Source organism: Xiphophorus maculatus, chromosome 9 (genome assembly GCF_002775205.1).
Source record: "Xiphophorus maculatus strain JP 163 A chromosome 9, X_maculatus-5.0-male, whole genome shotgun sequence".
NCBI classification, from domain to species: domain Eukaryota; kingdom Metazoa; phylum Chordata; class Actinopteri; order Cyprinodontiformes; family Poeciliidae; genus Xiphophorus; species Xiphophorus maculatus.
Genome location: NC_036451.1, coordinates 24776677 through 24913156, shown reverse-complemented (window position 1 = coordinate 24913156; position 136480 = coordinate 24776677). Strand labels below are relative to the sequence as shown.

Genomic DNA, 136480 nt, shown 5'->3' with positions numbered 1-136480 from the left:
GTGAACCTGACAAATACATCCATATTGCAAACATTGCATGGTTAAACAAAAAAGAGAAACAGAAGACGGTGACCACCAGGAAGGTATAAAACCAGTCAAACCGTTTTATTTTAAAGGATATTGAAACTAAATACTGAATATAAAATTCAGTGCATGAACACACATTTATATTTTATCGAACTTTTTACAAAATAATTTTTCCCAAGACTTATTATGAGGAGCCTACTGATTTTTTAAAGATAGTTTGAAAAGCTTCACGTACCCCCTGCAGTACCTCCACGTACCCCCAGGGGTACACGTACCCCCATTTGAGAACCACTGGTCTAATGCAAGAAATGAAGAGCAGATGAGTAGAAAGGTTGAGACGTAGAAATGGAGAGTAAGGACGGCACTAAGCCGCTGCATCCACACAGTGCTGAGAGAAAGTAGTTCCCTGTTATTGATTTCTTCTGCTTTTGCTTTTTTTTGGTCACATTTAAATGTCTTAGATTACATTTTCCCAAACTTTTCCTTGCCGAACAGCTTTAACCTCTGACTAGGAACCCCCTTTGCCAGCCCACATACAAAGCTACAAAATATGTAAACAACTTTAAGAATGCTCTTTTTAATTCACTATTCAATAACTAATACATTCATTTAGCATAAATGCTACCTTATACCTTGTGATTTTAGATTGCCATGAACTTTTTTTTATTATCAGATAATGTGATATGACTTGTACCACATAATGCAATTTTTTTTTATTACGATCCCCTCTTCTTACTATAAGAAAATATGTAATATTGTATACATCTACATCAAATTTAATTTAATTTGCACAGTTCTTAGTGCCATTTTTCTCCAGAGCAGAGCTGCTGGATGGTTCCTTTGGTATTTTTCTTGTCAGAAACTTTTCTATTGCTTGAGGAACAAAGAAGTTTTTTATGAATTTAACTGGCAGACAATCAGAAAATAAAAATCAGATAGAACATTTGAATAAATTATTTTAACTTCTATTTTTGTGAACGTGATTGAAAAACAACAACAAAATTGAGATGAAAATTTTAAGATAAAAAAAATTATAGATGAAATTTATTTTATTTTTGCATATTTCTTTTTCTGATATTTACCTCCAACATTCTGAGGTCAACACAGCGCCCCCTGGCGGCCCACACTTTGAAAAACACTGTTTTAGATCATCAACCAAAGTTTCTTATCAGACAAGTCATGACAAGGCTAAAGGGGAACTTTAGCAAACTTAAGAAAAAGATGCCAGTCCGTTTGTATTCGTCTTTAAACAAACACAGAACTTACTTATTGTGAAACACAATGGTGGTTGTTTGATGGCTTGAGGACATTTCAGCTTCAGGTCAAAGGTCATTTGCAGTACTTGAAAGAACTGTGAATTCTGTTCTGTACCAAAAAATCCTGAAGTCCATTGTCCAGCCATAGGTTTGTGGCATTAAACTCAAACACACTTATATGACGGAGGAGAATGAGCTGAAGAAAACCAAAAAGTTCATCTTTGAATAGCTAAAAACAAAGAAAGTGAAGGTTCTGGAGTGGGTTAGTTAAAGTCTGGGCTTAACTCAGATTGACATACTGTGACATGACCGAAGACATGCAATTCATGCTAAAAAAAACTTTAAAAAATGGGCCAACATTCCTCCACGGAGATGTAAAAAAACTCACCAGTAATCACAACCAGTCGTTAGAATTGGAGGCCAATTAGATTTTCACATTAGGCCAAAATATTTGGAACAGCCTTTTTACCCGACACCATTGGAAAACTGGATTATTTTTTTTTTTTTTCAAATGTATGACTTCAGGTTGCTTTTGTCAGACGTAAAAACTTGTTTAATGGTTTGAAAACCCAAATACAGAAAGACCACATCACGTAATTTGTTTCCTGCCAGGTGTTAAAAACCTCTTTGACTGATACCATGAACTACTATGTTATGGGAAAACACCCCAAAAGGAACCAGTCACCCGTCTCCCCCTCTATAAACCCAAAGGACGGGCCTCTAAAAGTGCTGAAATATTAGCGCCTCCTGAGGCTGACTGGCCTCTCAGCCAGCAGGTTCACTGGAGGTGATAAATCAAAGGCCTATTGCAGGGCGGTCTCCAGCAATTTGCTACCGCATCGTCCAGCTGTTGGGCCAAAAAATAATGGCTGATTGTACACTGCGGCGTCTTGGCGTTGAGAACAATTCAATTTCCACATGATGAATGAGCAGAGAGAGATTGGTGCTAAGAGAACAGGCTGAGTATGGCCTCCAAACGCCCAGCTGCCGCATTGGAAAAGACAGCAGAAAAAAAACCCAAACCTAAAGGGTTATGATTTTTTTGTTTTTCCCCCCCAAAGGAAAATAAAAAAATTCTAAGGTGAGACAGATTTTGTACACTTTGTCTGCTTCAGCTTAAACAGGACAGAAACAATTTTATCTGGGCATTGCAGTGGTATTAAATATGTATTTGTGCTGTGAGTCATTGCAGAACCACTGGAGTTATAGGTGCAAGTCTTTTGCGGTATCTCTCTCTTTTTACCCCTTTTTCTTAAACTTTCAGTATTATTTATTTTCCAGGCATATAGTGCAATTTCCTAGCACAACGAATTATTATCTTCAGTTGCTATAAAAATTATGTATCTTCAAATAAATGTAAGCTTGTAATTTTGAAACCTTAAATTTGGGCCTCTGTACCTTTAAGAAGCTCCCACTTTTTCTGAAACTTTGCCTTCAGGAAGTCATCACAACATGGCCACTCTACACCCTTTAGAAACAATTTTACCGGCATTGCACTGAGCTCGAACAATGAGTTCCGCAGATGCTCAGTTCCACCAGGTTTTTGCTAATTGCTGCTGGCTAGTCTGAAGGAGCGGAGTGGGGGACTGGTGGAGGATGGCTGCTCTGTGAGTCAGAAGTTCGGAAGCTTGGCAATTAAACGTTCATATGCAGAAACATTTTATGTACGACCCTGTGTTAATTAGTACCGTGTGCTTCTCAGTGTGGTTTCATGGTTCTCTCTCTCTCTCTCATTCTGCAGCTATAGAGGCAGACGTCCAGGGTGTTTTCTCCAGTCCTCTTTATCCTTCTTTCTCTCCTCTATTCTTCTAGCCCTCTTTTGCTTTTAACTTTTTCGCGGCATTTGAAATCCCAAAGCAAAACTCAAAGCAATTTCTAGTAGTGCTAAAGCCGTGATGCTCCACTTGTGAAAGTGAATCTTTGAGGCTTCAGTTTTCTCACTCAGAAAACAATTCTGATTGCTGCACTGCCATACAGGACAGAGACTGAAGCTGTGGCAAATTATTATTTCCAAAGTAGCTTAAGCTCTTTCAGACAGCCCCAAATGTACTTACCAAATTAACATTTTTCTTGCTCCAGATTATCATTTGGATTTAATTCTGGACTTTGACAGGACCATTCAGATCCAAGAATGTAGTTTATGACAGATAACATAAAATATACTGTCTGCATGATAAAACAGCATTATATAAATAATTTGTCTTCTTGATGTTCATAAAAAACATTTTCCTACTCAATTGAACATCCTTTGTATCGGCATACACTATTCTCCTTTCTGATAACTGCACAGTATTTGACAATCTTGTGCCACATATCATTCTTCATCTTGTTATTGATATATTTTGAACACTTTTTTGCTCTTTTGTGTGAACCTACACACATTGTGAACTAAATTATATTTCTATTCTATACCATTGCTCTATTCTATTGAGAAATACTCTCAATTTTCTGAGACGTTCAAAGCTTGGGATGCTGTTTTGAAACCAGCACAGAATTGTAAAAAAAAATAAAAAAAATCCAATACTGTCTTCTGGACCCTGCTTGGACACAACACAGTCTCAAACATGTTTAACGAAGTTGTTTTTGTGAAAAGTTGATAACATTACTTAGAAGGCAGCTGACTTAATGCCTTGGAGAAGAAAAGAGGTCAACAGATGCGGATGATATGCATCCTGCCAGAAGAGGGCATGATACTCCAATGAGGCACCCTACCACATGTGTAATCTTTAAACTATTGCAAGAATGGGTAACTTTGTAAGAGAAAAAAAACTTTTTTCTTCTCTCTAACTACAGATTTTCATTATATAGCCGTTTGATAAACATGTCTGGACTGGGATGTCTAGGAAACTGGAAGTTTATACCATGTCCATGACAGGAAGGTCAAGCAAACAAAATGTTTTATTTGCTGCATTTGCACAATAGCTCTTTCTGAGAGACCTAAAGGCTTTCCATTCTGTGAGTTTTACCCTGTAATGACATGATGAAATGCAGCCAAACTGAAACCATTACACGTTCTCACAGCTATAGCAGCTGAGAAAAGGGAAAAAAATTTTTTATGAAATGTCTGTCATTCTCTATGACTACTTGGCTTAGAGTAACACTGAGACAAACAAAGTGGGACTCCACCGTGGTGGGGAGGTTCACCCACAGCTTCGTTAGAAACCTTGCTGCCCCTTTGCAGTTCATACCTGCTAAGCAGTTTGCGCAAGCTAGTGCCAGATAAGTTCAACATTCATGGTAATCAACCAAAAATCCATTCCTACTCCGACCCATTCCTGTGCCAAAATGAGGGTCAAAGTAACACATAGAGATTTCCAAGCAGAACATTGTGATATTCTTTGACTATCCACATGGTCCAACAGAGTAGGCTGCCTTCTTCCATTGTTCCGAGGTTTAGTTCTGCTGTTCAACAACATTGCCAACTTTGTGGCGGTGGACGGTAAAAAAATGATATGTCTGTTCTGATCTCTTTCTATCAGAACCAGCATTCTTTTTGAGCTAGAGTAATTTGCCTGTTTGACTGGACCACACAAGTTACACATCACTCCCCACATGCATCAGTGACTCATGGTCAACAGCTTTGGTAGATAGATAAAAAAAATACCATAATTTAATTAAACCCATTTTTTTTTTGTTTTATTTATTCATCCAGCTTACAGGTTACTCTTGTCAGCCCAATGCTTCCTGGATGATGAAAACACTTTTTTCAGTTCTGAGTTTTGCCAGAAAGTCAACCTATAAGCTGCTGATATGCTAATATGTGTTCACCTTTACACTCTTCAAGCTTTTTTTTTTTCTGCAGTCTCCATGCAACACATTTAAGGACATACACACCAGGATGGATCGCATAGCCCTCGTTTTCATAAATCAAAGCAAATGTGCCACCGTGACTCAACAAAGGTCCTTCATTTTGACTGGTTGCGTGTCAGTAACATGTCAGCATCTGAATTGCTGTGTTCTGATTAAGTAGGTCGACTCTGACGGATAGACAATGTGAAAAAGCATCTGTCTGACCGACTGAAAAACACCGTCCTCCACCCTTCTTACAAAGAATACACAAGATGGATGCTTTTCGTGGTCTATTTTTACATAGATAAGCAACAGTAAAGTGTGTTCCTGTCTAGGTGAGTCACCAATGAAGCTGGCGACTTTGTTGAAGCTGCAGATAACTCTGTAAGGTTTGATGAACAGTTCCTCGGGGCCTTTGTGACAAAAGTTATCAGTTTGCATATGGTATGGCTCAGGAAATAATTCATTTAGACCCTTCTCGTGTTCTCATAGAGTGCTTCGATTTCAGGTTTGTTTTCCATTTACACTAAAAAACAAAACCAAAGATTTGTTTTAGATTCGGTGCAACACCAGAGCGGCGAGTTTGATCTGTTGCAATTATGCTCTCAAAACCGCTATTTTTCCCTTTTCGCCATGCTTTCAGTTCTGCGGGACGTGTTATTAGTCCCAACCAGCTTGTTTCGTTTCGATGTGCTTTCTTGCACTTCCCCACCCGTTTCTAAAAGGACTGTGACTCTGCTCATGCAGCACATTTCAGCGGCTGATTGTTGCCTTTTTTTTCGCTGCTTGAGCTATTCCGTATTCAGGTTTTCTGCATTTGCATTTCAGCAACGTTGTGGCACACATTGCATTGGATCTGCACTCATTCATCTAAAAGTGTACAATAATCCACGGTTAACTATGGTCTGCTCCTTAGTGCGAGTTTAATCAACAGTAATCGACAGACATTTCAGATTTTTGTACGTTGTACTGATCCACACGCACACATGTATGTATATATTTATCTATGCATATTTTAGTGATTTATTAAACCTTTTTCAGGGTGGAATAGTAATCTTCAGTTACTGCTAAAACCTAGAAGATTTTCTCCCATCCATGTAGGGTCAATATTTTGTACGGAACTCCTTACAACTTTTTTCTTTTGCGTTCTCTCGTAATAATGCACCAGTTGGCTGAAAGTCTTTCTGCTGTGATACGGGGATTTTGTAAGGCTTTTCCATGTATGTTAATGTCCTTAGTGAGATATCTGAATGTTTATCGTTAGGATACAAATGCGTGACAAACTTATGTGCAAATTGCAAAAGCAAAGCAGGTCAAACATGGGCTTCCCAACCCATGGAACGTCGTCGTTTGGGTCACACCGGCCAGCGTTCTGCGAGGAGCAGAATCTTATAATTCCTTGCAAGACATAAACAGAAACGTTCTGTAAAAAGGAAACATGAACTTCCTTTTGAACGATAGTTGAACTAGTTCAAACTATTTGGACTACTTTTAACTTATTTTCGTGGGGTAATAAAATCATCTGACAATGTTGACTGTGTGTTTTAGTGTTGGCAGTCCCATCTCAGCCTCACACGAACAAACATGAACACGCAGTAACAGATCGATTTTCAAACTGCTTTTTTTGCACCAAAGTGATAAGAATGTATTTACACATTTTCACTGAGGATCTTTCAAGGCATTTGCAAGTTTGTAATGACGTTTGATATCACCATGACCATATACAAAATACACATTAGTGTATTTGCTCATTTACTGCAAGGAAACCCAAAAAGAAAAAACTCTCCATGTCCCCTAGGGGGCTCTGTATCTTCTTAACGCGATGTAACACGGGACTCTGCAAAGGAACAGATTGGGTTGTTGAATTCACTCAGCCATGTTACGTTGCATCAAAAGAAAAGGGGGATTTTTGTGACTTTAACAAGTCAAAATTTTTAAGTTAAACTTACTAAAATGTGCCAGGTTTGAAATTACCAACTTATATATTAATTAATTTGGACAGAGCTCAATCCGTTTAGTTCAACAATTGACTGAGTTCATTTTTTTTTTTTTTTGTTGGAGTGTAGTTTATTGCTGGTGGCAATGAGACCGGATTGTTAAATGTTTGGGATTTGCCACAAACAGCCTTTAAAGCAAAGAGAATCAAGTGGATGTCACAACATCGACCCGTTGTGCTAGAATAACTAGGTTAGTTATTCTCCAAGCTAAGCTAGAATTAAACTACAGCCGAACATTCAGGACGCAAGTATTCGCTCATTAACCCCAATGAGCCTTTGGATACGTCGTCTCTGTAGCAAATTAGAGCCAATTTAAATCGGGCCAATTTTTTTCTCCCGTGCAACAAAACCTGAGCGCTACTCCCGCCTAAACGTCGTCGTTTGGGTCACACCGGCCCCCGTCCTGCGAGGAGCAGAATCTTACAATTAGGAAGCTCAGGGAGACAATCATTTTAAACTCATCTCCATCGGAATGGCAACATGCTTTCCTTTAATTAACCAGACCGGTGTGCACTTCATGAACTCACGGGAGAAACCTCCATTCAATTAGTTTTCTCATTAAACGCCAGTCAGACTCTGCGTGCTTTGCACTCACTGCTGTTGCTCCTCACCTCCGCTAATAAAAAAAAAAGCACACAAACACACACCGTAAACACGTCTGTGAGTTTGTTTTAAGTAGGTGTTATTTAAGTTAACACCAGACTCTTTCGGCGGATCTGGAGGGAAGGACCGTAACGTCCCCTGGAACGCTCCAACTCTGACTAATTCAGCTCCAAGCAAGTTTCAAGATGTTTCTATGGATATCTATGAGATCCACTGTGTTGTGACGGAATCTACAAATGTAAACAGATAGCAAAAGACTTGGGCATTTCATAGAGAAGAGTTTTCCATTATCGTGGTGGTTACATTTTCAGTGAAGGCAAAAGAAAATACACTAAATATGCTTCAGGATTTGGAAAGGTTCTTCTGGAAATGCACAGAGAACTGTTCCCTTGCTGTTCTGAACGTGTACAAAACTTTGTCCTATAAGAATTGAGCTCCTCCACCTCCTCCTGCGCTAACTGCAGAAACACACCGCTCGGTCATGAACAACCAATCAGAGCCAGGAGGAGGGGCTTAACGCCGTTAATCACCCTTGTGTACACACTGTTCACACACTCCCCCTTGCTCTCTGCTACCCCACAGCTTCTTCCAGATAGCAGTGCCCGTCATGAATGCTAAGGCTAGCTAGCATGGCCACCGATGATGGCGGATAAACGGTTTTCCTGGTCCTGGTAGTACCAACAACCTTTTCAGCAGGTCAACGTTCTTCTTAGGCCTTCTAACGAGCCATCATTTGATCCAGGTGCGTTAAACCAGGGAGAGAACTAAAACATGCAGGATGCCGGCCCTCCAGGACCCACGTTGGGCTCCCCTGCTGTAGTGCTTTCAGTTATGCAGCACAGTAAAACAACCCCAGTTTTTCAGAGTTTGATAACCCTTCACACATTTCGCTTTTAAAATCGTCAGACGATCTTTAAGATCCACAGACGAATCTTTAAAAGGGTCTCGTGTATTAACAGTAATTTTCTTATCTTTTAATGGTTTTTTTTAACTAGCGCTCCTCTGAATCACCCTGGTTTTGTGGACCCGCCGCGTAATCACTCCACAGAGCGTCTGCTGTGCCCTCTCAGATGATGGCCGCTCCGTGTTCGTCATCCATTCACGGAAAGATTTAGCCGACTACTCCTTGAATGCATAATGCGCTCGGTTGCTAACCGTGCAGAGGGGCCCCCGACAAATCAAAGTAATTAAGTCAATAATTGATTTGATGAATCTCCCTACACAATGGAGACCGTTTTGCAGAGTGTGCAGAAACGTGCAGCCTGGCGGGGGCTCGGGGGAAATTCGCCCTGAGAAGTCTGGCATGAACTATTTGCACATTCGGCCGAAAGGTGAAGCCCCTTTAATTACTAAACGCCAAGATGAGTTTGCAAGATGAGTTTTTTTTTTTTTAAATAACCTTTCTAACCGAGCCGATTATCATGTGCTTAACCTGAAGCACATGTGATGTTTACCATTTAAACCAGGCGTGTCAAACTCGCTTTCATTTTGGCCCATATCAAAAGTCTGAATGCTCTGGTTGTGCCAGAATGTGTTGATGAAACCATTAAACTGGAACACATCAATAACTAGCATTCAATAAGTGTTTCTTAAAATGAAATAATATTAATCACACTGATTAGTCCATCCAGGATTTTATGATTGTTTTTGTGTATTTTTGCAACCAAAATCACAGACTTTGTTGCGCTAATTTAGAAATATTTGTAAGGAATTTTTACAGTGTTTGCGCTAATGTGACTTTTGTATTAATCGGCGTATCAAACACGGACTAGAACTTCAAGTAAGGTTGAGACAGCAGTCACTTAGGCCCAAGGTTTTTGGCCAGTTTTGTGAAAAATTTGCAGTAAAATTAGGAGAAAAAAACAAAACTGTGGGGATCTGCTGATTTTGTATGAACTTTGCAGATTTGTGAAAAACTGGAGGGACTTATTGATTGTAATTTGGAGTCTGGAGGGCCACATGAACAGCTACGGCGGGCCAGATTTGGCGCCCCGGGCCTCGAGTTTGACGCACGTGATTTAAACGGATCATTTTGGACTGCTCACATCGCTAAGCATCCCGTCTGATTTCCTCCTAAAAGCTCAAGAGACTTTCAGAGCCAGTAGACACGAACACGAGGGTAGGCTCGCTCTGGAGTCTCCAAAGTGTGTAGAAATTCAAGTAGTTCATGTTGAGGCAGAGAGAGGGATGACAGAAGGTTAAGAAGAAGAAGATCGACAACCTGAAGGGAGCAGCTGTGATCACAGTCTAATTATGGGACAGTAGTAGTAAAAAACACACAGACGCGTTTTAATGCCCTTTAGTTTGACCTTTGCTGCCCAAAAATAATTAATGACCTGCTGCTCTAAATAAAAGCACTTGCAAATGTTTGTGTGTAAAATGTATGGACTTGATGACGAAGATAAATGTGGAACATGATGCGAGGCGTCGAATTAACGCCACAGTGTGCCGTGAACACGCGTCTCGCACATCAGTCACACGTTTACACGTTACATGTGGGAGGATGGAGGCGCCACTTTGGAAAGGAGTTGGTAGTTATTCTGATGCCGTTTGTCCGGTTGTTATTTACAATTTTCATTATTGCCATTATTATTACTATTATGGGCTTGTAGATTTTCTTGTCGCGTTATGAGTCAGTTTGTAATCATTTGGTTTATGCAGTGGTTTCTGTCTTGGTTCTGTAGCCTTTTGAAGACCATAACATGGTTTTAATAACAAATTTCTGATAATTGTTGAGTCTGTAAGTGATATATTTCATTAAACTGAGATAAGGCGTCGGATTAAATAAGCGTTCACTTTTTCCTGCTCCTTTTCAAACAGAAAGGAAGCGGTAAGCTGATTATTTTGTTCTTGGTTCTGTGTGCACATGTTTTCTCTTGTCCTACTGATGACATGTTTTCTCTTTTTTTTTCAAAAAACAGTTTGAAATAAATGAAATAGCTTGTTTCACTGCACTGTGTTTTTATGACGTAAAGCACTTTGAGCTGCCTCGTCGCTGAATAAACTCGACTTGAACGTTTTCCTGCTTTCTGTTCGCTCTTCGCCTCATTTCCCTTCATTTGATGTGAAGGAGCGCTTAAAAAGAAAAAAAAAAAGCCAGACTCCAGTTCAGTTTTTGATTCATATAGAAAAATAGTAAGTACGTTATTGAATGTAGGATACGTTTCCACTGCTGTGTTGCACGTTTCTCCTTCGTGTGAACGTTGGGACCGATGGTGCGGAGCAAAAGGAGAGACGTGGCCGTCGCGCGGGTTCTGCTTCCTCGCGGCAGAGTGCAGCTCCTTCACACCTCTCAGAGTAAGAAGAAGAAAAAAAAAAGAAGTCTGGCGCTGCGTCAAAGTGAGCGCAGAGTGTCTGATGCAGTAGCCTCTGTACGAGACGAGCTCCGACTCACACACACACTCTCACCGGAGGGATTTTCTGGACGTCTTGTACTTTTAACAATAAAAATAGCATTTTTTTTTTTCTTAAAAAAAAAAACAACAAAGAAAGACGGAGTAACCCTGGCATACCTGTTATGATTTAACAGTGTGATTACATTCGAATCGTGTGTGTTGGTGTGTTACAGTTCCTACATTTTAAATGTACAGTAGCAGTGATGTGCTCTTGTGGAGATGCAGCAGCGTATTGATGTTGCTGCTGAAGCTGGCAGCCTCTCCTCCTCTCTCTCTTTTTTTTTTTTTTTTTTTCGGCCCATCAGCTCTGTGTTTTCAAAGCTGCCCCTTCAGCTGCTTCTTGCACACAAGATCTGTTCTCTACCACGGATCGGCCTGCTCTGGTTATAAAAAAAACAAAAAAAACAATAATAATTAAAAAAAAGATACTGATAAAAATAGAGATTGGGTGAAAGTTTCTATCTAGATATGAAGATCTAAAAGACTATTGAGGGCACTGGGTTAGGAGGACTTTGATTGTGCTGCTTTAAAACAAATTGGGCTTCTTTGTAGTCACATTTCAACTTGAGAGACTTTCTGAACCCTTGAGCTCTTTAGAATGCGAGTCTGGAAAAGGACAATTATTCTATAGTATATACTAGAACTAACTAGACCTCAAAAATGAAGGGCAACTTTAATAAATCTGTGTACGAACTCTTGCAGACGGGTAATGTCAAGTTTATTCATGAAGCACATTTCAGCAAATGTGCTGTGCAAAACCGTTATAATTATAAAACGGCAATAAACATTGCATTTTGTCTAATATACTGTATATTGATCAACTGCGACAGACTGGCGACCTGTCCAGGGTGAACTCCGCCTCTCGCTTGGAACGAGAGGCGGAGTTCACCCTGGACCCTGGACGCCGTTACACGCAGGGTCAGCGCCCACAATCACTTTGCTCGGCTGACTGACTCCTGCGGCGCCGGCAGCCCACCGGGCGCGTAAAGGTCAGGGCGCCACGACGCAGACTGCTGAATAAACCGCGGAAGTGACACCGTGACGTAAGGGACGCAGCTCTGATCAGAGCGCGCAGAAAGGACGGAGATTAAAACTGAATTTTGCACTTTGTGCAAAAGGTTTTAAGCTGCAGCACAAAAAGACAATGACCTCAACGTTGTGGTCAGACTGGCTGAAAATTCAAAAAAAAAAAAAAAAAAAAAGCTCAAGTACACAGAGTTCAACCATGCAGACATTGGTGCCAGAGATGGCTAGTAACTAGTTACATTTACTTTAGGGTTAATTTTATTTTATTTTTTTACTATTCTATACTTTTTATTTTTACGTGAGTAATTTTATTAAGTATTGCTACCGTCACTTGAGTAACATTTCTGAATCCTCTACCCGCCGAACACTGAGTGAAAATCCAGCTTGTTTCAGCCAAACATTCACCAAACACAGACACTAACGTTTTGTGTTGGTTAAAGTCTTAGACGTTTAATTTGAAAGAAACCAATTTGTAAAAAAAAACGTTTCTTTAGCATGATTTTTCTTTTTTCTTTAAATTCTGTTATTATTCTACTTACATTAATTATTTTTCATTTTGGTCCTTATACCAACATTGTCATGTCATTTTACCGTCTCATGATGGAATTTTTAATCTCTAAACAACATTCTGATGTTATTTGGTTGCAATAGATTTCCATCAGATTATAGTTAGATATGCTCTAATTTGTGTTGACCACAGAAAAAAATAACAATAAAAAAATATTAGTTGAGTTTGTGCTTTCAAGGCAAAAAAAAAAAAAAAAAATGTGAAAAAGGTTTAATGAATAAGAAACATCTTCTGTGCTTTCTGTCCCCTGCACACATGAAAACATTTAACAGGACAAAACGTGCGGGGGGGGGGGGGGGGGGGGGGGGGGGGGGGGGGGGGGGGGGGGGGGCCAGAAAAACAAAAACAAAAATCTTTAACTATAAATAAAGATGTACACTTAAAGGCCACTTTAATCTCCATTACCTTGAGCTGCAGCGGCTCCCACTGCACACAAAGCAGAAGATAATTGAACTCGGTGAGCTATGTGGGTGAGATCCCTGGCTGCCCAATTTGCTTCATTTCACACACTTGACTAATCACACCCATTTCATCCGCCTACCAGCGAACACGACATAAACACAGAGGGAAAACACACTTGGTCACAAGATGAGGAGCGGTGAGGAGGCGGGGGGGAGGAGGAAGGGGGAGTTACTGAGAAGAACTGATAGGTGCGTTTGGAGCGCCGCTGCACAAACACTCAGACCGACCAGAAAGGAGAGGAATCAGTTGTTCTTTTTTCTGATGTAGCTTTACTTTATCTATAAGAAATGCGAATAGAATTATAAAAAAGAACAAAAAGAAACATTTTTGTCCACTGTCTGTGACGGTTGCTGACCTTGCGCTAATCATGGCGCGTTTTTGGAACAGCGACTGCGTCTGTCTGTCCAGCTGAACGCGCGCTCAACGAAATCCGCCTGAAAACCAGTGATATTTTAGCTCGACGATCCAAAATGCCCGCAGAAATGAGCCCTGCGAAGCAGCTGAAGTGCAACGCACGCACTCTTTACAATTCCACAACATTTTACTTCCATTTTTCAGACGACGAGAGGATAAAAGAAAGCCGATGCTGCAAGCTACAGGCTTGGCTCCATCAGCTTGTACATCTGAAAGGCAAGAAAGGGTTTAATGGCAAGTTTAGTTTGGAGTTTCTGGTTATGGTTTAGTTTTATTTTGTTGCGACTTTTTGCTAGTCTAGATCAATTCGTTTTTAGAGTGCGTTTGCTAGTTTCTATTTAGCAACAAATAAAATACAAAAATATATATATAGTCAATTATTGTTGCGCCGTCAGAAGGAGTCTGGAGCGCCGTAACTTGCCAACAGCTGACGTAAATTGCTCGCGTCGTGGAATGTGCGGATTTTTAAGCCTTGATGTTTTTTTTGCTGTGCCAACCTGAAAACTCAAAGAGTTCAGTGGTTAAAACGGGCCTGAGTGACAGACCGTCAACCAAAGGTCAGCTGCTCTGAGCTACTGAAGTGTTGGGAGTCCGGGTTTCAAAGCTGGTGCTCCTCTCCGCTGCAAGGAAAAGCATGAAACGACATGAAAATGGCATGAAAAAAAAAAAAGTAACCATTACAAACTGCCATCTTGGATCGGGCCAATGACTTGACATGTCATTTGAAAACTTAGGGAGCGCAAGAGCAGTGGGGCACTGGTTGTCCTGGAACTGAATGAAAATAAATCGACAACGCTTTAAAGTTTTGTTTTCACCGTTTTCAACCTGGTCTCTTATGCTTTCAGAACTGTTTCGCCAACTTCTGCTGCTAAAATCGAAACGCTGCTGCTTGGTGGTGAAGCATTTTTACTTTTTAAAAGATGCTGCAATACAAAAAGCATTAAACGCCATGATTAAACTTTCTTTCTGCACTCAACACAGGCTTCGGTGCAAAGTTCTGAGACAAATGAAAAAAATGGACGACTGTTTAAAGAGACAGCAGAGGATCTCTGAAATGTGACCTTCGCAGTGACAGTAAGTAAAAAAAAAAGAAAAGCAATCATTTTAAGTGCTTTAGTGGAGCCAGCTGGACTTCCCTTGTTTCTTGAAGACCACCTCTGGTCCAAAAGGTTCTGAACATGGTTGGAAGCAGCATGCTTTCACTCTGTAGGCAGAACAATCCCACTAATTGGGCCATTAAGGTCATTAATGGGGGCAGTTGGGTCAAAAAAGGTTTTCAGCGCCACGCTGAGCGCAATAAGTCATCCTGAAAGGACGTTCGGAAGGAAGGACACATGCTTCAGTCAATGTTCTCTGCATAAACTCTTAGGAAACACTAAAGTGAGCGAGATAAAGGAAGCAGAATCATTCAGTCCCTTTGCCTGTTACTTATTTAAAAAAATAAAAAATAAAATTCTGCAATTACTTCTATCTACCTATTTAAAATGCATTTATTGAATGATACTTCACATTTTCTTAGATGGAGACACATTTAGGTTTTATGTGCAGCTTTTTTTACCTTGTATATGAACACAAGTGACTTTAGTTTTCCTTTCCTGCTTGGTTCCGGGTTTCCGGGTTGGCGCGGCAGAGCCATCTGGACAAACAGCAGCTCAGAAGCAATACTCCAGCAGCCTGCTGAGGTCAGCTGCTAACTCGGGACTCTTCTACTGAATAAAAAAATGCGTAAACATGGAGTTTTATCTGCCAGGGTTATGTTTTTTTTTTTTGCTTTGATTATAATGTCATTCCCTCATCAAAAACAGTGTTGCTTTCTTTCATTCTTGTTCTTTTAATCTCCCATGGCAACCATCCAGCTGTGCAAAACGCCTGGGTGGACCTAGCCCCGCCTTCGTGGGCCAGGTTCCCCCTGACTCGGTCAGTTGCGGTTTCCGAGCCCTCCGCCCACTCAGCCCCCTCAGACTGGCCAGCAGCAACTAGCAAACGTTTGTTGGAAGCGCCCGCCTGCGTCGCTCAGGAGCTACTTCCCAATGAAACGCTGGTGAAAACGTCGTTAAAGGGGGAACAGAGGAGACATGTCGTGATGACTTCCTGAAGGCGGAGTTTCAAAAAGAGAAAGAGCTTCTTAAAGAGACAGAGATCCCATTTCAAGGTGTTCAATTATAGATTACCCCTAAGTCATATTTGAAATGTACAGCATTTTTATAACAATTGAATGTAGCACGGCTGATTGTGCTATGAAATGAAAAATACATAGAACTGTGGTTTTATAATTGTGTTTTTGACTTTTGTCACCTTTTGACTGATCTCAGCGCAACTTTATCTGCTGAACCTGGACTATGCTCCACCTGAAAGTCAAAGAATGCCAGAAAAGATGAGGAAGTTATAACGAGCGAGAGGATTTTTCATGTGATTTGAAAAGATTTTCTGGAAGGACCGGAAAAACATCAGACTCAGCGACCCTGCTCTCTAAGCTAATAGTTACCGACATAATTTGAAGAGACATCTGTGTAAAAAAAAAAAAATTAAATACATTTTTTTTTGCCTAAACAAAAACAGAACATAATAAAACTAAAAGTGGCGTTTTCAGGTAGCTGGAAAAGCTCTTTTTGTTTGTTGAATCGGTGTGGAGACCGACGGTAACTCGATCCTACTCGGGAGCGTTTCCGCCTCGGTGTTCTGAGCAGCTGCCTTTGTTCCTCTCAAGCATTATTGCCAAAAGGCTCCAATAAACAAGCAAAAGGAGGCTGCTGGTAATATCACTGTTTGCATTATTGGTCCAAGTCGCTGCGGGGGGTTCACTCTTGCTTAGCTCGTGTTGTTGCATCCGCCTCCAGGTTTAATATCGCTCATTTCGATTCATTATTGTGGGCGAGCGTGCAGATATTCCAGCTCTGTCTCATTACACCAAGAAATGTATTATTGCCACGGCCTAATTATCTTCTTCTCAGCTTTCCGAAGAAACTCAATCAAATCTCCCATTTGGTGTTTTTTATTTTTTTTTATTGCACACACACACACACACACACACACACACACACACACACACACACACACACACACACACACACACACACACACACACACACACACACACACACACACACACACACACATGTCCTGGGCACCATTATCAGAAGATATGAAGACACGGAGTTAAGGTTCTGTTTTGGTTCTCGTTGTTGTCTGACCCCAGTGGTTAAATGTACCTCCATATATATTTTCGTTTCATTCATTGCAGTCCAACGTTGTCTTTCTAACACTTCTGGACGCCCGTTTTGAATGAGCACTGGTTTGAATGCTAATTATCAAGCTATTTATTTTTGTCTTTTTGTGTGCCTGACATTTTCTCGCCCACCCAACTGACAGCTTCCCCTAAAAACGCTAATTATACAGTCAAATACTAAAAGCAGGGTTGTTGGGTGTTTTATTTATTTATTTTATTTTTTATTTTTGGCAGAGTTTATTGCAGTCCCAGCTTATTTTATTTCCCAGGGAAGTTGTCTCTTCTGAACATGCTGCACGCCTACGTTTACGCGGCAGCCTGTGTTCTTCCGCCGTCACAGAACTGGTTGCCGGTCCACGCGGTTTATGTTAAAACTCTGAACCCAGAACGTTAGGGTTAGACACTTTTTTTTTTTGTGCTACTACCACTTTGGTGCAAGGAGAACCTGGTGAAACGTACGAAAATTGCAACTTTTTCGAACACCTTGCGTTCACTTCGGCCGAGTACACGCTTTGCAGAGTGTACGTAAAACGTAGCGCGGGTGTTGGGACCGGGCCTACATTTGGAAAACGGCGAAGAAAATCTGCGTCATTGTTCACAGCTTGTCCTTCTGTTCGCTGATTGGCCCGATTGAAAGTCTACTGGGTTTGAGAACTCAAGACAAGATTAAAATCTAGTGGAATTACATAGGACAATGACCAGGCTAACGCTATCCTACTTGTCATAGAAGAATGAAAAAAGTAAACTTCACAAATAGTTCACTGTACTTTTTCCTGGGACGTGAGAGTCTTACACGAATGTGCATATAGTCATTAACAAAAAAAAAAAGGTGAGTTGAGCTCCTGCTAGTGGATCCCATGTACAGCTCAACTGATGACTGATTTTCATTCGTAGAGGCAGGTGATAAACAAGTTTTCAAAAGGAGTCGTTTATTAAATAATTAGAAACCTTTCCAAAGTCACAGGAGTGTTTTCTTCTTCTGTCTTTGTTTGATTTCTTATAGAGGCAGGGGTGTCCAAACTTGGTCCTCGAGGGCCGGCACCCATCGTGTTTTAGTTCTCTCCCTGGTGGTAGTAACAACCGTTTCAGCAGGTCAACGTTCTTCTTAGGCCTTCTAACGAGCCATCATTTGATCCAGGTGCGTTAAACCAGGGAGAGAACTAAAACATGCAGGATGCCGGCCCTCGAGGACCCACTTTGGTCACCCCTGTAATAGAGGCTAGTGTTCCATAAGGCAGGAGCTCCCGCGTGTCGCAGAGCTCGGCGGACTTCTGACAGGTGGTGTCACTCCTACGCGCTGCAGGCCTCTCAGGCAAGCAGTGCAGATGGTGCGTCGCAAGCCGTGTCTGCCAGCAGCTTTTCTTTTCTTTTTTATCCCCCTTTTTTCAGTTACTGTGCAAACTTTGTAGGCCCTTCCTTACTTTGCAGGGAAAGGAGTCGGGGGGGTAGAGGGAGTCCACTTCCTGGCTGGGCCTTCAGGAAAAGAATGAGAATCATCTCAGACTGTTTGCTCGATTTTTGTATTTTTCAATCACAAACAGGAAATTGTAATATTTCGCGAGGACTAACAAAAACGAAACAAGGCAAGGCTGGAAATCACTGAGCAAAAACAATGATGACAAGATAGCCAATGTGAGTTAAGTGGAGCTGAGAGAAAATGTTCTGTCACAGTATGTACATCCAGGCTTCGAGGAAAACGGCTTGAAGGCAAGTTTTCAAACGGCAGCCCCGGTCACTGCTCTAACACCATGTAATGAGACTAAAAGAAAGAAAAGTGTGAAGTTCGCCGTAAATAATAGTTTCACCAGAAATATCAAGAATAGATTGGTACAGAAAGCATGATGACAAAATTGGGAAATAATTAAAAGTTGTTTTTTTTTCCATATGAACCCAACATCTGGTGAAAAAAAAAAAAAAAGGAAGAAAGAAAATTTTAATTTTTTTTTTTTTCCAGCCAGACGTCTGTTTATGTAGCTTCATATTAAAACAGGAAGCTCAGCCTAGATATCAGAAGACAGACCAGTCAGAGCTTAGAGCTTAATCAAAACTTTTTTATGGTCTAATCAAAGCCTGATGTGTTGCCAGCTGTTTGCCCAGAGTTGTTAACAGTACAAAAGATAATAAAGGTTTTATTGAAAGGATTTTTCTGTTTGACTTGGGAAAGGAGTAAATTCGTTTTTATTTACTCCCATTATTAGTTGAGATTTGAACGATACATCGGCATCAGCTGGTATTAGTCATTATGTAACGTATCAGCACCGCCAGATTAATACCACTGAGCCAATATTAACAACCAATATAAAAAAACCCTACATTTTTCAAAATAAACTGAAGCAGAGAAGGTGAAGTCAGCAGTGAGGGGTTTTTTTTTAAGGTGTCGGAAAGGATGTAAAATATATGTTCTAAAATAATATTGAATATTCAAGAAATGATATCGAATATTGATGCCGGCCCAAATTTCCATATCGGTGCCTAAGCACTCGAAGGGACCTGGTGTCTTTGTTTTCTGCTTTCCTGCCTAATTCTTTTTGGAAGTGTGACAAATTGTGCATTGCATTTTGCTTACAGGTTCCTTTTTTCAATACTGTGATTGTTTACCTATTTTCTCATTTGTTTAAACTTTGATAAGAGCTTATTTGAGTTAGAGCTAATTGTTTTGTTTTAGTTTGTACTCTTGTGGGCGGAGCCTGTGGCTATGAAACAGGGCACTTCACCGCAGGGAGTCAGTCAGTTTCGAGTTCGTTGACAGGTCACACTGAAGTTGATGGACCTTTAAGGTGTTATGAAGATAATGCTCATTTTATTTATTATCCATCTAAAGTGAATTATGGCCTATCCTTTTTGCCCAAGTCATAAGAGCCCTGTTTACTTAACTGGATTGTTAGCCAAAGATATTGGTGAAAAAATATATATTTATATTCTAATGATGGAAATGATAGTTGCATTTAGCCAAACATTTAGGTTGTTGTTGGCTTGGCATTCTTTTGATAATGAATACCGTACCTTTCCAGCTGTATGTTGTATGTTACACAAAGCAAAAACATAGGCTATACTTTGCCAGGTGTTGAACAGACATGTTATATAGTGTAAGTTAGCATCAAATACATAATGACATCAATTGTTTCAGGTAAGACAGACCAAATTAAACCTAAGGGTTTTTTTTGTTTTGTTTTTTACAAACACACAGATAATCCATCATCAGTAATTTTTTTATGTAAACATATTTCCTAGCTTTCTTTGTCTGATGGGCTGAGAGTAAGAAAAGCAGGAGTCAGTAATGTGCTGGCTGTGATCGCCCTTTCTCGCAGTAACAACAGTAGGAATTTTAAGGTGAAGTAACATGTAACAATGAATATGCTTTTACCCTGGTACATTGCATTTCAGAAAGTTTGCAGAGGTCCAAGCGAGCTAAAGAGCAAGAGAACCGCTTAGTGATATAAACTCCAAAGCAACGCCAGACGTTTGGATCTTTGGCAACGTTGTCGCCGACTCTCACCCGATTCCAGTTTTTACGTAACAAGCTGCTGGCTCTCCTTTCCTTGCAGAAGCGTTCAAACTTCCCTGAACTTCTCACCTTTTATCACATGCCAAACTCAAACTTTATTTGATTTTATTGGGACTTTATGTGATAGATCGACACACTAATGCCCCAAACGAAATTGGAGTACAGTCTAACCAGGAGTCTTGGTTAGTAAACAGAAACCATGTGTGTGTAATTTAATTTCAGTATGAATCCAGCTGTTCCGTGAAGAAGTTTGTTAGAGAGCGAACAGCGTCATGAACACCAAGGAACTGCATACGAGATTGTCTGGATGCCAATCCTGAAAAAAAAAAAGAAAATCTGTTTAAAGCTACAGAAAATTTGAAATTGGAAAAGCGGTTCACCCTCCAGTAGGACTTTGACCTAAAACATTCAGCCAGAGCAACAATGGAATCATGTAGATTTTCAAAATTGTTTATCTCACCCCTAAAATGTTACAATTTTGTGCATGTTGGTCTATCACATAAAATAAATATCGACACATTCGAATCTGTGGTTAAAATGTGATAAAATGTGGAAACATTCGAGGGGTTTAAATCCTTTTGCAAGGCACTGTAAGATTCATCAGTGATTTCACTAGACGGGATTTCACTTGTACTGAGCTAAAAACCACAATATTTCTCCAAAACATCCAAAGATTAAGACAGATTTTAGTCTGCAGGTAGAAATCCGAGTGTCCACATTAGCCAAAGTGAAGACTTGTAGACAAACAAAGCCGCATCATTGTTATAAAGAGACCTGCGATAATGCGATCACGTTAAAAACACCGGTGTCCTAGCAACAGCATCTCCAGCGGTGCAAAGATGTTTTGTCTCCAAGCTGTTCACAGAGGTCGCAGCAGAAGGTGGCGGTCTGTACACGCAAGTCTTTTTTTTCCCCCCCCCGGTAAAAACCCACGTGACGTCGCGCAGTCTGAGTGACGGCTCTCTCGGCCAAAGTCTGCACTCGCTACGCCCAGAAATGTTTGGGATTTTTACCACGTTAGGGGAGTTGCATCGAAACGTTCCCTCCGATTCCAGAAGCGGACCGAGACAAAGATGGGTTCAAAAAAAAACAAACAAGAAAAACAAAACAAAACCACAGTGTGTTAATGGGCGTAATAAAGCCAATAGATGATGTTGAAAAGGGAGAAGGCGGAGGGGAATATAATCCGCGACCACCTGTCGATGGCGTTCACGTCGGTGAGGTCGGGGATTTTGATTTTGAGCTGCGACGATCGTCTCCGCAGGCGGGTTTTTTTGAACTGCGCGTTCCTGTCCAGGCTGTGGCGGCCCGCTTCGTTGGGCGCGCTGGGCTTCCTGTACTGGACCCCCGAGTTGTCGAACGTCATGGAGGTGGAGTTGTGCGTCTCGCTCAGGGTGGTGGTGACCTCGTTCCTCCCCACCTCGTTGTGGATCTCCAAGGACGTCAGCAGAATGTTCCCGTGGGAGTCGACCTGGGAGAAAACGCAGACGGCAGCCGGGTTTAAAAAAAAAAACGAAACAAAAAAAAAACCCCTGGCCTCGATGACATCACAGACGGGATAAAACGCAGAGCGGCCTTCGGAGAGAAGGGTTCCTCTGTCCCAAAGTTAAATCACTTCACACAAATCAGATCAAGGTTGCACTGGGTGACCCTGTTACTACTGTCATGGCGAGTGCAGCTTTCCACACAGGAAGAGATAAATCACAGGAAGCCAAGATAAATACAAAGGGCACAACGTTGTAACGTAACAAATTCTACACTGTCACCTTCCTCAAATAATGGCCAAAAGTGTTGTTTTTGTTTTGTCTAAAACATCTTTTGGAAAGAAAGAGATGGTGATTTATTTTTTAGTTGTTGACGAAAAAGAACTTTTGGCAAAAAATGACTTGGGTCATTATTTGAATAAGGTGATGATATATAAGACAAGGTAAACTGACACTCTTTCCAGTCCAATCTGGTATGACTCAGGTTTATGATACAAATGTATTTAGCAATGTGTAATAACTGACTCACTTTAGCAACATGGGCCAATTTGGTTAGTAAAAAGCTGTACAAGTACCGTACATAAATGTATTCAATTCAATGAAGAAAAATCACAAACAAAAAATAGCTTTAAACAAAATACATACTTAGTGATTGACAACACGCAAAAAAAAAATCAGCTTAAAGCAGAATTTTTTTTAGTGTTTTAAGAATATGTTTTTTACACATTTGTTAAAATATGACAGTGACAGTGTAAGATGAGACAGATCGATTGCCCTGGTGGAGGAAATCTGAAGAAACGCCTCCCAACCAAACAGAAGAGCCAGGAGGAGGATCTTAGCGCTGTCAATCAACTCAGGTACACGGTGCTAACTGAGCTAATGGCAGAGAAACAACTTGCTGTTACAGAAAAAAAACATTCATCTGTCATCATTGGTGGCTATGCTAACTAGCCTTAGCATTCACAACAGGCTCTGCTGACAGGGAGAAGCGGTAGCGTAGCAGAAAGCAAGATTGTGATCGACAGCGCTAAGACTCGCCCCCTGGCTCCGATTGGCTGTTTCTAGCTTGCACTGAGAGAAGGCAGATGAAAGTGACATAATGCAGCTTTAAATTGGAACTGAAACATGTTTTTAAATGACGGTTTTTAAAACCCAGCTGGCTGGGGCAGATGCTCACCTGACGCGAGTGACGGCGGCTCTGAACCTGATTGGACTGTTTAAGAGACGACGAGGTCTTCCAGTTGACTCCCTCCGGAATGGACTAGCCAGACAAAAGAAACAGAAATAATGTCCTTTGAGTTTTGATCAGGTAGGCGCTGAAGGTTCTTATGGCATTTCAGCTTTAAAGGAGTCAGGAAGGCCACCCAATAGAAGATTCACACTGGGATGATTGAACTAGAGTCACTGTTACTCTTATGTTTAAAATCTCATTCCTTAAAATTCTTCTTTTTGGATATTTTCATGAATAATGTACTTACAGACGGAAATGTACATAGATTCATCACAGACATGAATCCCATTCAATCTGGTGGATTCATTTTAACAAACTACTTTCATAAAACAAGAACTGGATTCAAAAGTTGTGAATTTTCCCTAAATTATACGTACAGGATTAAATATATGCAAAGGCATCATAATATTTGTTTGAACGCGTTTTCAAAACCACACACACACACACAAAACCTCATCGATGCTCACTCGGGGTCAGTGCGACCCCCACCAGAACGAGGAACGGGTGAAAAGCTTGCAACATTCAATTAAGCAAATAATAGTGAAGGTGTATGTAGATATTAAGCATGAAAGCATAATTCTGACCCTGAGGATATGAGACAAAATTCAATCAATAAAACAGTTTTTAAAATGTATAGAAGTTTGGTGTTTCACACTGGAGGTAGAAAGAAAGGCACAAATGCATAATTAATAGCCTGAAATGAATTCATGGCCATACCCACGATTTGTTGTCAATGGATATAAACCTCTGACCTCTGACCAGAACCTTATGATAGTCCATCCTTCTGTTACAACTAAGTGTGTGCAGTCTCCATTGTCACTTTGGCTCTTAACCTACAGATAAGATTATTGCTTCCATGCTGACTTGTAAAGATGGAGGCTATATGCCTGCAGCAGTAAATACAAATTAACGGTGATGACAAAGCTTGAATCAGCAGCTTAAATAATTTGCTGCACAAACTCTGCCACCATAAAAAATAAAAAAAACAACCAACGCAGTCAGGAGTCTCCCACAGCAGAGACTGCAGTAAGTTAAAATTGTAAATGAAGCAAATCATTACCATTTAATTTTTTTCCGTCCATTTGTTTTTTGGAAAAAAGACATCTACTCTAACCGCAAGTTGCTGTAACTTTATTAACGTTAATGACTCCAGGCTGAAGCAGAACAAAGTACATTCAAATGCATTTTCACTTTTGCTATTGCTGCCAACATTGGATTCCACGCAAAGTAAAACAACAACAACACAAGTAGCACGATGTTGGCAATTTCCACTTTGTCATCAGTTTGCTAATTCTCACCTTGGGTTGGTCAAACCTGCCGCGCTCATTATTTGCCTTCAGCGCCTTCAGAGCCAGTTTCTTCTGCATCTGCGGACCGCGTCCGAAGAAGATGTAGTTGACGAAGGCGTACTCCAGCAACGCCAGGAAAACAAACACGAAGCAGCCCATCAGGTACATGTCGATGGCTTTCACGTAGGGGATCTTGGGGAGGGTTTCTCTCAGGTGGGTGTTGATGGTCGTCATGGTCAGCACGGTGGTGATCCCTGGAGGGAATCGCAGTCCGGTTAGCAGGGGAATCCCAAAGCAACGAAAAATGTCAGCCTGGAGGCTATTGCCACTGGTCACTGCGCCTCCCGCTCCGTCAAATGTTTTCTGAAAACCTTTTCACAGCGCCTCACTTTTTAAGCATCCAACTTGATACAAAAAGTCAATTCCTTAAAAAAGAAAAAAAAGAAATATATATATATATATATATATATATATATATATATATTTCCCCCCTCCAGGGAGTCTTTTGTGGGCTCTAGTGTTCCTTATATGAAAGTAGGCTGACAGGAAAGGGGGAAGTGCTAGCAAGATGTTTACATATAGTCATCAATGTCATGAATATCATATTCATCTAGAGCTATGAATGATTTACTTAAGCTATTCTTTTTTGTGGTGAAATGATTATAAAACAACTGTAATTATGTTATTATTATTTTAAGAATAACAACTGGTCTAAATTTAATCTAGCTGTATTGGATGTAAATGTGCTTAATCTAATCCACGCATATTCAAAATTATACATACAGGCTCAAAAGTACATATAAATCAATCCCTCTAATATTTCTCTGGAACATTTAGAAGGACATTTTTCCAAATGCTGCTGGTGTTGCAGAGCAATAAATCCACTTTATTGATTTATTCATCAATTTTTTTTTGCTTTTGAAGACTTAATTTCTGGAAAATCTGGATTATTTTTTTTCCACCACCAATGCCCTCCGTGGGTTTCCAAGGTCCACCATCTTGTTTGACAAGCGTGTTGAACAGTTTGCATTTATTTGGACTTTGAATTTGGTCAACTCGCAGAGGGGATGATTGAAATAGGAGCCAGTTTTTGAAAATATGTTTTGTCAGTTGTAATTTATGTCAAAGCTGCAGTATGTAATTATATATATATATATATATATATATATATATATATATATATATATTTTTTTTTTTTTTTTTTTTTTACCTCCCCGTTTGCTTTCTGTTACCCTACAGTTAGCATAGCCTGTCATAAATGATCAGTATTGTCACCGATGACGGTGGACAAACGGTTTTCCTGTAACCTCTGCTATTAGAAAATTTAGCAGCGAGTACATAAGAGTGATTGACAGCGCTAAGACCCTCCTCTTGGCTCTGACTGGTTGTTTTTGACTGGAAGGGGTGCAGTTCTTCAGCAATAATAGCACAAAGAAGAGTTGGAGGAGATCGATGTTTTCACAGACTACCTGTCTCATAACATACTGTCGACATGGTGACAGTTTTAACAAATATGTCAAAAACAATTTTTAATATAAGTTTTATACTATGAAAGTGTAGAAATCAGGAAAAAGATTTAATAAAATCGGAAATCAAATTTGGTATAAAAAAAGTCTTACATTTTATATTTAAGTCATATCATAGAGCCCTAGTTATTGGGGGTGTGTATTGTATATAGCTGAATATATATATAAAATGTGTAAAATATGCATAATATATTCATATTATATGTACAAATCTGAATGCATAGGAAGCAGAGAAAAAAATTCAAGCTTGTACGACCGATTCAGTTCAAGTAGCTCTTATATCATCATTATTCCAACATGGGGAAAACGCTATTTTGAAATACATCATTAAAAGCCCACACCTAATATGATAATGATCCTGATGATGAGAGGATGCAATGTACTGTATATGACGCCAGAGAACTACAGGTTCCCACCAGCAGTAGAAAAGAAGAAATTTGTGAATCATCACCCACACTGTGACTGAACTGAGACGGCTCAGCGACTAACTTTCACTGATCCTGCGCCGCCTCAGACCGCGGCCTTCTCCAGGAGATGGCACTGAAGGAGACGAACGGCAGGAGTCTGCTTTCCTACAGAGCTACGAGTCTGGGGAGGAGCTTCCAAACCCGGCTGTCCACAGAAGCTCCTGAAATACTCCACATCGTCTCATCACTTTGTACGCATAGCTGAGATTTAATAATCGCTTGCCATAATGTGCTCTTCCTAACGTGGGGAGCACTTAGAGCGCAGCAAAGCTGAATGAGGGTTTCCATTAAGGCTATCGAGTTAGGAGGAGTATTGTGTTTTCAGAAAGCACAGCTGACACCGATTCTGGAACTTTGCTTCGAATGGAAACAGCCAAGTTTGAATTTTCACTCTGTAAGTGGAGGACTTTGAGCTTTCGGTAAATTTATAACTTTCTAACTGTTATAAAGACTCTTCCTGTAAGGCTGTTCCAATCTGAAAGCACAATTACTCCCAGTGCCAGTAGATCAGTAGATCTACATGAGTATCTTATTACACAACAAGGCTGCAGCCTCAGACAGGCTGATGGGAACGAACAACTGAATAAAAAAAAAAAATTTTGACTTTTTGTTTCAGGATTCTGATTTTAATTTCAGAACTGTAAGTTTTTTTACTCTAAATTCTGACTTTGATCTTCTGAATTCTGACTTTGATTTTCTGAATTCTGACTTTGATCTTCTGAATTCTGACTTTGATCTCTCAATTCTGACTTTGATCTTCTGAATTCTGACTTTGATCTCTGAATTCTGACTTTGATCTCTGAATTCTGACTTTGATCTCTGAATTCTGATTTTGATCTTCTGAGAAAAAAGTCAGAATTTGGAGAGAAAAATTTCTTTTTTGCTTATTAGTGACCCTAATCCTCCTCGGAACAAATGCAAATGAACGATGAATGTATTATGACATGGGTTTCACATATAATATGTGAAACCATTGAATATTCTCTGTATGTTTTTCAATTTTACAGTGCTGATCTATATTGTGTTGGGCTAGCAATAAAATTCTAATAAAATACAGCTTGCGTTCACAACATGACAGAACGTGCAAAAACGTCAACGGATGTGAGTGCCTGGCATTCCTTTCTCTACTTACTGTACATTTTAATCTGCCTATTTTCTTCTCCAACAAACACCAGTATGTTAACATTTCCTGCTCGGGTCACATCATACCTAAAGCCACTCTGGCAGCTGAGGCGTCATAATTGATCCAGAAGGACACCCAGGACAGGATGGTGATGAGGATGGAGGGCATGTACGTCTGCAGGATGAAGTATCCGATGTTTCGCTTTAGCTTGAAGCTCAGTGACAAGCGAGGGTAGGCACCTGCAAGACAAGAGGAAGAGGAAGCAGCTGACTTTGATTCGCCAGTCACTTTGGTTTGATTTGAGGACTGGTGTCAAAGTTCTGAATACCCTGATTTAAAAAAAAAAAAAAGGAGATTTGACCAAATAAGGAGCATTTAAAAGCTGGGTGGTGTTTTACATGGGTATGAACATCATTAAAAAAAGTTTATTCATATGAGTAAATCAGCTCAAACAGGAAAACATATACAATATGGATTTATTAAACACAGATTTTGGATTAAAACCTAATGTTCTGTAAGCCATAACCATCAAAATGAACAGAAATAAACACTTAAAATAAATCGCTCTGTGTGTAATGAATCTATATAGCACAATAAAGTTTCCCTGTGTTACTAAATAAACTCTTTGATGATATTTTAATTTATTGAGATGCATCTGTAAACATAACAGAGCTAGCAAGATTTTGTAGCCCTCTGTACATAATACATTCTAATTAACTGTGCAGAACAAGCTCTCCTTTCCTTCTAATAACAGAAAGAGACAATAATTTATTGCTTAAGGTAAAAGCAGTGTGATTATATTATACTATATTATTCATCAAGACAAACAGGGACACACACAGCCTCTGTATGCCGTCTCTAATCCTTCAAGCTACAAGCAAATGCCAGAGTTGGGTACTAACTAGTTACATTTAGCTTTAGGGGTATTACTAAGCTGTACTTTTTACTTTTACTTCAGCAACTTTATTATGAGGCAGTGCTACTCTTACTTGAGTAAAATTTCCTCTTTTTGCCTTTACTTGAGTAGAAATTTGTTGAAGTAGTGCTACTCTTACTCAAGGACAATTTTGGGTTCTCTACCCGCCTCTGGCAGAGACGCAATGTAAGATCTGATCTGCAACCTTTGACCACCATTGTCCCGACTCCCTTCCACCTACCAGTGGAGAAGACCACGTTCCTGGAGACGAGCTTGTAGTCGACTATAGAGAACTGTGGAAGCTCGATCCGGGTCACCCCGGTAACGGCCGTGTCTCCCCCTTTCCAGTAGAACTCTATGTCGTCTGTGGTGTACCCGTCTGTGAGGAAAAACCAGGAACAAGGTGTGATTCTCATGAGGTGGACGGACAAAATGAATCTGTTTCTTGATTGACTGAGATGAAAATGGCTGCATGTGATCTATAGCTGTCAATACTTTAATGGCCGCTCAGATGGCAGCCTCACATAGCAGAGCTTGCTAATGCTAAAACCAGTCTGCATGGACAAAGTTTAGCTAGAGAGGCAGCAGCCAGTAATATTGCCCAGATATGACAGGTACATAAATCCAGAGCAATTCTGCTGCCTGTGCAGTTTCCGTCTCCCCCACGATGAGTGTAAGAGTCTTCTTTATGAGGCTCCCTGCACTCTTCATAATTTTAAGTGATGGGAAAGTGAGGCCATCTGCCCCTGTTTCTTCTACTAAGCAAAAGAGGCTCGAGACGTACAACTTTCAATCTCCAGAGTGCAGTTCTGTTCATCCAGCGGGTAGCGCCTCAGGTCCATCATGCAGGCCGCCGTCGTCGTGATTCTGACGCAAAAACAGAAAAGTGGGGAAGTGATTACGAAAATCCGACCTTGAGCCACAGCTTAAGCAAAAGTAGAAGGGAGTGGGGCACGACCTGACATGTTCTGGGTTTGCACCAAAATAAGTCGGAAAAGTAGGGCTGGAACATATGGCTTAAAAATAAAATTCTTTCATTCCAGATCCAAATTACGATTTTAATAGAGTTTTTTCAAGAAAATACAAATTATGGAATATAATTTCAAAAGTGGCTTTTAATTCAGTCATTCCTTCTGTGAGTTGAACAATGGAGTAGAAGGGCTGGGCTATAGTGAATATAGTCATAATATTGGAAGAATAAAGACACAATTTTACTAGAATGTCTTAAAATTAAGAGACAAAAAGTTGCTTTTAATGACAAACATGCTTCCACAGAGTTAAGTATTTACTTATCTGTAAAACTCATACCAAAGTTTAATTTCTATAACTCAATTTGTGTTGGAGTTGTCATATATTTACAACTTTATTCTACTAATATTATGACTTTATTCTCATACTTGAAAAAAATTACAGCCTAAATTAGGAAAACATGGTCGTCAAACAAAATGACAGGCCTTATATGTGCTGACATTACTCAGAACTATGGAAACAAAAAAAGCACATTGGTGAAAAAAATCCTGATTTTCCAAAAATTAAACGTTCAAAGAACCAAAAATTCAGCTTTTTAATTATATCAATTTATTGCCCAGACCTAGAGAAAAATATGTAGCAATGGAAATATTTCTTAATTGATATCGTTTTAAAAGGAAAGTGTTATGTATTTTCAAGGCACATAGTGCCATTTTATAGTGCAATCAAGAAACTATGTTACCTTAAGCTATTATAAAAGTACAATGTCAAACATGACTTAAAAGAAACTTGACTTAGAAAATGAATGCCTTAAAATTAGGCCTCTGTCTCTTTAAGAAGCTCTCGCTCTTTCCAAAACTCCGCCTTCAGCACATTATCAAAACAGCGTTTCTTCATTAAACCTTTAACAACATACTTAGGAGTAGTGGACTGAGGAACAGTCGCTAGTCCTATCCTGAATAAACATGTTAAAACTGCTAACTTTAAACAATATTAGATGTGTGTTCTCACAGAAAGACCTAAAGGCTCTCACCTGAGTCCGTAGAGGACGGTTCCATCTGGGTGGAGCCGAATCATTCGGTTCTTAACCGTAACCCCGTGCACAAAGGATTTCTTATCGTTGAGGAAGTATGTGTCTGGGACCCAGAGCTGGTCGGCTACTCTGTTGTCCAGTGTCAGGTTGAGGGGAATCCCCACATAGGCCAGCCTCTTATCCCTCCAGTACTGCTGGAAGTACATGGTCAGTGTGTAGTCCTGTGGTAAATAACGGAATGCAGTCATGTACCTTAAGACAGCACGATGGCGTATTAGTGCCACTGTAGACAGAAATAAAAGAGGAGTAAATTTGCTACAAAAAAACTCAGAAATGTTTAGATGAATCGCAGAAATTCAGCATATCATGATTGCAGCTTGGTGCCATTTCTTTTTTATTTTTTACAGGAAAGAAAAGTGATATTTATGGGAATAAATCTGCCAGGAGCAATCATATTTTCAGAACCAACACAATAAGAAATCAGAGTTCCCCCCAGTGGATTATAAGCCTGGCGGGCCACCAGGCTTTAATTGCGCCTCCACCAGTCTAAGGATCATTTATTTATTACAACTTTTTTATCACTAACTCCATAACCACTGCCTGTTTTTTTTTGTCTACATGCCAACAGCTTCAGCACATAAACTGACAAATCACAGCTAAAGGATCAAAACATTTTGGACACTGTAATTAGGATGAAACAACTGAAGTGCAAAAAATCGATATTTATTTTAATTGTATTGTTTTATGTTTGCGTGTTTTTTAAGCCTTTACAGTTGGGGTTAAGGTATTGCTAAAAATGTCTTCCAATAACACATAATTACCTGGCCATATTTCCAAATTTTCAGTCAACTTTAAACATTTTTAACTCAAAAACAGACATTTCTCTATTGAGAGTGGATGACCGCCCCACCAGGCTTAACAAGTTTTCTGGGGGAAACTCTACAGCAATCGTTCACAAGCTTTGAAGACAAACTCTGAAACAACACAATCAATTCAGTTTGAAGCTGATCAATAATGGGTTTTTTTTATATCGATAGATATTATTAATTACTACCAGCCATACCTGCAGAGGCATGAATCATTCACTCAACTTTCGTTTGCAGAAACCTACCATAAGTTCATCCATCAAACACAATAGCTTCTCCTGGCTCTTAATGGAGCTCTTTACAAACTCTCTTGGTTTTGTTCTGCTGACTAATGCTCTCTTAAATAAATAAGCAGGTCTCGGGGAAATAAATAAAAACACAAAAATGCTCGCTGAAGTGGCACATTTACAGGATGAAGCGTTGCAAAAAACGGGCAAAAATCTCACACCGAAGCAGCATGTCGGGACGAAACGACCCGGGCGTAAAAAACGCGTTCTCTCCAGGGAGGACTGACGAACTTCCAGCTCGTTTTGAGCTGAATGAATCACACTCTGCGATCTGAGAATGTAATATGATCCAGATATAGTCCTATAAATAATTCAGCCTGTGTACAATAAGTGTCTCTTCCAGTGTGTTGAAAGCTTGTCCCTGTTTACTGTGCGGGATTCATTTGTTTTATTAAACCACACAGCGGGCGTTTTCATCTGTCAGACTAGATGATGGCTGTGCAGTGAATCCACCGTATTTTCTCGAAACCCGTTTCGTGCTGATGGGGTTATTCAGTTGTTTTTCCTCCTTGTTTAGAGATACTCTCCCCCCCCCCATCCGGACTCCCTCATGGCTTCTGTAAAGGCAGGACGCCGTTCTGCATATGTGGGTTGATGAATCAGCGTTGCACAACAGCTCTTGCGCTTCGGCAAAGACGTTCTACCAACACACTCCTTCCACGTCTGGGTTGTGGCTATTTTAAACAGCTTAAGATCTTCAGATCCCACTTCAGCAGCTCCCCTAAAACGATACCTCAGCTTCTCCGAAGCAGGAGCTCCAACATATCTCTTCACTGATCTGGTCCGAGTGGGATACAGTCCAGGCCTCGGTTAGTCACCACCGAAAATCACTTTTTTCTCTCACAGGGATCCATGAAGGGTTGCAATTTTTTTTTCCTCCCTTGATACCGAACAGTTTCATTTACAAAATGCATTCTTAGTTGTTTAAAAAAAAAAGAAAATCAGGAGATTTTTTTACACCCCTGATACACAAAGTACAAAATTTGGAATTTTCTAATTTCATTAACTTGGGTGTGGTTTGTAATTATTCTCCACACAACTCCCTTCAGAAAAGTGTTTTCTCATCTCTATCCAGTCTTGTTTATTTTGAAATCCCTACATACATTTTAGGGTAAGCCCTAAAATGTCGTATGCAGAAGCTACAAGGTACACTGGTCAGATCAGACGAGACACCCTGAAGACACTCTGCAGCCTGACAAATGCTGCATGGGAGTGGCAGCATTTGTCAGGCTTTATGATGCTTTTCATCAGTTGAAAGGAAAGTGGATGGTGTGAAACAGGGAAATAATGGAAGAAAATATGTAAGTCAGTTATTGGTTAAACACACCAATGGAATGGTTTAGATTAAAATATAGAATATCACAATCCTGGGAAAACTTAGAAAAACATTTGATAATCTATTTTCACAGGTATTTTGTGGGGTGAACAATTCAGTCTCTAGATTAGTCAAGTTTATTTTATTTTAGAGCAGTTGTTCTGGGGTTTTGGTTATGTCATTATTATTCCTTGTTCCTTAGTTTCTTCCTTTGATTAAAACAGCCTTGTTTCTGTTTTAGTTCATTTCTATTTAGTGAACGGTTTATCGTGTTTATTTTCTCCTTGTGTCTCCTAGACTTTCTTAGTTTCCTCATTATCTCGCCCTCGCCCCGTGCTGCCTCTCTCTCGCAGTCTGATTTCTGCTGGCTCCCCTCACACCTGCAACCCGTTAGCTCATCAGCCCCTGTCTGTTGTTCCGGCATTCAGCCTCACAGTACAACAGGGAGGAGTGACAGCGGGGTTAGTTCCCCGTTGTTCCTATGTTTTTGTTCTGCTCTGGCAGAACAAAATCAACCGATTTTATTATAAAATGCTGTAAAAAGAAGAAACTTCAGACAGCGTCTACTTGCATGTGGTTACTTGCATGTGGGTTAGTTATGGGGAACACTCCCCTGAAATGCATCAATGGCATTCTTTTATAGCAAGTTCGGCTTTTATTTTAGAGGAAAACATGGAGCGAGAACCTGAGACGGAGATCCGCAGTGTGGAGTCCAACAATGCACTTCTTAGTGCACACAAGTAGGACAGTTAAACACTAAAATTAGGCCTTTTAGCTGGGTCAAAAGAGGCAACGGCCCCACTGTTAAAAACGGCGTATTCCCAGTCGCTGCAGGGACGAACATCAATGTTCCCTCATTTTATAATATCCTTATTAGCTTATTCTGTATTATTATTATTCTTAGTAAAAGAAACAATAGCGCCCATTTAAGTGCTAAACCCCTATAATGGAAACGTCTTAGTGTGTGGGAAATTAGATTTGACTCTGTCATAATTTCATCTCCTAACTCAAGCAACATTTGAGAATGATGACTATAAATGGATTTCATTAAATGAAACAGGAAATTGACAAACTAATAACCGTGAAAGACAACATCTGTATTAAAACTGATGTGTAACCAGATTTCAAGAGTCCAAACAGCAACAAACCCTCTGAGGAGGGAGAGAGAGGCGGCCCTTGTTAACACGGTGCAATGAAAACAGACTTACACCCAGCAGATGTCTGCTGCTTTTGCTTTTTAGTTCAAATTTACTGCTTCTGATTAACAAACGTTTTTTTTTATTTTTTTTATTACCATTAAACATAGTTTGAGTAAATACAAAATGCAGTTTACAAATTAGACTTTCATCTATTCACTGGAATTAGCTCCATGAACCACATTATTTTGAGTTTAATTTTACAAGCTACCTGTTTACCTCTGGAATGAAGAAACTTGAACAGAACTTGTCTGATAACAGGAAGTCTGCAAAAACATGCCAAAAAGAAAACAACGCGTCCAGAACTCAAGAAAAGATAAGAAACATAAACATTGACATCGGGGAAGAGTTACAAAGTGATTTCTAAGGCTTTGGGACTTCTGGGAACCACAGTGAGAGCCTTTACTCACAAATGGAGAGAACAGGGAACCGTGGTGAACACTACCAGGACTTTCTGACTGTGGATTGGAGTCGTTGATATCCAAGGTTCTTAGAGGTAGGGGGGCTGTTACATTTTCACATACGGTAGGAACAGGTTAGTTTAGAAATGTTTTTCTAAAAAAAAAAAAATCAGCATTTTAAAAACAATATTTTGTATTTACTCATATTATCTTTGTCTGATATTAATGTTTGTTTGATAATCTGTAACATTCAAATGTGACAAAAAACAACAGAGAAGTCCATATGAGGGTCAAGCCTTAACATGAACATGGCCAAACCATAAAGGAGATTAAAGGTGTTTCCACACCTGATAGTCTGACGGACTCGGTTCAATTCAGGAACAAAACTGCAATATTTGCTACATTCTCAGTTGGTGTCGTTTGCTTTCAAATGGTAAAGCCTTCGAAAAAAACTGTTCCCCTCCTCACCTGTGGTGGCGCTGCAACAAGAACCACTGAAGGAAACGACACAAAAACCTCTGAAGACGACATGAGCGCAACTTCATTCTTCATGCAATGTAATCAAAAACGGAGTAGCGTCAGATTTTAGCAGTTGTAGGATTTCTCTTCTCTTTGGCGAAAGATCACAAGCCATTTCTCGAGCTAGCACTAGACCCACACGTTTCTGTTGGTTGTATTTACCCAGAATGCCCTCTGCTGTAGTCCACTTCCTGCTGTTGGAGCGGTCTCTGATCCACTTGATGTTCACATATACATTCGAACTGCACTAGAATTCACCTCAACCAAAGACAGACTTAGGCTTTTAGGTAGACTAGAGTTAGCTTTTTTGGTTTGATTGTGCGTTCGCATTTCCCCAAACAAATCAGACTTTCTAGACAAATGACCCAGAGTTTGATTAAAGCAGACTAAACAAGACTAGTGTGAATGTGTCCTAAAGAATAATGGACGAACATAAAACCTAAACTAATGCAAGTGCACTTTCTGTAAAATATGCATTCCTTTGCATTACGTGATAAGTGTTCAACAAATAAAGCACCAGTGATGACAACAAAACTCCTAAGACTTGCCACATACTTCAGCATCACCTTCACTTTGCAAATCAACATTAACACAAACCTTCATGCAATCTAAAAATTGCTTACAAACACAGATATTCTAAGAGCTGAACGTAAAAATGCCTGCAGACGGACTTTGGTTTAGGCTGCTGTTTGTTATGCAGGCCACAGGGGACACTGAAAAACATTTGCTTTCAGCAACAGAGACTAAATGAGACCCGGTGGGAGGGTGAGCCCGTCATCTTCAGTTTGGAGAGTTCACTATCTCATACTCAGACATGGTTCCTGCGTGCCAGTCAAACACTGTTTATGTCGACTTAACACCGCCGTATCTGCTGGGAGTACAAGAATAGCACTCAGTGTTCCTGCCCTGTGTAAGGAGTGTCTATCATCGCTTCACGAGACAGTCACATCTTCTCTGTAGGATTCAAGTGCAAGCCAATGGCTTTTTGTGCATTTGATGATTTCTACCTCTGCATCCATTAAATTTCTTTCTGTTACATGAAGTGGACACATGAGGTCCAAGTTTTAACTATTTATAGTGAATCTAGCTTTTTCGGCCTGATGTAAAGCTGGATAATTTTATTCAGCCTCATTACGCTGACTAAAAACAGAAGTTAAACATCTGATAGAACTGGGTCTTTAGAGGGTCTCGTGGAGCAGATCAAGGTCAGCAGCATGCTGCCTCTTTCTTTATTTGGAGCAGGCCATACAATAAACAAAGCTACTAAGTAGAAATTGTTAAGTTTTTTTATAGTACAAGCACATTTTCCCATTTATATTAGAAGAAAGGGTTGGAAAAAGTTGACAAGTTATGGTTAAATATAGAGCAACGGCTGATTTGTCTCAAATGGCTTTCATATTTGGTGCAGGCTGTACAAATAAAAGAAGCTACTGAGTGGAAAATAATGGCAAAATGTCTGCTTTGATGGTTAAAAGCTGAGGTTCTGTTTCTTTCAATGATGAGTAACCAGACTGAGTTATTCTCTCTGTGGCATTTTAACAATGTCATGCGTTCTGTGGTTGATGGACAATTAGTTTTTAACTGTGTGTTTATGTGAATGTTTCTTGGGTGTAAAATTTAATGTCATAATGAATATTCATTGAAAAATAAATGTTAAAATCTAAATTCTTTCATTCCTAGTAGCTTTGATTTTTTCCTTCCTTCTTCCCTCCCTTTATTTTTTCCTTTCTTTCTATCTTCCTTCTTTTCTTCATGTGTAGCAACCACTATAAATGCTAAGGCTAACTAAGGCTAGTTAGCATTTATGGCTACGCAGCCATAAGTGCTCATGTGTGGCTAGTTATCTGTGGTAAATATGGCCACAGATGAAGGCGTAAAAACTGTTTTCCTTGAACACTAAGTAGTTTTTTCATCATTAGCGTTGATTGACAGCGCTAAGACCCTCCTCCTGGCTCTGATTGGTTGATTTTGACTGAGAGCGGTGCGTTTAATCAGATGGTAATAGCACAGCTCGGGGAGGAGTTTGATCTTTTCACAGATTATCTGTCTCATATTACACCGTCACGACATGGTGACAGTTTGAACAAATATGGAAAACAGATATTTTTGCAAAAGTTACATCCTGCAGCGTTAAGCACCCTGACAGAGTGGAGTTAAGGGGGTTTCTGTTCCTACTGGCTCACATCTTAGCATTGTGTAACAGAGTGTGAAACTCTGCATGTTGCTACACCAGGGTTTCTAGCTGAGTTCTTCTTACTTTATGAGTAGTTGGAGCCTGCAGCTTTTTACCGCTTTGTGTGTCTGACTTATTAACTGAACCCCCTCCATTAAAATCCTGGAGAACATCTGTGGTTTTTAAGGGTAACGCTTCCTTCAGGCAGAAAGTTGCTTTGTGTTAAAGTGTCAAAATGGATGAGGACGTTTTAGCACATGATGGATTTGTCTTTCAGCTGACTCATACTGAGGCGGTGTGTAAAAAACACCTCTGGGAGCTTTACTGGTTTAGGAGCTTCATGGACAGGGGGGCATTTCTGCACTGTGGGTAAGATCTAAAATAGTTGTATATGTCCCATTTCTTTTGTCTTTTATTTGCCAATTATGTAAAGTAAATATGAAGTAGGAATAGATATAAGTAGCAAATATTGCAGATTGGAAGTGTTCTTTTTTTTTGGTACCTTAATAGAAAACAGGTCAATTGCTATACATGGTATAGAAACATGCAACTACTTGCTTGTTTCTTGCCAATTACTTATCATGTTATGTCTTGTATAGGCGACTTCATTTTTTGTCCGTCTTGAATCTGCTGTTGTTCTAACTCTGCAGCATAATCTATATTTAAATTGGACTACGGCTTTTCTGCGTTTGGTCAGGATACGGTGAAGTTCACTCTTCTGCAGAGAGGCTGCATCAGACAGCAAGGGACATAATCAAAAGTCAGATGTCTTGAAGCAGTAGTCGTGTTTCTGGCTAATCACAATCCTTAAGGGAGCAGTATTATGTGTCTTCCAGGCATATAGTGCCTTTTTATAGCACAATAAAGTGTTACCATGTTATTCAGAGTTGTTATAAAAGTCCTGTACGTGTATATTATATTACTTTAAAGAAATTTGAGTTTTTAATTCAACAACTTGAAATTGGGCGTGTGTCTCTTAAAGAAGCTCCTGCTCGTTCCGAAACTTCACCTTCAGGAGTTCATCACATCAACTAATTAATTGATTAATTAACATGTTTTAAAATGTCCTCCAGTTCCAGTGTTAAATGTTCATTAGAATCTAAGGTTTACTCATCTGTGAGAACGTGTTCTTGCATTATTTTGCCATTGACATTATATCACTTGAACATGGTCTCAAAATAACAATATTATCGTTTATCGCAATAACTACTGGGACAATTTATCGTCAGGCAAACTTTGTTACTGTGACAGGCTTGCTGATCTACCGATTCCGATTTTGGCCGATTCTTTTGTCTGAAAAGTTTCTCGACAAAGTAACTAAGTTGGCAACACGGGAGTGATCACTGCTAACTGCACACGTGCAGATGGGTGGATCTGTCAGTCAGTCCTCTCTGACTGACAGACTTTATAAACAAACTAATGGTAAAATCATACATATAGTAGCTGCAGGCATTAAAAATAAAAGCCTATGTTTTGAGGTGGAGTTAAAGCAGCGCTGTCAGTGATCCTGTGTGTTTGATAATGTATAGCCCATCAAGATGCTGAGGCTATTTTTAGCTGCCTCACGAGTCAGAAGACGCAACTCCATTATCGCTAACAGGGCCGGATCGTTTTTAACACATGCTCAAGGGCCATTTGAGGGGATGTAGGGGGATGGTGGGAGGGGGGGGGGGGGGGGGGGGGGGGTATCTTCTAGATGAGACCATTCCTCAGGCTGGAGGGGTAGATGCACTTCCTGGGTCCCCATCTGCATGCCCGGAGCCATTAGCACAGACAGTCTGATCCGATCACCACAGACGAGACGGCATCCTTTCACATGGCCCAGCGGACAGCGAGAGCCAAGTTAAAAGTGGGGGTGGCCTTTGCTTTTATCCAGTTAAGCGCTCATTTTTTTTTGATACATGATGAAAAATGTTCAGAATAAACCAGTCGACGATTGATATGAATGCAAATCTGCGTATCATTTTCAACATATGCCCACGATGAATCAGGAATACATAACTTTGCCAGAGTGTTAAGTCATTTCCTGTCTGAATTACATTTGGTCTCGTGCAGGGTATTCACAAAATTATAAATCATCTGCGAAGAGTCAATTCTATTACAGTTTCTATTGCAAGTTAGCACTGTAACGTTTGCCTGTTCTTTTCATTAAGAAACAAACTTTTTGCACTTTAATTACTGTTAAAACTAATTTGTTGGTAGAAGTCAACAATTTCTCCTAATCAAATCAAATGTAAAGTATATAATTAATAATTATTGAATTTTTCTTTGGGATCAATGAAGTATTTTTGATTGCCACATTGACTATATGCCAATAGTCAATACCGCTCACATCCAATAAGTTTCCTATCCCACACAAGTCATCATGCACTGTCTACTAACAAACAATGCACCAATATAATAATTGTGTATGAATAATTCCAGTAAACTCTAATTAAACACTTAAATAAATAATTAAAAATAAAAGTTAAAACAAACTCTATCAGATCAACCAGCCGCACCAAATTGAACTTGTCATAAAATTCCTCTGATGTTCTGACTTGCTCAACTCAGGTGTGATGTCATTCCATTCCCAGATTGGGTTATGAGGCACTTTGACTGCAACATGACCTAATCTCAACCCGGAACAACTTCAACTACTAATGTCAGACATTATGCCTACGGCATTATGTACCCTTTAATCAAAAAAAGGCTCAAATCTTAAACTTGATCTTGATTTGCAATCCATCTAAAGCATTGACCAGCCAAGAAAAAAAAAGTCATTATTGTTCAATTTCCACAGTGTTTTGTGGAAACTTGAAAAAAAATGAAGTCTGATAAGGATTTACAAAAGAACAAAAAGCTTAAATTAAATGACTTTCATGTATGAAAGACTAAATTATTCTTTGAGGTTGAATTGAATAGATATAATTAGTTTTTTTTAAACTGCAAAAATGTACTTTTTCTCATACGTCTCATATGTCGGTCCAGAAACGTTGACGGATGCTAATGTGAAGCAAATGGCAACCAGGATAATGACGGGTTTCAGGACATAAACTATGAATTATCTACATTCCTCTTTGAGGTTTGTCATTGGTTTTCCTTTAATGCGTGTTTTCCGTTTGTGATGTTTGCTGATTCCACGTCAACTGGTTATGTGACATATCAGAACAATAGTCAATTGAATGACATGCAAATCCAATGTAATGCACATTTACAGTGAATAAACAGACCAGAGGGTCATATAGTGGAGGTGGAGGAGGTTTGGCGGTGCTAGCTACTTTGACTTGGTGATTTTCTTGGCACTTACAGTGGGGTGGTGCATGAGTTCTGCCAGGGCATGCAGTTGGTGCTTGTAAATTGTTGCTAAATTATTCATAAACCTTTGTAGTGCTCTGGCTACAAACGGCTCAGGGGCTAGGATTGCAGCAGGACAGAATTCGATTAAACACGGCTGACGATTAAATGTGGCTCAAACTTGGAGGAAAACAGGAGGTTCGAGTCGTTTCGCATGCGACGTGTTATAATCAGCCTCAAAAACTGCTGATCTACAGGGTTTTTCCCGTCTCTCACGTTTACAGAAAATGCTCTGAAAAAGAGAAATGATCCAGCAGCAGCTACGTGAATGAGAATGCCTTATTGGAGTCAAAGGTCAGAGGACAATGGCTGACTGGTTTGAGATGGCAGAAAGTCAACAGCAGCTCAAGAAAAATGAAAAGAAAAAAGAAATCCTTGTTACGATAAAGGTGTGCAGAAATCTCATCTCTGAACACACAACACTGTGACCCTGAAGCAGATGGGCCACAGCAGCATCTACTGCTACCAGCAATCATCTGTTCTACTGATTACCAACATAACATTTCTACTGTTGAAATTTACAATTTTAAAAGAAAATTTCCATTAAAGTCATACCGTTTAATCGTAATAATAACAATAAATAGGAATGCAGATTCTCTAATGTTCATTAAAACTGGGATATTTCAGCTATTAAATTGCACCAAGTGTTAAATGCACCTGGTTTATTGTCCGTCTGACAAATCATGAGAAGTTTCTTAAAGATTTCTTTTTGTCTCACCGCATTCAACAGCACAATTCAAATCTTCTGCCTCAAAATCACCCTGACAGCTAATTCTAAGTAACTTTAATTACCTAGTTTGCTTATTTAAGTTGTTTCTAACTTTTCTTGGACTGTCAGCATCGTAGCAGAGGCTCTGCTTTTAAACTCGGCCGGACAAAACAACGTACTTTTTGTAGTCTGTCAAACGACCACTATGTGAAAACAGGAGGCAGCAGATAAACAAAGAATGAACTTCCTGAAAACCTTCACAATAAGAGCCTCAAGAACATATGAAAATACCAGTCATTTTGTGCTCTCTTGGTTCTTTTAACAAAAACATAATATTTATACGACGATGGATTTAGCTACAATAATCATAATTCTAGATGTTCACATTGTTACGCTCCAAATAAGAACAGACCACAGAATCAACAAATCACACAGCCTGACCGAAACTGGACGATGACAAATTGTTCAACATTGCCTGCTTTAATGAGTCAAAACTTCAGTGATATTTAAATGGTAGGCTCAGATTTTGGCATAAACAACAGGAAGAAATGGACTCCCTTAGGCTTACATCAATGGTGGCGGTGTAATGATATGGGGGATAATTTGCTTGTTTACTTTAGACTTTGAAAACCAGAGCCTACATGGGACTTTTCACTGACCATCTTCAAAGCAGATACACAGTTTCTCCAGGCATTTGCTAATTGCTGCTGGCTAGTCTGAAGGAGCTGAGCCAGGGATCTGAGGCAGAGGGCTGCTCTGCGAGGCAGAAGCTTGTAAACCTCAGAGGAGGAGCTTCATCCTCGCAGGTGGCACTCAGTATTTCCCAAGCAATTTGCAAAGCTAAATGGTTGCCATGGGAAGATGAAAGGATTTCTCAAACACGCATGAAAGAATCAAGGCAACATTCTAGGTATGTTTTTGATGAGGGAATAATATGATAACATGATGCAAAGCTCAAAAAAAAAAAGTCGATTTTACATGATACTGCCCATTTAAAACTCAGTTCCAGCACCTCGACCCATCTCGCAGAATGTGGACAAAGTTTAGCTCAAACAGTTTAGGTATAAACTTACCATATTAACTTCTGATACCATGTCTATGCTGGCCACATCAATACTCATGCCAACAGCAACCGGTGGACCTAAAATGAAAACAAACAAAATACAATAAAATAATGGGAAAAATGTTAACAGGGTGGCTTATCAGTCCTAAAATTAAAAGAACAGTTGGAGAAAACATTGACATGAAATATAACAATAGCAATAAATAGCCTGAGTCATACCTCCAAAGTCTGGCCGGAGACGAATATCATATCCTTTCAACAGTTTGTCCACAGTTTCTTTGACAAACGACATGTTTCCCGGCTCGTTGACGCTGAAAAACAACACACAAAGGCGGTCAGTCCTGGTGGAGAACACTTTGGTGTCCGGCTGGACCCCCCACAGAGACTCTCACCTCTGGGCGCAGCACACCACAGCCACAACCAGCGGCAGTGAAAAGGCGTCCAGCAGCCCCCTGCCCTGGCTCCCCCACATCCCTTATGGACTCTCTCAGTGACTTTTGCTATTTTTAATGACCAAATGAAGGTGCGAGTGAAGCTCCTAGCTAAGGTGGGAGTTGTTCCACATCACTCCTGCCTCTGTGTCAGTCTGTGTTGCCAGCCTCCAGCAGACACAGGCGCGGTAACCTGGACGGTCCGTCCCTGTGTGAGACGACGGCGGAGCCGCGCACAGCCGCCCCGCGGTGGCCGCTCCGCACTCCCAGCAACATCCTGGGTGGAGGCTGCTTCCGAGCACTTTTAGCGCGAACTACACGGGGAGTTTTGTCTGGTGTTCACTGTTGGCGCTAAAAGTGCTCTAATTACAAGTCGTTCTCGGTAAAAAAAAAAAAAAAAAAAAAGCCACGGGAAAGGGAAAAAGAAAGGCGGCTGAAAGGAGTTTTCCAGAGTTGAGAAAATGATGTAAGCGCCATATCTAATTATTAGAGCACGTGACTCCAGAAATCTACAGCCGCAGTTTCTTCGGACCAGAGCTGCAGATGCTACGGGACAAATTCTCATGACATAGTGAAATCATTGTTAATGTACAGGCTCAGAACAACAGTCGGTAAAAGCTGCAGTGCTGCTTTTAAGTCGACGCCTCCATGTGTATCTACTTCTGTTTATTTGCAAAAGTTATTCGCACCTTGCAATATTTTGTCCCATTACAGCCACACACTGCGGTGTATTCCATTGGGACTGTGAGTGACGATGAAAGGAAAATGATGCACATTCAAAAATGTTCCACAAATGAAATCTTGTGCTGTGCATTTGAATATTGCCTTTCTGAGTTCAAACTTTCTAGAACCACACTTTGCTTCAACTGTATCCGCATTTTTTCTTCTTTTTTTTATGCATATGTCTACCACCTTTACACGGGATAACTATGAGTTATGCACTCCACAAATCTGCCTATATGGAAGAACAGAAAGAAGAGAGCTGGCTGTTGAAAGCCAGTAGAAGTTCTTGTGCACTTTGGACAAACCATAGGGACACAGCGGAGAAGTGAAAGTACACCAACTCTTTCAGAACTTATGCAAAGTTCAATGTGTGGGTGGGGGGGAAAAGTACACTTGAAAATTATCCTAAACATTTCAACCCCACAGAGAGCTGGAGTCGGAGAGGAATTTTGGCCGGGCACCAAGGGCCAGATTTACAAAGATGTTGGCCCCTGGGCTGGAGCCAAATTTGATGCGCTACCAAATTTGGCTCCAGATTTCTACAAATTTGCATTAGCAGAAATTTACTAATGCAAATTTCTACTAATTTGCATTGGTAGAAACAAGTTCTACTAATGCAACTATTTTTTGAAACAGTCACTATGTATTGACAGTGTAGTATGAGACAAATAATCTGAAAAAAAGAAAAAATATCATGCTTTTCTGCCTTCTCCCATTGCTCCCAGTGCTAACTAGGAACAACCAATCAGAGACAGGAGGCAGGTCTTAGAGCTGTCAATCACCCTCTTGTGGTTGCTCACCCCCCCATTTCCTCTAGGCTATGCTGCAGATAGCAGAGCATATTGTGAATGCTAAGGCTAGCAAGCACAGCTGTCGATAAACGGTTTTCGTGTAACAATAAGTCGTTTCCCCAGTGAGTACATGAGGTTGATTGACAGCAGTAAGACCCTCCTCCTGGCTCTGATTGGTTGTTTTTGGTCGGGAGCAGTGCATTTCTACCTGCATTAATTTGTAGTGGAGCGAAATTCTTCTAGAGCTAGTGGAACACGACCAAAACAAAATGAACAGCCTAGTGGTTACAGTTACTTGCAAGGATTTCCTGAGAATGTTTTTAAGCTTTTTTTTTTTTTTTTGTCAGCTTGCTAATGCGTTTGTGGTTGAGAGAGAAAGAGAGAGAGAAGGAGGTTCAATAATGCAGCAGGGAACTGGAATGTACTGGACCCTCGGAAACTATTTCTCTCGATTCGTGCGAGAGATCAGCACAGGTTTTCGTCAGCAATTTCAGTAAACATTTGCAAAAAAAAAAAAAAGAAAAGAAAAAGCATCCAATTGTGGCTTCCCTTCAGGGAGCGAGGAGTTCCCTTACCTCGTATCGTAAATGGCGTACAGCTTTTTATTCCCATCCACGGCGTTCCTGTGAAAACAGAAGAGCAAGCGTTATTTTTTTTTTTCAAATTTATTTATTGCTGTTGTTGTTGTTGCAGTGCTGACTTTCAGACTGTCTCGGACTTGCTTCAGAGCGCTTTGTTTCAAGATTTGTCCACTCTTAGCGCACGCCATCAAAGATCGGCGCAACTTTCCCGTCTCCCCGTGGCACTCTGACGTCTTGTTGCCCGACCCGCAAGGAGGGGATTCGATCCACATTTTTTGGGAGAAAAGCAGAGAGTGCTGAAATAGATGTGCAGAGGTTCTGCGTGACATATTTTCGACTCCTGCAATCTGGACCACCGACAACAAAAGCAGCAGCGTTCGGCAGCGTGTCCTACTTGGGCCACGAGGAAACAGACAGTAGCCTTTTAGAAGTCAGGGCCGACATTGTTTGAGTTTATTTCGCCAGCTTGTTTTTAGTGGAGCTTAATAAACTACTTTACAGCAAGAGTTTTGTTTAATTGCTATGGAAATGTCCACAATATTTATCTTATTTTTTAAGAACGAGAAAGAAACCCCCGCCCATACAAGGAATAGTTTTGCTTAGCTAGATGCTACAGGACAAATTCCCATGACATTTGCACCAACACTAGATACATCAGAACCAATCAACTACAGAATGAAACATGTGCTTCAGAATAAAGAGTGCATTGGTATCACATCCAGTTGATTTGGTTTGACAAAGGCCGGCCCTCACACTCACTGCAGACTCATTGGACCCTTGATCGTTAATTAGCATGATGGTAGCATAAATGACACTGGGCCAGTTCCCAATATCAAGTCACTAAATTTGGTCACACAATTTATACATACACCTACAAAGCTGTTAAATACAGAAAATGCTGACTAGAAATAATCCCCACCAACCCCATATCTGGCGCCACATTGCATTACATACAGTGCACACCCATTTTTTAGGCCCCTGGCTACTGAAGTTCAAGGCTATGAATGCTACCATGGGGCACTAGGGCCTTTATACATTAGGGGGGGAAAAAAGGAGTAAATGAAAGTTGAAAAATATTACAATTTTTTGGAAATTTTCTGAGCTTCAAAATTCGGAAATTTTCGAATTTCGAGGATTTTTTTGTTGAAAATTTCTGATTTTTTTTTTTTTCCTAACAAATTTGTGACCTTTCCTGTCCAGAAATTTACGAGTTCTTTTTTTTTTGTTGTTGTTGTTTTTTTTACTACGTAGAAAATTTCGGAAATGCCCCTAATGCGCCGTCGACGGTACGTTTGTAAAACTAATAGAGAACACCGCGGTAATAAAAGTGCGTAATAAAGTCAAAGAACAAGAAGGTGAGTCAGATGAGCGCGTTCATTTCCAGCAGCTGGATTGTAGAAAGATGGTTTGAATCTTTTCTTCATGTCTCTCTTGACTCCTCTCTCTTCCTCTCACCCTCTCTCCATCCCTCCCTCCTCCTCCTCCTCCTCTCTCTCTCCTCACACATCCTCCTGCTGTTCCTGCTCTCTCGCCCAGTTCTGCTCAGTGCGCAGTGGATTCCGGATCTTACTACGTCCTCTCCCGCTGTTGGATTTAATGCAAAGCTCGCCGTGCGGCACCTCGGAGACCAACTAAAGGATGGTCAGTCCGCACAGCTGTAGAGGAGGAGGAGGATGAAGAGGGGGAGGATGAAGGGGGGGCGGAGGGGACCCTTATTCGTTTCTGTCGCCTACTTTCTTTGTCGTCTATTTTTTATTTTTTATTTTTTTAAATAATCGTTCCGGAGAGAGCTGTAGCTGACACTGAAAGCAGCAGTCTTTGTTGTACAGGAGGGGCTGAGGGTGGAGATGAGCCAATGAGTTTGCGTCTGAGAGAGCAGCACAAGTTTCTTCCTCTGCCGTGGTGAGATTCGGCGAACTGCGGCACATGCGGCGGGAGCGGCGCGGCGTCGTCCTCCAGCAGAGAGAGAGATGTAGCGGGAAGCGTGTGTGTGTGTGTGTGTGTGTGTGTGTGTGTGTGCGTGCGTGCGTGTGTGTGTGTGTGTGTGTGTGGGTGTGTGTGGGCATCGGAGGAGGAGACGCTGCTGCGACGGTTAGACTTTCAGGTGAGAGGGGAGCTTTCTGCCGAGATCGTGACGGATTTTCGTCGTCGGTTAGTTGGGATGTGTCGTGGATGTACGTGGGGGAGGAGGAGGGGGGGGGGCGGATGATGATGATGATGATGATGATGATGATGATGATGATGATGATTCGGGGTTCACCGAGCTCCAGCTGTGGTGCAGGACGTGTAGACAGTCAGGGGTTGAGGGTATTTTCCTGCGTGGAAGCCTCAGTAGAGAGGAACTTAATGAGCGCGTGGAAGACAAGAAGCGGGTGGGCTGCGTGAGGCGGCGGGGGGTTGAGGGGGATGTCCGAAACAGAAGGGGTGCTCTGATGTAAGGAGGAATTTAGCATTTTTGATTGTGTGCTTTAATTTTCTTTCTTTCTTTTTTTTTTTTCCTTTTTTTGCGCAGAGAGGAGGGCGACTGTGCTTGGCTACCTGATCTGGAGAGTTCAGTGCATGCTGGCTTTTTTCATGCCTTGGACGATTATATATATATATATATATATATATATTAACAAACAAACACAAAAAATTAAATCAGCATAACCCTATGTGTGAATCAATTTACCTTACTGAAATTGGGAATAACAAAAACAGGATTTTTTATTTATTTTTTGCAAAGACATCACATCTAATCTAACTCATTTAGAGATGAAGCACTTACTGAACTGTGCTGCTGGTGAAATTCCCAGTTACTGTAGCTCAAAGCATGTTGGGGCAATGTCGGTAAGGCTCTCTGCCCAGAGTGGCAGGGACTGCGGGGCGGCCACGGTGTACAACAACCATAATCTGTCAATCTGTCAACTATGACATCCTAAAATAATGGCCTAAATCTGTTTTTTTAATCTAAATCACATTGTCTCAAAAAGAAAGTGTCAATTAAAAAAGAATTATTAATTGAAAATGATTTTTTTTAGATCAAAAGCATTTTTGAAAAAAAAAATACTTGGGTCATTATTTTAGGAAGATGAACGTTGGCACTGACGATCCTTTTGCAGTGTGTTCATTGTGAACACTGCTGCTGCTGAAGTTGGCGTCTGATTTTGTAAATCGGTGCCAAATTAAAGGGTTAGTTTTGTGTGGTTTTTTTTTAGAAAATCTAAACTTCATCTACATGTTTCTTCTTCAAAAATTTCTATATACATGGGGAGCTCTGATTTCACCTAAATTATTCTCCCCCGAATTCTGAATTATGAGTTTGATGTTTTACTTCATTTTGGGAATCCTTAATGTTGCACCAGGGCTGCACAGTGGCGCAGTTGGTAGCACTGTTGCAAGAAGGTCCTGGGTTCGATTCCCGGCCGGGGTCTTTCTGCATGGTGTTTGCATGTTCTCCCTGTGCATGCGTGGGTTCTCTCCGGGTACTCCGGCTTCCAAAAACTGTCCAAAAACATGACTGTCATGTTAATTGGTCTCTCTCTCTAAATTCTCCCTAGGTGTGAGTGTGTGTGTGTGAATGGTGTCCTGTCTGTCTCTGTGTTGCCCTGCGACAGACTGGCGACCTGTCCAGGGTGACCCCGCCTCTCGCCCGGAACTGGCTGGAGATCGGCAGCAGCAACCCTCCCGACCCCATTAGGGACAAACTGTGAACAGAAAGTGGATGGAAGGATAATGTTGCACCATTCATGCTGGAGCCGCCACTATGTGTGTGTGTGTGTTTTCAGGAATGGCCGATGGGATGTGCTCCAGCGTTGCAATGAGACGTCTATGCTTCTGTGTCTTGCTTGTGAGCATCACCTGCCGTCTGAGGTGAGGAAATGAGTTCTGGCGTCTTTGGGTATCCATAAAAAATAAATAAATAAAAGAACAAAAAGTTAAAAAGTTGTCTTTCCTCCAGCCTCTCCCAGGATTTAGCCGGAACCCCCAAACAGGCGGAGATAAATGACAACATCACCATCTTCACCCGCATCCTGGACGGACTGCTGGACGGTTACGACAACAGACTCCGGCCCGGTCTGGGAGGTGAGTCCGCTGGATCAATGAACCATTACAACTCTTTGTGCGCGACTGTTATAGGAGAGCTTGAATATCACTGCAAGGGAGAGGAGGTGTTTATGAAACCACAGCTTGATCTCTACAGAAGAAGAAATGTGATATGAAACTAAGCTGATCTGATCCGACCTTCTCTCAATGAGATTTAACGTCAATGTTACTCTAAAGCAGCTCTGATTTTGAAAAAAAAAAAAAAAGAAGAAGCTATTTTTGTTTTGATTATACTGGTGATGAAGCAGTAGAATAGTTACAGATAAGATTTGGATCTGCTCTGATCGGTGAGTAGTGTGGTCAAAGAATGAAAGATCAGCTTTCTTTCCCTCTATTCATTAAATACATAAAACTAAGAATTTTTTAAATCTTTTTTAACCACATACTTATCTGTGAGGCACTTCTCAGATTTATTTTAGCAAAACTCAGCTTAATGGGCACAATTCTTAAATTTCTGCTAGTTTCAAACTAAAAGTTTATCAAAACAAATCTGCTGAAAAATGAAACATTTTTCTATTACGCGTTGTAGCCTTTTAGGGGAAAAAAGAAGAACTGGCATTTTCAGGCCTCAAGGAAAATTGGAAAAGTATGTTTTCAATATCATCACCTTCCGTTCCTAATATAACGGCCTAAAATAAAATAAAAGTCTTTTTTTTTTTTTGCCTAAATCATCTCTTGGTAAAATTAAAATGACCTGGGCCATTATTTTAGGAAGCAAATAATCAGTTTTATGTGTCTTTTTTATTGCGACCAGTAGGTGTCACCAAAGTCCGCATGCTTCAGTCGAACTAAATTTACACTAGTGACTTTTATTTGCAGTAAATAAGACAGGAAAAGGGGAGAGACATGCAGCAAAGGCCCCAGGGTTGGGAACTGAGCCCCAGACAGCTGGAACTGTCCCGTATACTGATGTCTCAGTATATGGGATGCCATATACTGCTACACATTACTATCACATAGGTTGTTTTCTTTTTAATGTAGTTGATTTAAATGCTGAATGCTTTTTCTTATCCGGATCCCCAAAACAAGACGGAAAAAATCTTAAAGGAAAGAAAAACTAAAATACATAAAATCAGTCAAATCTGAATAAGAAATGTTAAAAATACGACACAAATGATTGATTTATGATTTTAGGGTTGCCATGCTTCAGAGTTGTAAGAAACATATTTTTGACGTAGAGTTGATCTGTTTGTCAGCTACTGAACATCTGACAACAGTAACAGATTAAAAACTTTTAAAAAGATTCAAAATAATTCTTTCTGGATATGCGGTGTTTGACGAATACATAGCACTACACACACACACACACACACACACACACGCGCGCGCGCGCGCACACACACACACACATGCACGCACGCACGCACACACACACACACACACACACACACACACACACACACACACACACACACACACACACACACACACACGCACACACACACACACACACACACACACAAAATGTCCCCAAAATAGATCCTTGAGGAACACCACAACTTACAACACCTGTGGAGTAGGTAAAACATCCAGATTTACCTCAGTAGGATTAATCTTACATATCATCACTTTAATAATTGGATTCATATATATAATAATTATTTGTAAACTTAAGATTTCATTGTAATTTTCTGTGTTTTCCTACAGAGAAGGTGACAGAGATCAAGACCAACATCTTTGTCACAAGCTTCGGTCCGGTCTCTGATACGGAAATGGTACGCAATTTTTCCCCCCCAGATTAGCTCTTTTTATGAATCTTTTACACAGTAATTCTTATTAAAAGTTTTACTATGTGTAAATTATGTCACAAATGTACAAAAGCTGAGCGCAGTCGCATTTGTTTTTGAGTTAATGGGATATTTGTGTCCTTATCACAAAGTAACAATGACCATTTTTGCAAGATAAGGGGACGATAATGTGTTCCTGAATACTCATGATCAATTTCTCAGTGTCCTTAAAACCTCGCCAAGAACAAACTCAAGCTGACAATGTCAGAACGAGGAGAACCTGACATTAGAGACAGGTTTAACACACACACACATACCAATGGTCTCGTGATCTTGAGAAAAGAATCTCTGTTTTCTCAAGAGTAATTTGTTTTCTCCAGAAAAACATCAGAAACAATGTGTGAGGGGAAAAACGTCTGCTCTCGGCTTCCATGCAAATCTGCTCAACCAGAGGCGAGACTGCGCTATTTACGTCCACATAAAGTCCCATTTCGATGCAACTGAAGCTTCTCTCTGCAGGAATACACCATCGACGTATTCTTCCGTCAAAGCTGGAAAGACGAAAGGCTTTGCTTCAAAGGCCCGATGGAGATGCTGGCCCTGAATAACCTGCTGGCCAGCAACATCTGGACCCCCGACACGTTCTTCCTCAACGGGAAAAAGTCCATTGCGCACAACATGACCACGCCCAACAAGCTGCTGCGGCTGAAAGACGACGGGACGCTCCTCTACACCATGAGGTGGGCTCTCAGGCCGCCGTCCCGCCGCCACACCAGTGGCTGCGTTTCGACCGCAAACGTGCTCAGAAGCTTGTCGATATTCTGATAACAAGGAAAAAAACGCAATTTTGCAAATGCAGTGATTCCATTGAATAAGAGCCGCAACTACAATCCCTCATAAACTAGTTTGTTCAGTCGATAAGTCATTAAAAACCACAATGTGCCTTCATCCTCCTACCACTTCCCGTTGTCTTCTTTGTGGTTTGCGCCAGTGGAACATCTGTTTTATGATCATGTGATTAGTGTGATGCGAAGAAAGTGTTTGCATTGCAGTTTCACAAGATAAACCTCATCCCAGCGCCAAAACTGACTGAAAAACAAGTTTTTTTCTAAATTGATTTGTTTCCATCAAGCAGATTTATTTTTGAAATTTCAAATTGCGCAACTACGTGGCCAATGGAAAGGCAGCTACTGTCTTTTTTTTTTCTAATCAGGCTCTGCACTTCACAACACCAGCTGCGCTTTCATTCAACATGAAGTTGCACAATTTCGCATTTTGAAATAAAATTTTCTCAATGGAAACACTTCAATTTTGGAAAAAAAAATAGGAAAAAAAATAGTTGATAAACAGTTTTGCCTATAGTATGAGGCGGTTTTGTGGCTGTATTGAAATTGGTTTATGTTGCGAAACTGCAATGGAGACTGTTTTTTCACATCAAACGAGACACACGATCAACAACCGGATGTTGCCACTGAAGAAGACGAAGAAGACGACGACAGGAAGCAGGTGGAGGTTGATGGCACGGCATGATTTTTAATGACATATCATGTGGACAAACTTATTAATAGTGTTTCTTACTTAACGGCAACACCACAAACGTGAAATTATGGTGTTGTTTTGACATTAGCAGAAAATCGACAACGTTTGTTTCTCACGTTTGTCACGGAAACGCAGCTATTGTTAGAGCTGAGTGAAACATGTTGTGTAATTCAATTAGCATCAGAGGTCTGACTAAAACCTCTACCTGCTGCTTCTTTGCATTGAGTGTTTTTTTGTTTTTTTTTTGAGCACAGCTGCACTGAAAACAGCCCACACACTCGTTTCCGTCGACCCGGCACTGACGCATCATTGTGTTTGTCCCCGTACTCTGAACTGGGCGGTCAGATGAATTTTAAATGTTTGCTTTGACCCTCCTCACTCTCTGTAGCTCCACTATAGTTACCTTTTTAACACACAGATATATATATATATATATATATATATATATATATATATATATATATATATATATATATATATATATATATATATATATATATATATATATATTTTTTTTTTTTTTTTTTTTTTTTTTTTTTTCTTCATATTGCTCTGGAAACTCAGAAGCAGTCAGGAATACAATCCTTTGGTAAATAATCATATTATTTATTTAACAGATCAACACAAACTAGCATTTAGCCATGAATTAGAGAGGAAAACAAAGCATGGTTTCAAAAACTCTTACACTTAAAATCTTCACTTATCTTTGTTCCTCCTTACGCCGATGCTGCAAACTAAAGTCCGACGCAACTAAGTTTCCTTCAGAATATCTGCAACTAGTGTGATAACAATAAAAATGACGACAAGAACTATTTATTACTTTGTTTTTAAAGTTACTCATAGCAAATATAGCCTCATAAATACAAATACTGCTCTTGAAAAAGATACCAAAGCTTCTTTAGGACACCACACATGTAGACGTGTGATTTGTATCCCTAAACGACACATAATAACTGCATTTAGTCATATTTTCAAATTTATTAATATCTATTTATTCTCTCGTTGTACAGAAAATAGTAAAACTTACAATTTCAATAATACAGACAGTTGTTGTTTTTTTAAACATTAGTTTGGAGTTTATCATAAAAACCACACAACTTAACCTGTCAGGTTAAGAAATGTATCACTAGAAGTGATCAACTGTATCATAAACCCCTAATTCAGAAGTCAATTTATTAGTAAATAGTCTTGATAAAAAGTCTTTCCTCTGAAGGCCTTTGAGGTTTGTTAGCGAACACTTGTGAACAAGAAGTATCAGTTTTTACAAAGCTTTTCAAGCAAGTCCACACCACACTTTTCGGATTTTATTTGTCAAAAAACCCCAGAAAACCACATATTCCTTCCACTTCGCCGTTACACGCCATTTTGTGTTGGTCCGGCACATAAAGTCAGAATAAAACGTATCGATCTGACAAACGGTGAAACGATTTGATGGATATGGACGCTATGAATGTGTTGTTGGATTTATGAAGGCTTTATACAAACACAACTAAGCCTGTCACAATAAGTAATACATCAATGAATCGCATTGTATCGTAAAACGAGCCGAATAATTTACATTTGCATGATTCATGTTTTTTTTTCTCTCTTTTCTTTCTTTTTACCAAAAACTGGATAAAGAAAGTGTCCAGTTTGGTGCTTTGATCTCAACTTGCCCGTTTTATTTTTGAAGGACAGTTTTGTTTACAGATACCTCCTCATTCTATAAAGTCTTCTGTTATTTGTTGTTTCTCTTCATTTATTTTAGATATTCAAAATACCTTCCAGGTCCAGTGTTAAATGTTTATTAGAATTTAAGGTTTTATCGATTTTTGAGAATGTGTGCTTGCATTATTGCAGCATTACCACTATATCACTTGAAAATGGCCTCAAAACAACAATATTGCCGTTTATCGTGATAACGACCGGGACAACTTATCGTGGGGCAGAATTTGTTATTGTGACAGGCCTAAGCACAACAGCGCCGTACATAGCGCTGCGCTCCAACCTCCCCAAGCTTTAATAAGCATCAATAATAATAGAAGTTGAGGCATAATTAATACAAGTGTCACTCAGATCCACGTGCATTTCAGTGTTGGGTCATCATCCTTTCAGAACCAGAAATCGACTAAGTCAAACATTAACTTCGGGAAGCATGAGCAGATGAAATGGGCTGCGTGTCAAAAATGACGACTGACTCCCCCACCCCCCCCTCCCCCACCCCCTTCATATTTTCACTACATTTTTGCCAGTGAGGCAACCGAGAACAAATGAGCTCACGATGGGCCATTAAAGGGTTTGTGTTCTGGGAACGAGGTTATTACAGAAACATCGGACGCATGCATTACTCTCTTCTTTCCTGCTTCAGAGAGCAAATACCGTCGTCTGCAGAGCCGTGACTGCTCTGGCGTGAAAATCTCTCTCTAAGGAAACATACAGTTCCAGTTGATGCTGTGCAACACCTTCCACTACACCCGTAGTAGTGTGCTCTGTTTTGATTGGTTATGGGGCTCTTTTTTTTTTAGGCCGGTTCTGGACGTATGACTAATGGAAGCTGAGTCATTCCAATCACTCAGAGTTGAAATATTAATTTTGCACATTTAAAGTGACATGATAATATTTCTGCACTGCTAACTTTGTGAAGACGAAATTAAACAGCAGCTTTCTGTCTTCACTTCAGACTCCGACTTTACAATCAGCCTTAGAGGCGATGAGAGCACCGTGTTTGTGCTTCGAATAATTAAAAGTCTTTATGTCCTACGGTCACAAAATAGCAAATTTGGCACATTTTAACCAAGTTCCCTATCTTACAAATATCAAACCATGAGGTAGTAAAGGGCATTCAATTGTCTTCCCTTTAAAAACATCAAACTGGTTCTGAAGCTGCTGCTGGCTGGTTGGTGCCTGTATTGATAAAGTCTGTAAAAGTCCTTCAGATTAGAAGTTTGACTTGAAAAGCTTGGAACTACTCTTCTGTTCCCAAGGCTCAATACTTGATCTACAGTTATGTTCATTTCATATGTTTCCCATAGCAGCTATCACTTCAGTCTTCTGTTACATTGTGCTGCCGATCCAGTCTTGTATGTCTTTTAAACAGCCACTGTTCAATAAGTTCATCTTAATCCACTTCATTCAAAGACTCAGTTTCTAATCATCCCTATTATCTAAATTTCAGCAAAACAGGATTAATGGTTATCGTTCCACCTGATATTTAATCCAACATCAGCTGAGCTATTGTGGCTTTCTATGTATCCACCATGTCTGGTGTTCAAAACCTGAGCATAATTTTTGGTTACAACCTCGCCGATGTAAAATCCATTGCGCTGTTTCTGTCATGGCAAACACACACACAGCTTTCTCGTGCCAAATCAGAGAAAAATCCAACGGAATAAGGAAGTTTGGTTCATCTTTAGGTATAATTTTCAGATTTGTAAGAGTTCATCTCTTCCGACCGTCATCTGTTAAAGGGGCTCCAGAGACGCAAGAGAGACTCGTGTATAGTGGCGACATTAAGCTGAAAGGTCACTCAGCCAGGTTGAAGCCGTCACTACAAAAGCAACATAAAAAGCTAGAAAACAGTTAGATAATGCACTCAGAAGTTAAACCGATTGTCAGAAGACCTGATGCTCTGATGAAGCTGATATTAAATTTCTGAAATGACTGATGATTCTAAGCATCCTGCTACATAGTTGCAAAGTGGCTTATTGACACAAAAGTCAATGTTTTTGACAGGGCATCAAAAATCCATGATCTCAGTCGCATAGAAACTTCATGTGCAAAGATCCAAAAAAAAAAAAAGTTAAAAGTCCTACAAAGTTCTGTCAGGAGGAATGGGCCAGAACTCAAGCAAACTGTGGTGAGAAGCTGGTGAAGGAAACCAGAATGTTGAAACCCAAGTCATACAGAGTAACAGAAAATGCTGCCAATTACTGACAGAATGTATGTAATGCGAAAAGCTTCTGAAATTTTCTGTCAACGTTCTGGCATTTAGGAATTTGAAATACTTTTTGTAATTCTAAATGAGCTAAAAACAATTAAGATCAAACTTTTCATCTGATTTGGTACCAAACAGTATCTGATTTCAACAGTATATTTCACATTTTTTTATGCTTCCAGTGGAGTTCTGAAATAATTTTAAATGACCAGACCTCACCTATAAATTAATAACCGGTCTGGTATCAGAATATCTATAAAATCCCTTAACTAAACATCTAGTTTCTTACTCTCTCTGTTGTTTAAGTCAGTCACATCCATCCATCCATCCATCCATCCATCCATCCATCCATCCATCCATCCATCCATCCATCCATCCATCCATCCATCCATAAGTGCTATGTGAAAAAGTATCCAGCCCCCTTTTCTCATGCGTATCATGTATAATGTTCTTACTGCTTCACGATTGTCTACCACTTTGTGTTGGTCTTTCACATAAAATTACATTAAAATATATTTATGCTTGTGGTTGTAATGTGACAAAATCTAGAAAAGTACGAGGGGTGTGAATACTTTTGCAAGCCGCTGTATTTTTGACCCGCATTCGGGCGCGCGGAGGTCTCCAGCACACCAGAAACTGCAGCTGTTCACGACGCAGCCAGCAGAGGGCGGCATTGCACAAGGCTTGGAGTTCATTTATTTTCTTTCCACAGATAGGTGGCGTCTTTTTTCCACCATATGAAACTCCACACCCCCAAAGCTGCACCAGCCTATTATTTGTAGCTGTGCAAAAGTTCCTCTGGTGGTTATTTATTGCTACCGAGTAGAAAAATAAGGATTATTTCTCTATAGTTTTACACAGTGTGTTTATATATATATTTCAGAGAAAAACAAGGTCATTATTATAAAACAAAAAAGTCATGTCACATCTCTGCGCAGTTTCTGAATCTGGGTGTTGGGCTTCCTCTTTCAGGCTCACCATCTCAGCAGAATGCCCCATGCAGCTGGAAGATTTCCCCATGGATGCCCACGCCTGTCCCCTTAAGTTCGGAAGCTGTAAGTTAACACACCTCCTGCCACACACACACACACACACACACACACACGGTGAGCAACTGCTTCTTTACAGGATGAAGGAAAGGAAAAGAAACATAAGCCATAGCTGGATGCATGAAGACAGTCGAACAGGAGCTGATTTGACATTGCTTGGGTTTCGGGGTCTTTATCAGCGCAGAGGGTGCTGCGCTGCACATGACGCAGCTCAGAGTGTTTGACAGCCCTCATCCCTCAGGTGCAGAGCTGCTGTGGTGGTGCAGGAGACAACCATTTAGACTCTGACACACTCCTCCTGATTAAGCCATTAATCAACGTGTCAGCGCTGCGGCCCGGCCTCCTTCGTTATCCCACCTCACCTCTGTTTACTGCAGGAAACACGTCATGCTTCTCCCACACGTTGCTGCATCAGAACTGCAAGCTTTAAATGATGGTTAAGAAATTTGAAGTGGAAGAAAAATTATACTTTTTTTTGTCTTTTTTACAAATGAAATCTGAAGGAATGGCATTCCGAATTGTAATTACAGCAGCGGGTCCTTTAGGGTGTGACTCTACCAGCCTTCCACATCTAAAAAAAATGTTAATTCATGCACATTCTTCCTTTTCAAAAAGGTCAAAACCAGTCAGATTAGAGACTCTCTGAAAAAATTTCATAGGTTCTCTCAGTTGAATTTAGAGTTGGACTTTGACTGAGCCATGAATAAGCTTTGAACTAACTGTAACTATGAAGTTAAATGTAGTTGTTGGCCACAAATTTTTTTTATCTCTTTTGCTATGAAAAATGCAAAAACGATTCTCAAAACACGATATTTAAATGAAAAACATTAGACTCTGTAAATCATTTTTAGATGTATGCTAGGCACGGCCCAAGCCTCTTTTTATTTATTTATTTTTTTTAATTGAAACCCTCAGATTTAGTCTACAAGCTAAAATAGCATCTCAGTGCTAAACATGTCTCAGCAGCGCAGACGTCACCCAACGCTAATGTCAGCGTCTACACTCCGAGTTTCCAAAGAAGATCCATGACTGATGGAGAGTTCCTGAAACACCTGAAAGCTGATTGGGTTTCAAGTGCACTGTGCACCGCTCTGATGGCGGATTAAAATGTAATGAATTACGGATGGTAAGGACAGAGCCTATGCTTGTTGTTATTCAACATTTTAAATAAGTACCTTCTCCTAGTGCCTTCACATGACCACCTGTGTTTTCTCATCTAAATGGATTCATTTAGCTTTAATTACTTCTTATACATTTTATGATAAATGTGGTTTCTGTGTTCTTAATCGTGTTCTTGTTTTGTCTTTATTGTTTGTAGAGATTGCTTTTTTTTTAATTGACAATATTAGCGCAGTGACGTCATTTTGACCTTGTTAGCATAACCTATGCTTTTAACAAGATAAACTGAGCAAATTGTCCAAAATGTCCTTTAGGCAAATTCTGGCACATTTACAGAAATGCCAGTTAATGTGTGATGTCCCTACCAAATGAAGTAAATTAAATTATCCAAGACACTCTTTCTGTAAACAAACATATACACACACACTCACACAATGGAAGCATAAAGAGCCTTCCACTCGACCTTTAAACTTCCAGTCGTACACTTTGCAACATCTCCTCGGTTCGATCCACAAAGCTCCAAAACAATCTGGGAAGTTCCTGCCTGGGAGGCTTAAGACGATCATTTAAGGTGTTCCCTGCCTCTGACGTGTGGAGGGTGATCCCGGGCCTCACAGGAATAGCATCACACCACATTTATCCCCTTCCACGCCCACTTTGGTCACCTCCACCCACAGCTGATGCCAGGCGGCGGCGGGGATAATCGGGACAGCCAACCGAGGCTCCTTTTCACTCTCTCTGTAACGCCGCCAGCGAGGCCCCTCATCGCGCCGCCTTTGCTCTTCATCTTAACTTTAAGCACACAGGGCTTTGCCCTGGTGGATGTTAGAGTCAGTCTGGCTGTAATTTCTGATGGATTACTGTCAATTCAGTTCACTTTATCCCAGTTGTCCAGGAGGTTTATGGTTCTTATAGGGAAAGACGGGATGACAACAGTAAAAGAGACTTCTCAGTTAGAAAATTGAATTTGCGCAATCTGTGTGTAGTGGATTGGATTGTAAATGGACTGAACTGCACTGTATATAATTGGATTTGAATTAAACCCGTTTCCCTTTTTCGTATGTCGCCCTGAGGTGACTCTTACCGTAATTTGGTGCCGCTTCAGCCGATCTGAACTCACCGAATGCATTTCCATCCAGCGGGTTTTTAACAACATCTCAAGTCTACGCATGACGCTCTTGAAAGAAATTTGATTCCGTTTTGATTTCCCAATTAACGATCAGAAACTGACATCATTTTCATTCATTTATGTAGGTGTTTGTCATTTTCATCAGAACAGTGGATAAACACGGAGTTAAAGTTAATTCTGAGCACAGCGACTTGCAAATTGACCTGTATCGCATTTTGTCCCATCACAAAACAAAAACATCAAGGTATCAAACTTTGATTCTATATGATAGACCAACAAAAACTTGTGCCTAACTGTAAACCCTAAAAAGTTTGGAGTACAAATTTCAACAATTTGCCTTCAAACTAAATTCAGCTGTTCTGTGAAGGCTTCAAAAGTTCACTAACAGCATCCAAAAGACTTTGGTGCTTGAAGGGAGAAATCTGAGGTAAAATGTTACAGAACGATGTTCAAACAGTCAACCAAAAACTGGAAGAGTTTGACACAAGTACAAGCCCAACAAGACATGGCGGTCGACCTAAACGGGCAGGTGAAGCATTAGTCAGAAAGGCAGCAAAGAGGACCAAGATAATGACCAGGAGGACTTATAGAAATCCACAGGTCAGGTGAGAAAATCAACTGAAAGGACAATTATAAGTGGCGTGTTTCACAGATCTGGCGTTTCTAAAAAAAACAAGCAGCAGATTGAAAGTCGTCGTCTTAAGCAAGTTGTAAGATTTTGCAGACATTTCAAAGAAGGCATTCGTGTGTGCTTGAAATCAAACGCTGTACATCGTCCTGAAGGCTACACAGTGTGGCATGGTGGTGGCAGCATCATGAAACAGGTCAGAGATAACACGTCGATTGGTGGAACTAAGAGCAATCCTGGAAGAAAGTAGTTTATTGTTGCAAAAGACCCTGAACATTACACACAGACCCACAATGTAGTGGCTTGGATTAAGGCATATTCATGAGCGAGACAGATAGATAGGTAGAAAGACTTGCAAGTCACTATAAGCTGCATTCACAGCAATATTCACTACATTTATACCTTGCAGCTTTGAGATAAGTGTACACTCTGATACATTAAAGGTGGGGACCAACATGTCTTGTCACAAGACGTCTTGCATTGGCCATAAAAGGACGTGTCAGCTAAACTTTGAGCACAGATACCTCGGCAATCTGCGGTTGTGTAGCTGTAAAATTTGCTTGGCCGTATATTCTGTTTCCTCAAACTCCATTAACCTCAGCTAATCCTTTGACCTAATGGACAGCACTCACCCAGGAGCTCAAGGCTTTCAAAGCAAAAGTAGACCTGTCCTTTGGCGCTGAGTTAATCACCTTTCATGGACTGAACTCTGCCTCTATCCCCCTCATTCTCTTCCTGCTGTAACTTGTGTCTCTCAAACTACCTAGTGATTTATAAGGCAGAGTTTGAGAGGCATAGAAGTGCTTGGCTCCAAACATATTGTGAGGAATACTTCCATTTACGTCAAATTTTGGTGTCGTGGTTCATTTTAGTTGATGCTAATTATTCCCTCTTAGTCTGCACATAAGAAGGTGGCTGAGGGAAGAAAATAAATCTAACACACATGAAACGCAACTCGAATACTGATCTGCCTCTACCTGCTGGTAGCTAAAGTCTGTGCTTCATTAAAACAGTCCCTCGCAAAAGTATTCGAACCCTGGAGTCCTTTACCGTTGTGTCGGTTTACAACCACAGACTTAATGTTTTATTTAAAGTTTATTTACAGATGAACACAAAGTAACACATAATGGTAAAGTAGAAGAATTGGGTTTTTCTGGGGGTCGGGGGGGTTACACACAAAAAAGTGAAACGTCTAACTAAAATATAGAGCAATGGAAGGAGCATAGCTAAACTTCAAAACCTACAAAAACTGATGGGCCGAGCAGGGAGAACATTATTCACAGAAGGAAAAAAGAGACTCAGGGTTATCTGAGTCTCTTGGATGATAAATTGTCCCAGTAATTATTGCATTAACAATAATGTTGTTGTACTGAGACCATTTTAAAGTAATTTGGTGCAATGATGCAAGTTGTTTCTCTCGAAGACCAAAAGACTTTTGACCAAAAAAAAAAAAAAAACTTCACAAATTTTGTAAAGAATACTTAAGAGTTAAACTGGAAGATATTTTAAGTATATCATATAAAACACAGCAACCTAAAACAATAACTAAAGTGGAAACTAAAACCAATAACAAAACCAGAAATAAAACGCACTATGAAATCTCAGTAAACAAAATTGACCTTCGATAATATCGAAGTTCATTTTAATTTATCATGCGATTAATTGATTAATGCTTATTGAGACAGGCTTACGTCAGAGATCCACAAAACCGGTGAGTGTATCTGTTGGCTTAACTTTTTGCGTCTGCCCTTTACAGCACAATGGCAAGAAGAAAGCCACTGTTGAAAGAAAACCATGTGAAGTTACTTTACAACAAAGGAAGCATGTAGAAGATGAGAGCAAAGGCAGGCAACAAACAAAGTGCTGCGTTTTGCACATCACCACAGCATGTCATTCTCACAGTGAAGTATGGTGGGGAAAGCATCATGAGTGGAGGAAGCTCTTCCTAAAGAGAAGCAGGGAAGCTGGTCAGAGTTGAAGGGCAGATGGGTTGACCTTGACTGTATGTAATCAACTTGCATGTTTAAGGTCAGTGCCTTGAGCTAAATCCGATATAGAATTTAGATAAGATAAGATAAATCTTTATTGTCATTGTCACAAGGACAACGAAATTCAAAAGGTGCCATCAGTCGGTGCACATGCCCAAAAACAAAAAATAACTGTCTCACAATTCACACACAACGCAAGAATCAACAAACAACTGGCAAAAAAAAAGAAAAATAAGAACAGCCACATTCTCACATACATCATTTATGATGATTAATGGTTGTTTTTGATTGCATTTAGTTTTGTTATTGCTATCGGGTAGAAACTGTCTCTGAGACGGTTGGTTCTTGTTCTGGTTGCTCTGTATCTTTGTTACAAGACCTGACAACAATCATGATAGACCAGCTTTCTGTTGGTGTCCAATGTACATTTATGACATTTAAATTTTAAGGCAGATGATTAAACACAAGAACAGTGCCAAAGTAGTGAATAGGATGGAAATATTATGGATGCATTACTCAGGAAACAAACCAAAACTTGTATTCTTTTATTATAGCATCCAAAGAGTGATTTCCCCCCAAATAAAGATTAGTATTAGCTCTATGCTATGTTCCTACCATTACAAAGTTGCTTGGAGACTTTATGTCTCCATAAAGTAGTTCAAACAGGCTAGGTATCACAGTAGTTAAACATGCTAAACTACTATAAACCTAGCATGTTTAAAGTAGCTTAAACAGGCCAGGAAGCCCAGTGACATGAGACGCTTTTTATAAGTTCTGCTCATTAACGTAGCACTGCTCTGAATATCTGGTGTAACTGGTAAACTTATCCTGTAAGCTGTTATACCACTAAAGCTTTGGGTCAAACTTTTAGAATAACATAAATCTGGTAAATAGGCAACTTTTTACATTATTTGGGACAGCTAACAATAGAGCTAGCTGCATCCTGCTAGCTTAACTAAAGGTTTCCGGAAACAACTTATACAGAGGTTTTTTTTTTTCCTTTTATAAGGTTTGTATTCTTTATGAGGAAAATTAGAAGGAGAAAAAAATATCAGAAACATCAGCTGTCTTTGTCACTTACAGAAGGCAAATTGTTTCCATCAGGATGTCAGCACGTTAACATGGCAGTACGACTCTGCTACCATGAAATATAACATGGAGAAAATGTAAGACAGACATTTATCCTCCAGTGAGGGCTAAATATGTCACATTTGTGGCTCTCAAGCTGTGCTACAGGAACCATTGGTTGTAGTTGAAATGCTTAACTGATTTAATATTGTAAAAATAACCATATTTATGTTAATATTGTACATATTTCTTACATTGTTTGCACTGTTTTGGAGCTGGCTTTAATCTCATTGGTCATGTATACAGTGACAAATAATAAATTCTGAAATTTTAGAATTTAACTTTATTTATTAGCTGTTTAAATGCAAGTGAATTAACTGTGATGGCAAACAACTTGGCAAGAGGAGCATAAAAGAGGAGTTGTTTAAGCGTCATCATTGCTTCAGAAATCTTTCAGGGGTTACTGTGTTCCTGAAAGACATTAGTTCCTGAACCTAACTTAGAGTTTAAATTTAGTTCATGTTGAGAACAAAATCTAACCAGGAGCATGTTTTGGTGGCAACTAATTACCTTTAAGGTTGTCATATCAAGCCTAATGTAATCTAATTTAACCTCCCATGTTTTATGTTGTCATTTGCTAAATGATATGGTTATTGAGCATGCTAAGGGCTATTAGCGATGCAAGCAAAAACCAATTTATATCTTTGTAACTTTGCCTTCAGACACTGCAGCAACGCCTCACAGAATGAAATATTTCGCAAGGTAAATCTTCAAAACTGAGGCTAACACAGGTGTTATATGCAAGGGAGCCATATTGGATTTTCAGATTGGAGAGTTGAGATGGGAATTTATCCCTAACGAACCTCTGATTTACTTTTCCAATTTAAAACCTGGAAATGTCCATTTGTGAGTAAACATGGATTGCTTAATTAACTGCATAATTTAATTGACAGTGTAAATGGATAAGAACAATTATGTTGCTGTTTTTGTTTTGTTTGTCTTTTAACAAAATTATCGTAGTTCAGTTTTAAAACGTCTGTCAATACCATAGACAGATTATGCATGACAGCATGTTTTTTTTTATTATTATTCTAAGCCTTTAAGAACTGCTGCTTGGAATCTAACACTCTTACCTTTATGATTCTAAATGGCCACAAAACTGGTGCTTGAGCCAAAACAGGGATGCTGGTCTGTTTGTCCAGCCTCTAACCATGCTGCCAAGCAAGACACCATGTTGTCACTTTTTACTAAAGCTAAAATTTTTGTGTGTTTACATAACCACATTTATGGTTAGGTAAATAAAATGATTGTTAAATCTGAAATAAAAGGATTAAAAGCGATGCAACCGATCCCTGCACAGAAAAAACAAAACGTGAAGGAATTTGCCCATTAATTAGCACGTTTAGCATTTCTCTTATGAGCAGCATAATGTCTCGTAGAAGGCAGGCCGTGAAAGACTCTGTCGGCTGATTGTGGAGGAGCCGCTGCACCTGCCTCGCTACGCTGACGCCGCGCTTCGACTCTTTTGTTCCCAAGTTCATGGCAAAACAAAATTGCAAGCGATGCGAGCTGCGAAACGAGACTCGCCGCCTCATGAACGCGCTCCAAATCCATGAACGTTGACCTCTTTCTGCCCCAGCGGTTCTGAGGCGCACTTTGCTGTACTTGTCCAGAATTTGTGGTGAAGCGAAACTTTTCACGGATTATCCTAAACGTGTCATTTTAAGGCTGAGTGATGATCACCTGACACAAAACAAACGAGGGAAATTAAATCATGTGCTGCTTTTTATCTGGTCTACCATTCAACAGGCCCAAATGCTTTGTAGGTCAAGACTGCGTCTTATTTGTAGTGCAGATTGAAGACGCGTTATGTAATGGCTTAACCCAGGAGTCTACAACCTGCAGCTCTAATGCCGTCCCTTCACACTGACTATTAATAACTTTGACCAAACGTTATATAGAAATAGGTACATGAAGGCCAAAGGAAGAACTTAAAGCAGCTTGGCTATTTTTAAATGTAATGCTTTAGACATTTTTTGCATGTAGACAACTGAATCAGTGAAATTTTGAAAGGCATATTTTAATTTATTAGGCCTTTTGGAGTCATTAGGCTGTAAACTATAGACATTACTCTTCAGTTAGATGCTTATTTTTTCCTGCCTTTTATGTTACTATTAGAACTTAAGTGACTTTGTGAAAGGGTATGATCATTATTATTATTATTTTTTCTTTTGCTATTTATTTTTCTGTTAGTTCATAATGGCCGGGTCTGCTTTCCCTCTCACAACTTTCTGTTTTCGGCCACCTCTACGTTCTTACAACTGAAAGGTTAACTGAACCTTTTAGTTCAGTTAATATTTGCAAAGTTATACTGTTTTTTTTAGCTAAAGATATTTAGCAACATCAAGAATTAACGTATAGTTCAGCTCGAAGCAGTCAGATAACTTTATAACAATTTATTTACATTTATTTATTAAATTTGTAATTTCCATGAAATTAAGTATTTTTAATTTACTTTGTAAAAAAAGAACTTACTCCACCTTAAGATCCTTGAGGACTCTGGTGTAACTTTAATTTATACAATTTGGGAATCAGAGGGAAGATAAACGTGAGACTATGCAGAAACATTGTTTCAAGGTCTACTGTAGACATTTTGCATTTGTTTTTATAAGTCCTGCTACAGCCTCTTTTTCATTAAGATGGTAAATCTTAGCAAACTGACAACAAGGCTAACACACCATTAATGCAGTTGCTCTAATCCATCACGTTAAAGATGTCACCGTTCAGTTCAATACGACAAAGAATGCTAGACACCAATCAGCACTTCCATTCAGAGGAGGGGATAAACATTTGTTTTTGTCACTACAACAGGAAATTAAATGTTCAAGACATTATTTAGAGCACTCCACACCAAAGCAATGCAAATCCAGCTGGTAACAAAATTGGCCGGTATAGTTTTTCTCAAGGTTTTGGGTTCCAGATTATGTACAACAGTAGAGAATAAGTGGTTATTATAATGTAAAATGCAATAGCAGGTACGGCTATTTTTCATCTTGAATGAAGCCGAGGGAAAATGAAGGAAAACTTGACTGTTTTACTTTTGTACTGTTTTATTTCAATTAGATGCCTTCCAACCTAAAAGCTTACAGCCTCTTGCTTTGCTTTCCTCGGTTTTTGAAGGTTTTCTGTAAGTGATGCAGCTGGACAACATTAGTGATTTTTATTATATATATATGTATATATTTTGTTGTTGTTGTTTTTTAACTGTTTTTCTTAATTCAGTATTTTAACAGAGCATTTCAGCTGGATGTTCCTACAGTCAAATAAGAATATTATTTGCACAAAATCTGGACATTTTTTTTATGGTAGTTGTGAGTATATTTGTGAAGCTAAGAGTAAATATCCATGACATTATTGCGTTTTAAGCTCCACGTCAGGGCAGCAGGATGGATCGGCATTAATTCATCTGCTGAACACAGGATTAAATATTACAGCGCACCTGTAGTATTTGAAATTTGTGAGAAACATACCCGTTACATAATGACGCTCACGTAATACATCATTCATCGAACTTTATTTTCCCTCAAAGGATGCTCCTATGGAGCATGTAAATATATAGTGAACACACACTGACATTTGGAGAGGTGATTTGCAGCTGAGTTTTTATGTAACGTCTATTAGTGGAGGAGGTGACGCTAATATTGACACAACGAAATCTTAGATGCTGTTAGTTTTTGGCTTAAAGTAAGATTTATCCAGCGGTAAACCACAACATAACAAGAGAATCCTCTCATAAGATAAACCCACAAGTTTTGTTTTGTTTTGTTTTATATTATTGAGAGTGGAAGAAGGTTGATTTGTTAATATTGTTGGGTTAATATTCTACTGAATGATATGAAGTCAACCAGGGTTGCACCGATTCACTTTTTTCCACTTTGGATACCGATACAGACCCCTGAGGTTTAGTATCGGCCGGATCAGGAATATTATATAATATCAGGAATATTACCTATAAACCAGGCCTGTCAGTCACAATAAGAAATTTTGTTTGATGACAAATTATCCCACTAATTATAGCAATAAATGTCGTTTTGAGACCATTTTCAAGTAGTAGACCGATAATGGGCATAATAATGCAAGGTCACCCTCTTAAACATTAATAAAGTTTAACTTCATAAAGGACTCAACACTGGAGCCGGAAGACATTTTGAATATTCAAAATAAAAACACGACAACCAAGAACAAGAAATGAAATATGGGGGGGGGGGGACAAGAAACATTACAATCACAAACATAAATAAAATGGATTATGGAGCCTCTGTGAACAAAACTGTCTTTCAAAAAATATGAATTATCCGAATGTAAGCGATCAAGCTCATTTTAATTTATCATGCAATTAATTAATTAATTGCTTATTGTGACAGACTTACTGTAAACCTGTTGTGCTTTGGTGGAAGGACAATTCATTACTGCAATAATGATGAACTATTGCAATAATATCGCAGCATGGGAAAATATTACACTACATTAGTGGTTTTATCCAAACGTATATTAAGGTGTTTTTAAGAGAAAACCTTGCCGCTGAGCTCACCAGTCTGACTCTCCTTGCTCCTTTTTCCACTTGTGTTTGTGACTCTGCATTGCTGGCCGCAGTACAAGACAGCGCTGCTGTAAAGCAGGTAACCCTTTGTGGTAGAGAAGCTTTTAGGTCAAAATAGGTAACGCGATTAATCTTCACTATCGTAAGCGATCAATCGTATGCGTTAACGTCGACAGCCTTAGTCTAAACACAATCCTCACTGACTCCATGCTTCTGTATGGATTTGACATTGAGCAATCCACATATTCGATTATAAACCTGTAAGAATGTCTCCTCTCTCCTAGATGCCTACCCTGTCTCAGAAGTGATCTACAAGTGGACTGAGGACGCAGCCAAGTCTGTGGTGGTGGCAGAGGAAGGCTCGAGGCTCAACCAGTATCACCTGATCGGCCAGACGGCGGGAACGGAGGAGATCTACACCAGTCGGGGTACAGCGGACAAACCGCAAACTCACTCCAGCTGTAGAGCTTAGAACCTGGCCTGGTGTCCAGTTCACTGGGCGCATGCTGCTCTGCGAACAAAACTTTCCTGTTAACGAGAACGGCACGTTGGATGAAGTATGTGGGAGCATTTATGGTCTCCTCGCCCTTTTCTCAGTTTTCAGTGTTTCTCAATTCCAGTCCTCAGGCCTCCCTGCCCTGCCTGTTTTAGGTGTTTCCCTTCTGTTACACACCTGGATTGAATCTATGGGTGATCAACGGGTTTCTGCAGCACTTGATGGTCATGCAATCATTTGAATCAGCTGTTCAGGAATAGAGGCACATCTAAAACATGCAGAGCAGGGGGGCCTGAGGACTGGAATTGAGAAGCACTGGGTCGACGGCCATGTTTTGGTAGGTTGGTCGCTGCGCCGCTCTCTGTCTGCTGATGGATTGATCGGCGTTCTGTGAGGTGTTCAAAGCGCGGGACGTTGTTTTGTAACATAAAACAAACTTCTCCGCAACTCGCCCTGGTGTGTCAGCTGCGTTCCTCGATCTCTGTGTCGCTGTACAGAACATGCATGGAGATTAAATGGCACACAGGTGAACTCCACTTACTGATAAGGGGATTTCTGTTGGTGCCAACGGATTCATTTATCAGACTGAAGAATGAATATAAACGCACCCCACACTTTTCTGGTTTACATTGACGAAACATTTTTAAAATTATATACCCAGCACACAACAAACCAAAGAGGATGTGTCATGTTTGGAGAGAGGAAAATCTCCAAGAGCAGCTCTTTCCTTGACCTTGCACTTTGCCTTGCTGCTTCTTGGCCCCAATAACCTGCTGCCATTGCTGGAACATTACATCCGGGTTTATACCACTGTACTCTAAAGCAAAATGTTGAGACACTGAAACAAGTCTTTGGAGAAAATAGGCCAAGCAGTAAGACAGTGAGCCTAAGCACACAGTTTAATCTGCCAAAGAATGATTAAAGAATACAGTTTATATTCTTATGTGGGCAAATCAAAGCTTTGACCTCAATCTAATAGAAATTTCCCTTAAGAAGCTAAAAGGAGCAATTTTACACCCAAAGACCCGTAAACATCCCATTGTTTGCTGTGGAATAGTGAGCTAAAATCATTCAGAGCTGCTCACGTCTGGTAACTGGTTTACTGGGGCGGTCCAGTTCACGAGTGGAATCATGGCACAATGTACAAATTCAAATAATTTTAAGACTTTAAGACTTGGGAGCTAAAGCCTTTCCTCTGCGTACATCTCCCAGAATGCTGTGCGGTTCTGGATTGGAGTTCAGTGAAATTATTGAACATTCCATCAGATGCATTATCTATTGGTATATTGATGTAGATATCTATTGTTGTTGATTTATTCCTAAGCATGTGTCAAACTCAAGGCACATGGGCCAAATCTGGCCCACAATACCTATTAATGTGGCCCCACTAAACTCAAGATGGCTGCGTAAATAGAGCCATCAAGATAACAGATGTCTGCTTAAATGTTATTTTACCAGTCAAATCCAAGCTGGGTTTTTTTTTTTTATCTGTATACTGCCACATTACATCACTGTGAAAAGATGTTCAGTAATATTTAACACTCTCTGAATACAGAGACGGCTATTTATTATTTAGGGCTTCCCTCAGTGTATTATAAGCCTGGCGGGCCATCAGGCTTTACTTAGCCCCCCAAGGCTAAGTATTGTTTATGTTTATTTTTATACACCAGTAACAGTGATAGCAAAGATGGGTTAAAGAGTTTCTTTGGTGAAACGGTTGGAAGCATATTTTTTACATTTCTTGCCAACTTTAAACATTTTTAAACACAAATTGTAACGGGCCGCTGAACGCCCTCTACCGCCTGTACCACCGGACTTAGAAAGTTTTTTAGGGGAAACCCTGTTACTGCATTTTAATGGGTTTTGTCCATACAGTCTGCCACAACCGAGTATTTCAGTACCTTCAGAATATACCATATTGATCCTCAAGAGGAAATTGCTTATTTGTGGACAAGCTATTCACATTGCAAAGTGTGAAATATTAGCAAATACAAACAAAGCAATTTGTAACATAAAGTGTATAGCACAAGTGTGAAATTAGAAAGGATTTTAAAATGACCTAAATATAAAATAAACAAAATGAAAGAAGAGCAAGAATGTTCATGGAAATATGTGACTATAAACGAGTCCAGAGTAAACTCCAACATAAAGACATTCAGAGTTTTGTAGTCTGTTGGACACAAGCAGGAATGATCTGTTCATGATCTTGACACTCCTACCGCACAGCAAAAGTTTAAACCAAATGTAAGAACACACATATTTGTTGAAAATGGATTCAATTGTTCCACATGTTGGATGTGATAAAAATCTAAGTATTTTAGGGTCACCGCCTTTATTCAAAAATGTGGGATAATGGGCGAGAACTTTGAGGAAGTAAAGCAGCCAGCTTCCCCCCCATTTTCTCAGTCGCTCAGCAGTCGTACAGCAGCTCCGGCCTGGACGTGGCTTTTATTATCATCGTTACGCTCCGCGTTATTGCAGCCTGCTCCGTTAAAGTTGCTGTGGAAAGGAAATGTTTTCAAATCAAGCTGGATGAGGGGCAGGAGGAGGGGTGGGGGGAGAGAGAAGGGACAATGAATGAATCTCCAGGATTTGAGCGCGCCTCCCACACACAGCCAGCTGTCTCTGGGGCTGTCAGGAGGAGAGGTGGCAGACGCATGGAGGGGGCGGGTGGGGTAATGGGGGAGGGGGACAAAAAAAAAATCACTTATCCGTGGTCTTAGCCACTGGGTCTGTAGGGTTAATCCGTATGCAGGCCCATCAGTTGTGCTTTTACCGAGTGACATCACAGCGCAGGGATTGGCTGCTGTGGAGGCGACGGAGGGGTTGGACAGCATCTGCTTAATTCCCTTATGTAAAAATAATACTTTTGGTTTTTGGTTGTTACTCTGTCACAAAGGAGGAGGGGAGAGGAAGAGGGGCTTCCCAAAGATGTAAACAGAGGTGCTATACCCCGTTTGATGTATGAAAGAAACACATTTTATGATCACACGCATTAAATCGGAGACAAATCTGTTGCGTGCTCACTGGGGTGGGAAACCCTGGATCAGAGCAAGTTCTGAAGAGTGCGGTCCGTTTGCACACGTAGCAAAACGCTATCTAAAAAGGGAAGGCGAGTCACCCGGAGTTAGCACGCGCTTAATTAGCTGAGCTAATCTGGAGTTCAAACCCTCCTTAGCGGGCCCAGAATAGCTCAGCAGTGTGCTGGGCGCACACGTGGTGGCAGTGACCCCCTGGTCTCACCGGTTCAACCACACTGGATGCAAATACGGCTGCAGGAGCATAAGTTGTGATAGACGAACTTCTTTTTATTTATTTGGTTTTTTTAAATGCATGATATTGCTTCCAGATCACAGCTCAACAGATGACATGGATCTGTACTCACCAGTTGACCAGCATGGCCGCGTTGTTCTCCGCTATGAATGGTAGCTCCCCACAGACGCTCCAGAACCCAAACAGTAAAATCCACCACAACCGCATTTTTTGTTTTTTTTTGTTTGTTTGTTTACACCCGAGAGGCTTCCATCCACTTTCAGTCCCAGAAGGTTCAGTCAGGTCAGGTCAGATCACAGCAGAGACCCCCACGCCGTGGCCCCCCAGAGCGGGTCTGCAGGCTAACAGTCCACAGAGTGAAGGCAACCAGGGAACTCCTTTCACCGAAGACATGATGCCGCTTGTTGCATCGCTCGCACCGTCCAAACTTTGCTCCCGTCCCGTCACGTCCCCCCCCCTTCTCGCTCGCTCTCCTTCACCCTCACTTCGCACCTGCATGCAATCAGCGCCGCCGAGCCAGGTCCAATTCGGCGTTCTCGCTCTGGCGAGGCGAGGATGAACGTCCCCAATCAAGAGTGGCCCGGCTTGACAGAATGGGATGGACTGTGTTACACACACACATACACACACGTACGTGGTGCTTGCACATCGAAAGAGAGAGAGAGTGCAGATTGTGACAAGGGATTAGCGAGACAGAAAAATCCGACTTTGCCAGGAGAAAGCAGCAGTCATCTGTGGATTTTCTATAGTTTATCAGACTCGGCGGCTCGACAGGATTTCACAAAACAAGGAAATCATTCAAATGCAATCTTCACTTGATTAACAGGATACAATGATATTTCTCCCCCCTCCCTCCCTCCCACAACCTACTTTTTCTTTCCTTGTAAAAATAAATATATCACTCATTTAAAGGAGAGAACTCTGGTCAATGTCAAATAATATGACAGGAAAGCAGATATTTAATGGCAGCAAGTGCAACACAATTTAATAAAAAATAATAATAATAAAAGGATAAAGCGGCCTTGTCGTTGTCGCATTCGGAAAACATCACAAATGGTGTCATAAATGGGATCACCACTGTCACTGTAAGTGATGGTACTAAGAAATATGTGCTGATAAAGAAATGTGTGGGGTTTTCTTTTGTATAAAACCTAAACAAAATAAAGCAAGAGCAACTTTTCTGTGAAATTCAGTTTACTAATAAAGCTCCAGCTCACAACAAATGTTGTCTTAGGGCACTTTGCATGAAAGTAGTCAATTCAATCCAATTCGTATGAATCGGCTTCATACGGTCCAGTTTCTTCTTGGTTGCCAAACAATTCAACCAAATTCTGTTTATTGTTCACTTTGGTAAAAAAAGAAAAAGAAAAAGAAAGAAAGAAAAAAATAATTGATAAAACAATAAATTGTAGCTGATGATGTTTAAATACCGAAACACATTATTATTATTATTATTATTATTATTATTATTATTATTATTATTATTATTATTATTATTATTATTATTATTATTATTATTATTATTATTTATCCGCCGTTAGTGTTTCTTTAAATATCACTTCATTTGAAAAATGTGATGAGATTCAGTTACTGTGTACTATCCAACAAAAAAGAAAAATAAATCACAATTTTAATAGTGAAATGCTTTGACTGCAGCAATATGCTGTCACAACTATGCAATCTATTGCCAAAATTTTTTTTATCATCACTTTTATCTTCATTGCAATGAGGGCTGGAATAATTAATCGGATTAATCGTGATTAATCAATTATTGAAATAATCATCAGCTAACAGAAAAGAAAGCCTATTCAGGGCAGTAATTAGGCCAAAACTGTGTAAAAATATATATATAAAATTTGCATTTAAGATAAAAATACTTTTATAACCAAAACCTTTATAAGTTATTTTTGTATTGGTGTTGTTTAATGTATTTCTAATAATATATAAAAGTGGTCAAGTGAAAAATCTGTACAATGTGGCTTTTTAAAAATTATTAGATTAATCGATTACTACAATAATCATTAGTTGCAGCTCAAATCACAATAATTACCATATAATATCGTGATTAAAAACAGAGAAAATCCTAGACAGAGAGTGTGGGAAGAGTAGTAAATACCAGTCTTAGTCATGTTTATTTCTACTGGAAGTTACTGAAAGCGTGGTTTTGTGTGAGGATTGAAATCTGCCCGTTTTTTTTTTCAAAATCCCTTTTTAATCTGGGCTTCACTTGAATGGAAAAGCAGCAACTGCGCAGAGAGGGCATGCAGTGTGAGGCTGTGAGCGCGGCCTGAGTCACCAGAGTTCACCGGCGGGATGACCCAGAAAGAGAAGGTTTATTGGGCGGGCCGACTGCAGGGCGGGCCGGGCGCCGCACAGGTGCTTTTATGAGAGGAAGAGAAGGAAATGTCACAGGTTGAGTATGTTCTTAACTTAAAACCAACAAACCACAGCGTTGTGGTTTTCATCAGCTATCAGATCAAAGTTTCAAATATTAATGTTAGACTACGACAAAAATAAACCCCTGTTATTTCTTGGATTTAAACGTCGCCCGGGCCCGCCAGTTTTTTTTTTTGTTTTTTTTTTCTTTTACATTTTTCACAAAGCAGAAACAAAACTTTAGTGACAAAACTTAAACCTGCTGTGACGAGAAGGGGAGACGTGTGAGGATCTCGCTGCGAATTAGGGCCAGATTTAACTGTTATCGTAGAAATCAATTATTCTATCGATTATTCTGACAATTAATCGATTAATCAGTTCAAAATAGTCACTTTCTACAGATTTTTCATTGAACAGTTTTAGAAAATACACTAAAAGATGTGAATAAACAAATAATTCCATTTCTTTTTATATAAGAAAGTGAAGATTTATTTGCCTTTAATGCAGTAATATAGCATTCCTATAGTTAATGCTTGATCATGTGTAGCAGAGGAGGAATCTACAACAAAAAAAATAAATCCATCTAATATTAACATGTGAAAAGCTCAGGCTTTTCTGCTTGACTTTAACAAGTCAATACTATTTATAGCTGATCAGTTGACTATTTTTTGGATTAACTGATTAATGTCTGCATACCAAAAGGGAGTTTTTTGTTTGTTTTTATTGTCTGCTAGCGCTATACTGATATTTGAACCAGGTGAAATTAAAACGACCATTTCTAGGCAGAACATATTTACAGACAAAGAAGTCTGCTGTTATTTATTTATTTTTTTTAATCTTAAATGCAAAATGTATATGTTTTTGTACAATTTTGCATTAATTACTGCTCTGAATGTGTTCTTTAAGCAAATGGTGTTTTTTTTTTTATTTTGAGTCTTTATACTCCAGTTAATGATTAATCGACTGCTAAATTAGTTGACGATTATTCCCTTAATCGAAACATCACAATTAATCTGATTAATCGTTTCAAATCTATAGTGAGTACTTAAAAAAACAAAGAAAAGAGAGAAAAAGTCTTAACAAAAGTTTGAAAAGCCAAACAAACTGGAACTCATATTTTGATTTTTTTTTTTCTTCTTTTAAATAAAGGTTATAGTATGTAGCTCTACCTGACATTGCAACATGTCCAGACAGTTTAAATATAACTTTTCAGGCATTTGCCATTTTCTCACTCTAAAATTAATGTGAGCCGAGTTAACAAATATCTCCAGGATATTTTTCTAAAGTTCTGAAATACAAGCTTCCTGTCTAAACACTGAGAAATATTCTTATATTCTTATATTCATATTCTTCCCATCAGCTCTTCTGCCTGACTTATAGTTGAGTGTACTGTTTTAAATAAACAGCAAAAGCACATGGAGAAATAACAATCCATCTGTTCTGTTGTCTCTAGGCGAGTACACAGTGATGATGGCTCACTTTTACCTGAAGAGGAAGATAGGCTACTTCGTCATCCAGACCTACATGCCGTGCTTCATGACTGTGATCCTGTCCCAGGTTTCTTTCTGGCTCAACCGAGAGTCGGTGCCAGCAAGAACCGTCTTTGGTGAGTCTGGAAGACGCATCGGGCTGTGCGATGGTTGAAATATTTTAGCTGAAATGGCAGCATCAGAACCCGCAGGAGGATTCCCACAGCTTCAAAGAGACATTTAGCTGTTCTTTCCACAATTAGAGGCTGAATTATTTTATTTATTTTTTCTTACTACTGTTTATAATACTCTCCTACGCAGCCGGCTGTTTTCCATGCCTTAATCTGCTGTAATAGAAACAGAACTACAACTCTGGTATCTAAGACTAACCCAGTTTTCTCTCTCACTGCCAGGTGTGACCACGGTCCTCACCATGACCACTCTCAGCATCAGCGCTCGAAACTCCCTACCCAAAGTGGCCTATGCCACCGCCATGGACTGGTTCATTGCGGTGTGCTATGCCTTTGTCTTCTCAGCCCTCATTGAATTTGCCACAGTGAATTATTTTACCAAAAGGAGCTGGGCCTGGGACGGGAAAAAAGCGATGGAGGCCCAACAGCCCAAGGTACGTACGCTGGGTTTGTTCAAAGGTTTGTTCAAAACTTGCTGAGCTGTTAGAAAATGAGCATCATCAGGAGAAACATTTGTGGAAAATGCTTGAAAATGTAAATTTTTTTTAAGGTTCACACCGGCACCATTTAGTCTGCTTAAATTAGAAAGTCCGGTTCATTTGGGGAGGTGTGAATGTGTCTTTTCGGTTGAAGTGAACTCTGGCAGTGTTCGAATGCATATGTGAATGCAAGTGAACCGGAGACCATTCCAAAAGCAGGAAGTGAACAATAGCGCTGGGCATACTGGGTAAATACAACCAAAACAAACGCTTGCGTCTAGCGCTAGCGGCCGAAGTGGCTCGTTTTCTTTTACTAAAGACACAATAGAAAATCTACATCTGCTAAAGAATTATGCTACTCCATTTTGTGAGGAAGAAAGTTGCATTCATGTCTTTGTGTTGTTTCCTTCAGTAGTTCTTGATGCAGCGCCACCACAGGTGAGGAGGGGAACCGTTTTTTTTCAAAGAGTTTAATTTGTTGAACACAGTTCAGTGTGAAAGAGATGCTGCACCAGCTGAAAATGTAAAACGCTGCAATTTGGTCCCCAATTGAACCTACCGGACTGTCAGGTAGACCCTTAGTCAAAACCAAGTGCAAAACCTTCAGGTTTTACTTTTGTTCCATGTATCGCCTTAACTTGTACTACCAATATTTACCACCACAGTTTTATTAGAACCACAGCTTGTTTCTTTCTACGCAGAAAAAAGACCCATTGGCGTTGTCCATGAAGCCCAACAACACTTGCTCCGCCGGTGTGAACTACACAGCCAACCTCACCAAGGACGCGTCCATCTCTACCATTTCAAACAGCACAACTATTCAGCTCAAACCGTCTGAAAGCAAGGCCCCGGACCCCAAAAAGACTTACAACAGCGTGAGCAAGATCGACAAGATGTCCAGGATTGTGTTCCCTGTGCTTTTTGGGACCTTCAACCTGGTGTACTGGGCCACGTACCTCAACAGGGAGCCGGTGATTAAAGGAGCCGAGTGAGTTCTAGACTGAGGGCCAGTGATGACGAGAACTTAATCAACAAACGCCAAGCACTTTGTCCTTGTACCATAATTGTTGTTCTTTTAAGATATTTACAAGTTATTGCATGTGTGTTGCTTCGGGTAAGTGCTGCCATGTTTGCCTTGAGTTAGTACATGTATGATTACCGACCTAAAAGATTAACTTATGATTGCTCACTCAGAACTTGGTTATACTTAATCTTTTTTTTTTTTGTTAAATTTTGAGCATTTGGCATTTGTATTCTGTCGTTTAGTTTTTAGTTGGAAATGGAAAAGCAAGGCCAAATGCTATGCAAAGTAAAACATTTGTACTGTATCATTCAAAACCGCTTTTTATCTTTGTAAAGTCTTTGTACAGTAAATATTAACCTCGAGGTCCACGAATGTGAAACAGGACCGAGGCAAATGTAACTTTGCTTTCTTGTTAAAAGCAGCCAAATAGCCATGCTGAATGTGTTGCCTTGAGAGTGTGATGACTCCTTATGAATGCACTGAACTCTGCACTCCTGCAACAACCTTACTCTGAAACCTGGTTCAGAATGTTAATGTAGTGGACTCTTCTTGTTCACGTTTTCTTTTTTTCTTTTTTTTTTTTACTTTTCAATTTACGGTGGCTTGTTCTCAATTAAGTTTAGTCAGTCTGAGTTTTTGTTTAAGTGGAGATGAAAGCGGGAAGCGTTTAAAGCGAAAGTGGTGTGTTTCCAAACTATGAGGTTAAACTGTGTATATAAGTAAGTGCGGGAGTAGCTTAAGACAGTTGTATATTTGCCCTGCTTATAGAATAGCACCACTAGGCCAGTAAAGTTTGCACTTATATCGATGTAACGCTTGCACAACAGCATTGTTAGTTGCTAGTTTTAGTGCTTAAAAAGAAAATGAGTCAAGTAGTTTAAACCCTGGCAAGTCAAAAAGGTTTTATGCTTAGAAAAACATTCTTTTTTTTCATAGATATAAGTTTGTTTCTTTGGTCTTTTATAAAAGCTAGCATACTTGATGATTAGCCTTGAGAAAAAAAAATCCTGTTTTGGCATGAAAATAAGACGGACATGTGGTGGTTGGGAAAAAAGCGTCATGACCACACCAATTAACATTACCTTGGTTCAAATAGAAATATTTAACAATATTAATTAAAAAAAACAGCTACTACCTGATGTCTTTAGCTTTGTTTAGCTTAGCTTAGCCCTATTTAGCATAAAAAGAAGAGAATGGGGAAAAACCACTAACCTGCTTTTGCTTCATTTTATTCCATTCATGTATCACGTTTTTTATTGAAGTTACTAAAAAAAACTTTCAGTTCAAGTGACCCACAAACACAAACTGTTAGCTTGATAGCAAGCTAGCTCATATTAGATGCTAATTGGTTGGATTTGAACAGTTTTGGAGGTGATTGGCATGTTGATGGCATGTCTCAGTACTTCTGGCAATGTAGTGAATTTAAGATTTTTAACACATTGAAAAACCTAAATTGTTAATTCTTGAGTTTTGTTTTCTTATTTGTGTATTTTCAGACATTTAAATACAGCCATGTGTTCTTTATTTCATTTTAAACTGAGCCTGCTCATTCCATATGTGCATTCGACATAGGAGTGGCCATGATGTTTTCATTCAGTCTATTTAAAAACAAAGCTATATTTATTGTATCCATATTTTTTTTTTCTTAAAAGGGAAATCACTTTAACAGAATAATGGAATGTAATGGGTTCTTTCACCCATATCTCAAAAAATACAAACGTTACTTTTAGCTGGATTTGCTTTAATGTCCGAACTTTATCATGTGACCTAATGCCTGCTTTAGCACAGTTTTTTTATTTACTTATTTATTTTTTGAAATATTGTATTATGACATTGAAGTAAACAGAAGCTGTCTGTGCTTTAACAGCAAATACCTGAAGCAATAAATAACGCTGAAGTGAATGACAAGTTTTTTGTGTTCATGCTAAAAATGTCAACATTTTACCTGTATTTAATTAGGTTTTCATCAATCCGCCAGTCGTCTTTTTTAATAAATGCATTGCTTTGGGTTTTTTTTTTTTATCACATTTTTCATGTGACAAATGTCAAGGCCTGTGCTAATGTGAAAAACGTGCACTTTGTTCTGTACCTGATTCCAATAAAGCTTCACTCGCACCGTCTTCCGGCTCTTAGTGCTCAGTCATAATAAAGCAATAATGTTGCTGCTGACATTTAAGCTTTAATGAAAGGCTGCTAACTGATGTTTCATTCATTCTGGATTACTCCACACTGAAAGAAAAGTGGTATGTAAACAGGTAAATCCAGATTGTCTGCGCTTAATAAAAATAAAAAAAACATCTGTTCTTTTTCTCACAGTACGTCATGAAATCAAACTGATCTAAATGACAAATGCGAAACCTGTATGTGTATGTTATAGATCCATTACACGTAGAGTAAAATATTTTAAGACTTTTTTATTATTTTGATGTTTATGGCTTTATGTTTATGTTTATGGCAGCACCTCTCCTGACCCCTCTAGGGACAAGTGTGTTAGAAAATGGATGGTTGGATGTTATAGAGTTATTATGGTCATCCAACCATATGACTACTGACTTTGAAGACAATTGTTGAAGCTATAACACTTGAGCCAGCTCTTTGCTGGCTCAAGTGTTTTCTTAGAAAGTTGGATGGAAGGAAAAAGTGTGATTGGAAAGACTCACTGGAAATTGGTGTAACTGCAACTTTGAGACGATTGTCAAGCAAAATCGAGTCAAGAATTTTCACACTATCAGAAGAACTCTTAGATAATGAGGAAAACAGGTGATGCTTTTATTCTATAACATATGCAAAAAAAACATATGTTGCTTCAAATGAGCCTACGAATTTGTGGATTTGCGGAACTCGACGTGACAAAACCAAAACGTAATCCTAGTTAATAGAAACAACTTTGTGCCCGTTCTGCTCGGCCTTTGATTACACCAACGCCTCTTCTGCAGTTGTTGGATTGCTAAACCCATCTTGTTGGGGCAGTGGTGGGGGGGGGGGTCTCTCTGCTGCAGTGACATCTGGCTCACATCTGCTTGTCAAAGATTTAGCTCCGTTTAAGTTGCTTTTTTCCGTTTGGTTGGGCCGGAGTCGACGCCAAATGACTGATGTCATTTGGTGCCGTCAATCACAGATTGGAGCGTTGGAGAGAAAAACACAGAGAGGGGAGTGAATATCAAATCTTGGGAGACGTACCAAAATGTGGAGGTGATGCTGTAGGTTTTAGAAGTGATGGAGTATTTAAAGGGTATTTTTCTTTTGTTCTTTGTTTTGTTATGCGTTATAAAATATGCCAAAAAAATGTCCTTTTGCTTTTCTCCTGAACAGTGCGCTTTCTGCTTCCACAAATTTATGTGTCCAATGTTTGGCTTGCTGTGAAATTTGAACCAGACCGTCGCTTTTTATTGAAAAACAATTTCTCTCTTCTGAGCACTTTTTGCATGAATTTGAGGAGCACACAACTTTTACCTGAACCGCGGACCTTCTGATGTTTTACTCAAGAGCATCAAAGATGGCAAAATACAAACACAATTTACACTTTTCAGATTCAGTTTGAAAATCCAAACACCACCTTGGCATTTGAGTTTCGTCCAGACTGTTGGAGTTATGCAGCGATGATGATCAACTCTACTCTTTAAGGGGCTGTCACATACAATTTAGCATATTATTTCGAATGCATCGTACACACTCAAGCTTCTTTTATTCAGCAGACTGTGGGATTAACATGCAGAGTGTATAGGTGCACATGCTAAATATGCAGGGCAGGTAGCAGCACCAATTAGACCCATGGGTGATTTCATCTTACATAAAACTTTTAAAAAACAACTATAAGTTCATTAAGCTCATATTTATTCTGAGTGCGGCCCATTAAATCCATGCTGATTCCTTCTGGGCCCGTCGGGTTGGGCTTTATCTTTTGCATTATGCTAATGTATGGCTGTGAGTAGGTGATCATGTGGCTAAGTGGGGAAGTGGAAATGATTGCTGGTTTCATTCTCAGCTCGACCGCTTTTCAAAGTTGTCCTTCGGCGCGACGCTGAGGCCCTACAAAGGCGTCTCCATAGAAAAGGAAAAAACAACAACAACGCATGTGCAGACATCAGAAACTCAAGAAACTCTGGATGTGTGCTGCACAAAACGCAAACTGTACAGAATTTGGCGAGGCATATGCAAACGTGTGGGAAAAGTTCCACGTTAGCAGCACAACAGCAGTGAGAGTTGATATGGCTTTGTGTTTGATTTCAAGTGTGTGCAGTTCTCATTTCAGCCACTAGAGGGTGACAGAAGTCAGGCGCAGCAGCAGCGAAGCTCTACAGCCTGCGACCAGAGCAGCTCAGGCTCAGCTAACGCACGTGTTAGCTCTGCAGCTGAGATGCTAAAGCTAAAGCGCCCTCTGACCTCTCGTGCTGTAGCGTCTCACACAGACGCCTCCAAACTGAGGAATACTCAAAGAGGTGACTTTGATTCGCAACGTGTGGCAATTTTTTATTTTTATTTTTCCAGTCAACCCATGGTTTCAGTGTTTCAAATATAAAGAAACAGCTGCATCATCATCATCATCATCATCATCATCATCATCATCATCATCATCATCATCATCATCATCACTATGGTAATTCAATGGTAAAACAGCGGCAGCTGTGGTTGCCAGGATGCAAAATTACTAGAATTTTATTTAGTTTTTTTCCTTTCATGGTTAGATGGCAGTGTGATTTTTGATTGTACGGTTTAAAAAATTCTGCTGGATTCAATAATTCACTATAAAAGAAAACGTTTTAACTTAAAGGACAAAAAAAAAAAAAAGGTTTTCTCTAAAAGGAACATGAAAACAACCTACATCAAATTCTAACTTGTTTCATATTTTACGGATTTTTCCTGTCACCATTTTACTGTTCATCGCTGTCAAATATACATTTTTGCTTTTACAGTGTGGCGCGCCCATGTTTACATTGGCTACCAATAATCCACTTCTATATCTTATTCGCATTACCGATATTTTATATTACTAGCGGTACTTATTGTATAAAATTTATATTTAAACTCTAATTTGTATGGTTATTTTTACATTTTGTACAAAAAAAAACCCCCAACCTTGTTAAATGACATTCCTGCAGACAAAAGTAAGCTTTTTATTGTATAAAGGAAAACGTTTCTACTGCGCATGTGACAAATAAACGTTGAACAACGAAGCACGGTAGTGCCGGCATCATGCTGTGGATTTTGAACGGCGCTCTGCTTGTTCCCATGTTATATTTAGGCCTGTTTTTTTTTCAGGCTTTGCATTCGAAGACAATCAGTAAAGACTTTTGTTTTCTTCTGCAAGTCTATTTGCAGACACTCTACATCGGGGACATTCTACTGCGTGATTAATCGGGAGGAAAGAACGGAGGCACAAAGCTCAACAAAAAGTATTTCCGCGCAGGTGTAGCGACCCCTGTGTGACGCAGAGGAGTTCTCTATTTATTTATTTATTTATTTCTCAGCTGATGAATTCTCATCTCTCAGAGAACTCAGCCACCGTGCGCACCTGCGTAAAGGGCGCATTGCCGCCCGCTGTGGATGGAGGAGCGCTGCAGTCCTCAGCGGTGACAAACTGCTGAGTTTGTGTCTGGTGAGGTGGGGGGAGCCGGCCACCAAGGAAGGATATAAATGGTTTTTATTATTATTATTATTCACACCGAAAGACATATCGGCTGGATTGGAAACTATGAAGCCCCCCTCCTCCTGCTCCTGTTTCCGCTCAGTGCTGCGGTGACCACGGAGTGCGCACAGGCACGGTCCGCTGACACGTCTCTGTCTACTTGTTGTTCTCCCTCCGAGAGACATGACGCGCGCTTCCTTGGCTGGCGTCGGACTTCTGTCGATCCTTTTCACCTGGTAAGCGGCGCACCTTTCTTCTTCTTCTTCTTCTTCTTCTTCTTCTTCTTCTTCTTCGTTTTCTTCCAAAAAGAGAAAAGAAACGGATTTCCATATCCTCGCTGCAGGGATTTTCTTTGAAACTTTGTGTCTAAGTTCCTCTGAACGCACGCTCTCCGCGCGTTGCACGTCCTGTTAAACACGAGCTTCTTTCCTTCCCTCTCTCCAGTTCTTTAGCGGTGCAGTATGAGGAGGACTACGAGGATGTGACTGTGAACCAAATGCTGGCTCCTAAATCCCAGGAAACAGACACCACGGAAATCCTCAATAATTTACTCAAAGAGTATGACAAGAAGCTGAGGCCGGACATTGGAGGTAAGACTCGCTTCTTCTTTTTTTCCAGAAACGGGCGCATGAAAATACTTTTTTTTTCTTTTTGGGGAGGGGGGAGGGAGAGTTAATTATAGTTCTAAAAATCAGTTCCAAAACTGAACATTTACATTATATGGATTCTACAACTGAAATATTTCATGTCTACTTATTAGAAAATTAGAATTGTACATAAGACTAATAATAATAATAATAAGATGTTTAATATAAAGAGTTTCATGCCTTAGGCAGGCCTGGACTTCACCAAAGGTCGCTGCAGAACAAGTTGTGAGAGCTGCGCCCAGTTATATCAACGGGAAAGATGAGTGGAAGGACAAAGTGTGGCAGACCAAGCAGCAGGGTTAACTGCAGCTGTGAGAGGACGCTAAAGAAACAAAAGTGTTTGAGGGAAAAATCACAGCAGCGGGAAGAGAAACACAGACGTGTCCTGCCCTCTTTGTGATGACACCAGAAGCATCCAAACTGGGCAGAGGAAAACAAGGACTGGGTGGATTTTTTTTCTGTATGTGTTCCAACGTCCTAATTAAAGCACAGTGTGCATTTTGTTAAGAAACAGAATCAAGGTCCCGTAAGGTCATGCAATGCCACACCGATGCAGTAATTCATGCAAAAAGGAGCCGTGAGCAGCTATTGATGCATCTGTGCTGCCTGAACGTCTGTTTCAGTGTTCAGTTTCATTCGATTCATTCTGCTGTAATATTCTGCTTAGTTTTTTTGTTTTTTTTAAACTGAATTTCGAGTTTTTCTTTGCTGTGTGTTCAACAAGTTTATACTTGGACTAGGACCCTAAACCCAGAGTAGATGAGACAATGAAACAGAGGTAATGTAGCAGGAAGCTCAAACTATCTCTGTTCTCAACCAGGACGATAAATAAAACATGTTGAGCAAAATAAATAAATACTAATAAATGGACGAGAAGTTTGGAAAAGGATACAGCAAAATATTCACTAAGACATAATTCACATAATTTTGTATCTTTTTCAGCCAGATAATAGATAACAGACAGATGGATGTTACCAAAGCGGTAAGAGTAAAGAAGGTTATGTTGCTGTAGTATACTAGTATACTGTAACTATAGTTACCGTTTTCACCTCTTGGTCTGTTCATGTTGCCTGTAAAGATGCTTATTTTCTTCTAGCACCTCTATTAGATCACCTTCTACAGGCTGTGAGTTTGTCCAACATCTACAGTAAAATTTATTTTACATTCTATTTTTTTTATTTGAGTAAAAGCAAGTTGTGATGTATCTCCTGATGGCGATTGCGCAGTAGTGTAGTCAAAGTATCCAGCAAGGTGACGAGGAAACAGCATCTTTTTTTTCTTCTTGTTGGTGGATTTTGTTTTCTGACGTCTTATCCTCCCCCTTAGCCAAAATCTTTCTGGTTTTCTAACACACTAAGTCTGCACCATCACAATCGGCAGGTACCGCGATGTTACCCCCCCCCCCTCCCTGCAGCAACCAAGCATGTTTGATTAGCTGGCTTTACCACAGTATGGGCTGTACAATGGCTGCTGGAAAAGACAAGTGTTTTGTTGTTGACTTAACATCCAGAAACTTCCTGCTGCATTTTTGCTGGTTGTGCAGGCGGCTCCGCTTCTGCTTTTCAAAGATGTTCAGTTGTATAATTGCGCATCGGTTTGCAGCTGTTTTCATGTTGAGTTGCAGTCGGTGGTAAGAGCTCATCTGGACTTAAAGCTTAATCTGACAGGAGCTGAAATAGGCAGAACTGACCAAACTGAGATTTCACTATTTACAAATGATTTGGTGCAAAAAAAAATGTTGTTTTGCAGCCTGTAGACCTTTGCTAAGGTAGCATAATAGTTCACCTTTAAAGGTTACTGTCAGAGTCTTTTAATATAGAAACAATTTGGTATAGATTCTCTTCAGTTAGTAAAGGTTGGAACACATAAAACATTTTTGTGGGAATATGAGCGAAGTCCCACAATAAGCGTTGAACCATGGAGCAGTGTTTTAATCAACAGACGTTAACGCCTGACTGGACTGTGAGGCCTGTAAACTCTGCGTGTGGATGGGAAGCTCTCAGTTTGCTGGCTGCTGTTTTGAAGGCGCCGGTTGCTCTGCGTACGTTCAAAGAAGCCCAACTCAAGTGAACGACCTGCAGCCGGCCCGGTGACCTGTTGTGACCGGTGGGCAGATCGATGCAGACGATCCCCACACGCTCCAAGTGGCCGTGGAAATCTCCCTCAGCTCCGTCCCCAGAGGGACGAGCAACAGTCGGGTTCCCTAAGTGCCGTTTCTTTCGGTGTCACCGTCTTCGTGTGTCGCTCTGACTCCAACAAGTAACCCCAATTCTTGCTCCTCCCACTCGGCGGAGCACAGCCGTGCGTTCACTCGCGTCCGCTGCTTTCATCTGCCTCACTGCTCCGTATTTTCTGCTGTCTTGTCAGAACACAGAGACACCAGTGATCAGCCTGAGGAACCCCACCCCAGCTGGGCCTCTGGTGGCCACATGTTGGCCTTTTTGGATCGTTTGTTATTATTTCTGACTCTAATGGCTTTCCGTTCACAGTTCTATTTTTGTGTCCTGTTCTTTTTGTATTTCTTTAGATCCTTACTTTAACCCGTTAGAACCTGAGTTTCAAGTCTCCGCCTGGATATTTTTTGCATACTTTAATTGTACGCAGTTCTTGAAATGTTCTGTGAGTAAAATATATTTGCCCACTTATCCATAACTATAAGTTATGGATAAGTGGGCAAGTTTAAGTCAATTAAAAGACAGAGTGCCCCTCTGGTTAATTTCACTTCCTGCTACGGCGGGGTGGGGTTGGGCGGGGGGGTGGGTGAAATTACCGTAATAACCCCGATATCGGCTGGAAAGTGCAACGTCTCGCCTTTCAGAAACTGTTGGAATTTTTCAGATAGCGCAACCTGTGGCGGAATTACGGTACTGCAAATTCAGCTGTTTCATCGCCGATACGTTTGGTCTGGAAGGGTTTAATGAAAGTCTTTAGTTTTTGACTCAGTTCAATCATTTGAGTCCTCTTACACCCTCTTTGTTCACTTATGTGTCATTTTTGCCTCAGCTTCTTGGTTCAGGTTCTTCCCCAGCTGGACCGTCTTGCACTGATTAGTCCCATCTGATTGTCTCGCCGCTCAGTCACCTCCCCTGTTGTTAAAAGCCAGTCGGTTCTGTGTCCCCCCCCTGTCAGATGCTGAGCAGTTCCCTTTGTTGTTTTTCACCTACATGCACTTATCAGATCAGACAATGAAATCCCAGGACTGAAAAGGTGTTTTAAAGGAAAATGTACTTGTCAGACATGATGTGAAGGTCTTTTTTTTTAAAAAACAGGAAAATTACAAAAAGCACCTATTCGACACCACAAAAGACTGGATAGAAAATGAAAAGATGCATTGTTTCAGACTAAGCGGCAGTGATCCCTGTCCCAAGTCCTCTTTAAACCCTTTGAGCTTGACTGAAATCTGCTTTTGCAAAAAGAAATTCCTCCAAATATACCGTTAAGAAGCAGCGTGTGGGATTTAGTGACACGTAGCGTTAAAGTAGTCGTCGGCCCCGCCTGACCTTTTCCTGTCAAAATGTCGGGATGCAGAAAAACACGGGAATGCCCAAGACCCGACTGAGCTACATAAAGTGTATCATAAAGTGATCATTTTAAAGTTTCGTGTCATGAAATAGCAGGACATTAAACACTTGATTCAACACAAAAGTGAAAGGATGAATTCATAACACAGCAAAAACACAATATTGTACAGTTTTTGGTTTAGTTTCTAGTGGAAATCTGTCCGTACACTTGAAACAAGACAAAACTAACTTACGAGTAACTCTTTAGCATCCAACAGGAGCTCGTTTTGAATCAATTATTATTTAATATCAATCAATCAATCAATCAAATTTTATTTGTATAGCACATTTCAGCAGCAAGACATTTCAAAGTGCTTTACATCATATCAAACACAGAAACACAATGCAACATAGAATCAATAATCAATAATATTGATGAAAACAACATGTCATATTTTTCATCAATATGAAGGAATTATTTACTCAAAACAAGCTCCTATATCATGCTGAAAAGTTACTTGCAAGTTAGTTTTGTCTTATTTCAATAAATGCACTAGAACCTGGACTAGAAATACTTATAAAGATTCTCCAAAAGCAGCAGTGGCAAATTATTTTTATTTTATATTCTTTAAGTCCGTAACTTTTTCTTTTTTTTTGCCTAACATTGAGGGCACTTAAAACATAGTCAAGACAAACTGAGACAGATGTGAAGAATAAAAATGAAAACAACTCCACTGTAGCAGCAGGATGCTTTGTCAATGTTTCAACAAAGTCGGCTATGTGTCAAAATACAATAGGCAAGGAAAATGTATTTGTTTCGCCCGTTTGGTTTACAGTGCAATTCAAAGTGCTTTACAGAAAAATGTAAAGAGTTTAAAAACAGAAGTTGAAAACATAGGCATAAATTAAACAAGATAAAACAAATGAAATACAAGAAAAAACAAATCAATAATGTAGATTTGTGCTTTAATTTCCCTAAACAGATTCATTTAGAATATCTGTCCTCATTCTCCTTGTTTTATATATAAAATTCAGATTTTTCTTTTGATTGCTCTTCTGCAGGTGAATTGGTGAATAAAAATCAAAATGAATGCCGCCTACAGAGGTGGAACTCGCATGTTGTGGTCTAAACATGCATGCAACTACTGCATGTTGTAACAACTAAATTGGCATATTAAAAAATAACTTACGATAACATAGCTAGCTTTTGTTTTTACCTCTAGTCGATACAGACAGGCAGTGTTTTTTTTAGAGTGATCATGAATTTTGTTATTCAATTTTTACTGTCTGTCAGTAAAATTCTGGCAGACAGTAAAAATTTACTATCAAACTGCCAAAAACAACCAATCAGAGCCAGGAGGCGGGCCTTAGTGCTGTCAATCAACCTTGTGAAAATGCTGCTAAATGTACTAATAGTGGAGAAACTACTTACCGTTACAGAAAAACAGTTTATCCGCCCTCACGATAGCCTTAGCTCTCTTGACAGGCTCTGCTGACTGTGAGAAGCTGCGTTGCAGAAGAGCGACACACACACGACCATGATTGACGGCGATAAGATCCACCTCCTGTCTCTGATTGGTTGTTTCTTGTTAGCAGTGGGAGGAGACAGAGGAGCTCTACTCTTTTCACAGATTACCTCACACACTGTGACAGTTCCAACAATTATGTAAAAAAAAAAAGTTTTTAATAAAAGTTTCCAAGTGCAGCTTTAACTGCACGGCTGAAGGCCACAGCTTTGGACTCTTGTCAGGGATTTCCACTGTGTTCTTCACATATCTGGAGTGGATATTCAATTATTTCCTCTGGGTAACTCAGCTTCCTGTCCAACTATATATTAGTTTAATTGGCGAGTCTAACTTATGTGTGCAAATGCACATGTTTTTTTTATTGTTTTTGGGTTTTTTTGTCTTGTAATTCAGCGTTGGCCTGGATCTCCAGGGTGTACCAGCCCGTATCCAACCCCCCCACCACACACACACACACACGCACACCCACACACACACACACGTCCCCAGTAATCGGTGGGATCTTGTCCTGGGATGGATGAAGCAAATAAAGAAAACGAGTATTTTAAGTATTTTAAGCCTGAGGGAACGTTTACACCTGCTGCACACGCTCTTAGCTGCACTGTTCAGGAGTTGTTGTCCAGTCATTTGGTGACTATTTATAAAAAAATAAAAAATAAAAAAAAAGAACGATGACCTTTTCACTGAGCTGCTTTAGGGAGCAACTATGTTACACACACACACACATACATAGTCACAATTTATGAGTCTCTAGTGCATCGCAGATTTGTATTCATTGCTGATTGCCCAGCCAAACTGGGCAAAATTAACTTGTGTGGGTGACTTCAAAGAACTAATGAGAAACACGGCGCGGGCAATTAGCCCTTGTTTTTTAATTCCCCCGACCACGGGCCGCAGATAAGTAAATCAGAGAGCCATTTGTTGTTACCTGGGCCTTTTGATGACAGACGGCGGCCTAAAGTCCTTTCTGCTTTAATGAATGTGACTTTCTAAGCTTGCGTTTGAACAACGAGGGCCGTTCCGACCACGCTGCTCGAATACAAATGGATTTCTATGCTGATGATACGACACACGTTCGACGTCAACTGACAACAGCGAAGTAGTAATTGTTGTTGTGCTCCAGCTTCCTTGTACGTGTGCATTGCTTTTCTGTTTGCACAAAAGACTTGAGTTGCAAAAAGAGTAAGTGAAATAACATTTTTGGATGTATTTGCTAGCACGTCGTCTGGTAAGTTGTCCTAAAACGCATAAAATATACAGTACAGACCAAAAGTTTGGACACAACTGTGTGTCCAAACTTTTGGTCTGTACTGTGTGTTATATTTCATTACAGTAACATGATATTTTATGGATAATTTAGGAAAAATCTCATCTTTAATTGGATTGCGTTTACTATGGAAGGAGAAATATAATGATTAGGAAATGGAAATCCTTTAAAACAAAATTACTGGTGGCACAATCATTGCCAGCATTAACAATTACTATTAAATATTTGTAACTGAAGTCATTTTTCTAAATGTTTTTCTGTTTATGTTGGTCAGAGGGTCTACGAACTATTAATTGCTAATATATGACATCCTATTTCCCCGGGACAGAATCGTTATGTGACACACGGCTCCATTTCCTTTAATTCTTTACTTTGCAAAATGGGAACGACTCGAGAATTTAAGTAGTGAAATGATTAACTGCAAGAACGTGGAAATAAATTCAGGAGCGGTATATCATTCAAACGAGAAAACGTTCAATGAAATAAAAAAAAAAAAGAGATTTATTCTCTCATTAAAATATTTTCCCTTTCAAATAAGAAAGGTGGCAGCAGTAAAGCAGCAACACCTCTTGGGATTTTTAGATACTGTATAGAAGCAGCACTATGAGAAGGAGAGCCTCTTTATGCTGCAACCCATTAGAAGGGTATATTTTCACATCATTAAAACTAGGAAATATCTCACTATTGCCAGACATAAAACTCGCTCTGTCATAACCCTAAATTTTTCATTTTATCGAGTTTCGCAATTTGCAATAGCGAGAAGGTTCTCTCGTTATAACGAGATCCTGGATTTATTCCCAAGCTCTGGCTGTTAAACGCTCCTGCATGTAAGTGAGGCAGACGGCTGTCGACCCTCATGCATCAGGACAACGACTATAAGAAAACAGCTAACTGCTTCCACTTGTCAACATCTACAGTCAGAACGAAGAAATAAAAGTTTTCAAATGACTTGTGACAAAGTCTGAAGGCTAACGAAGGATTGAAGTGAAGCAGGATGGCAAAAACAAGAAACATCTTTGGAGCTCATTGTTAGAACTCTGCAGCAAAGAGCGGCGTTCAAGGTCACTGGAGCTCATCACAGCTGTTCGTCACCATCGGCGTCCCAACGGGGTGATGGGAAAAATTCCTTGAAAAACATTTTTGAGTCAGACTTTTCAACTCGAGCTTAATTACTCATTGAGTTTTTTTTTAAAAATCTCCAACTACTTGGAGATTTTAAATGAAAAACACAGAACTTGGGGGGCCTGTTTTAAAAGAAACTGAGCGCCATCTGGGTTTTTAATATCTGTGTCGGTCCTGATATTGAAAAGAATTACAGATCGTTTATCGTGACAACGTGCCTGATCCATAAGCACACATCTATTCAGTCTAATTCTATGCTTTATGATTGATTATTACTTTATATTTAGAGTTCCTATTTGCTCTTTCTGAACCATTTGAGAGAAGGTTTGCTGCAGTTTCTTTTTTACCTGTTTGACCAAAGTAGTCAACATGTTGTTTTTATCAGTTTTCTTTACTATTTATTTTCCATTTTGTGTTATACTCCTAATTGAAGTTATTTTTGCATGTTGGAGCGAGCTTGTATAGCCGTTGGTGTATTTAAATGTGCTGTAATGGTTCAGAAATATGTCAGCGTTTGAAAAGAAACTGAAACTTTTTCAGTCAATTCAACACTGCTTGTCTGTATCGGATCGGTTATCGGCCGATACGATACGTCAGATATCGGGATCGGTATCAGAAGTGACAAAAGTGGCTCGGTCGGTCGCTAGCTTTAGCGGGATCACGATTCAAGTTCGTGAATACGCGGAAGCAAGTGCGGCGACTTCCGCTGAGAAATGTGCAGAGGTGAAGATCAGAATGACATCTTATAATTGACCAACTTTACTCTGTCTCCGTTGCATGGAGCGCTGTGACTAAAAGCGATGACACACAAAATCAGATGACATAAAAGAGACAGAGAGCCCGCGTGGAAACCAATGCGCTGCTCTTTTGTTCGCACTGTTACCTAGTAACTAAGCCAGTTACTGTCAGCATCTGTCAGTGGAATCATAATGACTGACTGATTTGGTTTTTCTTCTCTGTCACATGGCGAAATTGCTCAGAGCCGTGAGGGTGAGGAAAACAAAAGAAAAATATCAAAAATAATTTCTCTTGAAGTGTTGGAAACAAACCAGCAGCTCATCTTGACGATTTTTCAGATTCTGGTTGCATCAAAAGTTGATGAAAATATGCCTCACTTTAAGTCGATCTGTCTTTTGACCTCATGAAGGTCAAACTACGCAACACAAAGTGGATAAACACACAACCACCTGAACGTTAAGTCCCCTTTGATGCAGCTTTGTTGCAGTTATTTGATTCGGGTCATTGAGGAGCCGGGTCAACAGATGATCGCCTGAGGTGGGTGATCTGTTCTGCTTTTTGAATATTTCAGAACCCTTTGGCGTTCCTTTTGCTGCTGAGCCCGGACCCGCAGAGCAGAAGCTGAGGTCTCGGTGCCAACAGTCATCGCGCCGCCGCTCCGATGGCCACCAAGAATAGGTGGCGAGTCTCCGTCGTGAAGCCGTGTCACAGGGAGTTCCTGTGAGCTAATGTGATTAATAAGTTGACTGGAAAGGGCAGCAGTAGAGACACATTCATGCAGTCGTGTAGGAAGGTAGGAAAAAAAAACACATGACAAAAACTCCAGTGTTCTTTTAGTGGATAAAGATAACAGAGTACCGCCAATAAAAGAATAACGCTGTTGTCATCCAACGGAGAAAAGTAGCAAGTAAGCAGGAGACAATTAGGACCTTTTTTTTTGCTAGCTTGGTCTATCTCAGTCTCACCGAATAAAGCTAACCTGGTAATCCGTTCTGACAAGAGTGTTTCTAATTATATTTCACCCTGAAACGGCAACCCGTCCAGCTGTGTGGTCACATGACCATCTTTATCACAAATAGCCGCGTGCCAAACAGAGACTTGCAGCCACAGTTTGTTTCCTCCTGGCTTACAGCTGTCCATTCGTCAGAGAGCCAGACTCTCCTGGTGTCAGCCTGCAGAGAGAACAGCTAATGCGTCACTGTCAGCTTCCAACATAATGACACATTAATCTTACAGAAGGTTTGGTTCCAGGATCTCCGTTTTTCTCACCTCTGGATGCTTTCTACCAAGCTACCCACTGCGGGGCAGAATACTTATTGCCTTGAGGTTCTTCCAGGAGATTTGGCTCATGCAAACTTCAAATTTGCGATTTTAGCTAATTGCAATTTCTCTTTTTAAGGCTTTCAGCTTTAGGTGCTCAAGATAATTTTTTGCAAAGGCAACACCCTGTTGTGTGCATGTGTGTGGGTGTGTGTGGGTGTGTGTGTGTGTGAGAGAGAGAGAGAGAGAGAGAGAGAGAGAGAGAGAGCAGTCACAGTCAAACAAGGTTTTAGTAATTTAAAACAATAATGCAATAACTACGAGATGTTGTTTTAAATTGTTTGACCATTTTATCTTAGTAACCTTGGTGACAACTGAGGCTAATTTTTACTAGACAACAGTCTTGATGTTTACTCTCTCAAAAATGTAAACCCTACCCTTACTTTGAGATTTCAAAAAGGCTTCCAACAACTTCAGACCATTTAAAAACTAAAAATTTTACTATCAGCAGATAGTAAAAGTGAATTCAATGAATTCTTAAAATTAAATAATATTATTCAGTTCCTCCAGGATTTTGTAATTCTTTTTGTATTTTTTTCAATATAAAGTAAAGTGTTTGTGGTAGGAATTTGGAAATGCAACTTTTTATTACTCGCTGTATAGAACATGGACTACAATCTGATATCAACTAAGGCTGAGGCAGCTGTTTAGTGCAAGTCAGAAAGTTTTTGACCATTTTTGAGAAAGATCTGCAATAAGCTCCCAGTTATTAGTGCAAAAAAGTGCAGGGATTTGTTGAGTTTGCGTGAATTTCCACAATAATTCTCAAGAAACTGGAGTGACTGATTGATATAATTTGGCAGTAAACAGATAAAAACGGCATTGATTTGATTGATTGCATAATACTTAAGCACACTTTGTGTTAAGTCTAGATTCTAGAGGGCCACATAAAAAGCTATGGCGGGCCGGATTTGGCCCACGGGCCTCAAGTTTGACACATATGTGTTAGAGTGTTTTGTGGAGCTTCAGAAGTTGAAACGACTTTATGAAAAACTTTGTAAATCTCTTCATGACTGTGAAGAAAACAGCCATTCACTGGGTCGCAGCAGCATTTGAATGGTTTCTGTCTGGGAGGGAAGCTTAGGTCAGTAGAGGAGGGGAGATGCACTGCGTTGAGAACCAGCTATCAGCCTTGATTGTCTCCAATTAATTGCTTGTCTGGGTGGCTGCTCTCCAGGGCAAAACGCATCCTGTTTCTGCAGCTGACATTATTACCTGACAGCTTACACACAACGAGTTCCCTGCCCGGAGTCTGTTTGAAGTGTCTGCTGTTGAGCATAAAACAGGAGCTCACTCAGTCGTGGTGTAGAAACATGTGAATTAAGGTAAAAGACCCCAGAATGATTCTAATGTTAGAGCTTAAAGGCGGGTGTTCTGATCTACTCTGCTTGTTCCCCGTCTGCTGAACGGTTGTGGATGGCACACAACTAAACGGCTCTCTGCATCGATTCACCTTAAGCATGCTTCGGTGTCCCAAATGTTAGGAAGAAGGTGACTGGCAGGTGGAGAAATTTTGATCCTCTGATTGGTCCAAGACACAAAGACTACAAAGAAAATTCATATAAAATGACGGGAGAGATTTTTTTCCCCCCTTTACAGATGGATGTATCAGTTTGACAAGAGTGTGGGCCCTTATGAGGTCCATCTTACCTAAAGACAGAGACGAGGGAAGCTGGAGTTAAAATGGTGAGCCAGATTGATCAAATGAAATAAGCAAGTGCCTCCTGTTCATTTGCCTCCTGAGAGTCCTTCTTGACCGCTGTGGCCTCCTGGCCCTCCACCCAAACTCTGCTGATGGCCACTATGGTTTCCTAAGCTTTGGTATTGGAGTCTACCGTCTCTGTGCCAGCTTCTTAAACTCTGTGTTCTGCTAGATGGAGATTCGGGTTGCTTTTCTGAAATCTGTGCCTGGTTGAGGTGACGTCCCCCATGTGTTTTCGTCTATTTTCTGCACGTTTTCATCACCTTATTTTGTAGGTAAATCATAAAGATTAGGATGCTGTATTTCTTTATCGTGGAAAACCTGGATCCAAATCCACAGAGCGCTTGATCCCTCCAGATTAACAACGGATCTATTTTCTGCTTCTCTTAAAACGCTCTGTGTACACCAACTCTCACTTTAGGCGGATGACCTGGTCTTGGCCACATTTTTGTCCACGTTCAGATAATCAGTGCACTGTAAGATGTTTAAAACCTTCAGCATAAACCTTAACCATCTCTGCAGCCGTAACCCTGACATGTTTTGATGTGTTTCTTGATCTTCTTGACGCTGCTCGTTCGCTGATGTTCTCTAAACCTTGGAGGCCTCGGATTTTGATCTGAAAATGAAACTGTGAAAATCATTTATTAGTTGCTTTGCACTTAATTGTGACGCAATACTTTTAGTTGGCGAGTTGACGTTTTGTAGATGTAAAGAGAAAAAAATTTATAAAAGTTCAAGGTGTATTAATACCATATGAAGTCGCAGCATCTCTCTTTAAAGAGTCTATATCACAAAAGCTTCAAGTTTAACGTCGTGTTGTTTTTGTTGTCGGTGAATATCAAGTTTTTGCTAAACATTTATGGGAAACACAATAACCTCGGTTCCACAATGCTTGGGCCTTTTCGCCTTTGTGCAAAAGCCTTTTGACTTGCTTTGCCCTTGTTTTCTTTGTGTTGTTGGTTTTTTTTTCGTGTAGAAAACTGAAATCTGCAGCGAGGATAGAAAAATGTCACCTCAATAGCATCCGTTCTTTATGTTTTGTTTTTTTTCCCCCATTGAAATACTCCTTTTAAAGACAATAAAAGAAAAAGAAAAACTAAGGCACAGCTTTGATTGCCACGGAGACGGAAACCAAAGAAAGAAGGCCAAATGAAAGTACTTGGAAAGAGAGTCGGGTCTTAATGGGATAAGGTCTAAAAAAGTGTAGCTCTGGGCTCGACTCGCTGGGGAATAATCGATGCATAATTGTCTCTTTCAAGCGAACACTGATGGAGGTGTTTCATCACAGCAGTTTGCGATGAAGACTAATGTGTGACCATTACGCCCTGAGGGCCTCTTCGCTCAGCAGCTCCTCTGTCTTCAGAGGCTCCTGAACAGCAAAGTGTCTTTAATTCAGGACCTTTTTTTTTGTCTTCACTTTGATTTATAGAAGCAGGTAGAAGGTGGAGCAACAGTGAGCAATTTGATGAGTAAAATATATGTTATTTTTCTTCTTCTTCTCCTTCAGTGAAACCAATTGTCATAGATGTGGATATATTTGTGAACAGCATCGGACCGGTGTCTTCAATCAACATGGTAAGTCCAACTTCTCTAGTAGCTTATGGCGTGCTGGAGGTTTGAGTGGAGGAACGGGTGGCTGTGGGCCGACTTTGGTCATTTATTCAAATATATTTTAGCAAAATATTTACTGCATGTAGAAGTAAAGGAAGCTTTCCATTCAATATAAGATCATCTTAATCTCCGGGAGATATTTGCAAAATACTGAATCGCAGTTATGATCCCGATGCAATACAGCTCAGCAATTGACACACAGGGTTATAGATCAGAGCAAACCAAAATTGTTTCTGTTTGCTGAATGCCACAATAATGAGAGAGAGAGAGAATAAGTCCGACATTGACTCTTGTGTCTTGAAATGTTATGATTCTTATGATCCACACCCAAATTGTGCAGGATTTTTTTTTATTTTACAAAATAAAATATGAGAAGCATGTCATGTTTTTCCTATTTCAAAACTGTTTTGTATTTCTTTGTTAATTATTGCTTTTCTTAGTGTGTCTGCTGCAAAATTGTTTTACACCAGCTGTCATTATTATTTTTGAAAAATATGGAGGTTGATTTTTGGTGATATGTGTGATTAAATTGATTCATGATGAATACTATTATATGAATCCTATTATATTTCCTATTATTCCTATTATATTTATAATAATATTTCCTAATAATAATGTCATATTTCTAATGTTCTAGTCCAGTTTGCATCCATAAATTATGACGGGCGGTGTGGTTAGGTTTAAGATTACTTAAAGTGCCTGCGTACCTAAAACATATTCAGTAGCACTACATAGAGCGGCCTTTTAATTTGAGCCCCATTTCGAGCTGCTTTGTTGCAGATGAATTCACTTACAGTAATCTCCGTTGTCATTCCTGCACTGTTTTTAATTGCAATGCGCCATATAATTCGGGGTGTCATGACTCCGTGGGCCAACAGATGGTGATTCGCTCCTTTCTGCACAGATTCACTACAAGTTGAAGTAGATGATTTTCACATTCGAAGGGCTTTCAATAAGAGACTTATTATGTTCATCTATGAGGAAAAATCCCAAATGAAATGAGAATTGTAATGGTTATTAGAAAATGTTATTGGTCTGTTTGAAGTGCTTTGGAGGGGTACAGTTAAAGAGACAAGTGCAGCAACTTTTCATAATAAATTACTGCCGTCCGTCTGTCTGTCCGTCCTCCAGTCATTATGTATGTTCAGCTCGGTGTCAGGCTCTCTTGTTTGCCCCAGATTTCTAGTCAGATGTCCTTGCACTTCCTGTATCCTCACTTCCTTTATTTCTTATTTTTGGTATGTTTTTAGAATTCATTTTGCTTTAAAGGGGCAGTATCGTGTCAAATTGACTTTTTTGAGCTATATGTTATAATGTTATTCCCTTATCTATTACATACCTGGAGTTTTGCTTTGATTTTTTTTTTCATACTTGCTTGAGAAATCCTTTAATCTCCCATGGCAACCATTCAGACGCCCGAGTGGACCTAGCCCCTCTTTCGAGGCACAGCTCCTCCTCAGAGCTGCAGTTTTTAAGGTTCCTCCTCACAGAGCTGCCCTCCACGGCGACTCCCCCACCCAGCTCCTCCAGACTAGCCAGCAGCAATTAGCAAACACCTGGTAGAACAGCACCTCTCAGTGCAACGATGGTGAAAAAGGTGTTAAAGAGGAGCGATGTTGTGATGACTTCCTGAAGTCGGAGTTTCAGAAAGAGCAGGAGTTTCTTAAAGAGACAGATGCCCAATTTCAAGACGTTAAATTGCATTTCTTTTAAGTCATATTTGATATATAGCATTTTTATAGCAACTAGCAAGGTAACATAGTTACTCTATTGTGCTATAAAATGGCACCATGTGCCTAGAACACACATGGTACTTTCCCTTTAACAGATTTCTCTCAGGTCAGCTCTTCTTGCTTGCTGCTTGTGTCCTGCCCTCCTCGTTGTATTTGGATCCTCTTCGTATCCAAAATTAAGACACGACGTAACACCCTTCTACACAGTGGGACTTTCTCCAAGTTGTCTGTAAAGTAGCTGAGTAGGATGTTTCTTGGTTCTGCGGAGCAAAAGCTGGAGCTCATAAATTGCCTGTCAGAGGGAAGCAAGCGTCATGTCCCCACTGTTAGCTGTAAAACTGTAAACAGTAATTAAAGCACCACAACTTCATAACATAGGGGAAATACACAGAGAGCCTCTTGTTTCATTTTGCAAGAACGTGGTTTCTAATCTCACTTATAATTTTCTATAAATACTCGACGTTCTGTACATCCACACTGTTGCATTTAGTGTCGGCAAATTTTTGCACATCTTCATATCAAAACCTGTATGAGTGGTTGATAAAGGCGTATCTGTGTTTAGAGCTAGCACCACAGCCACAATCCTACATGTATTCTAAAGAGATTTTATGTGACACACCATCAATAGGTCTTGTATAATTGTGAAGTTGAAGGAAAATGATTCAGGGTTAGAATTATTTTGTTTCATAAATAAATATCTGGACATGTCACCAACAGCTTTCTTCTCGCCACACTATTGACTGACTCTCTGATCTTTCCCTGTTGAAGAAGTTGTCTTCTCTTTGACAATTATTTTACGAGGATTCATTCAGTAAACTCAAGCTTATTTGTGTTGCATCTTTCAGCAACAAGGCAGTTCAAAGCGCTTTACATCATAAAAAACATCACACAGTTATGAATTATCAAGGTATTTCCTAGAAAACTTGCTAAGCCTGGTGGTTGGGCGTTAGGGTAGTCAGTCATCCAGCGCCCCGTCGTGTTTTTGACTTAAAAAATGTTTAAAATTGACAAGCAATTTGAAAATATCACTTGATAATTATGTATTATTGAAAGATTGGAAGATCAATACCTGAACACCAACTACAAAGTCTTAAAAATGCAAACATTTAAAAAGACTTAAATAAATAAGTAATCCTTAGCCTGGTGGGGGCACAAATAAAGCCTGGTGGCCCACCAGGCTGAAGATACACTGGGGGAAACCCTGAATTATGAAACAAACAATAGACACCACGTTTTGTCAAATGCCATCATCAAAATCTTCAAGCAAACATAGATCAAATATGTTGGTCAATGTTCCAACATATTCATCAAAGGCATCTCTAATCTGGCTTTTCTTAAGGGAACTCTGTGTTTCATCAGTTTTGCAGTTTTCTGGAAGTTTGTTCCAGATTTGCTGTGCAAAGAAGCTAAATGCTACATCTGAAGTAAAGTTGAGCAGGTTTAGAGTTCTTACAGGGTGGGGATTTGTCTTGCTTCCTGTTTTAACTCGGCTAAAGCAGGATGTTTGTTCTGTTTTTATTTCTCTTTCAGATGTGAATCATCATATCACTAAGCTACAGTTAGGCTACAAACAAATGAGGTCTCACCAAACATTTGACCTCTGTGAGTTCATCCTCCACAATTCTACCTTTTTCTTCCGGTTTTCAGTCTTCAATCATTTTAAAACCGAAACGTGTTTCTAAGCACTTCCACCCTTTGCAAAACTTGAGTGCCCCGATCCGTCGGTCCCACCATGTGAATCACAAAGTTTCCTCTCTCATCCTCTCTTACATTCTAACCTTTTGGGGCTCAAGGAGAGATTTGGATTCAGCAAAAGGAGCATGACAAGATTTCCCAAAGGACGGCACAAATACGGTGTACACTGTGTCCCCACATCTCCCTGCATAATCAGTGTGGCAGCTCACTGCGGAGGAGATGTACGCTCTGCCCCACTTACAGTACAGAACCTGGTGCAGGGCAAAGAGCTCCATGTAAAAAAAAAAAACAAAACAAAGAAAAAACCCAAAACGATTTAATAGTGTAGATTTTACATTAAATTTGATTTTTTTTTAAATAATTCCTTTGTTAGATTTTTTTGTTTATTTTTCAGAATGTGAAATTTCTCTATTTATTGTCTACAAAACAATTTGAAAAAGCTACAACTAAACCAACAGAAGATTATCGGTGGTGCGCAACTCACTCAGCTCCTTCAGACTAGCCAGCAGCAATTAGCAAAACACCTGGAGGAACTACTTCTCGGTCCAAAGCTCCTGAGAACGTTTGTAAACAGCATAATGGAAGGCGGAGTGTCAGAGCAGGAGCTTCTTAAAGAGACAGAGGCCCAAATTCAAGGCATTAAATTGGGAAGTCAAATTTCTTTTAAGTCAGATTTGATATATAATAATTTTTATATCAACCGAAGGTAACAAAGTTAGTGGGTTGTGCTCTAACATGGCATTATGTGGCTGGAAAACACACAATACTGTCCATTTATGTCATAAAGTGGGAGGTTGTGATTAGGATGAAACGCGGGTATAGTGAGAGGATGTGCTTGAGTATTTTTTATTTTTAAATCTGAAATGTCCTTAATGAGGAGTTACTTGTATTAGTGGACTAGTCTGTCAACAGATTCCATGTCTGCTTGCTTGTCTCATAAACCCTGAGTTTCCCAGCTCCCCCCCAGCAGCAGCATCGTCCTCCATCTGGACGGTCTTCCCCCCAGACTGCTCCGCAACTGGACTGTATCTTCCAGCCATCATTTCTTTTTATTTATTTTTTATCCATCTTCTGCTCGATTTAAGCAACGGATAAAACTGTTGCAGAAAAATTATTCTTACATCAAAGTCGACATTAAGCCATGAGCAGCAGCTTTTCTCTCATGATTGATACTCCCATATGGCCACATGATTCCAGCTGTAATGGCAGATATACTGTATGTCCCCATTAGCCTAAATCTTCTGACTGTGACTCCACTTAGCAGTCAGGCTGACAGGAGGAAATGATAGATTTAGATACTTTACCTTAGCTACGTTATTTTTATAAGCTAAGTCAGTAGAGAGTCAACAGAAAACTAGGGCAGCGAAAGAGGAAGCAACAGATTGGGTTTTAACGTACTGTCTCTATAGGGTGTTATGTATGCGATTAAACACCCAAACTTTTTATATCAACACAAAACTCTGATTTGTAGTTTTTGTTAAGCTTTAGAGGAGATTAAAAAATGATAATAAAGGCTTCTTTAAAAATCGTGAATGTCAATAGAGAGCATTGTTGCAACACGGGTGGCCATTTTAACTTAATTTGATTTGAGCGATTGATTGATCTTAACGTTGCTACATGCTAATTTCTTGAACAACAAATTCGCCAACACATTTGGATGAGAGGAGTCGATGTGGTAAAGCTTCCTTGATGTCGGCTGTTTGAGAAATAAATGTAACTGCAGCGAGATTAGACTGAAAATGCGCTCCAACCTAGAACTTGTTGAAGAACAACAAAAAATCTTCAGCAGGTCAAATCAGACTGAGAGCGGTTACTTTGACCGTCCAATTCAATAAAACAGGAGTTGGCTCAGATATTACCCACTTTTTATACCTGCTTACTGTTTGTAACATGTCATGACAAGAAAACTGAAAAAATAGGATAATCTCTTGACGTCTGCTGTCTGCATAGAACGCATAATGTTGTTTTCAACCTGTGAAGTACCAGGATGAAGTACGTTTTTCCGTAGCCGATTTAGTTTTTGCTTTTTTTTTTGCTTTTCTTGTCGCACCTGAATGTTTCAAATCACTAAGCAAATTTTCACATTGAATAGAGTAAATACAAAAAAGCTGTTTATTTTATATATGTAATTATTATTACATTTATTCAGGGGGAGAAAAATCTATCCAAGTATCCCTGTGTTAAAATGTAATGACCCCGCAAACCTATAACTACTTTTGTCACCCTTAGAACAGCGACTGTCATCAATAGCAGTCAATGAGTCTTTTATATTGTACATGGTACACTTATTTGCATAATTGGTTCTTTCCAGCCTCATTAGAGAGTTTTTATCCAAACAGCTCAGGATTATGCTCTTGCTGTAAAACACCTTGATGATCTTGGGAGTCATCAGGATGTTTTATAGTTTTAAACGTGAGACAAGATGTTGAGTCCTGATTGATCACTAGTGAGGGGTTTTCCTTACGATTCTCCCATTGATGCCATTTTTGCCCATTCTCTCTTTCTGATTATTGAATCATGAAGTCTGACTTTGAGCTAAGTGAGCCCTGCTGTGCTTTAGATGATGGGGTTTTTTTTGTTGTGGCCCCCTGGTTGAGTCGTTGATGTGCTCTAGAAGTATTTCTGGTAGATCAGTCACTCCTGGGAGGCTCTACGCTGCTCCATGTTTTCTCTAGTCGCAGATAACGGCTCTCACTGTGGAGTCCCAAAGCTTTAGAAGTGGTTTTGTAATCTGTTTAAGACTGGCAGATGTAAATGACTTCAGTGCCCATGTCCACTTGAATGTCTTTTAATCATTTTGAGATATTTTAGCCTACTTCGTGTTGTCCCACTGGTTCTATTTAAGATTTTCTGACTTCAAAGGTGTGAAAGTAATTAGGGCTGGTGCTCTACTGGTGGAATTTAATCACCAGTAAAACTTGATTAATCACATTTATTACATAATTTGTTAAAGAGGGTGTTTCGCATATTGGGTCAATTTGGTTTTAGTAGCTTTTCCCCCCTGAATAAGTGGCAGTGATCATTTAAAATTTCTGGGTGTCTGATATTAAAATTTGTTTGATCTGAGACTTTTAAGTGTGTTTAATGTTTAACAATAGCTTTGTTTTTTAATTAAATCAAAAATAGTTACAATAACAACCCAATGCTCCAAATCACATCCAACTTTTGTGCTACATGAAACCAATACCAGAAAATTACTAATGTTTTCTAAAACATTACTAATGTAACACATTGTCCCAGTGCTTAAAATACACAGATATAGTTTTCTTGCTTCCCGTGTGTTAGCCACTGTTGGTGTAGTTTGGCGTTGTGACCAACTTACTTACAAACACTAGCCTGATGCTGCACAAATCCTCACACTTGCTTGAATTTTGGTTAGGCTAATCTTTAAATGTATTCCATTTTGAAGTGTGTCTGAGAACGAGTTTAACAAAAACATGCTAGTGGATTTACAGTGTCGGATTATTTGCAGCTCAGATGTGTGAAATGTAGGAATCCATGGCTATTGTGTAGGAGGAAATGTAAAACTCTACATCCCACATTTCCTGTTTTGACCAGTTTAGGTCATCCATGTCTCTGTTATTTGGGTCAAATAGTTCCTTTTTTTTCTTTACTGTGGCGTTTGTTAGCATAAATCAGAGTCATTTTCTTTAAATCATGTGTCCTTTTATAACCCACAGCAGGATCTTTGGTTTAGCAGAACCTCTACATCAGCAGACTTTACAGAAACATTCTCCATAATAATTGAAAGTGAACAGTTGAAGTTATTTACAGCAATGAATCCTATTCAGACTAGAAGCAGCACAAGGAAGGGCAGTGAAGGATCATAATGCCTCATTATAATGAAAACACCTTCTAATGTGAAATTAATTAAGCACCTTTGCAAAAAAAAAAAAAAGTCTTAGATAAGATTTACTTGTCAGAGTCGATACAGTCACCTCAAATTATTTTTAAATGAGTTTTAAACTCATTTAAAACTACAACCATAAAATTCTTACTCCCCCCCCTTAAGTGCGAAACAATTAAAGGTCATGACCCGCAGGCCGGGCTCTGTGAATGTAGACTTTATTCTAATTGGTGAGCCATTCCAGCCACTGTGCAGAATGAGCATAAGGTCAAAACATTTCAGGCAGTGGCAGCTGACTTCAAATGCGTGGGTGGGAAGGAGAGGGGAAGATATCATTATTTTAATTACGCTGTACATCCTTCTGTGGATTGTTGCCAGAAATGACCCAAGCGACTCGACCGTTGCTAAGGCTGCGTTGGGTGTTTTTCTGCCGCGGCTAGCAGCTGCTCCACTTAGCTCCACTTAGCCCAGTAATACACCATGACCTGCAGGACTCCCAGCCATGTTGCTGAATCCCAATGAAATCGGGTTCAAAGTTATGAGAATACAGGTGAATGCACAAATGTATATTTACTAGGGATGCAACAATGCAGCAAGCTAAGAATATCTGCTCAGTGTAGAGTGATCAAAGTCATGCTTCCTCATCATTTTTATAGATTCTATTCATAAGACAAGGAAAAAGTAATTTATGAAGTTTTTTTAAGTGGTCACATGCCTCAAAAGGAATGAAAAAGTGTTTTGTTTTAGGCTGAAAGCTACGGAGTAGATGCAAATTTTTGTATAATTAGCAGCTGGCAGCCAGCGGCTAGCGAGTTACGGTATTCTAGCCGTGTTTACAACTTGTTTCTATCTTTTTTTATCTCTTCTTCACCTTGTTTTTTTATTTAAGAAAAAATAATGAATGATTACCTTAAAAAAACCCTTATGAGAGTGAAGCCTGGTGATGGCAGACACTCTTTCTTGGGGATGGGGAAGTTGGTGAAAGTCGATATGAAGATGGATGGAACTAAATACTATCCTGGATGAAAACTTGATGGACGCTGCAAAACACTTGGGCAGAGATTTATTTAATTTATTTTTTTAATCTAGCAGAACAAAGGGCATACAGCCGGAGCTACAATGGAGTCGGTCAGAATCTAACATATTCATATGTTGGCACAAAAAATGTGCATTCACGGGGTTGCTCCATCCAATCTGACTGAGTCTGAAAAAAAAAAAAACAGGCAACATTTTCTTGTCTCCAGCTGAACAAAGTCAGCAAAGATTTACCTGGAAGGCCTTACAGTGAAATTGCATTTCCAGAAACGTTTAACTCTGGGGTCTGGATACAAACACCATACTTCTCAAATTACTTATTGTTTTCTTATCTACTATTTTGTGTTGGTCTGTCAAATACAAATCCAGCAAAGTACATTGAAGTTTGTTGTTGTAAAAAAAACAAAAACAAAGTTCAAGAGTTATGAATATCGTTGCGAGGCTCTGGGTAGCATCAATCATCATCCATCTGATGCACTATTCTTACAATCTCCTAGGATAACAGGCAAATCTAGCACGAATGATTAATTGTGGCGTGTTTCTCACATTTTACTTTCTTTTTTGTTCAGTCTTTTATCATTTCTGACAGCAAAAAACAAAAAGACAAAAGAAAACAAACAAACAACAAAAAAATCAGGGACCGAAAAGATCCCTAGATCTAGAGAGGCCACACTTAGCATAGAAACAAATGAGTAGACAGAAAGAGCAACCAACAAGGAAAATGATGAACACTTCAACCAGTCAAACCTGTCGAAACCTGCGATTGATGGATCACACAGAGAAATATTTCTCAAACACACAATGTTGTAATTGGAAGATATCTTGTGTTCTCTGTCACCAAGACAAAGCATTTAAGAAGCTATTCAATGAAAGAATAGATTTTTATGTACTCCTTTCCTCTTCCTCTTCTTTTTTTTTTTTTTGACAGGAGTACCAAATTGACATCATCTTCGCCCAGACGTGGACAGACAGCCGCCTCAGATATAACAGCACAATGAAAATACTGACCTTGAACAGCAACATGGTTGGACTCATTTGGCTGCCGGACACCATCTTCAGAAACTCCAAGACCGCAGACTCCCATTGGATCACAATGCCGAACCAGCTGCTCAGGATATGGAACGACGGAAAAATACTTTACACCTTAAGGTAATGACGCTGGTCCGGCCGAAAAAGATAATAAAATATCGCTGTGTTATACGGAAAGAAAATGATTGTTGAAATCAAACTCTTGAGTCTGAAACTGAACTTTAGTGCTTAGAATGCATTTCTTGAACATTTAATAATTGATTGCAATTTTTGTTGAGACGGACGGACAGATTCGGACTGACGAGTGATTCAAGCACCTTTGGAAGCAGGTAAAGCTTTGAGTCGTGTGGGGAAAGCTTGACACAGGTCTGTTTCGATGCTCAAGCCGTTCTTTATGTCAAATCGTCAGATGGGACTGAAAGCATCTGAGCTGCCGTCCTCAGACATCATCAGGTGACACTTTAATGGATTTCAGTCTCGGCATTTGACGAGCTGCGTAAGGAAATGTTCTGTTGTTGACTTGGCTGCTTACCTCGTAGTTTTCCTCAAGATAAACCTCCGCTGTCAGAATGAGGAAGACTTTCTGCGAGGAAATATTTGCTCCTGGTTGTTTTTTTTTCTCTGTTGAAAACTTTGGTGTTGAAAGATTCGATCGCATGGCTAACTCCAGACAAGTCAAGAGGGGGAGAAAGTGGTTTCTGCACCAGGCCTGAATATGTGTTTACTACAAACATGCTTGATAGTTTGTGGTTGACATGGGTTTTGTTTTTTCCAACATTATATCTTATCTCTACAAGTAACATCTAAACATGAGATTTTAAAGCTATTTTCCATTGCTGGAAAATAGCTTTAAAATAGCAGGTGCGTGAAGGTGGGGAGACCTTCTCTCCAGAAAGCTAACTGTTAGCAATCATGTTAGCATTACATGGACTTTCTCTTGGCTGATGATCACCAAGTTCAAATTTCTGCTCAGAGATGAAGGCTTATATATATTTGTAAATATATTTGCCCATTTATGCATAACAACTGGAACTTTCAATATCTGGCAAGTTATTTTCGTAATTTACAGTCTATTAAAAGAGTGACCATCAGATTAATTTCACTTCCTGCTGCGGCGGGAGGGAATTTACCGTAATAACCCGATATCGGCTGGAAACCCTTTCAGAAACTGTTGGAATTTTTCAGACAGCGCAACGTGTGGCAGAATTGTGGCACTGCAAATTTGGCTGCGTCGTCGGCGCTCCTTTCGGTCAGTTTTGCAGTTTTCTGGAAGTTTGTTCCAGATCTGTGGTGTGTAGAAGCTGAATGCTGCTTCTCCATGTTTGGCTCTGGTTCTGTGGATGCAGAACCGTAACCAGAAGACCTGAGAGGTCTGGAACGTCGATGCAACACCAGCAGATCATTTATTGTCATTTACGTATTTTGATGCTAACTGAATCCATCTTCAGCCTGATTGATCGGAGAACACATTTTACACATTTATTTTTTGGAAGGAAGGATTTTACTAACATACCAGGATGCTTCTCTGATGTTTTCACTGACACGTTGTACGGTTGACAAATGACAAGTTATTGTTGCTAAGTTTGCATAAAACTGTAGACGTGAGACCAGAGATGTTGTCCGACTGGGAGACGGTGGCAATGACAATAGGCAGAACTGTGATTTAACTACGTGGAGGCTGCAGATTTCAGGATGTTCAGGTTCTCTTTGGGAGCGATGTGGATGTAACGGATAAGATCAGGGAACGAGTTCATCAGAGGGACAGCTCATGTCCAATGTTTTGGAGACAAAATCATAGAGGCCAGAGTGAGACGGTTTGGGCATGTTCAGAAGACGGCCTGTGACTATAGCAGTAGAAGGATGCTGAGGTTGGAGCCAAGAGGAAGACCAGAGAGGGGATTTACGGATGTAGTGAAAGACAGGATAAAGGTAGGTGGTGTGAGGGTAAAGGATGCAGACAATGGGACTAAATGGAGACGGATGATCCGCTGTGGCGACCCGCGAAAGGAAAAGTAGAAACAAAAGTAGAAGAAGAAACTTATTTTAAACAACTCCTACCTCCTCTCTTCACTCCTATGTGTCTTTCCATAGACATTACATTTGCTGCTTTTATCCTGCATCCTTTCTAACAAAGTGGAGAACGCCACATCAGGGACACACACCTCATGCTTGAGAATCTACTTACTTCCTTTCATGCTGTCCTGCCTGATTCTGGTTCTGTTTGATGTGAGAGAGGAGACAGGCTGCTATCATGATCATAAGGAGGTCCAGACGATCCGGACTAAGTGCAGCCTCACTTGATTTAGAGAAATCTGATCTTCTGATTAAATTGGTTACATTAGCATGACATTATCAGTTCATTTCCATTAATATTTCTCATCCAAAAAAAAGGTTTTAGGAGAAAAAAAATTGTTTTCTATAAGAGTGCATTAATGAAATGTCACAAACTTGGATTTCTGTAAAGTGAATAATAACCACTGATAAGGCTAAGTAGTAAATGTGAATTGAACATTGCGTCTTCATTGTGTAAAATTCTCCATCCTCTTTTCTGTCCTGATGGAGTCTCTCCTCCTGCTCATCACTTATTGATCCTCAGGAAACCGATCCAGACATTATTCATGCTATTATTGAGAAAAGTCTCTTATGAACTGAGGTTCTGTTTTTCCTGTTTTTTTGCTTTTTTTTTCAGGTTAACTATAAATGCTGAGTGCCAGCTGCAGCTACACAACTTTCCAATGGACGAACACTCGTGCCCGCTCATCTTCTCCAGCTGTGAGTACACCACCTCGTTAGGCGACGCTTCAATAAATCCTTACTGTCTTAATGTTTACTTACAGCTGCAAGGACTCAATGCGCTTTAAAACCAATCTGTGTTTTATACGGACTGCATGTCAATACCCAGATTGCTTAAATAATAATGGCTTTAATCGGTTTCTGCCAAGTGATTTTTTTTTTAAGGGGGGGGGGGGGGGGGGGGGTTGTTGCCTAAATCATCTTTGAACAAGAAAGACGCGGTGACTTCTTTTTTGTTTTGCCAAAATCAGTTTTGGCAAAAAAAAAAATTACTTCATCCATTATTTTAGTGAGGTGACAATATTCTTTTTAAACTTTGATATTTTGCTATTTTAAACAAAATATCACTATACTTGATATGACTTTTTGTATGACAAAAGGCTGCAGAAACTGTGGATGTGTTGTGTCTGTACAAAATAACACGCTTTTGTAGAAATTGTCCCCACTTCTTCAGCAGTATTATGTGAAATCAACTTTTTTGAGCTTTACATCATGTTATGATGTCATTCCCTCATCAAAAACACACCAGGCGTGTTGCCTTGATTATTTCATGCATGTTTGAGTAATCTACCCTGGCAACCATTCAGCTGTACAAAATGCCTGGTGGAACCTACTGCCGCTTTCAAGACGAAACTCAACCTCGGAGCTGCTGTTTCCCATCTATTGAGCTTTTGCCTCACTCAGCTCCTTCAGACTAGCCAGCAGCAATTAGCAAACACCTGGTGAAACTGAGCATCTGCGGAGCTCATTATAGGAGCTACTGGGTAATAAACTACACTGGTAATAAACATTATTAAAGGGTTAACAGAGGAGGCATGTCGTGATGACTTCGTGAAGGCGGAGTTTCAGAAAGAGCGGGAGTTTTTAAAGAGACAGAGGCCCAATTTCAAGCCATTAAATTGCAATGTCAATTTTCTTTTAAGTTATATTCAATATATATAGCATTTTTGTAACCACTGAAAACAACAGTTACTTGATTTTCCTATAAATTGGCCCTGTGTGCCTGGAAAAGACATAATACCGCCCCTTTAAATCTTCCAGAGATGCTTTCACCCACCTGGCAGAAAAAGATGGATCACTGTGCTGCCAGCCACTATGGAGATCCACACGCTGCGCTCAGCGACTACTGTTCATTTGTCAAAAGCAGCACAGGAGATGCTTTATCTGCAAGCCGTAACTGGGAGACTTTATGAATGCTCGGATAACATATATAGCATTTATTCATCTATAACCTTAAAGGAAATGTGTATTTAACTAAACACAAAGTGGATTTAGATTCAGTTTAACTGAGTTATATCAGTACCTGCTGCAGTGTGTTCAGCATTTGTGAAGAGTATTTAGAACGGCTCTCCCAGTTAAAAGCTACAGGAGTATAAATGCCGTTGCTCTGGCAGCACTTTTAGAGTTAATGATTTTTAAAATCTGTTATTTTTTGGGAAGTAGAGCAATAATACAACAAACAACTTTAACGGTTTTTAAAAACAGGATTGAATTGGAGGTTTGAGTTTATTTTATTTTATGTATGCATCATTTGGGCCAGATGTGCATATATAAATATAATATATGGCATTTACTTTTTTTCACTCCTATAATCAGAATTGGTAGTGTTCATCTCATTTGGCTGCCTCCCTGAGTTCGTAATGAATAAAGCAGGACTACATTAAAATTCTGGAATTGCCTTTTCAACCCCTTTTTCAAACTGTATGGGTCATGATGAAAAGCCCAATCTGTGGCAGGAAACCAACCAATTTGAAACGAACCTTTTTGGACACAAGGGCCTGTAAAATATCAGCCAGGATTATGCCTGGATCTTGTTGATGGCTGCAAAAAGTAGTTTAGCTGCAGCTCAGTGAGGAACAATCATTCAAATATTGGGTTATGTTAAGCCCGCATGTTTAATTTTGACCCACTTCAGACCATCTACAATGTATTCAAAGTTATTTGCTAAATTCTGTTTAGCAAACAACTAAATAATAAGATTTTAATTCTTTTTTCTTACAAGAGTACAAAATGTAATCCAAAAAAATTTGTCTTCAGTATTTGTGGGTTTTTTTATATCACCTACTACGTGGATAATTAAATATCCACATTTAAATGTGTCTTAAAAACACAGACTTTGATGCGGTGTCCTTACTTTCCGGCGGCTCTGTGATGGTGAATCATTCTCCATCCGCCGCTGACGCCTCCTGTGACACGATTGGTTACTTCCTGTGTCTTGTTGCTCAGCTTCTTAAAGGCTGTCCCGTCCATCTGACGGCGATCTCAGCGCCGCTTTGAAGAAAGGAGCGCGGGGCTGAAAATGAGGCGTGAGGCGTGGATGATGTGTCATCTTGTGGCACCGGGGAGCCATTCGGTGTGATTGCGCCCCATGCAGCCTGTTAGGGCTTAAAACCTGCCTGCTGGACTGCCTGGTCTGTGGAAACATCCCGCTGAGATCCATTAGACGCATTTCCTTACCCAAAGATCAGTCCACATGTTTCCATGGCGATGCCTCTCTTCTCATTTGGGAAAAAAAAGTTGTATTTATTTTCGGAGCCGCCGTACCTGTTGGGCTCTGGAGCGATCAGAACGCCACACAGATACTTCGTGTTAATGCGGAGAGACAAACGAGACGAAGACGTGTTTAAAAATCACTTCTAAAGCAAAGGCTACTCGAAGTAGGGATACTATAAAAGCTACTTTAATCCAGGTTTTATAAATTGATACCTAATCTCAACTAATTCTTTACTATTAGAAATAAATGGTTTACAGATGCCTCAGTTGTGTATTTTTGACAGATATTTAAAGGGATAAAACTCTTGAATTGAGCTTGAAATTGACTTTTAACTGTCAAAGCTGATAAATGTCAGTGACTTTGTTTCCCATCAGTTCTTGAGTTTCTTTAGATCGGTGAATTATTTCCGGTCTTTTCGTTTGCTCGGTGCTGCCACGCTGTATTTCAGTGGTTCTTTGAAATGTCGCTATTGTCCCGTATTTTCTCCAATTACAGATGACTCTCTGCGTGTTGAGCCACGGTATGAATATGTAATGCATGTTGATCTTTTTATTTGATTTATTTTTTAACATGAGATCATTTTGATCCAGTGTAACCTCACTGTAATGGTGCGTTCACACCAAAACGCGTCCGACGCTTCAAGTTCGACAGGTGTGCACTTTGAATGCAGAAGCTTGACCCTTTTTGTCCACACCTAGTGTTTTGCGCGTCTGGTTTACGTTCAAAGTCCATGCGGAGGCGGCGCGTCAGCTCTAGCCGTTGTTTTCCGCTGGACGCTCTTGACGCTTCAAACGCTCCAAACAGTCCAAATCTCCCCGCGCTAGACGCTCGACACGTGCCGCAAAGGCCCTCGACGCGCCTAAACACAGACTGAACGTAAACCGGACGCTCAGAACGCGTTTGGTGTGAACGCACCACAAGCCCTGGTTTCAGCTAAAGGATCCAGCTGAACTCTGTGACAAATGAATTGGATCCAGTATAATTGTTGGCAGATTAAAACTGATTAAGAATCAATCTGGGTATTCAAAGTGTTCATTTTTGCACATTTTATCAAACCAGCTCTTTCATTTTTTTTTTTCGATTTCTTCCCTCTTCTTTGTTGTTGTTTTTGTTCAGTTTAAGATATACAGTATATATCCTGCATTACTGGAGGGAAAAAGTTTGAAATAATATATATAGGTGAACATTTCATCTTTCTTAATAGCCTGTAATTTTAGCAGGTCTGTATGCACCTTTGAGTGCTAGTGTAGAGTAGAGTGTGTGTTTTCTGTGTTTGACCCAGTTTGAGGAGAACGAGTCGCCGTCTGAAGAGACTGTGATCGTCTTGTCAACTCTCTTTGATTCCAGAGAGGTTCAATCAAACGAGACGAGACGTGTGAATGTGACGTTTGGTCCTGATGATTATATGTCGTCTGAAATGTTTTCACTTATAAATCAGGAGCATTCTCATGAACTGATCATTATCATCTGCTGAATATCCAAATCAATCACGCAGTGAGGGTAGCGACGAAGTTGGGCTTGATTTAATGAAATGGGTAGCGTTAAGTGGGGATTAGTTGGTGAATTATGATGGACTAGAGGAATATTTTCCCAACAATTCACATTGTTTATTTAAAATTGATTACGTTAAATCACTATCAAGCAGGATTTTAATCCAATCAGTGTTTCTACTGGAGACGATAATGTCTCCTGTTGGAGTTTGGCAAAGAAACCCCAACATTAACCTGCAATGACCGATTGTAAAAACCCTCCCGAGGCTCGGTTTGCGTTGTGCGAAGTTTGAGTCCCACAACAAGACCGACTGGCCACATCACTGAGCCAAAGCTTTCATTTAACTCACGTTTCTTCTCCTTTTTGTCTTCATTCCAGGCTGGGCTTTTCTTTAAGCCAGCCTCCACCTCAAGACAAATGCAGCTCTGGGTGACCCAAGTTCTGTCTGTGTGTGTGTGGGTGTGTTTGCGGGGGATCGATCATTAGGATGTGCCATGTAGCGCCAGGGGTCACGCTCTCTGTGTAATTCCAGACGGATACTCGCAAGACGAGATGATTTACAAGTGGAGGAAGAACTCGGTGGAGGCGGCCGACCAGAAGTCCTGGCGTCTGTACCAGTTCAACTTCATGGGCCTCAGAAACACAACGGACGTCATAAAGACGACGGCGGGTAAAGTCTGACGCGTACGACCCGGAGACGTTTTTGCCGATCAGTGTGGACACGCATGAGACGGTCCCATCTGAACACCAAAACGCTCCTTCAAGTTGTAAAGATTTGTGAGCAGAACCATAAATGGGTCCATGTAAGGCAAAAAATATGAAGGAGATAAGATTAGCATGGATGGTTCACTTTCAGAACTGTATGTCAAATAAAAATAAAAAGAGCTTAATTTTAAAATTTTGCACAATATTCACATTTGTAACAAAAACAAAACTATTGGTGACTTAGGAACTGCATAAAAAAGTGTCGGACTATAAAGCCTTTCTGTTGCCGCTGTATTTCTCGTCTTGGTTTTGAAGAGACGAGAATAAAACAAGTTTGAACGTAGTGATGAAAATCTAACGCTGCAGATAATTCAGTAGACTTCCATTCATGTGTAAACGCTTTAAAGTGAACTAAATTCGAAAGAGGAATTCACATCGCCGCATCAAGTTCTATTTTTGTCTGACCCCAAAGGACATGAATCATGATGTGCTTTTAGTTATTGTTTGATTTTCATTCGCTACTTTTCCATTGTAGAGTATTGCTTATGTTGTTGACAAAAAGACAAAGTAGGAAAAATATGTAGATAAGATTTGAGAAGAAATAACAGACAAGACGAAGCGCCAACATATGAAAATAAGACTTTAGCAAAGATACAGTAATGAGTTTTTTTAAACATGCTAAGACAGAGCCATCGATTACTAGACATAATTCTGTGTTCAGACTATCTAAAATTTCCTCTCATCTTATTTTCACACAAATCTTAAAAAGTTGTGAATGTTTTCTTTCCCTCTGAATCCATTTCTTGACAGCTTAAAGGTTTCCGCTGGACGCTCTTGACGCTTCAAACGCTCCAAACAGTCCAAATCTCACCGCGCTAGATGCTCGACACGCGCCGCAGGTTACTGTCTGTGTTTTGGTTTCCGAGCAGAAAAGAAAAAAATCTGAAAAGGTTGCGGATAGTGGAGGCACCGGACACAATCCGTCACACGTCCTTGATCCCCAAAAAAACATTCATATTTAGAACAGGAGCGCATAATTAGTAACATGCATGAAAATTCCCTTTTGTTTCCTCTTGCTCAGCTTATTTCTCAAGACGTGAGCGCACGCAGCAGGACAGGAAATGACGTGGCCGGTCTCGTGCGAAATTCGGTTCCCCTGTGAAAATCTGCATTGCACTGCAGCCAGAGAAGCGGATGTGGTGGATCTGAGTATGTGAGTCGCACCTGGAAAACCTTCCCGGTGACAAACCAAACACAGATTTTCTTACTGTTTCGTGTTAATCTAAACCGTTTATATGAATCTTGTCGTTTTCATTCCACCCACTGCTGCTGCAGCAGCTTCCAGACGTGTCGTTCTGATCGAGCAGGTTGCTTGTGTCTCCTAAAAGAAAACGTGAGCCGTGTCCGGGGTTGCGTCCAGAAATGCGACGCCCTAATAGCAAAGCGTGTTGCGCCCGGCGTGTTGAGTCGCTGTCAACGCCAAACCACCACAGAGCAGATTAAGACACGAGGATCCTGCCGAGTCACTGGATCAGAGCCGGCCACGTCGGTTCCTGTCCTGCTGCGTGCGCTCACGTCTTGAGAAATAAGCTGAGCAAGAAGAAACAAAAGGGAATTTTGATGCATGTTACTAATTATGCACTCCTGTTCTAAATATGAATGTTTTTTTTGGGATCAAGGACGTGTGACTGATTGTGTCCGGTGCCTCCACTATCCGCAACCTTTTCAGATTTTTTTCTTTTCTGCTCGGAAACCAAAACACAGACAGTAAAAAGGTGCGACAGTCAGATGTACGACAGTAAATGTGTGGTCAGAAGGTTTTGGCTCAGCGTTTTACAGAACCGCCATTTAAACCTTTAAACTGTCAAGAAATGGATTCAGAGGGAAAGAAAACATTCACCACGTTTTAAGATTTGTGTGAAAATAAGATGAGAGGAAATTTTAGATAGTCTGAACACAGAATTATGTCTAACTCTCTGCTGTCGGTTGGTCAGGAAGCTCAGAACCACCTGTCCTCAGAGATCCTCACGAACTTCTACCGCTGCACCATTGAGAACATCCTCACCAATTGTATTACGGCTTGGTACGGGAACTGCTCTGTCTCCGATCGGCAGGCGCTGCAGAGGGTGGTGAAAACTGCCCAGTGTATCGCCGGGGCAACGCTCCCTGCCATCAAGGACATCTACAGGAAGCGGTGTTTGAAAAGGGCCGGGAAAATCACAAAGGACTTCACTCACCCAGCACACACACTCTTTTCCCTCCTGCCCTCTGGGAGGCGCTACAGAAGCCAACGGACCAGAACCACCAGGCACCGGAACAGCTTCTTTCCCACAGCTGTCACGCTTTTGAATGCCTCCTGACATAAAACATAAAATATAAGGACTGTACTCCCCTATCCTCTCATACAACAATAACACATGGACTATCCTCACACACACACACACACATACAACCTGTAAATTTTATCTGCCATTATTTATCTTGTATTATATTATATACATATATAATCCATTCCCTAACATTCTTGTATATTCTGTGTTAGAGATTTTTTGGTATTATCATTTTATTCTTACTTTAGTTCACATTCAGCCTATAGATCATTGTGATTTTCTGTTTAAAGTATTCTCTTCCTTACGTGTGTATGGAGTGAACACTACTGTCTGTTCAACTTTACGCACCTCCTAATTTAGTAACTACCTGTGAGCAGTCGTATTTTGTTTTATTGACAGTACTGACCGAGATTTGAACCGGGCTCAGACCTTTGATCAGATATCACATCTGGAACTGGGTTGTTAGATGTTTGGGTTAGAAGCTTTACGACCTCTGTTGTTTTCCTGACTGCCCCCTTGCCTGTTCTTCTTTGACAATAAAAACAGGAGCTCATGTGAGAGCAGATCAGAATGCTCTGCGAATTGTTCGGAGGAAGAGTTGGCAGAGCGTTCTCCTTTTGCAAAAGCTCAACGTAAAATTCATATACGTTGTCTGTGGTTCTTTCTTTTATTTAGGTTCGAAAGGAAAAATACCTATCATTCTGTATAATCTGTATAATCTGTGTATACAGCTCCCATATTTGTGTTTATACACAATATCTATATCTCTTGCTATAACCTCTTATAGTCCATACATACATAGTCTTGTACATCTGTGAATAAATATTTATATCTCCTAGAGCACTTCTGGATAGATGCAAACTACATCTCGTTGCTTGTACTTGTGACAGTGCAATGACAATAAAGTTGAATTCTATTTTATTATATTCTAAGCAGGGAAGATGCTCTCCAAAGGAGCAGCTCTGGCAACCTGGAGGAGGAAGGAAGGAGGTGGGAGGTTGAGAGAGCCCAACAACACAGATTCCTCAGACTTCACGTTCATCCCTTACAGCAGGAACCTACCGGCGACACAGGACACATTACACAGCGGGAAACCAGAACCTGACGGGTTGAAGAAATCCATTTAGGGCGCAGCGCGTTTAAGAACATATAGTCCCTCTGCTGCCTTATCCCAAACAAAGACATGAGAGGCTGAGCTTATCCAACCGGTTGTCTGAGTGTTTTGCTGCCCCGGACACAAAGCCTTGTGACCAGAACCAGAAACAGGGCTGAAACCAGACCCAGAACCAGGGCTGGGTCCATGTCTGGACCCAGAACCAGGGCTGGAACCAGACCCAGAACCAAGGCTGGGTCCATGTCTGAACCCACGACCAGACCCAGGACTGGAACCAGACCCAGAACCAGGGCTGGCTCCATGTCTGGAACCAGACCCAGAACCAGGGCTGGGTCCATGTCTGGAACCAGACCCAGAACCAAGGCTGGGTCCATGTCTGAACCCACGACCAGACCCAGGACTGGAACCAGACCCAGAACCAGGGCTGGCTCCATGTCTGGAACCAGACCCAGAACCAGGGCTGGCTCCATGTCTGGAACCAGACCCAGAACCAGGGCTGGGACCAACCAGTGCAGCGCCCCATTGACCAACCTCAGGGTACAGAGGTACCTGATCTCGGCCGTGGGGCTCCAGGTGACGGCTCCCAGGGTTGGGCCCTGTACCAGGGAATCCCCTGGAAACGCCCAGCCCGGTGCCAGCCGCCTGGCTCCCTTGCAACTGGCCAAGCCCCAGTGACCTTCGTTCTGGGTACACGGTTCCCAGATCGCGGATCTTGTCCCGGGACTACCGACTTACCTTCTGCCACCTAACTCTTACCCTAAACCTGCCAGGTTTAGTGCATCCAAAGCCCACATGGAGCTTGGCTGGATCCCCTGGTTCTGGAGAACCAACATCCATACCACTGGTTCCACTGAACCCCCGTACACCCTAGTAGCTAGGAAACAAGAACTGTCAAACTCACCTGGTTGGTGTTAAGACAGGGTTTAAAAATGCCTTTTCTCTGGGTCAGATCTAGTGCAGGATAGTGAACTTCAGCTGGTGGCTCCATTAAGGTCCATAAATTTCCCATAGACATTTTGCCCCCACAGCCATCAGACCTACCGCTATGCTTATTCCAAAGCCTTTTGCAATAACTTTGAAGAAATTTCTCTTTTTTGGTTTCTCAGTCAGTGACTCCTCTCTTTCTGCCTTGTCCTTTAGTTCCATCAGATCCATTTTAAAATCTTCTATCACTTTACCCAGCTTTTCCAATCCTTGCGATGCCTCCCTTGCTATCCTAAGTCTTGATTTTATTCTTAAATGGGCATTTTCAAGTTCATAATTAAGTACTTTAATTTTCCTAACTAACTTGTCATTGGATGTCGTCCTCGGTTCTTCCAAAACTAGTCTCATTTCATTGATCCTATCAAAGAAGTAACCCAACTGTCTCTCTGACTCCATCAGCAACTCCATGTTTTGATCCATTTTTGTAGTACTCCGTACGTTTTTAACAGTAGTCTGAATTGTTGAACTCTTCTTCACTGACTGAACTATCTTGTGGTCAACTAAAATTCCAGATTGCAGTTTTGTGATGTAATACAGAAAAGCGTGATGTCACAAATTGATGTCACAAATTGATGTCAAATTGATGTCATCAATTTGAATGAAAACAATTTGTGTGTGCTTTTTTTTTTTTTTTACTTTATTTCAAACGAATAACATGAGCATACATACAGATGTTAACTCAAAGTCAAATATTAAAATATTATAAAAACAAATGAAGAATAATTACAGATATTGAGGGTGTTGATGTTAAAGTCTAGAAAGACAAAAGTTAAATCAACATGTAAACATTGGTAAAATAAAATGATGTGTACTTTTTCAGTTAGGTTTTCATAACAAAATGTCAAAAATATATTCAAATACATATGAAGAAGGGTAAATTATAGCAAAAAGAACAATAAAGGCAAAAAAAGAAAAGAAAAAAATAACAGGGATCTGCTTATGAGAAGTCAATTCTAGATTGAGTTGAAAAGCTTTTGTTACTCCAGGTGAATTGTATGTCAGTAGGATGACGATGTCTCCAAATATCTAATAAATTTAGCCGGTTAGAGAAGTCCAAAAGATGGTTCTGTCTATTTGTGAATCTAGAGGGTGTCTATCCAGTTGAGTGGAAAAGACCACATTAAAATCTCCCCCTAAAATAACCTTTGCTGATGGAAACTTAGTACCAAGAAAAAACATGGTGTCCCCAAGCTCTTTTAAGAAAATAATATTTAAAGAATCAGAATTATAACCATGAATACAGCAAAAAGATGTAAGAATGAAATTCAACCACTATTTGTGTTTTCGTTTTCAAATTGTGAAACCAGGAAAAACTGATATAAACAGAAAACGTTTCTACCAGTTATCAATGAAAATATGAACTGCTTTTGAGCCAGTGATATTTTCTGAATATTATACAAGTGACAGGTTCGTCAATTCATCCCGTCATAAACACTCGTGCTGCGTTTATCACACAGCCTCCAACAATTTAGATGGTGTTTGCTGGAAATTGGTGGTCAATGTAGAAACAGTGCAATTAGCTCCTCTGCTGGTCTATAAATCACACAGCAGAGCGCCGGACAGACTGCAGCTGCTGCTGCAGCAGCTACAGCAGCAGCAGCTGCGTGTGGGATGGAAATGACAGGATTCATATAAATGGTTTAGAGTAAGAAAAACTGTGTTTGGTTTGTTACCTGGAAGGTTTTCCAGGTGCGACTCACATACTCAACTCTGCTGCTCGACTTTCAACATTTGCAATTTGCTCGTTTTTACACGCATTTGGTAATTGGTGTAATATCTGTAACCTCAGGTGACTACGTGGTGATGACGGTGTATTTTGACCTGAGCAGACGGATGGGCTACTTCACCATCCAGACCTACATCCCCTGCATTCTCACCGTGGTTCTCTCCTGGGTTTCCTTCTGGATCAAAAAGGACGCCACTCCGGCCAGAACGGCTCTAGGTCATTTACATTTCAGAACCAAATTTATACGTCTTGTTGATTTACATTTCACTCATTATCTCATATCACTTTTTTTTCCAATTAATTTGTTTTGTCCATGTTCACCAGCGCTGCCGCTGTCTTGTTCTGCCCTTTTTATTTTTGTGCATGCCCTCTCTGTTGTTGTGCAGACCACCGGCATTTATAAAGGTAAATGATTTTACTTTTTCTCACTATTGACTTTAATCATATAATTAATTCCTGCGCTCATCTGCAAATGCACTGAGGAAAGAGAATGGAGCTCCACCTTTTAAAAAATGTATGTTCATTTCTGACATAAAATCAAAGTAACTTTGCCAAAGTTACTTTATTTAACTTTGTTTAACATAACAATCTAAACAACGTAATAAATGTACTTTTTAATTTGATTACTTGTGACCAGTTAACACAATATATTGAAGTTGAATCGTCTGTTTGCTTTTTCAGTGTGTTTTCAAAAGATGAGTGAGTGTGTGATCGTTTTTATTTATTCGCTGTAATACAAGAGATCTTATCCTGCCAGCAGCCACCTCCATCTGCAATAACGTTTTGAAGAATTTGAATTAATACGAGCTCCAACAACATTCAGTTTCCGTTTGGGATCATTAAAGTATTTTTGAACTTGAGTTGAATTTGATTTCTGTCGTTTGGCGCCATTAGCCAGTACCAGCGTCTGTGTTGTGACGCTGTGGCGTCTGTCACCGCGCTCCATCATTATTACACTGGAAAAACTGGGAAAAACCGAAGGGGGAACCTGGGTGCCGTCCTGGGATTTACGAGAAAAATTAGCATCCAGGTGCTGCTAATCGAATTCACTCAATTAAATAATCATCAGCAAGTGTGACCGACTCCATACCAGCAGGAGTTTCTGCAGGGTGCAGGTGTGTGTTGACAAAATGCCAGCAGGAAAACCATTAGCGAAACGGCTTGGAGACGAAATTGTTGCTGCCCATCAGTCCTGGAAGGGTTAGAAGACATTCTTCAATCCATTTGATGTTTATCATTGGATGCTGAGGAAATATTTAAGTGGAAAACATTTAAGATAGCTGGCTGGCTATCTTTTTGGTAAATTCCCTGCAGATCAGACTGCGTATGTCTGGAGGTTGTAGATGGAAGAGCTCCTCCATCTCTGAAATCGTAGGACTTAGTTTGCATGATAAACGTGTAAGTTCCTGACGTGTACATCAGATAAAGACTGAAATATCACGGTTTGCTTAGAAGAGTTGCCAGAAGAAAATTTCAAATGTGGCATCACAGCTCAGTTGCGTCTAACGGCGTTTTCACACCTGATATTCTGGTAAATTCATTTCAATTGGGGACCAAAGTTGCAACATTTGCTACATTTCCATCTGCTGCGTTTCATTTGCACACTACGCTGTGTGAAATAACCTAAAGAAATGGAGAAACCTGTTCCACCTCCTCGCCTGTGGCGGCGCTCCAACAGGGACGCCTGATTGTAACGACACGGAAACCTCTGAAGAAGACATGAGTGTAACTTCCTTCTACACAAATTATAGCCATAACTTGAGTGGTGTCAGGTTTTAGTGTTTGTAGGATTTCTCTTTAGTCTTTTTTCCCCGCTAGCACTAGACTCTTAGCGTTTGTTTTGGTTGTATTTACCCAGAATGCCCGGCGCTACAGTCCACTTCCTGCATGTGAGCGGTCTCCAGTCCGCTCAGTGCCTGAACAACAAAAGAATAGAGGTGTTGTCACCTCTAACTGACTGACATGCTGACGTAAACATTGAAACCTGTTCGAACTGAAGCGCTGCTCTAAAGAAGAGAGAGGGAAAATTCCTTCACAGTTTAATTTAATTCACTGCGTCACAGAAATAAGGAAAATTCAAACTAATCACAATGTTGGCCACCAATGTCTCGGATTTGAGACTGATTTAAGGTTTAAGTTGTGGCCACAAACATTGAGTCTGAATGCAGCTAAACTGTTAAATCAATGTCGTATTTAGTTTCTATCACAACTCTTCTGACAGTCTTGATTGTAGGTTAAAAAAAACAAAAACAACCTAATCTTTTGACATAACGATGTTGGAGAAGATAATGAATGCATAAAATGACCAAAGTCAACAGGTATACTGAAGGAAACGATTCATTTCCTGTAAGGTATCAGTCAACATGGACGCTCCTCAGGTGTTTACCTGCTGCTATGGCAACACCTCCAAATGTTTGCCACAGGAGGATGAGGGCAATCACAGCGGCAGCCCAGGGATAAAGGAAAAGTGTGAGATGCCAGCTGGTTACCATGGGAACGTCAATGAATCAGTAACAGATGTTTTATTTCTTCTTTTTTTTTTCATCCTGACCGCCTTTAAAACTCATGAAGGGAAAAACTGGAGCGTAAGAAACTGAGAGACCTTTTCATTAGGTACGTCGCTACGAGCTCATCGAGTTTTACAAAGTTTTCAGTTTTCAGCTCTCTAATCAAAACCGCACCCCGAAACTCAGATCGACCTGAAAAGGTGTACATGTAAAAGGCACTCAGCTCTTTGGACTGTGATTTTGTTAAATAAAAAATAAAAAAAATAGTTATTTTGCTCCAACTGAATGCATTTTTTTTTTTTTTTTGCCCTTTTCGCTCTCTCAGGGATAACCACAGTCCTCACCATGACCACTCTGAGTAGTGTGGCCAGGACGTCGTTACCCAGAGTGTCTTACGTCACCGCCATGGACCTTTTCGTCACCGTTTGCTTCCTGTTTGTCTTTGCTGCCTTGATGGAGTACGCAACGTTAAATTACTACTCATACAGCATTCGGAGGCCGAGCTACATGGAACCTCAAAGGCTGGTGAGTTTGGCCTCTAAAGTCAAGCTTTTATTCTATGACTTCCAACTAGGATTAAAGCTACTTTGGGATTTACGCATCCGCCCTTTAATTTGACTCACCAGAGGTTGTGGGTGTAACAGCCCTACAGTGGGATTTCATATATAATATAGAAGAACTGCAGCATACCTCAAGCCCCACATGTTAGTGTAGCCACCTAGCCGAAACAAAAATTCATTTATTTAATTCTATCAAAGGTCTACAGTGTCTATAGAAAGTAGTAACCCCCTTGGATGTGCTACCTTTGTATTGCTTTTAAAATCAATCAACAAAATTTGGCTTTAAGGACAAAAAAGAATTATTAAACAAAATCCCCTGTAATACAGAAGCTAAAAAATAAATGTTTTCCTCATACTTTTTTCCATTGGTTTAGTTGATTTTCTCGAGAGGACAAAACAAAAAAGTTTGTTTTCTCGAGATCATGAGATGATTGGTGTGTATGTTGACTTTGACTCCATCCTTCACATTCATGCCGTTTGACTTATCGAGATTAACGCGACAAAACCATCGGGAAAAGGCGTAAAACTGTCAAAGTCAAGACTGATTTCAACAAAATATGCTAAAAAAAAATATGGTGAATAAATAAATATTCATCGATTGGACAAATTGATGTATTAGGTAAAGAGAGATCTAAAGTTGAAATGGAAACATTCAATATTCGTTTTTGGATCAACGGCAAGTCTTGGGTGTATAATTTAATGTAACAAATAATCATTTGTCACATTCTGTCATTAAGCTCAATTAATTTGGAGCAAATTCGTTCAGTTTAAAGTCTATATTTCTGCAAAGATGAGAACATCTTAAAACAAAGGAGAACATGAATCTATATTCCCAGTAGAACTTAACTTTCATTTAGACAGTTATTTTTTTTTTAACCTCACAGACTTCCACTTGTAACATCAGACAACACAAATTACTCCGCCATCCACCCAGACAGCCCCACTTTTACAACAATGAAACCCCTCCGCCCACTTAGGAGACACAAAGTCTGCGCCGTACCGCTTCATGCCATTAGTGCATGTAGTGATTCATCATCTTGTCGGTGTCAGGGTCCGGACCGTGACGACTCGTCCTTTGGGGATTCACTACAGACTGTAGCATACAGTCATCGTTGAGTTTTTCCAACACGAGTAAACAAATGTCAATTCTTGAAGCTGCGGAATCGTGTTATTATTCTGTCCAGATCAAAATGCAACTCCAAATTACAGATGTTTCTCACTGAATTAAGATTACAGGTAACGCGAGCACAAGATATAATCTCAGATTAAATTAATGAATGCAAAAAATTTATCTTGGCTGCTTGAAACTTTTCTAAGAATTTGATGCAATTAAATTTTTATTAGTCCTGGGACTGCGCCACACCAGGTGTTCTTCAAAATGTGGGTCCTTTTTTGTTGTTACGTTTTGAGTAACTGAAGGGATTAAATTACAATATGCTCCATATGTCCTGATTTGTAAATACTATATTGTTTCGTTTGTTGTTCATTTAATGTAAATATCCTTGTTTTGCTCATCATTCTGCATTCCCAGAAATGGTTTCTCCGATTTTAGTTCTAGCAGTCTCAAGGTTTCCTTCAGTGTATTATAAGCCTGGTGGGCCACCAGGCTGAGCATTGCTTATTTATTTAAGTTTTTTTTTTTAAATGTTTGCATTTTTTAAGACTGATATTTTCAAATTTCCTGTCAACTTTAACCATTTTTTAACTCGGAAACCCAGCAAGCCGCTGGATGAATGACTGGCCTGGCACCAGACCACCAGGGTTAGCAAGTTTTCAGGGGGAAACTTGGCGTCTTTCAGCAGTCTGTCATTCATTGGTCTGGTTTGGTATTCTGTTGCACTAAAATTTAAGATTGAGATCAGCTGAAACCTCCAGGTCCGCTGGATCTCCATGGCAACCATGTGACTGCCCTGATCAGGATAAAACTCTGCAGACTTAACGAACCTCAGTACCCATTGAATGGAGAGTTGGTCCAGTGTTAGCTAGGCGGGGAGGGGGCTTGGCACTGCGTATAACAGAACTGTTCATTTTCCTGGAAATTCAGCGTATTTTTTTTAGCTCCGAAACGTTCAATCTAATTTAACAACATCTTGTGTTTCAGAACTTCTCTGTGCTGGACGTGAGGCCTCCTCCGCACACCGTCATCGCTCTAAACAACGCCATGTACTGGCAGGAGTTCGAGGACGCCTGCGTCTACGAGTGTCTGGACGGGAAAGACTGCCAGAGCTTCTTTTGCTGCTTTGAAGAATGCAAAGGAGGCGCTTGGAGAAGAGGAAGAGTCCACATAGACCTACTGGAACTGGACGCGTACTCGCGTGTGTTTTTCCCCACATCCTTTTTGCTGTTCAACATTGTGTACTGGGTCGGATATCTCTACCTTTAAGTACAACGCACTCGGCAGAACTGGAATCAAAAGTCAGAAGGTAATGGCCGTTAGTAGTGATGTATTATTTGTGACAGCAAATAAGCTCTTTGGAAGGATCTACCTGGATAAGAGAGCAACATCCGGCCTGTTTCTGCTGTGGGGGCGAGAATCCAACACAGCAGAGTTTCCCTTTGTTTTGCTGTGTCGACTCAGAAAGGACTGTGGGGACAAACGGGCAGCGAGCCGCACACCGGGACTCCAGTCTGCTCAGGCAGGTAGACGGCTCTGTGTTGTAGGAATACTGTTCTCCAGCCGTCGGTCGAGTCGAGCCGATGAAAATCCAAGGACACACAAACCGTTCCTAGTGCCTTCCTTTGGAGGGGTAGATGCTATCCGTAACAATAATCAGGGAGTTATCGTTTATAGAGTAGATGGGAAGAGCCTGGATTTGACTGATTATCAATAAGTTTATGAAGTAGTCACGTGGTACAATAAACACACTTATTGTTGGAATATCTTCACCGTTACTTTCAGCTATTTGATGGGACAAGCTATGAGGTGTTACCCGAATCAAGGTTTAAAATTTTTGTAGTTATATTGGTTTTGCAGTCCTTTTAAAACCCTTTGTGTCCTAAATTTAAAATGTCCACCTGGATATTTTTACTCATTTTAATTCCACGCAGTTCTCTAAATGTCCTGTGACTAAAATAAATTATCGTAATAACCCGATATTGGCTGGAAAGCGCAACGTCTCCCCTTTCAGAAACACTTGGAATTTTTCAGATAGCGCTACCGTGTGGAGGAATTACGGTACTGCAAGTTTGGCTGGATCACCGGCGCTCCGTTTAGGACTTTTAATAAGATGCCAGAGAAAGTTCCAGAGTAATGTGTGTTTTCTCTGACGGTGTGGATCACAGAAAAATGCAGCTTGTCCCCTCCCCCACCTGTTACTGCACACTGCAGCTGGTTGAACGAAGGCTGTTACCATTTTGCTTTTGCCTACATGTAAGACAAACACCCAACACCATTTGATCCGCTTGGCGTCCCATTAATTTAACGCAGATGGTCCAATGATAGCAGCTCAACTGTTAGACTTGATATATTTATTGGGTGTTTATTCTATAAACAATAATCGTAATTATAAGTATGCTACTTCAGCAGAAGTATAAATAGTTGTTGCTTTTCCATTTACGCACAAGCAGTTATGTCAAGTTTTATATTTTATAAAAAAAATTTTTACATTACTACAACAATGAATGCTGCTTTCTACCATTTTTACTCTCTGTTATAATCCATGTTAGTAGCTCTGTTTGTTGGTTTGTTTCTTAAAGGTTAAAATGATTAGGATTTTTAAAGCATATTGGTTTTAAACATGTTAATTTAAAGCAGATGGATGGACGCCATGCTAGTGTCTGATTTGCTTGCATGCAAACAACTGACAATTATCCTTATCCTATTATTATTATATTTGCCACATTCGGAGATTGAATGATTGTTTTAATATGAGCTGGTTATATAGGAATTGAATTTTCCTATGTTCTCACTTAGATTAACCCACTAATCTGAGGAGAACACCTGATTTACCTCTGAAAATAACCGTAGAGAGGCGAGTTTTTTATTTTATTTTAACAAATCGTGCTTTTTGCTACAGACAGAAAACTTTATCACACTGCAAAAACACAAAATCTTAAGTATTTTGGATCAAGGTTCTAGTGCAAAAATCTTAGAACACTTAAAATTAGACAAAACTAACTTAAAAGTACATTTTCAGCTTAGACAAAGTATTAGTTTCACTGGCAGATTATTTTACTAATAAGACATTTTTTCCATTTGCAAGTGAAATAATCTGCCAGTGGAACTAATATTTCCTTATAAATAAATAGTAAGGAAATATTGACCTAAAACAAGTTCCTATATCTTGCTGAAAATGTCCTTTAAGTTAGTTTTGTCTTATTTTAAGTCAGGAGTGTCAGACTCATTTTAGTTTTGGGCCAATTCAAGATTGGGAATGCTCTTAAAGGGCCGGTTGTGCCAGAATGTATCGATAAAACCTGCTCCCAAACTGTTAAAATATCAATGAATTCTTAAAATTAAATAATATTATTGAACATCTTTTCAGTACTTCCAGGATTTTGTGATTCTTTCTTTCTTTCTTTTCTTTTTTTTAAAATAAAAATCAAAATGTTTGTGGTACTAATTTGAAAATATTTGCGATATTTCCACTCATTTATGACGGTAAATACGACTTTTTGGATCATGGGCTACAATCTGACATCAATTAAGGCTGAGGCAGCTGTTTAGTACCAGTAAGAACGTTTTTGACAATTTTTGAGCAAAATATGCAATAGACTCCCAATTATTTGTTCACACAAAAAAAAATTGTGGGGATTTGTTTTTGTTTGCGTGAATTTCCACGATAATTCTCAAGAAATTGGAGGGACTGATTGATATGATTTGGCAGTAAACAGATAAAAAACTGCATTAATTTGATTGATAACTTAGTAATTAAGCACACTTAGTGTTTAGTCTAGAATCTAGGGGGCCAAATAGGAAGCTATGGCGGGCCAGATTTGGCCCACGGGCCTCAAGTTTGACACATATGTTTAAAGTGTTCTAACATTTATGCACTAGAAACTAGATCAACAATACTTTGTAGGATTTTATGTTTTTTTAACTTTGTTTCAGACGGTTACTGTTTTCCTGTCAGTTATTTCTTACAAGGGTCACGTCGTTCTTTGTCCGCCACGGCAGAAGAAAATCTTAAAACCCTGACGTCTGCCAGGTTCTGAACTCAAACAGAACCTGGCAGTACAGGATGTACTGCGCAGTACAGTACAGGATGTGCGCAGCGGCCGGTTACCGTGGCAAATTTAAAGCTAACGACGCCGTGCCTCTCTTTTTCCTCCTAGAGCTAGCATCACTGTATGAAGACTGATTAACTAATCAAACTGTAGCATTATGCAGTCGATGTGAAACTGAGTGGTCACTATTACGTGACTGGAGGAAATCGCCGTGCCGGCAGAGGAGGGCAGAGTGGCTGCTGATCAACAAGATGCTGGAAAGTGTGATTGCTCATTCAGCCTGACAGCAGCGCTTCTGTTTTGTTCCTTTGTTTGGCATCCAGGCTGATTAATAGATTGCATAACCTGTCACATTAGGCATTTACACGGCTGTTATTTGAATGCAAGACTGTCCTTTTAATGCGTTTTGCTTTGTTAGTCAGACTCTGTCTTTGACCCTAACCCTAGCCCCGTTTGAAGATGTTAGTCTTCAAACTGTGTTTAGAGGACGAGGATTTGTGCAATAAGATGTCCTTCAAGGTGCTACGCTTGTCAGAGAGATAGTTAAAAAAGAAACTCTGAAATGAGGTTAAAAGGTGTCGGCACTATCTTATCTTCATTCTACAGAATATAAATCGTGATTAATTGGACCCAGAGGTTGCTGCTAACGGCTCGTCTGATAACGGCTGAAACCACAGCAGACTCCTACCACTGAAAACAACTCCGGTCTTTTAAAAAACCACGTTGACCATTTATGTTAACACTACTTTGTTAACATTTAATTTTATTGGTTGATCATTTACACAGCAGCCAATGATTATTCACACAGGAAGTTGAGGTTGGGGGTGACATACACATCAGATTCACTGTCCATATGTCAATATTGTAGATAAAACTTTAATCATTTTAATCTCTTCAGCTCTGTACCTGTATATGGTCTCTTCTTACTTTCATTTTGTAACTATAACTAAACTTTTTCATCACCTAAAGACCTTCCTACACTGCTAAAACACAAAATCTTACCAAGTGTTATTGGTTTAGATTCTAGTGCAAACATCTTTGTACACTTGAAATAAGACAAAACTAACTTACAAATAACTTTGAAGCAAGATACAGAAGCTTATTTTAAGTCAATAATTCCTTAATATTGATGAAAAAGTACAGTCTGTTGACTGATTAATTCACTTATATCAATAAATAATATACAAATGGAAAAAAAGAACAACTTTTTCCTCAATATTAAGCAATTATTTACTGAAAACCAGCTTCTATATTGTGCTGAAAAGTTACTTGTTAGTCAGTTTTATCTTATTTCAAGTTTGCTAAGATATTTGCACTGGAAACTATACCAATAATATTTGGTAAGATTTTGGTTTTTTTGCAACGCATATCAATATATTTTCCTTTGTAGTAAAGTATTACAAGTTATGAAGATAATCATAAATGCTCATATTCATCAAATCTTGCAATTTGGGTTCTGGTGCTGCTCAGTTAGGTTGGAGCTCATCTAGATTAGGATTAGGATTCTTAATCAAACTAGAATAACTAAATGATGAATTGAGTTGTTGTTCTTAAAGCATATGAAACGTCCCTGAGGGAGATTTGAAATTGATGTTCCTAAAAAGGTTTAGGGAAAAACTACAAGATCTTTGTGTCTGCAGGTCCCGACCAAAGAGTTAAATCTTTTTTGGGTTTTTAATTGACCTCGTGTATATTTTTGATTAACGCCGCAGGCAGAAAGTTCACAGCGCTGGCAGTTTAACACCAGGATGGTGTGAAACATCTTTAACAGGCTGAGCATCTCTGGCTGGAGGATTTACACCACAGCAGTCTCTGCTGATGCCACTGATGATTCTTGACTCTCACAAGTGTAAATTGCGTCTGGCAGCGTAGAAAGCTGTGAAGCTTCATGCAACACGACAGACTGTTTCTGCTTTTATTGCCCTGTAATATTCCAAAAGAAGTTGCACGGTTTCAGTTTGTTCATCTGTGAGTTACCTGGTCGTTTCTGCTGCCCTTGTTCATGAAGCAGAGGCTGCACTACGAGCCCCGTCTCTGGTTAAAATCGCATGAGTTTTCAAAGCTCAAGCCCTGCATCGCGAAACGAATGGCGGCGGCAAGTGGACCTCGGCAGTGTGTGTTGGAAATCTGTTCCTAAAAGGCATCCACTTTCACCAACACTGCTACTCCAGAAACACACCAGACTGAAGAGCAGCGATCTGCTCTGTCTCTGCAGACTCCGCTGCCTGAAAGGCAGGAAACGGCGTACCGAAGCGTCCGGTGGTCGCCGAGTCACACACTTGATCTGCAACACCGGCTCACCCTTACACAGAGCAGTTAATACTCTTCTATTACCTGGCAACAGCACAGTGGCAGCAAAAGGCCTCTTAATCCTGCCTCAGTGTTTTGTGAAAAAGACTTTTGCGGGCCTTGAAGAAGCCAAAGACCTAATCCATCGTCTTAATAAAGAAAGCTTTGTGTTAAAGACGCGTCTCTCAACACATTCTGTCCTGATAATCTACACTCCTCAAAGTATTTTACCAACAAAAGCTCATTTCAATCCATCTTAAGACAATGATGTCCTAGCATCCACCACCAGTGCATCTTGTTCTAGAGCACGTGTGTCAAACTTGAGGCCTGTGGGCCAAATTCGGCCCACCGTAGCTTTTGATGTGGCCCTCTAGATTCTAGACTTAAATATTATGTTATCAGTCAAATTAATGAAGTTTTTTGTTATCTGTTTACTGCCAAATTGTATCAATCAGTCCCTCCAGTTTTTTGAGAATAATCATGGAAATTCACACAAAATCAACAAATCCCCACACTGTTTAGCGTGAACACATAATTGGGAGTTTACTGCAGATTTTGCTAAAAAGAAAATTTCAAACTTAGCACCACAAACACTTTGATTTTTATTGCAAAAACAAAATAATCACAAAATTCTGGAAGGACTGAAAAGACGTTCAATTACATTATGTAATTTTGAGAATTTGTTGATATTTTAACAGCTTGTGAAAAAGTTTCATTGATACATTCTGGCACACGTTTAAGAGCATTCGCGATCTTGATTTGGCCCAAAACGAAAATGAGTTTAAACCCCTTATATAGAGAATAAACTTGGACATGTCAAAAGATTTACCAGCATACTGCACACATCCACCGTTGTTCTGCTCAAACGTCGGCGCAATAACCAATCAATGTTACTTAATCTATGCAGGCGTTCTGTCTGCGCCGATGAAGATGCACTTGAGTGGCTTCGTTTACCAGTAGCCCACGTAACTTTCTGATACATACAACCTACAAACATTTTCCAACGTAAAGAGACTCATTTAGCATTACACTTTAAGTCGTGGAAGGTCAGTTGATCACCAAATGTGGACATAGAAGAAGATGGTGAAATCTGTTTTGACGCAGTTAAAGTAAGTCCTACACCTTTCATCCCAGTCTATGTGCGCTATACAAAACAGAAGCACTTCAACCAACACAGACCTTAAAGATGTGACAGGTCCATAACTCAATTACTTCACATTTAGAGACATTTACCACACAATTTAGACGCATCAGTAAACACAACAGGAGAGGACCATACTTATTATCATGGGCAATGCTTCCCAACTACTAACACATTTGATTATTAACCCTAAAAACTATCACGTCAAAACATTCCTACAGGCATCAGCCTAGTTTAGTCTATAAATGTGTTCTCTGGTTTACTGCAGAAGGTATTTGGAGACGTGAAAGAGCAAACGGAGAATAGATGCTCTCTGTCAAGACGAATACAGTTTGGTGATTCAGAGACTATTGAGACGCTTTCAATGGATGAATCAGAGGCAGAGAAAACAAAAAATAAAAATTTTTCTTTTCTTATTTACTTATAAACTAAGTGTGAAATAAAGAGGATACTGGCAACTGCTTGAGATGGGGCCCTTGCACTGATGTCAGACATATTGGCTCATGTGACATGACACTATTAAAAACACAAAACCTTACCGAGTATTTTTGTCTTGTTTCCAGTGAGACTATGTGTGTACACTTGAATTAAGACAAAACTAACTTAGAAGTAACCTATCAACAAGATAATTAATATTGATACAATGTGCTATTTCAATTGTCAGATCATTTCACGTATGACGTGGAAAAAATGTTTTGTCTTCAGAGAAAAATTCTGCCACTGCATCTGGTACTTTTGAATCAACATTAAGGATTTATTGACTTAAAACAGACTCCTATTTCTTGCAGAAAAGTTACTTGCAAGTTAGTTTTGTCTTCTTTCAAGCTTATTAAAATGTTAAAATCTAGACCAAAAATACTTGGTAAGATTCAGTGTTTTTGCCGTGTATGACAGATTAAAGTCTCTCCAGCAGACCTGTATTTGCACCAATAAGCACAGAATGCTAAAACAATGATTCTTTTGTAGTATATGTCTTTCGCAAGCAAAAATGCATTACCTTTTAATGTGAAATATGACATTTTTGACAAAGTTGTGTTGGTCAAACTGGCAAAAATAATTCTTCTCTGGCAGTCGCCGCTTCTCCATGACCAGCATTTGTTTTCTGATGATTTTTTCTTGATCGTTTTCCCGTCGTGTCCCTCGACCAGACAGCACACAATGCAGTATTATTCCCCCAAACATCGGGGAAGCAAAGAGAGGGCTTGGGGCTGGGCTCGGGTCCCAGCTCAGTATTGGCATGTTTTGTCGCTCCACGGCTGAGCCTGGAAAGCGGCTCCGGGGCGCCGCGTCATCTGCGCCGAGGATAACCGCGACTTATGCAGATCTGGGGGCGTCCATGACGCTGAGCTGGTGATGAGGCGGTAAACTCGTTCCTCTGTTGCCGATGCTCCGTGTCAACATCTCTAACACTAATATTGCGTGTTTTCGTGATTCGCCGTGTTTTGGCCCCTAAGCAGACACAATCTTCAGCGTATTAGAGCGTTTTTGGTTGGGTTTTTTTTGTTAACTTAGTTCAACAGACTAAGCGCAAACACTGCTCTGCTTTCGGTGAGTGTTGCCTGAATAAATAAGCCAAAGACTCTTCTGTTCAGTTTCCTCTGCCATACTGGAACCTTGTTTTCTGTATGCCGTACTGTTGCAGTAGCTGCCACTGGAGCAGAAACTTACAGCGTAACAAATATTAATGTCTGAAGGTGTTAGGGTTAGGCTTAACCCTAATCCTAACCCTAATCCTAATCCTAATCCTAACTCTACCCATTTGTGTAACGATGGACAATCTTTGTGCTAAAGGCCTCTAAGACTTCTGAAAGGTGTTACACATTTTCAACTTGTCTTTCTTTTGTCTACACATTTTCTCTTCTTATACAGCTGATGCTTCGCTTAATCAATCCGCTCATACTTGTGACATCAGTGTAACATGCAGTACAGTAGATGTGCCATATCCAGTGGTACGGTGGAGTACAAGTGTAAGGGTGTCCCGTGAGTGTGTGTGTGTGTGGGGTGGGGGGGGGTTAATATGTCGCTCTTTTGGCTTCAGCTTTTTTGATTCGTTCTTAATGTTCCTGCTCCCACCCACACTACTGTCGCTTTTTATATCTGGAATCTGCAATAATGATGAGGGGGAAACATTTTGAATTAAAGTTTTTTTTAGAAACATAAAGGAGTGTAATCAATTGTTGTTTACAATTATTCAAGATAAATCTGCAGCCTTTCCTTTCAGCACTTAGTTTCCTGAAAACCCGAGGAGAGCAGGAGACGCTGGCTTCTTTATCTCAGGACTTTTTCTCATTTACTTGCTCAGAGCAGCCAGAGCAGGAGGCTGATGTTGGCCATCTCCTCTCCACTTCTCTGAGAATTTCTTCCCTCTGCGAATCGTTGCAGAAACAGCAGCGCTGACAATCGATTCATGAAACAGATTTAAAAGCCATCATCTTTACGACTCGGTGTTTACGACGTGTGTCAGAAAGCAATGCAGCGACTGTCATCTTCTATCTCTGCTTCTGAGCAAAACAATCGTAATAGTGAAAGAAAAACATTTATTAACGGTTGTTTTGTTGTTTTTGTTTTTGTCTTAGATTGAAACAAAGTGTTGCCACGTCTGCCTTTAAACTTAATTCCCCGTGTCTGAAATCCAATAAGGCTTTCCAATCCAGAAGTACAGAGCAGCGACATGATTGGCTGTCCCTCGGAAAACACCTATAAATAAATCAACAAATTGTTTTTTTCTTACTGTTTTCCCGCAGGTCTAAATACGAGTCCCGGCTTTGTGTTTCGCCAGCCAGGACTTAACACGACCGTTTATTGCATCTAAAGGTCGATTTTTCCGAATCACACTTATATGTCAGAAATAAAGACGTAAAGCCCTCTACCGAGGCAGAACCCGGCTCAGGTGGAGGCGGAGTGTTTTCAAGACGTGTGAAAAGCCACGGAGGAAAACCACCATCACCTCGAGCTGATCATTCAAAGTGCTTCGCCTTTCCTGACAACAGGATGCCTCCATTTTGAACGAACCGCGGAGTGAAAGTAAATGGGTGTTTATCACAGTTTGCCTCCGTGAAATGAGCCATTAAAACCGAACATCATAAATGGTAAATTGACTGAATTTACACTTGAGGTTTTTTTTCTGGTTCCTCGGCGCCGGAGCGACATTTACCCAGTGGCGTCCGCAAACACACGTCATGCAGCACCGACGGGAAGCTGGAATCAAACTCTCAACTTTCTGATTACCAGAGGATTATTGAGTGACGTATTTCATGTAAAGAACAATGAGCATTTTTAATGACTTGGTGATGTTATTCATGTGATTTTTATTTCACTTCTTATTGAATGGTTTAGCTGCAAAATTCTGTGTTTTGGACACAATTTTTGAAAATGTGTACACCTTGCACAATTTCAATTTCTTGAAAAGTTTTTGACAAACACATTTGCAATGGAAGCACAGATTGTGTTCCTTATTGTTAGACATTTTAGTCTTTTCTGTTTCTTATGCATTTTGTTTTTCTTACATTTTTGCCAGCCCTCTTCCTTTTAGGTTTGTAGCTCTTCAGCTTCCTTTGTGTTAATTAGTTTTCCTTCCTCTGTTTCCATGTTTTCTCCCGGTCACAGCTGTTCCACATCTCCTCTGATCAGTTCATCTGTTCTTCAGTTGTTTTCTACCGCTGCCTCGCGGTTTAAGCTCATCGCTTTTCATTGTTCTTTGCTGGATTTCCTCCATTAATGACGAGCACCTTCATTTAGAAACTACACTTTGTGTTTACATGTGTCGTCTTTCACTAATATTTAAACTCAGAAGTAGGACAAACTCGCAAAAAAAAATTGGAAATCCCAAAGAGGAAAAATAGTTTTTCACACCCCTGTACCAGAGAACAAATGTTGCAAAAACAGATTTTGAATGTCGACTCAATTAGTAGCTTGACTTAGTATCTCATCAGATACCTTGTAGAAACATTTTAAAGTTAAAGCTGACCCGTATAGGAGGCCTGCGCGTGTTCCCTAATCGGCAGATAAATTACATCAACCTGCCTGAACGACCGTTGACCACAAGTACGAGGAAAACAGTTTTGAAAAGTTAAACCCCACTTGACTCGTGACTTCTGTGCTCACACCCGTAGTCTGTTTCATCAAGCACACAATGCTGAGATAAGAAATCCAATTAAGTCGACGCCAGGCGGCCTTACTTCCCATCACCTCATACATTCTTATAAACAATAAGGCATAAAGACTTTAATACATTTCTGTCACAGATATGCAAATGGCGCGTTATTACGGAACACAACAGCACAATGCGTGTGAGTTTTGATCGGCGCTGATCGGGACCGCGGTCCGACCACGAAGAGGCACGGCAGCCATCAGCTGTGAAACGTCTTGTCTGGTGGGTTGAAGTGGAAACAATGAGGGAATGCTGCCTGAATGGCAAGAGCAGCAACATAATTATCACCAACAGCTCTGGTGAGTTTCTGAGCCGAGTGGAGGAGCAGTCGTTAAGAGTTTCCGTTCTCAGAGGCGTCATGAGGAGGTGTTGTGTCAGATTTCGTCCTCCTGTCTGGTTGAACCTGCGAATCGGACTGAAGTATTGAGAAGCCATTTGAATTCACATGAAGCTCAATCTTTGCTCCCTTTGACTGGACCATTCTAACCTCAAGTCTTTCACAGATTCTAACATGTCGTCCTCTGCGATCGTCTTGCACGAACCTCCATCCATCTTCCCATCGATCTCAGCATGCTGCTGCCACCACCATGTTTCGTGGTGTGTTCAGGGGCCTGCGCAGTGCAAGGTCTCATTTCATTTATTTCAAGTGGTTGGATGCATTACTTAAAAGGTCAAAATGTAGCCAATGGTCATCAACCACATGACCAAATGTAGTTTAAATGTTGAGAGTAACTTAGATATTAGACACAAATCAAAAACAAAAATCAGAAACATAACCAACCCTTGATATTTTAACTAGCTGCAGACCTCTGGTCTTTAAGAGACGGTGAGAGTAAATGAGATGGAAAGAGATATAGATGCCTCTTCTAAAATCTCAAGATGAACTCCTAACCTTTCAACAACAGCAGCACCGTAAAGCCACAGTAAGCAATGCTGCAAAAAGAAGAAGAGAAAAACAGATGTAGTGTTGGAAAAGATGGAAATAATGACAATATATCTCATTTTAAAGCTTACCAGCGGTACCACGTCTGAGCGCAGAAAAGAAAAGAAAAAAAATAATAATTTAATGAATGTCATGTTATGATCTGGCATACTCATCAGACAAAAAAAATTAATTAAAAATTTTTTATTAAACTTTTGGCTGGCATGCGATTGCAACATTTTTTTTTTTTTTTACGAGCTGCTTCTGAAGAAAGGGAGGTGGACGGGAGGAGCAGAGGAAATGAAAAGTGCAGCAGACAGATGGAACCAAATCTTGACTGGGGAGAAATAGTGGGAGATCAGGGAGATCAGGGAGATAAGGCGCCAAGTCGGTGCGGTTCATCACTGTGCTGGATTGGGCATTATTCCCTAAAAAAAAACAAAAAACTGAGGAATTGGTTAGTCAGGTTCAAAGCGGAGATCCGTTTGGACTTAATTAAAAATGCTAAAGTTCCTTTACAGGTGAATAAATGGTAAATACGAACAATAAAGCACATATTTAAGTCTTTCATACATAAAACGGTGTTATGTCTGAAGGAAACGGTGTTAAAGCCGTTGCCCTACCTGCCGTTTCCCTCCAGTGGAGCTTTTTTCATGCAGTTTGTCTGTGAGAGTTATGCTGTCTAAGAATAGCCTGAGGTGTCCTGATATCTGGACCGGAGAGTGCACTCATTAATTTTTCTCATTTGCGGCCTCTCAGTACTCTAGCTGTTTTTGTTATGTTTTCCACAGCTGTGACACTTTCCGCCCCTAACGACACTCTGAAGACAACTGTATTGTTCCAGGTAGTTTCACTACCA

At 40.0% G+C, this 136480-nt stretch overlaps 3 protein-coding genes across 5 annotated transcripts; 2 read left to right on the top strand and 1 right to left on the bottom strand.

Annotated features, from left to right (window-relative positions):
• Positions 1–18717: 18717 nt before the first annotated feature.
• On the bottom strand, positions 18718–71519 carry gabrb3 (gamma-aminobutyric acid type A receptor beta3 subunit). Of its 2 annotated transcripts, XM_023339986.1 has the most exons (11): positions 71425–71519; positions 44692–44739; positions 42391–42482; positions 42182–42249; positions 30307–30527; positions 29089–29171; positions 28546–28683; positions 27475–27627; positions 24282–24526; positions 22930–23013; positions 18718–21739 (listed from the first exon to the last, which is right to left on the bottom strand). In XM_023339986.1, exons 1-11 carry the CDS (start codon positions 71517–71519, stop codon positions 21392–21394), a joined length of 1575 nt encoding a protein of 524 aa, XP_023195754.1. In that variant the 3' UTR covers positions 18718–21391. The 2 variants fall into 2 exon arrangements, with proteins under 2 accessions (XP_023195754.1, XP_023195755.1); XM_023339987.1 differs by lacking the exons at positions 44692–44739; positions 71425–71519 and adding an exon at positions 42564–42643 and having other exon boundaries at positions 21392–21739.
• Positions 46220–78971, top strand: gabra5 (gamma-aminobutyric acid type A receptor alpha5 subunit). Of its 2 annotated transcripts, none has more exons than XM_005804429.3 (10): positions 46220–46338; positions 48465–48549; positions 48638–48762; positions 50431–50498; positions 51030–51250; positions 56935–57017; positions 67828–67971; positions 75142–75294; positions 75571–75782; positions 76529–78971. In XM_005804429.3, exons 2-10 carry the CDS (start codon positions 48467–48469, stop codon positions 76817–76819), a joined length of 1380 nt encoding a protein of 459 aa, XP_005804486.1. In that variant the 5' UTR covers positions 46220–46338; positions 48465–48466; the 3' UTR covers positions 76820–78971. The 2 variants fall into 2 exon arrangements, with proteins under 2 accessions (XP_005804486.1, XP_023195756.1); XM_023339988.1 differs by lacking the exon at positions 46220–46338 and adding an exon at positions 46402–46801.
• A 3686-nt stretch (positions 78972–82657) lies between these two features.
• On the top strand, positions 82658–125617 carry gabrg3 (gamma-aminobutyric acid type A receptor gamma3 subunit). The gene is made up of 9 exons (XM_023339239.1): positions 82658–82713; positions 82922–83067; positions 95807–95874; positions 105149–105369; positions 107939–108021; positions 112560–112697; positions 118950–119102; positions 121719–121918; positions 124055–125617. Exons 1-9 carry the CDS (start codon positions 82661–82663, stop codon positions 124334–124336), a joined length of 1344 nt encoding a protein of 447 aa, XP_023195007.1. The 5' UTR covers positions 82658–82660; the 3' UTR covers positions 124337–125617.
• Positions 125618–136480: the final 10863 nt, after the last annotated feature.

What these genes read in the sequence shown, in the direction of transcription:
- gabra5 (XM_023339988.1), top strand. Translation starts at nt 46,624, where the DNA reads ATGCGGCGGGAGCGGCGCGGCGTCGTCCTCCAGCAGAGAGAGAGATGT. An exon ending in GCCAGCAAGAACCGTCTTTG is followed by an intron (nt 75,295 to 75,570) that starts GTGAGTCTGGAA and finishes TCTCACTGCCAG; the next exon opens with GTGTGACCACGGTCCTCACC. An exon ending in TGGAGGCCCAACAGCCCAAG is followed by an intron (nt 75,783 to 76,528) that starts GTACGTACGCTG and finishes CTTTCTACGCAG; the next exon opens with AAAAAAGACCCATTGGCGTT.
- gabrb3 (XM_023339986.1), bottom strand. Translation starts at nt 71,519, where the DNA reads ATGCGGTTGTGGTGGATTTTACTGTTTGGGTTCTGGAGCGTCTGTGGG. An exon ending in GAACGTGGTCTTCTCCACTG is followed by an intron (nt 27,628 to 28,545) that starts GTAGGTGGAAGG and finishes CTTGTCTTGCAG; the next exon opens with GTGCCTACCCTCGCTTGTCA. An exon ending in GCAGGTTTGACCAACCCAAG is followed by an intron (nt 23,014 to 24,281) that starts GTGAGAATTAGC and finishes TTGTCTGGCTAG; the next exon opens with TCCATTCCGGAGGGAGTCAA.
- gabrg3 (XM_023339239.1), top strand. Translation starts at nt 82,661, where the DNA reads ATGACGCGCGCTTCCTTGGCTGGCGTCGGACTTCTGTCGATCCTTTTC. An exon ending in CTGTCGATCCTTTTCACCTG is followed by an intron (nt 82,714 to 82,921) that starts GTAAGCGGCGCA and finishes CCCTCTCTCCAG; the next exon opens with TTCTTTAGCGGTGCAGTATG. An exon ending in CGGTGTCTTCAATCAACATG is followed by an intron (nt 95,875 to 105,148) that starts GTAAGTCCAACT and finishes TTTTTTTGACAG; the next exon opens with GAGTACCAAATTGACATCAT.